Raw genomic sequence first — 144,179 nt, forward strand, 5'->3', positions numbered from 1 at the left:
CAAATGCTAGATTAATGAATGTAATTAAGTGACATTTTAAATGTCCTCTTAGTAGTGGCGAAGTGGATAAATAAAACATGGCATATCAGATCATGTGATAAATTTATCTAAGGCAATTTAGACATTAAAAGACCTATATCAACATGGATATAGCCCAAAATATAATATTTGAAAAAAGTGTATTTCAGAATATATTTAAATATGTCATAATTTATGTAAAATTTTAAAACATAACAAAATAATATTGACACTTCTCATTAATACTATAGTTGTGTACAATAATTAATAATAGAGTAGAGGAACATATAAAAATTTATGATAAAGGTGATCCTTAAAGAAAGGTAAAAATATAAATTAGAAATATGGGTTTAAAGGCACTTCAGATGTATTTAAAATATGTAACTTCTTTTTAAAAACTGAAAATTAAGATGTAATTTGTGTCCATCAAAAAATGAAAATTATCTTTTCACAAGCCTCTTCTCAAATATCTTTGCATTTCATTTATACTTTCATTTTTAGAAAGCATTCTTTGAATAGTATAAACCAAAGGGAAAGAGGTATTTTGTGAACTATACAGTCAAATAAAAGATAAATCTACTCTAGGCTGCTCCTAGTATTTTTCATGACCACATAATGACTAATTTGACAAAATGAGAAATATTAAAAAAGTGTTTTCTTATTACTGTTATTTCTATTACATTCTTTCCTTGCTCTTAAAACTGCTGACTGGGGTTGTCTGGAAGACATGAAATCCCTGTCACTAAACCTCTACGAGTCAAAAGCAAATAGGCGGTCCAATAAAACAGGCCCCAGGGATCCTCCCTCTCTCCTCCCTAGGGCAGATCCAACTTGAACCTGAAGATACCGTACAGCTCATAGCCCAAGTTGGCAGATACCACAGGTGGAGGTCACTGCACTCCCAAATAGGAGTAGGGCCCCAGCAGGTGTTTCGTCGCCAGGCCTTTAACACTACAAGTTAACCAAAAAAGGCTACCCTGGTTAAAGAGCTCTCACCTAGAAACATCTCACGTCTTGGTTTTACATGCTGCACCTTGCTGTCCCAGGGACCTGCATGTCTTCCTCTCAAAGGCTCCCTCATCCCATAGTCAACCCTCGACCCTGAGTCTAGACAGAACTCCAAGGCCCCAGCTTCTGCTGTCTGGTCTGTCAATGTCTTCCTAATGAGCCCTGTCTGCCTCAGCCACGTGATTGTGGAACACTACAAAATTCTTAATCAATTTTCAAATCTTAAAAACTTATTTTGTACAATTCTTGTGTGTATATATTATACTGTATTCTTGTCCTTTGAAAACTTGTAGCATTTTAAAACACGCAGTGGAATTCCTTTGTCATCAAATTATTTTAGCACAACATTGCACTCATATCTGAATAGTGACTGACTAGTCAGCTCGAGTTAGGGTGGACCCCATCCAGCCAGACCAGCCCCAGCTCTCCCCACACTCCCTGCTCGGTGCTCTACGCTGAGCTTAGCCCTGGACAGGCAGCCCCAGGTCTATTGTCTGACTCTAGTGTCTCCACTTTCTATCATATGTCTTGTAGCTTTATAGAGATGTTTTAGATATACATCTTTTAACAACACAATGCTCTTTTAATCTCTGGTTAAATGTTAAAATAAAGATAAGAATGGCATCTGCTCATATCCATCCATTTTTACAAAATATTTTGTGTATGCTAAAATATACTACTCCCTTTCTGTATTGATGGTGGCTGGTTTCTCTCCAAGCAGGAACGAATGTTCCTATAACCACAAACGCACTTGCCTGCACGTCCCTCTTTTTCACACAGGAGAGATTCAGACCACATGTGTCAACGATGCTCCCCACTCTGTTTCCTAAGAAGCATGACTGAGGACGGGGAAGCGAAGGAGGAATAACAGAGATGGTACAACTCCACCCATTTTAGTACCCCGGCAACAAATGGGTTAGGTGAGATTTTGAAGGATGCATAAAGACTCCCAGTTCAAGTAGTTAGGGCCTATGTCTCCGTGCCACAGAGGCCATTCTCATGCCTCATCAGTCTCCCTGCTCTTTAGGAGAGTTCTGTAAACAGGCAGCATCTCTGCAAGAGCACGAGGCCAAGTTCTAAATGTTCACTTGTCACTAGGACAGACACAGAGACGCGCCACTCAGATGCCCCATCGAGAAAGGACTTGCTGTGAAATGTGAGGAGTGTGTGTGGTTGACCAACCATGTCCAGGTATTAGCTGTTTCACAATCCACTTCAGCACTCAACACCAGGTGACACTCTTGTCCATGTGCGGTGGGCAACCTCTCATCGAGGTGGTGGAACCCAGGGCCAGGCTTGTCTTAGGTCCCTGCCAGCCCATGACGGGGCGAGGCAGGGCTACAGAGGACTCATCATTTCCACCCAAGGCAGGACTCCTCTTGGGGGGATTTTCGTTCTGGGACTCCCCACGCAGGCTGTGGACACATGTCAGGTCAGCTCGGTCCTGCTTCCTGCCTTTTCTTTCAATGTGCAATTTTCTCCATAAAACCTCCAGGCTCCAAACTCTACCTCAGCTGCTGCTTCTGGCAACACCCAGCCTCCTACAGACACTGAGGCTGCTGGTGGGATTTAGGGCAAAACCATAAAGCTGAGAAAACACTGTGCAGGTTTGGATTATCAACCTTTGGTGGAGGCAGGGATGGAAGGACGGGCCACAGTGTCACGGTTGTCTTGAGCAACAAGGAGAAAACGCAAACCAGAATCTATGGGATACCTACTATGTGTCAGAAACTTTACAAATGTCATCTTCATTCAGTCTTTAGGGCTATTCTTTAAATCCCTCTTGTGTAGACCAAATTTTCCACAAATATTTACTCCCTCTTTCCTGAGTAATACATACCATGCCATGAAGTTACCTGCCTTCAGAGGTATGGATGTGTAACTATTGAAATAGAACGCGATGAGGGATATGAAGTGGGGACAAAGTGGTCACCTGTCTGGCTTGAGGCTTGAAAGGAGGTTTCTAAGAGCGAGGAGCACCTGAGCTGACACGTGAAGCCGAAGGGCCCATTTCACCTGTGATTAGCCAGGTGGAAAACGTGAGCAGGGTCATTCAGTCCAGCCAGGTCGCTTCACGTACAAATGAGGGGAGAACCCGAAGTTTAACTCCCAGGTTCCTTGTAAAGGGTGGAATCAGGATTCAGACTCAGCTTTGACCCCCCAAACTGTGTTTGCTCCACATTCATCAAAGTTCAGGGCTGAAAACGGTAGTGGGAAGATACAGAATTGCCTCTTCTTCCCACACGTGTCCAGAGCCAGCACTCGCCACCTTGATTCTCCAAGACTTGCTCCTTTCAGCCTGTTGTTTCCAGTAGGAGATAAAGTTCGAGGGAACGACAGACAACTTCACAACACAGAAAGTTGTGAAGATCTTCATCAATTACTGAAGCTCCCCAATGGCTAATGGGACGGGCAGCAACCACACTTTCTGAGTTAAAGAATCACTGGTCACAAAGACCTTTAGCAGGTTGCGCCTAACCTCAGCTATGCCATTGCTCACGTGAAATGTTGACCCGCTGAAGTATGGGAGGCAGCAAAGAAATCCTTCAGTTAATAATTAAGTAATCGTTTAATGCAATGTTATAGCTCCCCATACTTTAAAAAAATCATTACTCTTGTTGTTCTGAAATGCTCATTTTAGATGATTGCTTAAATCTCACAGAATAAAAGATGGTTTGCCCTCCCAGAATACTGGAAATAGCTTTATGATTCAGTGTTTAGCTAATGCAAATGATCTCCTCAAGACTCTCCCCAGATGTTTCAGAGAGAAACTCAAACAATTTTTATTAGAGGATATCAATATGCAACTGGGACATAAAATTACGGGACTGACAGCAGAGCGCCCTTCAGTGCAATCATTCCCTTCAGCAGCTGATGGGTTCTACAAGCACAGTCGTTCCCTGGCTTCCAGGTGGAGCGTGATTAATCACGGCTCCTGCAAGGCACTAATTCCTCATTCACTGAGTAAATAAATATTTTTCCATCTTTAATTTCAATACGCAAACCAACCAGGGAAGAATTATTTTATTTCCTTGGTGAGGAGAGACTTCTCCTGTAGAACTAAAGGTCTGTGTTGACCAGGAAAGAATCCAAGTATCTCTCAGCATCGTAGCACAGCACTGGATTCGGAAGGTAAGAAGGAGGGACCCCGGTCCAGACTGAGAGGCTAGGAAATGTGCCGGAGCTCCCAGGGTCTGTGGAGGGTGCCGCAGAACTCAACAGAGGGGCGTGGTGAACAAGGAGTCATCGTGGACGGTGGGCTTCGATGGGCAGCCAATGGACAGGTGGGCTTTGACAGGTTGCAGACATGATGTAGTGTGGGTAGGAGGGCCTGGCTCAGGGGTGGGCCGGAAGTTATAAGCTGAATCAGACTCTGAGAGGCTCGGCTGTGCTGCCACCAACCCTGGTGGGTGGAGACTGCGGACGGCAGCATCCAGGACAGTGGCTTCAAACTTGCATGTGGCAGAAGGGACAAGTGTTCTTATTAACAATGCAGCTTCCTCGGACCAAACCAAGAAGTTCTGATTCAATAGGCAAGAACGGAACCCAGAAATCTGCATTTTAAAATGTTGCCAGGTGATTCTGACTTAGATTCCTGATGAGAAATCATGATCAAGATGTTATTGATGTTTATTCTTTATAAAAAAATAAAGAAATGATCTCCTAGGATATAGGGTGGGGAAGCAAAAGTAGATTTACTGTTGTTCATATAAAAATAATACAATAATTAGTAAATGATAATACAAGAATAAACTCTGTTTTGTGTACTCACAACTGTAAACCTACTTTTGCCCCACCTGAATATATAATCCAATAAAATATATCTTCACAGCACAAACAGAAAAAAGAATGTTACCACCCTCTCTCACACTGGCTACACTGCAGGTAAATTAAAGTGCCCAATTAGGTTGCCTCCAATTTTCAGAGGCCATTAAATAATTGCTTAAAAACACTTTATATTTTTCAATTCAAAAAGTTTAATTCAATTTAACGTACCATTTGAGCACATAAAACAGGTATTGAGGTGGAAAAGGTATTGAAAAAAACTGGATTCAAACCCCAGTTCCACTTTTGGTTAATTTATCATATCAACACATTAATAATATCTCAGCATCTCAGCTCTGACTGGTGTGGCTCAGTGGACTGAATGGCAGCCTGGGAACCAAAGCGCTGCCAGTTTGATTCCCAGTGAGGGCACATGCCTGGGTTGTAGGCCAGGTCCCCAGTAGGGGACTTGTGAGAGGCAACCACACATCGATGTTTCTCTCTCTCTCTTACTCCTTCCTTTTCCCTCTTTCTAAAAATAAATAAATGAATTCTTTAAAAAAAACAACTCAGCATCTCAATTTCTTTGACTAAAAACTTGGTATAGCAGTCATACCTTTGAAGAATGATTCTTATCAGAATTAAACACGGAGCGTATGCAAGCTCTGAGCATGGTATCAGTACAGAAAAGAAACTCTGTAACTGTTCGGGATGAGTTTGAGATGAATGAACCAACATCTGAAGTTAAATGAAAGCTGATAGTGTTGACAAACACCATGTGTTGTACGGACTTTCACGTGGGTGACAAACATGAGGGATACTTTATTTTAAATGACCAATCTATTTCCTTTTTCCAATGTGTTTACCCGGCTAGGAACACGAAGTGATCATTCTTTATTTTTATCCTGCTTTGCTTTGATTTCCTACATAGCCTTGGTGTAAATCATCCCAAATACCCTTTAAACCACAGACCGGCAGAGCCTGAGCAGTCTTGGGATTCAGTGCCGCCGAACCTTACAAGAAAACAGACCCCTTCATTTGGTTTTCATCGTGTACACCCTCCCCATCTTCAGCACTCTTATTAATTTCTAGAGCATGGTCTGTGAGTAGCTCCACGGAAACTCACAATTACGTGGGGCTGTCTCCCATATTAACTCTTCGAATGGCCTCATTTACAGGCACAGCTGTCTCGCCTTGATTTCACTTGGGCGGGAGGCAGAGCTGGCATTTCCCTCCTCACAGCCCATTTATTTTCACACCCGTGTCGCGGCATGCATTAAGTTCCGTTTCCGTGGAGCTGTTGTTGAGGTGTGGAACCAGGCACAGTTGGACGGCATTATGCCCTCCAAACGGGACGGAGAAAAATAATGCCGGCCGAAGGAAGGGCATAGCAAACGGTAAATTTTCCAGTCTGCGACATCGTGACACTCTGTGCAGATCTCCAAGCTTTCCCCAGGAAAAGAAGAAACTGTGTGACTTGGAGATGGATGATGCTTTTTATTTATGAGTTATTTCACATGTCATTCAATATTCTATCGCATTCTCGACACGATAAAATTATAGAGATGGAAAACACGTTCGTGGTTCTCGGGAGTTAGTGTTGGGAGGGAGGGAACAAGCATTATAAATTGATCACACGAAAGAGATCTTTGTGGTGATGGAATAGTCCTGTATCTTCACTGTAACGCTTTTTACATGAGTCGACGTACGTGCTAAAATGGCATCACACCACAGGCGTTCACTGTACCAACGTCAGACACATCCTGTTCCAGGGTCAGATTCCCGGGTTGCATGTTGGGCTGCAGTTACATCAGAGGGAACCATTGGGGAAACTGCCTAAAGCACACTTGGACCTCTCTGTACTATCTTGGCAACTTCCTGTGAGTTTACAATTCTTTCAGAATTAAAACTTTAAAAGAAAAAGAAAGGGAGAAAGCACTCGGGACTTTCCATGAAACTAGCGGCTAAAACATTTGTATAGAAACCAAGTCTGCTTTCAGCTGAGACCAGAGGTGGCTGCTATGGTTTTGCACGTGTGAGCAGCACGTGCCCAGCTCCTCAGCACTCCCCAGGGAACTGGGTTTGCCTCCACCAAGGAGCTCCTCAGGCTGGGGATGGATAACGTAAGGTCGTAAGGTCGGGGCTCGCGTTCAGTAAAGAAAACAAAAAGCTTGAAGCCAGCCACCTGACATCTATCTAAAGATTGTCTTGCACCTCATTTCTATCGTGTAGTTTCTGGTTGTTACCTTAAGTAAAATGAGAAGTATCTCAATTAAAAATTCAAAAATCTTTGTCCAAGGTGGAATCATTAGAATCATACAAATTAGAATGGACACATGAAATTTAAGATATGCAGCCTTATTATAATCCTTATTTTAAAAATCAGGAAATGTAAACACAACAGGATTATGTAAATTGCCCGAAGTCACAAGTTTGCAAGCTGCAAGCAGGGACTGAAAATCTTCTTGTTTCGTTTTGTTTTGTTTTAGTCCATCTGGGCAGCCATAACAAAACCTCACAGATTGAGTAGCTTATAAACAACAGAAATTTCTCACAATTTGGAAAGCTGAGAAGTCCAAGGTTAAGGCGCCAGCATGGCTGCTTCCTGGCGAAGGGTCTCTCTTTGGTTCATAGCTGGCGCCTTCTGGCTATGACCTCTCGCGGTGGAAGAGACGAGCTAGCTTCTCCAGACACCTCTGTAAAGACGTTCGTCTCCTCCTGAGGACTCCACTTTCATCAGCTAAGCCCCTTCCAAAGGCCCAACTTCTAATCCCACTAGTCTCTAGGATTTTAACAGATGAATTTCGGGGTGCCATAAACCTTCATACCACAGAATTCTTCTAACTCCGAATCCCAGACTCCTTCCTAAAGGACAATATGTCTGCATATTCGTAAGCGACTTGAGGGTTAGCAGAGTCCTTAAAAGGGGAGGCAGGGAGACACATCCAAGCCAAATGCATTTATCCAGAGACGCTTTGCATTATATGCTCCAAATAAGCCCCTCCCATCACGTTCTGCTACAAGGCATTCTGTGAGCGTGACATAACAAACGCACCATCAGCCGCTCACCAGCGGAGGGTCGCGTTTTCAGGTGGTCACCGCTGCCTGCTCGCCGCAGCTCCTCCGCAGGCCTCTGGCAGCTGCCGGGGCCAACAGTGCTGCGGGGTCTGAACACTCCTCAGTCCTAGCTGGTTGGATTCCCTCGGACCTGAACGTTCTGAACTTGACTCGGTTGCCCCAGTGATTTTCACACAAGTTGTTGCACACAATTGGAATTCTACTTGGCACATAATGGCAATGGTTCTAAGTAAATGTTGAATCATCTCCAGTTCAAAGAATTCTCCCCATGAACTGCCCCCAAACACAATTCTCTCTCACTCTCCCCCAAAAGGTTAACATAGATTCAATTTTTTAACCTTAATTTTCATTTTCAGTTGCAGCTGGCATACAATGCTATATTGGTTTCAGGTGGACATCATAGTGATTAAACGTTTATATTCCATACAAAGTGATCACCCTGGTAAGTCTAGTACCTATCTGATATTGTACATTATTATAATTCATTACATACATCCTTGCAACATTATTAACTGTATTCCATATGCTGTACTTTACAGCCCCACAGCCATTTTTATAACTGGTGATTTGTACTTTTTTTTTTAAGGTAATTTTTTTTAAGATTTTATTTATTTATTTATCTTTAGAGATGAAGGAGAGAGGGAGAGAAACACCAATGTATGGTTGCCTTTTGTGCATCCCCTGCTGGTAGTTAGCCTGCAAGGAACTGGCCTGCAACCCAGGTATGTGCCCTGACTGGGAATCGAACCTCGATGGTCTGGTTCGCAGGCCCGCACTCAATCCACTGAGCTACGCCAGCCAGGGGATTTGTACTTCTTAATCCCCTTCATCTTTTCCACCTCATCTTCCCAACCCCCTCCCATCTGGTGATCATCAGCTTGTTCTCTATGACTGTGCTCCTGTTTGTTTGTTTTTCAGAGTCCACATATAAATGAAATCATCTGGTTTTTATCTTTCTATGTCTGACTTATTTCACGTGAAATAAGATGGAGCCTCTAGGTCCATCCATGGTGTGGCAAATGGTAAGATTTCATTCTTTTTCACGGCTAGGTGATATTCCACTGTATATGCACCCATGTCACATTATTTCCAATAGCAAATCTATGGAAGCAACCTGAGTGTCCATCAGTGAGTGGATGGATAAAATAAGTGCAGTCTTATCTTATAGTTCATGTAAACTGCAGTTCTGTGACTAATGTAGGAGCGTGTTCGGGTGACAGATTGGAAATGCTCTGCCTTCTCGCGTTCATCTCAGAGGGTCTCGTTTGCCTTGTTCCCTCGTGGTCTAGCAAGGCCCTCACATAAATAAACCACACCAGCCAATGCCCTCAGCTGAGACTCCCCTATTGGATGTTTGACTAAATGCCTTAGGGACAGTTTCCAGGCTCGGGGAATTGCTCAACACTGTTGGTACTTGGAGCTTCCGCAGGAGAACAAGGTGAAACTCGCCCCAACACATGGGGAAAGCAGGTCATGGTAACCTTTGGGGTGAGGGAAACGCTGCCTGCTCCTCTCCCCACACCACCCCGTGCCCAGAGTGGAGGACGCGTTTTTGGTTTCTCCAGCGTCCGCTCTCTCTTTCCACTCACTATTGACTCTTCCACAAGAGAGGAATGGCTGATCATCAGACACGGGCTTGTTTGTGGGCACATGGCACTAAGTTTCTTAACAGTAAAATGTCCTTAAAGAGCATCGAGAGAGCTCTCTGCTTTCTCCTCCTACTTAACGGATTTGTGTAATAAGCAGAGCCAGGCAAAGACTGACTTTCCAAAGCATGTATCTCTCTCTCTCCACTTTCTGTCCCTCTGGGCATGCAATGGAATAATATTAGGTTCAGGAAAAAGAAGGAATCCTTCCTTTGTTTGAACTAATAGGCCTGTATTGGGAAAGACTAATACATTGACAGTTCACTAGTAATAAAATGGCATTCCACTTCTCTTTGGCTCTTAGCTCTAGAATTTGCTATTTCCGTTATCAAGCATCCATCCTGGAAAAGTTAGATGGCAGGTTCTTACCCACTCATTCTTAGGACCCAATTGATACCTTCAAAATAAACACCACACCTCTAACCTTCAGCGTAATTATTTTGCTTAATTCCTCTTAACTCATCACTGGGCCAACTGCTATTATGAAATCTCAGAAGGAAGGAAACTGTATGTGTGATGAGAGGTTGTTGCAGAATATTAGAAGTTGATTTGTCTATGTCCTGAGTATAGTATTTTAATCTCAGTATTTTGGTTAGTTCATCAGACCCACCATGATGGATACTACCTGTGCCTCCCATTCCCAATGCAGAAGGTTTTTCCGCCACACCTGAGCATGTGTTAGCCTGAAAGGAGACCCTGGGACAGCCTCTTGGGCATAGTACTTTACTTAGGAAGTGATTTTCCTCGGGAGCAGGGAAGAGGGAGGAGGAAAGTAAAACAACGAAGGAGGAAAATTCAGTAAACGAAGGCTTTATCGAATCGGTGCTTAGTGCTTGATCTCATAGGACCTTCTGAGGACTCTTATGAAATATGCCTTAGAACTCTGCTTGGGGGGAGAAAGCAGAATGCGTTTATCAATTTGCTTTCATCCCTGAATGGACAAGAGAATCTCCTGGGGCATTACCTCCCCCGAGACCAGGCTGAACATCCATCAGAGCTGAGCATATTCTCCAGGACATCCAATGAAGGCACCAGGAAGGCCCTTGGCAGGAAGTGAGAGGCATGCAGCGAAGGCACATTTGAAAAATGTCAGGTGGCCTCTGTCCAGAGCCAGTCAAGTGCTGTATAGAACCAGTGGTCACAGAAGTAAATGGATTAAGAGATGGTTCTACTTCCAAAACAGTCCTCCGCTAGTACTGCACGGTTCCTGGCATGCTTTCCCTTGAGTCCCAAACGTGAAAGTCCCCTTCAAGCTATGTGCAGCCATTGTGTCCGCCAGAACCTGACATAATGGCCTGTTGGAACAATGCCTATTGCAGCAGTGAGCCTGAAGTCCTAACTAATAACCACCATCCGTCTCCTTCATCACCAGCTTTCCATTTCTCTTAGCTGTGGGCAGCATTTTGGCAGCTCTAGGTTGCTTCTCTGGTTGCATGACCTAGGCCTTCGTTCTTTATCAATACGAGCCAAGGTGCAGGTTGATGGAGCCAAGATTGCTCGCTGGGCTCTTCGTAACTGTCACTGAATATGAAAATACAAAAAGACCCCCTAGTGAATTTCCAAATTACAGAGCTACTCTTCCTGGTCTCATCCTGCCGCAGCAGCGTTCCCTGTGACAGTCACATTCCATTCTCCCAACCCGTACAGTGTGTCCTGTGTTCACCTGCTGGCCCTCTGACATGCAGCTTCGAGACTGACGAGAGACAGTATAAAGTCATTCAGTGGAATCCTTCCTGTGCCCCAAACAGGTGGGTTATGTGCACAGAAACCAAACTTTTATTCTGGAAGAACCTGCGATTATGAGGACAAATCTGCTCCCCAGGTGAGTTGCTGGCAACGACAGTCAGAAGAGGCAGTTCTAGGCTCTGCAGACACGGCCACCCCTGGTGCGGCCCACTCCCAACCATGGTCAACCCCACCGTGTTCTTGGACCTCACCTTGGGCCCATGTCTCTTTCAAGCCGTTTTCAGACAAAGTTCCAAAGGCAACAAAAAACTGTCACGTTCTGTTCACTGGGGAGAAAAGGCACAGTTATAATGCTTCCTGCTTTCACAGAAGTCACATGCCGTAATGACTCAGGGGCAAATCCATCTACAGGGAGACGTTTGGTGATGAAAACTTCATCCTGAAGCACACAGATCCCAGCATCTTGTCCATGGCAAATGCTGGACCCAACACAGACAATTCTGTCCTCATCCACACTACCAAGACGGAGTGGTTGGCTGGCAAGCACGTGGTCCCTGGTCCTTGTCAAGGTGAAGGACAGCAGGAATATTGTGAAAACCATAGAGACTTTGGCCCAGGGAGGCCAAGCCCAGCAAGAAGATCACCACCTCTGACTGTGGGCAACTCTAACGGATTTGATCTGCCTTGTTATCCTAACCACCAGGCCATTCCCTCTGTAGCCCGGGAGAACACACTTCGCCCCATCAGCTTGGACTGCTGTTCACTGGTTTTGGAACCAATATTTTCCTTACCCTCCCCACAAGTCTAGCTGGGATGCAGAGTTAAGTTCATGGTTATGAAAATAAAAACTAAACCAAAAAAGAGCCAATTCTGCTTCCCGACCCCCTTAGTTCCCTTTTATTTTCTAACCGTTGACAAAGGAGCATCGTATGCTGACTTGTCCTCGACAAGCAAAGCCGGAGACGAGTTCACATTCCAGGCCCAGAACCTTTCCATCATCCCCACTGAGAGCTCCACGCCCACATTCCTGTGGGCGTGACTTCTCTAGCGTCTCCTATGGGTGCAGTCATACAATATTGGTTCTTTCGTGTCTGGCTTCCGTTCAACCTAGTATTGGAAGTTCTAGCCAGAGCACTTAGGCTTAGCAAAGAAATAAAAGGCATCCCCACTGGAAAGGAAGAAGTAATTTTACCTCTGTTCACCGATGGCAAGATCTTGTATGTAGAAACCCCTAAAAACTCCACCAAAAGTGTAGAGTGCCAATGTGGTAAAGGTACTTAGTGTCACTGAATTAAACACTTGAAATTGTTAAAATAGGAAATGTTACATTACACATACGTTATCACTATAAAAATAAAGGAAAAACCACTCTGGATTTTCTTCTCTGTTTGGAGTTGAGAAAAGTGCCAGACGGACAACCACAGGCCAAGGTTAGGAGTTGGGAGGGCGGTGTCCAGCCCTGCAGCTGTGTTTGGGTTCACCCCTGACAAGCCAATGGCGAGACGGGAGGGGGGGGGGGGGGTTGGTGGCGGACACAGCCGAAGAGAGAAGGAGTGTAGTAACTCAGAGTCAGGAGAAACACCACGGAGCCATCTCCTGACAGAACACTTAAGCACAGGAAGAATCTCCACAGTGGAGGCTGGAGGGAGTATTCCAGGCTTCCAGTGGCAGGAGCAAAGACGTCACCTCTTCTGCTCTGAGAGTCCTGAAATTTTCTTCATCCCATTACACTTGGCCATATACAGTGAATGAACAAGCTGCTATGGCGATTTCCCTGTTTATGATAGCTAATTAGCCGAGCAGAGACAGAAGCCAGACCCGACAGGAAATACTGACATTTAGAGAGAGTGAGGTAGCCCGAGAACTCCAGGGTTTCGCTCTCCCATTCAAGTTCTGAAAGAATTTCCCAGTGTCCCTCGAGTTTACCAAATGGACTTAATACGACTGTAACTTCCAAATCATCAGGCTATTGGGACAAAATCGACTACAATTTAAAGTCTGCCTAAGGTCTTCAATCCTTAGAATGAAATATATCTATCACAAAATGTAGCTACAATTAGAGTCTGTGGACCCAAATATCAGTGGCCCGTGTGTTGTACGGAGGGCCTTTTCTGCTGCTGCACCGACTGCCGGTTTTCTTCAGGGCCGCATCTTCCTCTGGCCTTCCCTTTCATCTGTGCTTCCTTCCTTATTCTTTGCAGCCAAGGGAAAGGTGTCCCCAGAGCCCTTCCAATGTTTGCATGCTGGGTTGTCAAGCATCCTCGTAGTGTCTTAGCCAGTAGCCTTGTGCAGAGTATGTGACTTTATGCCTCTTACTTATGAGCAACCTAGTTCATTCACAGTATAGGAAACAAAAAACCCTACCTACCTTGATGAGATTTCTTACATTGACCCAAGTAAAAAGCATAGTCTTAGGGCTGGTCCTTTTGATGTCTGCAGAGTAATTCGCAGCCTGTGCTGTGACTTTGTCAGCTCCTTAGTGAATTACGTGGAGAAGGGTAAAGAAGAGGATTCCTGCCTGCCGATAAAACACATTATTTAGTCCCCTTTCTCAACAATGTGTCGAATAACACAATACAGCCTAAGTCATTATATACCTTACATAACAAATGTGTAATTACAACACCTAAAGATACCAGGTTTCCTAACCAGGAGTGCAGAGGGGTTTCAGAACAGTGAACACAGGTTCTCGACTCTGAAATCCTTTAACAGCATGCTGTTTTCGCACATCTGAACTGGGTTATGATTCTGCCAGCTACCTGTGTATCTCAGCCTTCTGTCTTGCGGTAAAACATAAGTAGCAATTACCATTTAGAAAAATTTAGAATGGAGGAAGGAATTTTTTTCATTTACTTTACTTTTCTAATTTTGTACCTGTAAAGCGCTTGGTTGTGGTGACATCAGGGACTCCTCACAGTAACCTTACGGAACAGGCACTGTTTCCTGATTTTATAGCAGAAGCTGGGAGGTGCTAAGAAATTGGCTCAAGGTGAGTGTCCGAGTGGTGGAACCTGGGTTCAGTTAAGATCTGTTTGAATCAAGCAGCCCTTGATTATTCAGAGCCCAGGACGGAGTTCTCAATAAACTTAACACATACAGTATGTATTAGTATGTCTATAAAATCTGTGCCTCAAAACTTAAAAAATAGCATCTTATGGTTCGTTGACTTCCTAGCACTTAAGCTTATTCAGTGGACACATTTGACTTCAATATTAAAAAAAAATGTTGCCTTTAGTGACTAATTCTGAATAGTTCACTAATATGACACAATAAGCATTTTTCAACATACGTTTTTAATACTGCAGTCTATGCAGACTGTTAGCATTAATTCTTTTAAAGAACTTAATCCCTTTATATTTCAAACCAACAAACCGGAAAAGGGGAAAAAAAGGGAAAAACAGATGGAGACGCGAGGCTGGTAAACTAAGGAAGCAGCCGGGAGGCTTACAAGAATGGAGTTCTTCTGCCACCTGGTGGCTCTTCTGTGTTATAGTCATAGCTACTTCCAATTATTTTAAGAATTGTTTTAAATGTTTTGATACGTTTTTATTTCCAAAAGATAGATTACTCACTAAGTGTGTTCCAAATATAGATGCTCAACACAGTCACCCAGAAAAGAGACTCTTGGGATTCGGGCTTTGATATTTGGAAGAAGGACCTACCTGGGTTACTTTCCCAATTGTCCCATTTGGTAACTATGCAGCCACAATTACAGACCTGACGGGTCAGTTTGCAAGCTCTGCATAAACAGTTAGTATCCTCCTCTTTCTGGGCTCACAGCCAAACTGCACGTAGTGCTGAGTATGGCCATGCGACTGAGCTCTGGCCAGTGGAATCCGAGGGCCTTCATCTCTATCGAATGTGGATATCTTGCTTCCATTGTCTTATGTCTGGGTATCTTGGCTAATTTTAGCATTGGAGCTGACAACCTCTTTCTTAACACTGTTTCTTTTGTTGGATTTAGTTAGATTTTCTTTCCTGCTGAACAAATATCATCAGAGCAAAACAAGATCTCACTCTGCTCTGGTTCCATTAACTTCCCTATGTGTCTTCCAGCATAGCAGACCTGCCCTGCACTGGGCCCTTGGACAACCTGGGGGTTTTGGCTGCAGCACCTGTCTCAGACACCCACATGGGACCTGCCCCACCCCCACCCCCCACCCCCCCACCCCCCGTCACTACAGTCCGTTCAAATAGTTCTTTCTCAACGATACCCCAATTGACTATTGCAACTTCCTCCCCAAAACTCCTTAGATTTTTATTTTTAGAAAGAGGGGCAGGGAGGGAGAAAGAGAGGGAGAGAAACATCAGTGTGTGGTTGCCTCTTACGCATCCCTACTGGCAACCTGACTGGCAACCCGGGCATGTGACCCAACTGGGAATCCAACCAGTGACCCTTGGATTGGCAGGCTTGCATTCAATCCACTGAGCTACACCAGCCAGGGCAAAACTCCTTATTCTTCTTATCTCGTTTCATTTTATCCACAGGAGTTATGATATTCAACATACTATGTAATTTAATTTATTGTGTTTATTGTCTTCTTACCCTGGAATACAAAAGCTGTAACAGCAGAGATTTTTGTCTCCTCCATTGCAGTGTCCTCACAACCCAAACCAGGCCTGGCCCATCACAGGCCCTCAAAAACTATTCGTACTGTGTCTGAATGAACCAATGAGTGAGTGAACGAATTGTGACGCAGGCCGCTGGTAAATACGCATGTGGGACAATAGTCAGCCTGCCAAGTATTTATATTTTTTAATTTCTTTATTGTTGTTCGATCACAGTTGTCCCGATTTCCCCCCAATACTCTCCTTCACCCTATGCACCCCACCTCCCAACACAAAGAACAATATTTTTGTATTAATTGGTCAATTTATACAATCTTTAAATATAATTCCTGAACAAAGTGAGATTGTAATGAATTGTATAGACATTTTAATTATATTGATGCAGTTATTTTTAAACCAATTTACACACAATCATGAAGCATTTCTAAACTTTGACCCAGTAACCCCAGTTTTGACATTGTACTACAAACAGAAACTATATTTTAATACACATATTCTACATAGCCATCTATGTAGCATTATCAATAATGATGAACTCAAAAGAAATAAATGTTTAGGAATAAGACAATAATAGCCCGGGCTGGTGTGGTTCAGTGGACTGAGCACTGGCCTGCAAACCAAAAGGTCACTGGTTTAATTCCCAGTCAGGGCACATGCCTGGGTTGAGGGCCAGGTCCCCATTTGGGGGGTTGCAACTGATAGATGTCTCTCTCCCTCTCTTTCTCCCTCCTTCCCCTCTCTAAAAATAAAATAAATGAATAAATAAATAAGAATTGTTTAAAGAAAAAATAAATTAAATTATGTTAATTCTAAATGGACTATTTTGCAGCCATTATAATCATAAAGACTACTTCCACTTTAAAATCTCCAATTACACAGATTTTATATGTAAGAAAAGATTATAAGGAATAAACAAAAACTAGGAAAATTATTGCATATATGGGTAATGAGATTAAATTTTTTGTCTTTATTTCCCAAATGTTCCTTTGTTATCACTACACATTTTACAGATTTTCAGTACTGGAAAAGAGAATAAATTGTCTTACATAGTTCTAAATGTTTTACCCTCAGCCGATGCGACTGTATTCTCGGTTCCAGAAAGTGATCATGGCTTGCTCTGTGTTCATCAAGAACAATTTACATCTCTGTGGAAACATCTGTAGTTAGAGTCCTTAAACCAGATTTACTTGCATGAAAATGAGCAATTCATCCAGCAAATTCACACTGAATGTAACAGTGATTCGAGAATTAAAGTGTTCTTTCCATTCTCTAATGTGTCTGTTCCCCCTAACGGCCCACGTGGGTTCCTGTCCTGACTGCGCGATTTGGGCCTACAGGGTGGCCTCCATCATCCTGCCCCATTTACATAAATAAGGCTGTCAGTAATCGTCCCCCTTTCACACATAGTAACACCCATCACTTCAGAGCAGAGTCCCCAGGAGCTCACCCCCCAGGAGGGGAGGTGTTTTTCAGACACAGGAATTCAGGGCATGGAGCCACCTTTCAAAAACTGAGGGGTTTTTTTCCTTGATAGCTTCTGTGATAAACCATCAGCCTTCACCAAATCCTGGGATTGCTGTCTTTTTGATCTACCAACTCCCAGCCCAGGTCCGTCCTTACCTTCTGTCTCACGTGACCTGATATATTCTTGAAATCCTGTCTTCCTCCCAGGTCCTTGCTCAGCCAGGGTTTTCCCTGTGTCCTAGCTGCCCTTACCAGTCATAGGGAGAGAGGAAGCTGCTCTCAAGTTCATAGTCTTCCATCTGCACGATGATCTGCTACCCAGTCACTCTTTGTTCGTTAGGGACAGCCCAAGAATGAATTTGAGGGGGCCGGAGGCATCATAACACTGACTTCTTGGAAAGCTGAAGATTCACATGACCAACAAATCAAAAATAAAAAATAAAAAACCTTTCTCATGGGTCCTCTGACTTCAAGCCCTCCCTGGGAAGCATTACACCTCTCACACCATTGATGGGCTTACAATATATCTTACTCTGGCCAAAGAAACATGAGAGAAATTGATAGGTTCACCTTCCGATGAAGCCATGAGTGCCATCACATGTTTCTCCCGTTGCATCACTATTTCCTCTGCCCGGAGACGAACAGCGCTCTCTACAGGAGCTCCTTCTTCCACCTAAGACCAGGCATGAAGGGGACCAAGGACCCTGAAATGGAGTCTTAAAACAGACAAACAGGCAAAAGAACCCTTACTATGAGATACCCCTAAGACTTCGAATCATTTGTTACCACAGTATGACTCAGCCAACGCTGCCTGTTGTGGCCTGTGTATTCCTAGCATTTGAGAAGCCAGGACAAAACGGAGGGCCAGCTGTGTCCCACTGGGCAAAGCACCTAACCTCACTGCGCCTCCTCTAAAACATTGAAGAAATACTTATTTTGTGATGTTATTGTGATAAATCAGTAAAAACTTATAAACACATAAACACTACCTGGTACATAATACCTGCTTAATAAATGTTTGCTACTGCTTATTATTGTTGTCATTGTTTTATTATTACTATGACAGATGGGGTTATCTTAATTCTGAATTGATAGCTTCCAGCAGAGTCTCAGGTGCCCTCTCAGAACTGAGTTTCTACATGTCTCTAATTGACTAGCCATTTCCGTTTGGTTCAGTTCTCGCATGGACACTTCCACTGATTTTTGTTTACCATCTTTTTTCCTCTCGTTTCCTTTAAACTCACAAAGATTTGATACCAGCCACTTAAACACAGTCCAAATATCTTCCCAACGGTCAGCTCATCTTCACTCCTTACCCCGAGTTTTGTCCTTCCATAGTTTCCCATTGGTTCTTTGCCCACAGCAGCATTCCGAAGAAATCATTTTCCGTTCCGCGATCTCTGCTGTAAAGGACACGCTGGAACACATTGGTTCGATTTGTGAACACTTAGATGTACCTGAAATGGTCATAACTTATGGAGCCAGAGCCTCAAGGAAAACTCTTTTCAGAAACCATTCTTTTCTGCTGTCAGGATTTCAAGGATGGGGAATAAGGTTCTTTTCTAGTTTTTCCTGCATGGGAAAATTATATACAAATCCAACCTTGGTTTCTTAGAAATCTTTTCTTTTTTGTGTGTCTTTGATTTCCTCACAGGCTTCTCTGCTCCCCACAGAAAGCATCTTCAATCACCTGTGACACCGATTTTCATCGCAACCCATTTTCCTGGGTTTTATAAACAGAAGACACATGTCTCAAATTACCGAAATCTCACCTCATTTTTCACTACAAGAAAATAAATAGAAAGTTCTTTCCCGAAGTGAAAACGATCCTTTTCTGTTTGGCTTTATCGATGCTTAAAGGCTTTTGGGTTGTTCTCAGGCCCTGATTTTCTAACTGACCACCTGGGATTCAGCTTCTTCCCCAACCAAAGCTTTTCTCTATTTTGCTGCCAAAATCCATTTCTTAAAATTTACATTTGATCATTCACCTTTCTGGAGTACAATCCTCCATATGTCCTCCAACCATGGTAGAAATGTGCCAAATTCTTGACAGTGATCCCGTTCCCTAACCCACCTCTTAAACTCCCTCTTCCTCTTGTCCTGTGACAGCACTCTCTTCACTGTCCCGTTTACCATCTGGCTCCTTCCCGTCCTCCTCCTCCTTCGAGATCTGCACATGTGGACATTCTCCACAAGCATGTCCTCAACCATCTGCACACCCTTTTCTCTATCGGGTGTGTAGATGAGATTTCCACTTTTCCCAAGTTGTCACCAGTAACTACCTGTAAACATGACCTAAAGCAAGACTGTCCAGTAGAAACATGATGAAAGCCACAAATACGAGCCACAAATGTAATGTTAAGTTTTTTTAGTAGCCACATTTCAAAAGAAGAATCAGATGAAGTTAATTCTAATATCATATTTTACTTTATTCAATATACCCAAAATCTTATGATTGCAACACTGGACCAATATTTTAAAAGTGAGATACTTACATTAGAGCCCTGCATTAAAGAATTTTCTGGAATCTTCCCTCAAAGACACTTTTGGATCCTATCTGGCGTATTTCTCTGCCCAGGAGTCACACTCCAGAGGAGGGACTGCAGAGCTTTTGATCCTCATGCGAGTCATTGGTCTCATATTTTTGTCCCAAAGGCCAACTTCAAAGTTGCACGCAATCAGTGGCGTTAGGTAAGAGTCATTGCACCCTGATCCCCTGTGTAGACGGATCAATACGTGTTAACGAAGGTGAGAGACTGGCGATGAGCAATTCAGAGTCCTTAAACTATGAGATCTTCTCAGGCCATAGCATCCCTGACTCCCACCTATATCTTCATCTGTGAGTCCCTTCCTCCCGGCCCGTGTCCCTCCGTGCAAGCCTGAGTGGGCAGGTGGCAGTCACCACTGCTTATGTCAGGCAATGAAACTGAAAAACGCCCCCAGATGGTGACCAAAGGGGCCAAAGAGCCCTCTAAACACTATTTTGGCCCTGATGCAAATTCTGATGTCAACATCCCGCCATCTTCATTTCTGCAAAAGCGTATAAATACGTAAATACCATCTGGTACATAATACGCATTTGGAAAATGTTGGCATTTCCCGAGGCAAAGGAACGGTGGGATCCTTTCCTGCATGTCACTCAAGCAAGGACTCGTGACTCTGACACCACACCCCTCAGCCGCTCACCACAAACTCCCTTCTGTTTCAACGCCACAGCCTCACCTAAGCTGTTAGGTTTATTTCTCCCTCGCCCTGCTCACCCATCAGAATCCAAATTGTTGTAAGATCGTTAGTGTTTTTGTCGCTACCCACTGGTATAAACCACAATCACATTCGAGAGAACACACCGGGTGCACAGTTGCCCATGTTATACATCAAAATGCCTACGTGGAAGAAAAAAAACCAGAAGCTCGGCGCTGGGAGAAATAACCCTTCCTCTTCACATGGCCTCGGAGAGAGAGAACAAAAGCCGCCAAATGCAGGCTTTGTCAATAAGCCACTTCCCGGCACCTCTGGTCAATAAGAAGGATCCGGGAAGCTCGCCAGCATGAATGAGAGGTTGCTGATTTCTCCACCAAATCTCTTGTGAGTTACTTCTAAAAGAGTATTTGATAATTAGACAGGGACACGTTTATTGTGAAACAAGTCTATTTAAAACAATCCAACACACTCTCTTAAATCTGTAGTAAATATGATAGAGGAAATGGTCATTCAAGACGTTGTAGCTCAATAATATACCAACAACTTTATTGTGGCACACCTTAAAGTTATAACTTGAAGCTCCTCTTTAAAATTCCATAAAGCAAAATAAAGGGTAGGGGGGATTAAGTGAGGGTGAAGGAAGGGAGGGAGAAGGGAGTAGAAAAGGAGAGGGGAAGGGAAAAATCACATCTCTAACTACAGGTTAGTTGTGGCGTGCAGAATGCTTTATTAATCACAAAGAAAATTAGATCGATGAATCATCACTTGTGACTTTCCCTGTGCAAGCAAAGTACTGAATGATTTTCTCCGCATTGATCATGTTACCATCAGTATTTAACTTATCATTAATTAAAATGGGGGCGCAAATGGACATAGGCAATGAGCTTAATAAAATGGGGAGCACAAGCGGGCTTCCTTAGCCAGGAAGCTACAGCTCCACACCCCAGGGGATCACAGCATTTATCCCCAAAGGGATTAACACTCCTCCCTATCTTTCCCCCTCCAGTGCCAGGTTGTTGGGGGGCAGGAGGGGAGGTACTGGCAAAAGAGGCTTGTCGGGCTGAGGCAGGAGGTATTCAGGAGTGAGGAATCTCCAGGGGCAGGCCAGGACTAGGACAAAGGACATCGGTACAGGACAGAGACCCTCTTCTAAGACTAGGTGTCCCCACTTCCTGGAAAAGTGCTGAATCGTGGTGAATCACGAGGGCACCTGCGCAGAAGATGCTACATGACCCCTGCTTCATTATAATAGCATTATAATAAGTTAGCATTATGGGACCCCCTCCTGCAACAGGCAGTCAAGGAAAATCATGGGAGACCACAAGCTCAGTAACTTAAAAGTGGTATAACTACTTGTACATGCACAACAAAAGTCCGCCAAAACTAGCCAGGGAAGAGCTGCCCTATAAGAATAGAATCCTTCCTGCTGCTAAGGGTCAATCTCTGCTCAGAGTTCACTCACTCCCATGCTCTGCAGAGTGTACTATCGCTTAATAAATCTGCTCACTCTCTTTCTCTGTGCGTTCTGCTCAGTTCACTGTTTGCAATCACTAAGAATCTGGTTACCTGTGCCCACTTGTGACAAGTCTAACTATGGGGTGTAAAGCTTTCCAAAGCTTGCAAAAACTTGGGAAATTTACTGGCCGATTTGAAAAAGCTTCTGGTCTTTTCCAAGCCCAGACTAATGTAATCTCAGGGGAACAAAGAGGCATGTGAGCATGCCCTGTTCTCTCTCTCTCTCCCTCACCTGATGGCACACACTCAGTCTGCACCTGTTCTGCCCTTGGCCATGTGGCCTTAAAAACCATGTGGCCATTGGCGGCATGGACTCAGTGCACAAGCCCCAGGGGGGAGCCCGCACACTGCATCACAGCAACGGACTGCAGCTGGAAACACACGGAGCTAGACGCATGCTGAACTGGACGGTACTTTAATACAGAGCAGAAACCAGGTGCGGGCTTTATCCTGGCCTTACTGAAGACAAGACTGAACAGAGGTGGGACATTAGGAAGTCAGGAGGGGGGGAGCCCTCTTAATTTTATACCATCGATAAAGTTTACCCTGGAACCCCTTCATCCTGCAGAGGTCTCAGAAAATTCCCTCCTCTCAACACTGCCTGGACTCGTTTTCCACCGATAATAGTCATGGCCAATGAGAACCAAAATCACTCTTTCTGTCATGTTTTTTGTTAGTAAATCCAAGGAAAAGGCGCAGGGTTGTTTGGAAAGCTGAATAAAGCTTTCTAAGTAATGGATCTGAATTTTGCAATTCATCGAATCTGTGATTCTCCCAAAATGCTTTTAGAAGTTGGGATCTTTTTTTCCCCAATCTTATTCCCTCCTTCGCAATGAGAAGGTTCTGTAAATCCTGAGTTTCTACCTGTATTCCGGAAGGAGGCCTCAAGTTTTTCATTTGCTTCCTACTATAACAGAAATACAATTCATTCACTCAGTGCCTGGTCCTTAGTAGGCACTCAGTATTCATCATTATGTGGAAGATAATCATTGCCTGTGTTTTCAAATATTCCCTATAATCTATATATAAGGCAGGGAGTCTCTGAAAACCAAAATAAAACCAGCAAGACGTATGTAAAAGGACTGGAGGAACACTATCATTTCTTTCTGGAAATCTTTGTACATTTCTAGGGAATTTATATTTGCAGGAATTGGGAAGAAAAATCAAAATGAGACCAAAAGTTCTCCCATTGTTTTGGGGTATCACAGGTAGAAACGTCTGGAAGTAGACCTGGAGATGGGGTGTGGGTGCAAGATGTTTATTAGGGATCAAAGCCTGTGGAAGGAAGGAGAGTTGGCCACTCGGGGACGCAGGCTTCTCCTTGTTTCCTCAAAAAATAGTATATTGGAAATAATTTTGAGGACTGCTTTTAAAAAGCTTTTATATATCCTTAAAATGTCCAGTCTTATTCAGCTTTTATAAGTAATGTTTATAGGAAGTTTTGGGTTATAAAAGAAACCATCTTTCATGCTGACAATGAACTGTCATTGGTAGAGAAATATGCCAAAATGTTAACACTGACGATTGATATTTCTCGTGCTTCTGTATACATCTCTTCACTTACTAATTTACCTAAAGTGAACGTGTATAAGTCTTTTTTAAACAAAACTATAATTGATATAAAATATTATATTAGTTTCAAGGGTCTTACATAATGATTTGGTGATTTGCTATTGATATACCATCTGTGATCATACAAAGTTACAAAAAAAGTTTTCTTGTGATGAGCACTTTCACGTTGCAAGCACACTTGCAAACACGCAATACAATACTATGGACCAGTCACACCCCTGTGGCTGGTTTGTCTTATAATCCGAGTGGCCCAGCCCCCAGCCTCCCTCCCCTCTGGCAGCCACCAGTCTGTTTTTGTATCTATGAGGTTTCGTTTGTGTTCTGTTTTTTGTTTGTTTGTTTTGTTTTTCATGTTCCACGTGTAAGCAAAACATATTGCATTTGTCATTCTCAGTCTGAGTAATTTCACCAAGCATAACACCCTCCAGGTCTATCCATGTCATCACAAACAGCAAGACCTCATTGATTCTTATGTCTGAGTTGCATTCTATCATTCATTCATTTATATTTATTTACACACACACATCTTCTTTATCCATTCATGAACACTTAGGTTATTTCTCTATCTTGGCTATTGTAAATGCTGCAATTTTGAAAGGCTTTAAGTATATGATAAAATCCAGCACTAAAATGAATGGGACAAGTTTATGGGGCAAGGGGCATGATAGGAGAGAATTGGAATTAAAAAAAACTAACAATTACCAATGATTTACTTTGATTGAGCAAAACTAAATAATTTGTTTTCTTTTCACTTTTCCAACTTTCCCATAATGAGAAGTTATCATTTTATTATGAGGATGGGACAGCACGTCCTTCAAATCCATTTAATTTTCTAAATAATATTTAAAACATAAAACAAAGAAGCTGGATGCAAAGACCATGCATACATAACCCACAGACAGACAGTAGTGCAGTGATGGCCAGAGGGAAGACACGGGCGGGCGCCGGGTGGAGGGGACAAAGGTGGGGAAACTGAGGAAATCTGTAACAGTGTCAACAATAAAAGTAGAGAGAAAAAGAAACAGCTGGGTGGAGGAGCAAACCTTGCCTGGCCGACACATAGGCGTCTCTGAGCTGAGAGAAAGAAAGAAACGGCACAGGCCTCCCTGTGGTTCAAGTTACAGCGAGAAGCCGTCTGGTTCTCCCACAGGAAAAGCAAACACCAATAACTGGGGGGTCCGCGGGGGTAGGGGTGCTCTAGTACAGGGACTAGTTCGTCATTCTCCCAGGGATTCGCAGGGTTCTTGAAAATGGAAATGCCTTTTTATACTGGAGGACTTTTGAAAGAGACATCACCCTCTCCTCCCGTGCCAGGGGCTTTCCAAGCCTCTCATACGAAAGTGGCATCTGACTGAGAGACCCACGAACGCCCCCCTCCCCCGTGACTCATGCAGGCATTCATCACACCCACAGCCCTCATCTCCCACCCTCAGAACGGTTGGTGAACGTGTGACTAGAGGTCGGCTGGATTCTCTTCCCCTCCACAGCGAGGAGGTGTCGCAGAAACCACCCTCCCCGAGCCGAGCAGGGCCTGCTGTCCGTTTGGCCTCCGGGACGGGGAGCCTGTTCTCGGTGATCACAGAATTAGTCAACAGGAACCTGGCTGTGTAGGGGAGTTCTCCAGGCCACATCTTCTCTCTCAATTCCAGAGAGGTAGTGTGAGAAATAAACTGAGCCTACACCAGTATTGCTGTAAAATCAAAAGGAAATGTATAAATGCTGTAGAAAGTACAAGCCCGGTGCCTTTTCAAATGCCAGGAATAGTAAAACTTTCCAGTCAATGAAATCACTTGGTTATAGTCCATCTCATTCCAATCGAGCTGTCCCCACACAGAAGTGATCTGGATGTGAATCTATTCTGTGTGATCGCACGCAAGAGACAGAGGTTAAATAGCGTCTTTTTAGAACTTAGAAACCTGCAACTAGACATCTATAATATACACCTACTTCAGAAAATAACTATGCCCCGAACTCTCCAATGGAAGAACTTCCAGTCTAGGCGGCTACGTGCATTTGAAGTTTCCGATCGCATATGTAATGTACTCTTCCTTAGAATCAATGTTTTATTTTAAAAACTTCGAGTTTCTGAATTTAAATTTCATCATCACCTTATATAAATATGTTCTAAAAAGCATTCTCATGTAATTTCTGATTTCATAGAATTCGTTTTTTATTCTGTACAAATGAGTCTTTGTGGTGGACCCTGGCCGGCAGGACCCGTGTACGTTGCAGCTGCTGGAGAAAAAATACGCACAGACTACAGGAATCCGGTGGAGAAAAAGGGAGGGCATGGCCACTCTCTGAGTCAGAGAGAGGGGGCCCGAGCCCACCTCAACAGGCTTTTATTGTTTTCCTGGGTACATTACAAGGAGCGTGTAATGGTAAATCCTCATTTACTGGGCATGGGTTCACATTAGGTGGTTACCTTTTAGAGACAACAAAGGCGAGGATGTTGCTAATTACATCAAAGAAGCAGGATATTTGCAAATGTAAAGGGAAAAGCGGTTGGATTGTTAACATTCCATACTTGTGAGATTTAGCTCAGATTTTAGGAAGTTACTTTGCAGTAAACCCTTGCTGTCTCAAGTCATGGTGAGGGAATTTTGGCAAAACCCAAGTCTCATAGCAGCCTAGTTACAGTGCAGGCCTGATTCCCCTCGGGAAAACCTCTCTGTGGGCGTGGTCCTGTGTGCCGCTCGCTCCCCACTGGTTTTCCGTGTTGAGTGCTGAGTCACATTTCCACGCCTTGAGAAGTGCTTCCCTACAAGTCTTGACTAGTTTCAGGAAGATCGGTCTGAAAATAAAATTCAACTAGCGACTAAACCATTAGGTGCCTGCCTTATAGGGAGAAGGAATTTATTTACGAAGGAAGTTTGGTGGTCAAGGGCTAGAGACCTAAAACAAGGGCATCAGATTTCTAATGATTTAAAGAAAAATGTTATCAATTAACATGTTAACTGGATTAAGGTATAAGGGGAAGGAAGTGTTTTTCGATGAGATTTAGGAAGCCTTGTTCTAGCCTACAGAATTCTCCAGAATAGAATGTGTGTGTTCTGGTGGGATTTTGAATGATAGGTGCTGTACCAGGTAAAAGAGTTCATTGGAGAGAGCGCAATGAAAACGTCCACTTCACAGGGGATACAGGGCGAGGGTGGAGTGGACGGCACTGTTGCGGAGTCCTCTGCTGCAGGAGCGGCAGAGAGCAGGGCTGGACACGTGTTGATGGCCACATGAGTTTTATTCATAAGCCAGGACACAGGAGGGACGCATTAGGCAGCACCTGGGTTTTACCTCACTCTGAGTGATGCCATAGGTGTGGTAGCTGACTATCCCAGCTATATTTATGGCCAGCCTGGGAGCAAAGGATTTTTTTTTAAGTTATGCATTTGGGTATGTAGGGTCCATGGCCTATCTAAACAAAACACAAATTTAATTTTTAACTATCTGTTCCCCCTAATTTAAATGTCGCTGTGAATTGGGTGAAGGCCATTCAGAATGTAAATGAAAGAGCATGTAAGTTAACACGAATTCTCATGTAAGGCACGGTTCAGTTGAAGTTGCAGTTATTTCATCTAATTCTGAGTTGTAATCTGAGAATGAATGATGCCAAACCCCAGAGCCACAGACCCTCAGCGTGAAGGAAGAGGCCATGTGCAAACCTTGAATTTGGCAATGAGAACAGAAGACCAGGGGACCGTAGTAGGAGACAGAGACTTGGAGAGAAAGAGAGGGTTTGGCCAAGGATTTGCTTTTAAAGGTAACCTCCGTATGACAATAAATATATTTCTTGCTCCTTCTCCTTAAAAAAGAGCAAGAGATCTCTTTTTTATGGTGCTGCTTAAAATATATAAAAATCCAAAGCAGCTTTCTTAGTGGGAGGTGCTTTATGGCAATTGAATAGAGATGATCATGCCAATAGAAATTCTGCACACGGGCAAGTGGGAAATGTTTATGAAAGACATGTGGGATGTTAAATGTTCTCTTATAGAGCATAGCCTCAAAATGTTGATGCATTTTTAAAAATTTAAATATTTGTTCTTTCCTAGGGCCAGATTGATATCTGAATATTTTAATAGCCATTACATAGACAAACTTTAGGACCATTCTAAAGCAGGATGCCAACCAATAACTTTTAGGAGTACTTGTAATTTCAAGGAAAACATAAAATAAATACCAGAGCCATGAGGAAACGACAGGCTCTCCAGAAAGGAATTGTCAAGCTCTGAAAAACAGACGTTCTGAAGACAAGTTTTAATTCATAACACGGTTGTTCACTGAGTTCAGTGTTGCATTATTTCAACAATAAAAATGGTATGGTGGTTCTTTTTCTGGTTCAACATGCATGGGCCACAGGATGACCCGATGGTTGGTCAAATCTTATTCTGGGTGTGGCTGTGAGGGTGTATCTCGATAAGGTTGACACTGGGTTGGGTAAGCTGAGATCTCCCTCCCCAGTGTGGGTGGGCTGCACCCAATCAGTTGAAGGGTGGAATACAGCAACAAGGCTGGCATTTCCCCCTGAGTGAGAGAGAACCACTCCTGTCTCTTTGCCTTGAGCCAGGGCACCAGTCTTGTCCTGCCTGCCGTCCCCACTGAAACATCAGCTCTTCTTGGGTCTTGAGCCTGCTTGGGACTTCTGAGCTTCCACAACTGCATGAACCAGTTCTTTTCTTAAGATTGTATTTCTTTATTTATTTGAGAGAGAGGGAAAAGAAGAGAGAAAGAGAGCAAGAGAAACATCAATGTGTGAGAAAAACATCAATCGGTTGCCACACACACACACTCTAACCAGGGATCAGGCCCCACAACCCAGGCATGTGCCCTGCCTGGGAATTGAACCGGTGACCTTTCAGTTTGCAGGAAGACACTCAACCAAACCTAGCCATGCAAGTCAGGGAGAGGCAATTCTTTATAATAAACAAGCAAACAACATATTGGTTCTGTTTGTCTAGAGGACCCTTTTACAAACAAGGACTCCCACAACCCTGCTGAGTAGATAGAGCATTTGCCCAGATAAACTGCCCCAACCAGGTGATGTGGCCCAGTGATTTACCTGTGCCAGCATTTAACCTATTTCTGGAATGCATGGATATATGAAAGCATAAATAAATGTACATGTGAACTCATGGTTAAATAAATGATTGAATGTTTAAATGATAAAGTAGTTTCCAAGAATGAAAATCTGTGATTCTTAAGACTAGACATTTTTCAAAAGCAAGTCAATTGACGGGTAGCTTCTTTCCAGAACAAAGTAAAACAATGCCAAATGACCTAGAAAGCTTTATGGAAACTGAAGGCTGACTATGCCCATGTGGACTACCCATGCAGTTGAAAACTGACCAGTGCAGACTGTCCTCCAGACTGACCGTGCCAAGCAAGAGTGCAATCCGTCCCCACAAATGAACGAGTCTCAAGGGCAACATCATTGAAAGCCTGCCCCTGCCCCTGCCCCTCGTTAAGCAATCCGCCTTCTCTCTGCTTTGCTGAAAACAAAGCTGACTCACTATAGCTTTCTCACAGCCTTTCCTCTTCTACGACAGACACCCATCTCTTAAAATCTAAGAGGCAAAAGGAGAAATGGAAAACACATGCACAAATCTGAAAGCGTACCCTCTCCATCATGCTGGAAACCTGGGGGAAAATAACACTCATTGTTCGAAAAGTAAAATTAAAAATCAGGTGGACAGGCATATCCCTTTTACTTTAAACTCTATTAAAATTTTATATAGGTTAAAGGACAAGAGAAATGGTGATTTTTAAGTAATTCACCTAAAAGTTACTGAGCCCTAAATCTGTCAGATGATTTCATACTTCTTTTCTCAACTAATCTTTAAGAAAGTTTTCAGTATCTTCATAATGAAAATGATATTTAAGCAGACTTAGTAATTTGCCACCATTCACACTTACTGGGTATTGGATCCAAATTCATTTTAGTCTTCTTGACTCCTGAAATGTCAACTCTACCATTGTGGCTTTAAACACAGTTGTCTCGTAAGACCAGTAGTTAGCCATTCTGTAAAGTTTTGAGTCCAATGTAGCAGTAATTTTAGTCATTACAGATGCTACGGCCGAACTGTGATCAACTAACACCTGTTGACAAACGTTCTGGAAGCACCAGCAGTTTGGAAAGCCTGCACCTCCTGGAATTTCCTAACACCTGGGAGGAAGGCCCTGAAGCCTGCTGTCCCTGCTGTGCTGTCCCAGGTGAGTGCTGACTGCAGGACTGATATAGGACCCATCCAGAAGCAGAATTTAGGACTGATGGAGGGCACAGGCAGAGGCAGAATACAAGAGGCCTCCCTCATTTTTCTGTCTCGTGTGTCGGAGACGGGAAGAGAACAAAACAAAATGAAACCCTAACCCTCTAAAGTGTTTGTCTGCTTGAATTACTTCGCTCAGTTCAAACAGTGATGTGTTGGCAGCCACACTGCTCTGTAATTTATCTGCTCCAGCAACGAAACCAGACTGTCCTGGGTCCCTGGGGTGACTCCACATCTTGTAAGTCCATGTATGCCCACACACGCACGCACACACACAATTATTACCCTGTTGCCCGTTGTTTTATTGTCTAAGGGTGGGCTCTCCAACTTGAACACCCTTTCAGGAATGTCAAACAGTTACTGACTCCCGAGTCTTTTGTTAGTAGCGCACGATGAAAAAAACCACAGCTTCCTGCCCTTGGCACTTCACCATATGGTGCTGGTGCAGCGACGTGCCAGATGGTCCCAACACGTCAACTGTTCAAGAATAATGTCACACGCAGCTTCAGTAAAAATGCACTTGAACAACGTCACTGCTGCCATCATGGGTGAAAAGAAGCCTCACGGCTGCCTTCACACTTGTGCTTTCATGGCAGGAGCTGATCAGCAGTTTCTTGAAGAAAGTCTCCCAAAGGGCTGGGCCGCTCTCCACCACGAATTCCTCTCTGTACAGCTGGATGTTTATACTCCAACCTAGAACCAAATATTTATTTGGACATTTAGGAAAGCAAGACTGAACACTCGTGTCATGAGTCACTCACTCCTTTGCCATTCCCCATTCAAATTGTGCTGCGTCATTGAAAATGCTGAGGCTAGAGCATCAAACCCCACAGGTATCCCTTGGGGATGCTAAACTATCTGACAGAGAGACTATCTGACACTCAGGGTGAAGCGGATATCTAATAGAGAAACGAGGACATAAAAGCAATCACAGACCCATGCAACACTCCTTAGATTAGAAAACCCGCTCTTGAATGGAACGCAGCCTGGTATTTTGTTCATTCTGCACAGCACAGATCAGGGATTTATTTCCAGAAGGCACGGACTTAAATTGAAACTCTACCAACCTGCTCATTGATTTCTGTATTAAAGAAAAATGTAAGTAAAAATGCTATATGCTCCACTACTCACCACAAAACTGCGAAAAGTAATTTTATGCCCTTGGGAAGTGACCAAGAAACTTTGGGCAGAAAATAAGCCTTGACTGTGTAGGACTCTTCCAAGAGAGGAAAGTCGGCAGTGCCGTCATCTCCTTTGTAAAATGAGCTCAAGACCCACATAACTAACTTAAAATGTGGCCGCTATGATCTCAGAATTGTGATTGCCAGACACTAACATTTCTGCCAACTAATCTGAATTTTCATAAATTGAGCTAAAGGAATCAGAACAGAATTTTTTTCCAAACGCTGTGGATGAGGAATACAGACGAATAAAAATGTGCTCAAGTGCCTTGCTGAAGGAGACTGGCCAAGTTGAAATAACCAATGTAAGGTCTCTATCCAGTCCCAATTTGCATAGCAAATTGTAAGGTAACGGTGATGCATTGTCATTACCACAGGATGTTGAAATATAAATGAATTTCTCCCTAAAGTTCCCACTTTCCCTTTTCCACCTGCTCACCCAGTGTAGGCAAATACTGTATTCTGAGTTATTTCCTGAGGATGTGGGTGCGACAGGGTGGGGTGGAAAACAGAAACTTCCTATAAGTCTCTGGTTTATATTTTCCAAAATCCTGAACCCATAAAAGGGTTGTTTTAAGGGCAAACATGAGTCTAGGGGAAACCATCAAGATTTATACGGGGAGGGATTTCCCCTACGCACTAGGGAAATAATCTGCTAGGCTGGGGAAGAGCAGAAGAAAGACGAAGCGTGGCAGTTTAGAGAAACACAGTATTCACTCTACTTTCATACTAAAACTTCAGCGACGGAGCCAGACCCTGACTTGGTTTAGGAAGCAGAGAACAAACGTGGATATTTGCCCCTCTTCTTAGATCATAAACCCAGAGCAGTGATAACGTTACAGATTAGACAGCAAGGCACAAAAAGGCGTAGATCTGTGCCAGGGGAAGTCCCTTGCCAGAGAATGGCATGAAAGCAATAGAATGATGCCTCAGTCCTCAAGCCCGGCATGAAAGTAACAGAGAGACCCACTGAGCCTGACACCTACGTGGCCATGAATGAGAGTCGTCTGGGTGATTTACTGAATGGATCAGTGAGCAAGGACCACATGGAACCATGGATCAGTCATCAAATATCTGCATGGACAGATGACTCAAGGGCAAGATGGGTCATATGCCACCTTGAAATTACATGAATTCCCCTGAAATTTAGAGACAAATCAAGAAAAACTGAAATGGTTTTTTGTGGTAGCTAGGGAATTTAATTCCAGGGGAATTGAAGATTTTTTAAATTTTAGTTATGTTTTTTATACTACTAGTTCATTTTGGGCTAAGATTTGTACCTCTTGTGAGAAACAATATAATGAATACTTATTTCATGGATTATAGTTTGTGAGTTAGCTTCCAAGTACCTGAACTCTCAGAATCTCCTAATATCATGAACACAACAGAATTGTGCTTCATGGCCTGTCCCCCTGGTCATGTGTCCTCTCGGCCTTCACAGATGTTCTTAGAGCTTCATATATTTGCTCACAACGTGTGTTCCACTTCTCTCTTCCATCTCCCCTGCTTGTAGTGAACACCTACTATGTGCAAAGCATGATAGACTAATAGTCTCTCTTTCATTTAAGTTCCATGTTCTATTAAAATTTTATATGAACTATCATTTATTGCACATTCACCATAGTAGGAGTTTTACAAGGACTAGCTCTTCTTTACAAGCATAAAAAAAAAATTGAGTTCAGCATCACGATCCCCTCTTTCCATACAGAAAGCAGAGGTTTGGAAAGGCTGCATAACCTGTCCAAAGTCAAATTGCTTGAAAGTAAAGGAGGAAAGCTCCAACAACTTTTCTATTTCTAACCCTCCAGTCCAAGTTGGCTTATTACCACCTTTTGAATGTATTGTCACTTCACTATATGCTACTGAGTTTTTTTCTTTTTTTCATCATACAACTCCATTGTTTACTATAGGATGTCTTATCTTCATCATTACTAATGTGTTAAATTTGCCTTCCAAACCAAACTGGAAGCAAAAAAAGGCCATGGATAAGGCATCCTTTTAAGAAAACTATTTTTCCTATATTTCCTACTTGTCCAAAAACAGTAGTGCCCTTCCAGTGATATTTAACCTTGCCAAAGGAAATATTTTTAAACAACCAACATTTATTTCTCACAGTTCTAGAGGCTGGTAAGTCAATGATCAAAGTTCAGAGAAATTCAGTGCACCATAAAATCTCTCTTGTGTTTTTAAATTATGTTTTCTTGATTATGCTATTAGAGTTGTCCCAATTTTCCTCTTGACACCCCTACATTGAGCCTCCCCATACTCCCTCAGGCAATCCCTATGCCATTGTCCGTGACCATGGGTTTGGCTACTCTATCTTGAATGCTGGACCTCACATTTCCATAACTATTCTGTAACTACGAACTTGTACTTCTTAATCCCTTCACCTTTTTCACCCATCCCCCTGACCCCTCTCTCATCTGGCAACCATCAGAACATTCTCTGTATCTTTGATTCTGTTTCTGTTCTACATGTTTATTTTGTTTTTTAGATTCAAATATTGATAGATTTATATTTCTTGTCATTTCATTATTCATATTCCTCCTCCCCTTCCTCCTCTCCTTCTCCTTCTCCTCCTTCTTCAAGAAGATTTTAAAATTTCATGTAATATTGGTCTGGTGACGATGAACTTTAGTTTTTTCTCTAGGACCTTTTCATCTGCCTTTTAATTCCAGCTATGCTAGGTAGAGTTGGTTGTAGGTCCTTGCTTTTCATCACTTTGAGTCTCGCCAATCCCTTCATGCCTACAAATTTTCTTTTGAGAAATAAGCTGAAAGTCTTATGGGGGCTCCCTTTTAGTGTTCCCTTTTAGTTAATTAATTGCTTTTCCCTCGTTGCTTTTAAGATTCTCTCTTTATCTTTAACCAAAGCATTTTAATTGCTTAAGATTTTATTTATTTATTTTTAGAGAGGGGAAAGGAAGGAGAAAGAGAGGGATGAACCATCAATGTGCGGTTGCCTCTCATGCCTCCCAGCTGGGAACCTGCCCCTCAACCTAGGCATGTGCCCTGACTGGGAATCAAACCAGTGACCCTTTGGTTCTCAGACCGGTGCTCAATTCACTGAGCTATACCAGCCATACCAGCCAAGGCTAACCTCTAGCATTTTAACTATGATGTGTCTTAGTGTGGGAACCCCTCTTTTGGTTCATCTCATTCAGGATTCTCTGTGCTTCCTGGTCTTGTATGTCTATTTGTTTCATAAAGTTAGAGAAGTTTTTTGTCTTTACTTTTTCAACTAGGTTTCCAATTTTCTTGTTCACTCTCTTCTCCTTCTGGGACCCCAATGATGCAAATGTTGGTATGCCTGAAGTTGTCCCTGAGGCTCCCTACACCATCCTCATTTTGAGGGGGATTCTTTTTTCTTCTTACTGTTCTGATTGGTTGTTTTTGCCTCCTTATATTCCAAATCGCTGATTTGATTCTCAGCTTCATCTACTCTATTGTTGATTACCTATAAAGTATTCTTTAGTTTAATTAATGTATCCTTTGTTTCTGACTGGATCTTTTTTATACTGTTGAGGTTCTCACTAAGTTCCTAGAGCATCCTTATAACCAGTGTTTTCAACTCTACAGCTAGTAGCTTGCTCATCTCTATTTTGCTTAGCTCTTTGTCTGGAGTTTTGTCCTGTTCTTTCATGTGGGCCATGTTTCTTTGTCTCCTCATTTTGACAGCTTTCCTGAGTTTGTTTCTATGTACTAGGTAGAGCTGCTATGTCTCCCAAGCTTGACAGAGTGGCCTACTACAGTTGGTGTCCTGTAGGGTCCAGTGGCACAGCATCCGCTATTACCCAAACTGGGTACTTGAGGTGTGCCCACTGTATGGGCTATGTGCACATTTCTGTTGTAGTTGATCCCTGATTGCTGTGGGCATGTCCAAGTTCAGCCGCCACCCGTGTTCTGACCAGGGTCACACAGATAAGCTACAGCATGATCTGCAGATGGCTGCATCTTGTGCTGAGCTTGGAGGTGCCCAGGTGAGACCATGCGGTAAACCAAGGCGAGCTGCTGCTAGTGCCAGGCCTGGGGCAACTTAGCAAGAGGTATAGGGCTTGCTGAAGCCAGCTGCTGCTTGTTTGAGAGAATTTAGGAAAATCTGAAGCATGGGCCAAGTCAAGCAATTTGTATGGAAAAGTCACTGGAAACAGTTTAGGTGGGCCTGACAGTTGGGTGGGGCAAGATTTCAGGGTGGGGCAAACAGTGTGACTCAGGCTGACGGAATCTCAGACGTGGCACCCACCTGCCAGCTCTGTAGCTCTGAGTGGGGAGGGCTTAGAGCAGGGACAGTGGACTCTGCCAGCACTTCTCTCTGGGAGAAAGCTGCCCCCCAGATCTCAGCCTGATGCTGGATAGTTCGGTACCTCCCCATATTTCTCTGGTGGCTTTCAATCTGCTGCCGCCATGAAGTTCAGAGGAAGTGAGTCTGAGTAAGTCTGTGCATGGGCTCTTTAAGAGGAACTGCCAGAGGGTCCAGCAGTCTCCGTCTCCCTCAGCCTCAATCCCTGCTGGATTTTATAGCCAGAAGTTGTGGAGACTTATCATCCTGGCACTGGAACCTTAGGCTGGAGAGCCTAGTGTGAGGTTGGAACCCTTCACTCCAGAGAGATCCCTCTTAGTTCTTATCCACCACATGTGGGTGTGGGGCCAGCCCATTCCGCATCACTGCCCCTCCCACCAGCATCGATGTGGTCTCTTCTTTAATTCCATAGTTGTTGGACTTCCATACAGCTTGATTTCTGATAGCTCTAATTGATGGTTGTTCTATAGTTCAGTTGTAATTTTGATGTGGTTGTGCAAGGAGGAGAGCCATGTTTACCTAGGCTGCCATCTTGACTGGAAGTCCTTGAAAGAAAATTGATATTCCTTTCTTCCTTTTTTTAATAGACACTTGCCCTGTCTCCCTTATTTCTTCTATAACTAAGATTCCTTAAAGTGTCTGCATTCTCTGTATCCATTAGCTTACCTACCATTCTCTCTACAACCACTGCAATCTGGCTACCTCTCCCATTAAGCCACTTTGCAATGTCACCAATAAATAATTCCTTGTTGCTAAATTCTTTAAATATTTTTTAGTCTTCCTTTAAGTGTCCACTGTGGCACAAAAGTATACTTAGATAGGAAGAAAACAGATGGTCAGCCTGAGTACTTTTTTCCAAAGTAAAACCTTAAAAGCATTTGTTTTTGAGGTAATATGTTTCAATAACTAGGACAGTTATTAAAACTGTAATGTAAATAAGTAGAGGAAACAGTGTGAAAGGAACATAGCAAGACACAGAAAGAAGAGAGTGCATTGTTTGCTCCTTTCTGAACAGCTGATTTCCCCCTTACCCAGTGGTGGCAGCAAGCCAGGGCCCTCTCTGCTTAGGGTCCTCTTCTTGAACATCCTCTTCCCTTGGACTTTTGGATACCTCTCAACCATGAGTCCTCCCCTTGTACCACTTCCATTGTCTAGACTTCTGTTATCATGACTAGTTTCTACTCATGTTTAAGTCTTTGCTCAAATCTCTCTTTATCATGGAGGCCTTTCATGATTCTCCAGGATTAATTAAATTCCTCTTGCTCTAGACAACTTTGCAACTTCTTCCACTACACTCCCCACACATGTAATTACTCATTGAGTGTCTGGGTCTCCTAAACTGTGTCATTCAGGAGGACAGATGATCACGTTCACTGACACAGCCCCAGGGCTCAACAGTGTCCGGCACACTATTCAGTGCTCAATATCTGTTTCCTGAATTGAAATTTATTCAAATCAGGTTTCCCATCACGTTCTGGCAGGGGCATTTGCAATATAGGGAGAATTAAAGGAAGAAGGTTTTTATGAAGGTAACATGTCTAGAAGAGCTGTCAAAATGTACCTGAAAAAAGCCTGGGATTTTTTAATCTACAGAAGAAGACAGCATTTCAACCCATCCTATGGTGGAGGTCTAGAATCACCTCCCAGGAACAAACTAGAATATGGGGGGAAAATTCAGCTCAGGATGGAGAAAGACTTTCCAACAACTGAAGCTAGCGAACAAACAAGTAGTGTGTGCCAAGGTAGGAGCAGCTCTCTGGCCTAGCCTGGCTTAGACAGACACGAGGAAGGATTTCCTCACCGAACAGGCGGTCGGAGGACTTGAACTCTGGAGATCTTTCCATACTCTCAGGTTTCCTTTCAAAGCGAAGAAAAACTGACATATCACCCCTCTTCCCTTTGAGCCATTTAAGTTTAAAGAGGAAAAGTTACATAAAGAAGAGAAAAGGTAGACATAAACTTTTAGAAAAGAACTGTGTTTAACACACATTATTATGATGATTTTTTCCTCTAGGTATATTGAACTTGTTCTAATGTTATTTTCATACTCAATTTGTTCTTTTGTTCAGGCTTGTTGAGTTCATTGGTTGGTTGGTTTAATGGTTTTTTAGAATGTGCTAATGTGTTTTCCATGCAAACAATTTACTGCACTTTTGATCCGTCTTGTGAATTTGTAGCCCAAGTTGTGGTTCGAGTAGGAGCAATTGCTTCACTTTTGTGGGGGAAGCAGAGAGACTGGATTTACTCTCAGGCTGCCATTCACAAATTTGGTGTGGGAGCTGAAAAAAAGGACACGACATGAACTTGATAGCTGCTCTGAGCACTGATTTGTGACAGATGCTTTTGTATCTGTCACCGTCCTCATGAGGAGCACGACTCACTGATAGAAATAAACATGGAGAGATAACTTCTAATAACATGGTGAAGACAATGAAAGAAGTACAAACGCAGGTGCACAGAACACCAGAAGAGGGCAGAGAGACGGGGCCCTTAGCTCAGCCTGGGGAGTGGGACCACGGTCAGTGATGTCTCCCTGCAGGGGCATCCTAGGTAGACGGAAGTGCTTTAAAAGGGACATAAGAAAAACCAACATGTTGTGTACTTCTGTTTTTCTTATTTGCTTCTCCTAACTTTTACACTCATGATAGTACATTAAGCTTTTCCTTCATAGCAACTTTTTATGTAGAAGAACATCTTCATGTATACCCCATGAAAACAGCTCTTTCTGTCTTTGTTACTTCTCTACCCCCATTTCAAACCTGTTGAGACTCTCAATATAGATTTAAAGAATGAGTGAATGAATTATATTAAAAATCTCTCTAAAGTCTATAATCCATACAAGTAGGAGCATTACACAGTAGATAAGAGCGAGATTCATCAATTAAGGGCAAACATGGAACCCTAGAGGTCTAAGTCTGCATCTGTAAGATATTTATTTACTTTCCTTGAAACAATAGGTAACCCAGTAATTCATGTTCCAGGAAAAGTTATTTTCATAATCTAGACTATAACTTTTAAATGGTTCACTGTAATTATTTGGGTATTTATAAACACTAAGGTTTCATTCATCACAAAGTTCTCTACATAGGAATTGGGAGAAATATAGGAGTCCAGGTGTTCTCAAAGGTATTTGCCTCTTTTTAATATATGTCTGGGGCTTCTAGTGCCCACAGTGTTTTGTGGGGTGGGCAGTGGGTGTGTCCATCCAATCAGCACTCTAGGAGCATGGCTCATAGAGTTGACTGTTAATTGAACCCAACATGGCAAGCAGGTCAAGAGCACAATAGCTTGCCTGTATTCCCAATCCCAAAACGATCATGTGTAATAAGGGTAGGTGTTTTACTCTCACTTTTAATTTGTATACTTTAGTAAAGTTTCACTTTTCTGTGTGAATTACTATTTAAATTGAAGACCAATTAATACATGATGTACTTATCCAAAGATATAATCCTTGAACAATTTTAAAATTATTTTTGTAGAGCTGGTGATGGATTGATTCAGGTACATCTATACTTACAAGGCCTGGGCTTAGTTATGACTTACGGGACAAAGTTGCAAAATAGCATAGAAGTTTGAGAAAGCAAACTATTTTCATGGGGCAAACTAAAGCAAACCAATATATCTAAAATAGTCAATTCAAAAATTTCACTCTTTCCACAAACATTTATTGAGTATGTACTATGGACCACACATTTGCTGCATGTTAATACTAAGCATCAAAGGACTTCCAATTGAACTTGCTGTTTATATTAAATCACATTGAAAAACATATGCTAGGTCTATAAAAATGCTAGGATCAATAATCAGCCAGTATGAAACATGTATTTTTATTTGAGTTGAACCAGGGTCCTGGTTGATGTGGCTCACTTGGTTGGAGCACTGTCTTATAAACCAAAATGTCTCTGGTTCAATTCCTGGTCAAGGCATATGCCTAGGTTGCAGGTTCAGTCCCCCGTCAGAGCACATACAAGAGGAAACTATGGATGTTTCTCTCACATCCATGTTTCTCTTCTCTCTTAAAAAAAAAAGAGTTGAACCAAGAAGGAAGAAAAGCAATACCTGAGTTTACTAATTTGGTGCATAACTAAGGTCAGTTTCATGCCTTTACAGCTAACATTTTAAAAGTCAAAAGTAGATTTTGAGGAGAAAATGGATTTTCTTATCCAAAACCAAAAGTATTCATAGATATTTCACTATGAAGAGAATGGTTTCAAACTGTAAATATCTCAGCACTTTCTCTTTGGCTACCCTGTTTATTCTTATTTTATGGCAAAATGTTTGAATGTACTTAATTTACACTACTTCACAACTTTTCAAAGGATGATTCTGTTCCAATTCATAGATCTAATATTATTACAAATAATTATATTAATTTATGAATCCTTTTTAGCAGCAGTTTGATCATTTTGACAGGTGGATAATGGAAAACACCAAAGTCAAATCAAAATAATAAGTTGAGTGAAAAGTCGTAACTTTTTTATTGATAAACCTCTAGTTTTTTGCCTAGCTGATTGTCATTATATTTTCTCCATTACCATTTAGCATTTCCCTTATACCCTCTTCCGACTCCCCCACCCCCAGAGTCACCACACTGCTGGTCCTGTCCATGATTCCTTTTGCTTTTTGGCTTGATCCCTCCACCCCCACCCTCCCACCCCAGCCAGAGCTGTTAGCCTGCTCTCTATGAGTCTGTCCTAGTTTCCTTGTTAGATTTTTTAATTTTTTATAAGGAGAGGGAATGCATCTTTGAAAGTACAGAACTTATTCACATACCTTAGGAAATAAAAACATACCTATAGAATTTTTCAGTTAGTGAAAAATACCCAATGTCACCAATCCTTTTCTTCTTAGTAGTCCCTTATAGACGCTTTTCCACTTTGCATTATTTTAAGCTGAAGTTTATGTTTTAAGTATAGATATGCACTTTTTATTTGCCGAACACTCTATTTTCTCCTCCCTCAACCACCTCTCTTTTTCCCTTCTCCCTCTTCCCCTCCTTCGTTCATTAATTTTTTTATCCTCACCCGAGGACAGGCTTATCGATGCTAGAGTGGGGTGTGTAGGAAGGGAGAGAGAAACACCCATCAGGTGCCTCTCTCGCCTGCCCTGACTGGGGACCGAACTGCAACCCAAACATGTGCCTTAAAGGGGAATCGAACCCATGACCTTTCAGTTTATACAACAATGCTCCAACTCTGTAAGCCACATCAGCCAAGGCCCTTCCCTCATTCATTCTTACACAACCACACAGTACAATCTTCTAGAGTCCTATAATCAATGACCCAATCAACCAATCAATCAAATGGAACGTTTGTTCTTGGTCATCTCCTTTCTTCACTGTTTTAGAAAACAAGTATGAGAGTGTCTGTTTCTACACAACAGAGTCCATGGAAACTTGAAGTAAATTTCTAGATGGCTGTCCATAGTATACACTTTTTTTAAGTATTAAGAAAATTGAAGTACATGCATACTTCATATTCTTACCCACGTTTATACTTATATGAAGGGACACACATGAATAACAAGCAACATTTGTAGTCTTTCTTCCCAGTCACATTGAACATCCATTGTACTATTGGAGTTCCTGGAGAAGAAAAGGGTAGTCTCCAGCTGTTGACCAAAATCAAAGTCATTTTTCCAGAGAATTGATTCATATGTGTTCCTAAAACGTAGTAAGAGTTCCTCATGTCCAAGTGATGTTCAGGGAAGAAAAGATGCAAATGCCAGGAAGAACTAAAATTTTTTCTAAACTTTTCTGGGTTCTCCCACTTCTATTTAGAAAGTTACTGAAGTGACGAGACTTCAAATGAGGAAATTCCCTCCTGATCGTAATTTACATGGGGTCAGAGAAGCCTAGAAGAAGAGGCATGGCCTGGGGACATACCCTTGAAGGTGACCGGTCCCAGTGGCAGTAAATTTTCTCTCTCAGAAAATGTCCTTTAGGACTGACAAGTCCTACGGGAATAGCCTGGACTTGACGTGCTGCGTGAAAATGCCATGCAGATATAACTACGAAGAGGAAGGAAGAGGAGAGAAAGGAGACAGAATACAGAGAAAAGTACAACTGAAATAAAATTCTCTTCTGGAAAAGAATTGACCTGTCTATAAACCCACCTCTGTAATTATTTAAAGATTATCCACCCTGACTGCAGTGACTCAGTGGGTTGGGCATAGTCCCACAAAGCAAAAGCCGCCAGTTCGATTCCCCCATCAGGGCACATGCCTGGGCTTCGGGTTTAGTCCCCAGTCAGGGCACGTGCAAGAGGCAACCAATTGATGTTTCTCTCTCACATTGATGTTTCTCTCCCTGTCTTTCTCCCTCCCTTCCCCTCTCTCTAAAAATAAAAAATAAAAACCAATTTTATTTTAAAAGATTATCCTGTGAATTAGAAATAGCAAACCCAGGTGGATCATTAGAGTAGGGAGAATATTAAAACAGGATTATGCCTACGTTCTTTTGTCTCTCACCTTCTAATTCTCAGCTACCACCTAAACATGTATCACAAAATCACTAAGCACAGCTTAACAATAGAATCTGTACCCATACAATCGGAATTCACAGTGCTCATCTTCCCCCAAATAGATCCAGAATTTGATTCATTTAAAACAGGTATCAGGCTTTCCAAGTTCTACCTCTTAGTCTCAAATTCCTTTCTGTTTCAAGTAGAGGCAGCAAAAATAAATAAATAAAAGATGCATTCAAAGGCCAGAAACACATTTTCCTGATACTGCAATCCCCAAAGTATAAAGCACATCTTGTGATTCTTACAAATGACTCTCATTTTGGAATAAGGCCTGGGTGAGGATGCATGAGAAGAACTTAGCAAGAATAAGGGCTGTAAGTTCATCACAGGCTTTACTGGCATCACCAATCATTAGAACTTCACCACAAAGTTGGTATTTAACACATAACTGTTTGATAGAATAAAACACATGAATGAAAGCCCGGTAGCAACACAACAAATAAACCTGATACTTAGGGGTCCTGGCCAGGTTGCTCGTCCTGATATGCCAAGGTTGCTGATTTTATCTTGGGTCAGGGCACATAGAAGAATCAACAAATGAATATGTAAACAAGTGGAACAATGAAATTGATCTCTCTTTCTCTCTCTCTCTCAAAGCAATTTTGAAAAAAAAAAAAAGCTGATACCTAGGGCCTGAAACATACCATCTTGGAGACATATTTCTTCAGGGTAAACTAAAGTAAGATACTGGTGATTTCCAATTGTCTACATTTATAATTCACCCACATTCAGCCCTCATCTCTCAGTTGGCAAAATTCCTGCAAGACTTTATTCATATTTTTTTCTCTTTTTCTGAATTCAATTTTTCTCATTATTAAATAATATCTTACATTTTCTGAACAAAATTTCCCTTTAAATTATAACAGAAAAATTGAGGTGCAAAAAAAAAGTTAATTATAAGGGCATTGCAGTGACTTGGCTACTGAAGAAATTCAAATTGAGCTTTCAATCTTTCTAAATATAGCCCCAATAGTATCATAATTATTATTTGACCACCACTCAAGTGACCTGGTCCAGAATAGAATTTTAGTCATTTCTCAACCAGACAATACATCAACAGGTCTATGTACTTTCTAAGATTAACCTGGTATATTAAGTGGGAAAAAGGGAAATGATTCTTTTATTAAGCTCAATGAAAAAAATGCTTTCTTTTTGTGAGGCTCTGTTTCAGAAAGCTTGTTCCATTAATTTTTTCACTATATCTACAATTTGTTTGATATTTAGTACAAGGCTTTTCAAATCAAACACATGAAAGTTTTGAAAAGCTTTCCTCAATACCACACAAAACAAAATATTTCTTCAATACAGAATTTTCCACCCATAGACTTTTTTCTAATTAACAGCACAAATCAGATTGTAGTGGATTTTAATGAAAGCAATTATAATTAATTGCATTCTCCAAGTTGTGAGTCATAAAATTTTGCTAAATATCCCACTGTAATGTTCCATTAAATTTTGTTTTACTTATTTCTTAACCAGGGTTATGGGAAAACATGTTAGTGACATCAAGTTCCAGAGTCAAATAATTAACAAAGAAGAGGAAAAAACATTTGGTTAGTATGTTTAAATGACCCTTGTTTTCAATGACCCTTAATATTTAATGCACTTAAATCTCACATTCTAATTGTCTCGATATTAAATGAACTTAGCTGGACAATAAACACAAATCCCTAAATAAGTATTACATTATTATAGGGTATAAAACCATTTCTACTCTGGTGTTTACCTATGTTTCATTTTTCATCTACAACACTAACATTTTTAGAAAGTAGACATAGTAGTTAATTATCAGACAAGGAGGGAAAGAGACAGAGAGAGCGAATTCCCTTCTCCCACTCCCCTCGCTCTACCAGGAGGGTCTGCTGCATTTAGGTGCCTGGTGTCTGTATCTCAGTCTGCTTTGGTGGTGGTGTTTTTTTTCACAACAATGGCATTTTTAAATGCCGTCCAGCTGGGATTTTGTGAAAGATTATCTGGTTTGGTACAGATGATGTATTATAGAATTGTATACCTGAAACCTATGCGATTTTATAAACCAGTGTTACCTTAATAAATTCATTAAAAAGAAAATAAAAATTGTTTAGGTATTTAAGTGTCATACAAGGAATACTAATCTTAGTGCTGTCCTCAAGACATCTACAAGCAACTGGAGAACAGTGTTTTCACGCAGTTTAAGACAGATACTAATCTGGATGGCATAATCTAAAAGAAACCTAGAAAGGGAAGAGGTCTTTATCAGTTAAAAAATAGTAAAGGCCAAGAAAAGGACAAAAGTCAAGTAATCTGTTGAAGAATGAGAAGACAGTAGGATTCTAGTGGTTGGGAAATACGGAAGTTAAGTACAAGTTAGAAGCTCAGATCACAGGTGTAGATGTAATATTTTTCATCGTCAGCTTTATGATAAAACTCTGAGTACATAAAACTCTGTGAAGAAACTAGTGTGTAAAAGAGAAGAGAGAGCTAGACTAGTCCTTGAGAAACTCCAGTGACTCGGATGTGGAAGCAAGTAAGACCCAGGGGGGGAAAGACTGAGACTGTTGTGGTGACACAGAGAGGAAGAGGAAGAGTTGTTTCCAAGGAAGGCTCTCAACAGACTCACATGCAGCTGAATAACCCAGGGGGTGGAGGACTGGAAAAGGCCACTGGTTTTCAGTAGAAATAGGTCACCAATAAGCAGTTTCAGGAGGCTAAGATTCCATTTCAAAGTTTACAAACTAAACAGATCCTGTAGTGAGTGTATGTATTGAAAAAGTCGGCATGAAAAGGAAGGAAATAAACTCAAACTGCATTAAACATACATCAGGACCCAAAGAAAAAAAGTTGATTGATTTAGAGTAATTGCATTGTAGGCATGACTAAAGCAATAAAGATAGGAAGATTGGGTGGGAGGGAAGAGAAATACTTTTCTGCCATGCCATCTCTTTGTGGACATTACAGTCGTATACGATCCCCAAGCTGACCCCTCTTTCCCCGGCCACCTGACCGCACTAAGCCTTATCCCAGTTAGGACAGTGAGGAACAAAAGTTGGCATTAAACTGAAGAGGCATGTCCATCATCATCCCGATGCTAGACTGAAAGGCTGCTTTTCCATTTTTCTTACTCCTCTGTAGAACTTAAAAGCTATTTCCTGCCATTCTTCTTTTGGGAGTTCTCGTGTACCTTTGTTTACTTGACTGTACAATCAGCCCTGGATTACTTTCTACCCACCTGGTTTTTCCTTCTCTTTACTTTCTACAGGCTTCTTTCCATCTACCTATCCTGCAAATAGCAGAGCTTTCTCTACTCATCCTCTTCTTCCTCTTCCTTCACACTGTCACTAAAAGTTGTCCTCCTCTCTAATGAGTTGCGGTACCACCTTCATGCCAATGAGTACCAGAAGCATAACTTTAGCTTACACCTCTCTGCTAAGCTCCATCCATTCGTACAGCTCTAAGCCTTTCCACCTGAGTATCCCATAGAGGCACCCTATTATTTTAGTGTGAATCCACTCCTCCTGAGTAGCCACTCCTGTGAGGAAACAATCAGCCAAGAGAGAAAACTGGCAATCATCTTCGAGATTTTTTTCTTTTTTATTCATCTCCTCTTTACACAAAATCTTCTCACTAAGTTCAGTAAGTTCAATTCCAAAAGTTGTTCAGATATTCCCTTCCTCTTCATCCACATTGTCACTATCATATTTGGGGACTCATCTCTTCTTGCACAAATTACTTTTTAACAGTAAAACCTGGTTTCTCTTCCTCCAACCGCTTCCAACCCAACCTCCATACAACTTCCAAAGTGAAATTTTCAACATTCAAATCTGATCGCTTCACTCTTATTCATGAAGTCCTCGAGGTCTTCCTATTGATTTATGGATGAAATCCAATCCTTTAGCACGCTCTACAATGGCCCCCTATGCGGTCACCCCCACTTCTCTCCTCCCATCCAAGATGACTCCTCAATCTCTACTCTTGTCCCAACTCCACAAAAATAATTTCATTTCCAGTTATGTGCACATGCCCTCCCCAATGCCCAAAATTGGGTTTTCTTTCATCAGTGTTGACGGACACGTATTCATCCAGCACAGTCACCTTCTCCAGGATGCATGTCTCACCCCATCAGTCCAGTTTAGGTGCCACCCCCATATTTGCTCAGTGTCTATGCCTTCCTCCACCATAACCTGCTTGACCAACTACTAACAAGTTTACAAGTGTGACTAAAATTTCAGTTCTTTAAAGGCAAAAAAAAATTGGTACTTAGACGTAGTAGACTATATTAGTTAAGAATACCAGATTAGGAATCAAATAAACTTAGATATGAATCCTGAAACTTCTACTTACTTAATAATTGTGTGTGTTGGGGTGGGGGCTGTCAGGTTCACCTCTTCAAACTTCAGTCTCTGGATCTATAAAATACACATATATTCAATAACATCTTTTTAGGATTTTTTAAAATTCAATATACAATAGTACATAGTGAGACTTGGGTATAGTGCCTGAAATATGATCAAATTACATCATTTTCTCCATTTGGCCCAAATGGCAATGGATACATAGTAGACATTTAAAGGGTATAGACATTAGCTACCAGTGCCCCTTGTTGATAGCAGTGCTTAAGGAAGACTTGAAGAAATAGCGAGCAGTCAGAACCAGCAGAACCTTCAGAATATTAATACACTTTGCTGATTCTAGAATGTCTGAATGACTGCAGGCTTGGGTGAGAGGGTGAGAGGCTACACAAAGTCTCAAGTTCAACTTTGGGGAATATACATTCATGAAGGTTTGTGCTTTTATCTCATAATAACCAGTTCCCTTCTAGCTCAGTCTCTCTCTAACCACCAAGAAAAAGAAACCTACATCCCATCCTGTGCTGTGGGGGCAATTTTGCCCACAAAGTCCCCCCGTCCACCACAGATGAAAGTGAAACTACCAAGACATGATCTGCTTGGGGAGGAGAGGTGACCAATCTCTCAGAGGAGAAAGGCCAGGAGCCCTTTCCTCAATGGCTTTTATTGGGCTGTAAAACACGGGAATACAGGCGGTAAGGATCAAACAATAGGTAACATTTCAAAGAATCTGAGGGCTTAGTCTGAGTCAGTGTCTGTCAGGTAAGGGGATTGCAAAAGCTTTGGGAGACATACTCATTTCCTGCTCGGACCCTTAACATATGAATGAAAACACTCTTAGCAAAGCAGGCTTCGCAGGACTTTTAGGAACTCTTTTATGCCCAATCATACCAGATCCTGCTCTAGCCTCCCCCATCATAGGTTTTCAGACTTAGGTGGATTAGAGACAGGAAGCACTTCTCCCAGACGGACATGGGGACTCAGACTATGTCAGAATAGCCAGGGGGGTGAGGGTCCATCACTCCCTCTTTGTTGCAGCCCCCAAGTCCTTCCTTGATGGCGACCCAGGTGATCATGTCTGGCTTAGGTTTCCCCTCATCTGAGGGGTTGTACCCATTATTGACTAACCAACCAAGCATTGGGGGCAGGGGATGAAGCAGAGACAGGCTTTATCTCCTTAGTGGCTCCCAGTCTGGAGGTCGCTCACTCAGCCTTAGCCCTGGGGGGGCAGTTACAACTCCTAAAACCAGGCAGAGTGGTTCCCAACACTATGCAACATGTTACTTATCAGGGATAAGAAACATAATCTCTCAAATACAATCTTTGCTCCGATTAAGAGATATTGTCCTCGGAGTTCTAAACCAGCAACACTATTTTCTTATAGACTCTTGACATGGTCCCTACACTCATCACTTACCCTTAGAAGAACTCCAAAATGGCTCTTTACCCTATTGACATCTGGTACCAAAGATAACACATGAAAAGGGTGAAGATGTCTGCTATCTAACTGAACAAACCCTACTAAAGGAAATGTAAGTCACCCCTAGAGTTTCTTATCTGTAGATAAAGAAAAGCAAGATATGAGAGCATTGAAAATTGCTACTTAGAAATAAAGAAAAGGTGATTCTTCTGATTTCAAATCTTTGCCCTTTAAATTGAGCTCAATCTTTGCTTGGATAACCCCCTCTGAAAGGACAGTGAAAAGGTCTGTGAAATAAATAAAATGAATTCATTTGTAATATTCTCCAATGTGTCTTCTGTGCCTTGGCGAAAATTTTTTCAAAACCACTTGTTCATAGGGACAAAAGCTTTTCATGAGCAATGGTACTTAAGGTCTAAGCCAATTGATTTTATAGCTGTTCAAGAAAGTTTTGAAGTGTGGCCAGCGGTGATCCTCTTGGTTGTCCATAAACCACAGGAGTTCCGATTCATCCCTCCTGAAGGGAAAAGGGGAAGTTCAACTGAACAACTTCCTAAAGCCTCTGGGTTGCAAATGAATGATGTTTGCTTGTGCATTGGGGTTGATTATCTAATAACATGCATTCATACCTCACTGAAGCAACATCTTCTCCTCGGTTACTGGCTTTTTGCAGCCAATCCAATTAGCCAAAAGAAAAGAAATTTCTACTCTGGAAGCCAACTTTCAGAGAAAAGGGACATTTCTCTTTTTAAATAGCCACTCATCGTATTTGTCTTTACAGTTTATAAAAGAAGAAAAGAAAAACAAAACAAAAAACCTCACATAGTCATCCCATTGCATTCTTATCTTGGCCAGGGGGTGTCTGGTGATGAGGAAGAGAGTTCCCCTAACAAGCACACATAAAGAGTTTTATTAGAAAGCTATAAAAGAAAAACTCCATGAATATTCACAGATGAGAAGTAAAGCATAGCAGGGCCTCCTAGAGACAAAGTAGAAACTGGAAATTCAGAAACCAAGGTCATCTCTCTGGTCCACATGACTTCTCACCTCCTTTTCTTTAATAGAGTTTACCTCCTGATCACTGGTTGAATCCATGGTGCCCACTGCTTTCATGCAACGTGAGCAATCACCATAAGTCATAGAAAGATATGCAGAGAGATATTGTTTAGGGGCCTTCTCTTAAAGAAGAGTTATAAATATACTAGATCCTTAGAATTTATGAGTCCCGCCATTCTTTTTACTATATGAGGCTTAAGTACCCTTGATCAAACAGCAGATAACCTCTAACTAGTTCACAGCTTCCAGATTGAAGACGGATGCACATACAGTAATGGGGAAGAAAGGGGATCAACATTCTAATGAGCAAAGTTGATCAAAATTGGCCTCTTTTCAATGGGCTGACAAGACATGAAAGGTTGCCCTGGTTGGTTCAGTTGGTTGGAGCACCATCCCATCCACCAAAATGTTCCGGGTTCAATATTCAGTCAGGGCACATACTGAGGCTGAGGGTTTGATCCCTGGTCCAGGAACATATCAGAGGCAACCAATGAATATTTCTCTCTCATATCTCTCTGTCTCTCTCTGTCTCTCAAATCAATAAACATATCTTCAAGTGAGGATTAAAAAAAAGAAAAAGAAATGAAGTGTTTCCTAGGACACAGAGGAGAGATAGGACAATACCTCTTTTTGAAGGAATTAAACCACATGAATATGCTGTTTTGTAGTTAAAAATAATTATCAGCCATTGTATGTGGCCCAACTTAATCAAAAGAGTATAACCAGACAAGTCATCCTGAGTATTACTGATAGAGATGGTAAAAATTTGTCAGTGTATGTATGTACTTGAATTAAATCATCCTTCTTGTAACCTCAGCTTCTTTCGAAGCACATCTAGAAAGAAAATTTTGTTTATTAGTATCATCCACTGAATCAAAAATAACTAGAGTTTCTGGTTATGGGAACCATCCACGGTTATTTTTTCTTCATCAGATTTTATTAAAAGCTAGTCAGTTCATTTTTCCAAAACAAAAATGTCTGTTCAGAAATAAGAACAATCACTGAAAGTCCAGGTGCTCAATGTAATCCAGTAACAAAAAAATGGGGGGAAGCGGAGACATGAGCATAGTCTTATGGTTCTTGTTATTCTCCAAAGCTCAAGGAACAGAGAGATCTAAGAGATAGTGTGGAAAAGTAAAAATACCATGTTCTCCCACCTACTGGTTTTACAATTTGGGGCTTGTCAATAAACCAACTGAACATCTCTGGCTGCACATGTAAACTGAGGAACGGAAGTATCTCTGAGACAGGATATGAGAACTGATGGAGAACATGCCTTTATTTGTCAAGCTCTGTTATGTGCCAGCACTTTGCTAGGGCAGAGATACAACAGGAGGAAAAAGAAAGACACAGTCCCTTTCAGGATTGTTGTTGTTTCCAGTCTAGGGGGGGATGCACTCAATGATTGAAGGGTCGCATGAAAAAATCCCGATTATGGTAAAATCTCAGAAGGAGATAATGTTCGAGAACATTGGCAGGGGCAGATTGGGCAGAGGGAACAGGTCCTATGGCCAGAGGCATGGGATTAGAACACGGCCATGAGAGAAGATCTGTGTGTCTAAAGGAAGAGAAACTTGACATGCAATGCAGATAGAGTAGTAGTCAGGACCCAGAAACTAGAACCTTGTCTCTGGTTTTCTAAGACAGTGATTTTTTAACTTTATCCAGTGAATATGAGAAACTGTGCAATATTTTGAGAAGAGTTATAATCAATGAGATTTGAAATTCAAAAATCCAGCCCGGCTACTTCGAGGGAAAGAAATTGGAAGGTGACCAACAAGAATGTAGGAATGGAATCCAATGATCTAGGTGAGAAATGACAGTATCCTTGGATTAACTGGAATAGAACCGGTAAATCTTAAAGTTGGGATGCCATTCGAAGAGTAAAGGAGAGGGAGAAAGAGTAACTCATGTGTTTCTGGCTTTGTAAGAGACAAGTTTGAACTCTGCTGTCTCACTGATGCTCAGCAAACGTTAGCTATAATTTCATAATTTCTACTGTCCTAACCAGAGGACCTCCCTGAGCCTAGGCATCCTCAGGAACAAGGAATGAGAGTATCTATCCTGGAATGTTGTTGTGAAGACCCACTGCAAAGCCGCAGAGATGCTCAATAAACATCACGCACTTTCCTTTCCCTCTGAGCTTTCACATCTATTTTCCCATATTCCTTCTTTAAGGAAAAAGTGTGTGTTTGTTTCATCTTTGTTTCTCCAGTCTGCTACGTTGGTAGGTGCTCAAGGAATGCTTATGAAATTGGGGAATGCTCTTATGTTACTGGGATGGAGTATAACCTTATTGATTTATATTTTCCTATAATAAATTATCCTCAGAAGCATTTTGGCAGGACTTGCGAGTTGTAGAGCTGTTGACTTTGTAGTGGGCAGTTTACTGAAGGGAAGAGTCAGGCCTGAGTTTGGGGATTTGAGGGAACAGCCTGTTGAGCTCCAGGAAAAGTGTGGCAGCAACACAAATAAAAGCAACCAGACGAAATGCACCACAGACATTTCTCACATGAAAGTCCACCCCATTTTTAAGTTAATTACTGTATTTAATTTTGCACCACTGGGGATAAATTTGACAAGTGTTTGTGGAAAGGGATGTGTCTTCATTAAAAAGAAAAAATGGAAAACACATTTACACGGAGTCACAGAAAATCTAATTTAGATGAAAATATTTTCCCTTGCCAATGAATGCATTAAAGTCCTGATTCGTTTGCAAAAGTAAAATTGTCTAGCCAAATTCCATTTCTTTAAAGCACCTGATGTACCAATCAGGGTTAGTCAGAGAAAAAAAAACCAATAGGATGTATATGGACAGAGAACAAGAATGGCTCGCGTGATCGTGAAGGCTGGCAAGATGCCAAGATTTTCAGCTGGCATGCAGGAGACCCAGTCAGTACATGGGCAGGCTTGAGACCCAGGAAGAGCCGCTGATTCAGTTAGAGCCTGAAATCAAGAAAAAAACTGATGCCTCAGCTCAAAAGCAGGCAGGCAGAAGGAGTACCCTCTTGCTCAAGTGGATCAGCCTTTTGTTCTATCCAGACCTTCAACTGATTGGATGAGGCCCACCAATCGGTTGGATGGGGAAGGGCAACCTGCTTTACGAGGTCTACCAATTCAAATGTTAACAAACATACCTAGAACAATGTTTGGCCAAATGTCTGTGCACCCCATGGTCCAGGTAAATTGAAACCTGAGATTAACCATCACATTTGACAAGGTACAATATGCCATCACCAGGGAAATTTCTAACAGAACTCCACGTCAATGAAGCATTTCTTCAGTCAACTCCTTTGCTCTCTTTTTCTTCCATGCTTTCTTCTTCTCCATACACTATTTCCTTTTTCTCTTCTTTCTACCAGCTCCTGGAGGGAACACTTCAGAATGGAAACTCACATTTGTGGAGCACCAGGCTGTGTCATGCACTCCACCAGGTACTCTCTCACACTGTCCCCACAGAAAGGGGGAAGGCCAGGAGGGCTCGTCAAAGTGGCAGCAGCCTCGGGGAAGCCATTGGGCTCAAAGCTCTGCCTTGTCTACGTGAATAATCAGTCCCGTCAGCACCCGGACTAGGTCAAACTTGGGGAGTGTAACTTGTCCAAACTAGATTGAGGAGATGTCTGTACAAACCAGGAGAAAAAAAAAACATTAATTATGATGAAAGATACAACTGCCAAGGGATCCTCTGGCCAATGCATTCCTTCCTTGTAAAGTTATGTCAGAAATTAAATTATAATCAAAATAGCATTTAGTGAACTTGAATTCAGAATAAGTAGGGACTGATTTAAACAAGATGTTCATTGACATCAAGCAATGAATAACTAATGCCGCAATTTCAACAATCAGCACCAAACACGACAAATCTTGGGAACAAATTTCTCTGAAATTCTCTGCCAGAGTGTACTTCATGGATTCTTTGTTTTCTTCTCTCATGTGCCAGACTGACCAACTCCCTTTCTGCTTAACACATTATTTCTTTTAAAAATATTTCACAGATTACAAGTCAAGTTTTATTGGCTTATTAGCTATTCTGTTTCAGTAAGTTCATTCCCATATTTCTGCTGTTAATTTTCTTCCATTTTCAAATAGAATCTCACTATTTGACTCTCTTTTCATTAATATCCATTTAATCTTTATAGCAATTCTGCCCCATAACCCACTGCTGATTAACTATCAGAAAAGATAGTAGCTCAAAATAGGAATAATTTTATTAATATTTTAGCACATTCTCAATGATGTTTTCATCTCAGGTGTTTGGTATAACTGACATTGGATGTTCTAATATTTTTAAATGTGTTGGGGTTCTCCTGACAGTTTTGGGGAGGGATAACTTTTATATTTCCCACTAAACAATCCTCACAAATGTGCTGCCCTTGGGACATTTTTTACACCTTACCTTTTACACAGCCATTCCCTCCTGTGTTTCAACGTCTTAGAAATTCAGAGCGATTGACGGACTGCCCCATCTGAAGGTGTTGAGGATGTTACAGAGGGTGCCTTCCTCTCTTAGATAGGATGGTTCTTCAATGCCTTAAGCTAAAGGAGTCGGTAAATTTGAAACTCAAGCATCAAGCAGTGTAGGTAGAAAAGAAAATTTAGTCTGGGGAGGAGAGATTTGAAGGTGAGGATTTAATTCATCTTTAGGAAAACACATAAGGACTCACAAGACAATTCTTTGGGAGAAACTGCCATTGGCAACAGGCAGCTCAGAAAGGTAAATACGTACTTAATAAAAAGATTTTTTTAAGCCACGTTCATCTTTAAGGGGTTCATAATCTCTGGCTAAATTTTCATTCTAACAAGTAAAGTTAAAGAATCACAAGGCATTGGGCCACCTAGCCTTTGGTCTCATGCCTTGTGAGGCTACTTTAAGGATCTTATGAGAGAAACTCATTAGATTCCTGATACTTCATGGTTACTAAAATCCTGAGACCTCAGAAGCCATTTTTTTCTTGTGGTTTTCCCCAGAAAACCATGAGCTACAGAAATTGTTTGTGAGCTACTGTGTTCATTTACTCAACAAATATTTGTTGAACGTTGCTATGTGCCAGGAACTGACAAAGATGCGATGGAACGCAACAATGAGCAGGTGTGACTCCTGCCCCAAGGAAACCTAAAGTGTGAACAAAGGCTCTTAAACCTGGAGTCAGATGGGAACTTTCCACAAGGCCCACCCTCCCTCTCTCCCTCCCTCCCTCCCTCCCTCCCTCCCTCCCTCCCTCCCTTCCTTCCATCGATCCTTTGTCACTTTCCTTCCTTTTTCTTTTTCCCTCTTCTTTCCTTCCTTTTTTCCCTTCCTTCCATCTATCCTTTTTCCTTTCCTTCCTTTTTCTTTTTTCCCATTTCTTTCCCAATGTTTTTCCCTCCTTTCTTTTTTTCTAACTCTTTAGCTATCATCATTTTTCTACCACAGTTCAGTATTTAAGGGAACAAATTCTAGAAGTATAAGGCTGAGTTCTACACAGAAAACCAGTTTTTAGACAGAGAGAGATGCTGGAAGAAATGTTTCTATGTAAAACAGAACTCTGACAATAGTCAGAGAGCGATTAACTCTCTGAGAGCAATTTTTTACAATTGCATTGCTTCTTCCTTAAGAAATGGTTGTCGCAATGTTTTCAAAGATATTTTTAAATATTTGAAATATAATCCTGAAACGTTTTGTGAAACATTATACTCACATTACTTTTTATTCTCTCTTGTGAACTGCTTACCAGTGAAACAGTTTCATTTTCACTTTTCAAAATGATAGTATAAAAAACAGAAGTGAAAGTATGAATCATAATATAATCAGTCATACGTGGCGAGATGTCCATTTATAACTCAGAAAACCATGGGGTATTTCCAGACTGATGTCATTCATAGAAAGAATCCCATGTGTTACAGAACAATGAGAAAAAATTACGTGGGCAAACTGGGGGATTCAGAATACATGTGGGATATTCCCAGCTAATTATTTTTATTTTAAAAATGTTTATTACAAAGATTGATCTATATTTCAAATGTTTAATTAGATACTCATCTTAGAACCCACACAGTGGGGCGATTCTGGTAACTGAGATATTGTGCACTGGGAGTTTACATTAGAAACCATACTTAAGGGGTTTCTGTAACCCAAGGTTTTCTTTATTTTCTTTAAAAAGCCATATAAATACAAGAATTACTGTGAATTCTGTGTAATTATTTTACTCATAGAAAATAAATTTTATAAGAAAAATTATAATCTTTCCTCAAATTATTATACTTGATTTTATTTTATTCTTTTTGGGGGGGATAAGTCAAAATCTTATTTTTTCCTAACTAAACAATTAGGAGAGGACTTTTCCCTTCTGTCCACTAGGTTCAGTTTTTTTAAGAACTTAAAGATGATTATAGTATATGTTAAATATCCTATATATGTTAAATATATTAAATAAATTAGTGATATTAAACATTATCCAGAAAATACTTTCTTCTTGGTTGTCTACAGTTGCTTGAAAAACTCTGTGGCTGTATTAGTTCTGCCGTATTTGCTGCTCCATTTGCTGGTGGTTGGCTGTTGACCCAGATTCTGATACCTAGTCGGGTGGCCCGCCCAGTTGTGCCCCGTTTTAATCAGTGACTGTCCCTAGTTCCCCATCAGCCAATGTCCTCAACATGGGTGACTGCAGAGTGGTCAGCGCACTGACTGCTCCAGATGACACCACTGTTTTTCTCTTTGGTTTCTGAGCCTTACCATGCGCCCAGTGATTGACCCGCAATGTCTAATCCTGATGCCTGCTAGGAACTGCTGTGCTATCCTGCATCTTTCAGTGGGGGCTGCCGGTGAATTCTGTGAAGAGCATGGTCTAACCCCATGTGATTGAGAAACCAAATTTTAAATGTACAGGAAATTAAATTCCTCCTTATTCTATACACAAACAGGATATCCACATAGATTAAAGACATAAAGGCTCGAAGCAACCTTAAAAAGTTTTAGGGGAAAAAACTAGATTGCTTCATAACATTCATGGAAGAAAAGATCTCTTAAAATATAAAAAGGTTCATCAGTTGCAACACATGTGCCACTTTGACAAGGATGTTTATTATGGGAGAGGTTATGCATTTGTGGAGGTAGAGGGCATGTGGAAAATCTGTGTAGCTTCTGCTCAGTTTTGTTATGAACATGAAACTGATCCAAAAAATTAAATCTATTAAGAACCATTAAGTACAAACTAAAAAATGAATACATTTCAAGATATTAACATGTTCCAGTCTTATATATTGGACACCATAAACAAAGTTAAAAGGCAAGCTAGAGACAGAAAATATTTAAAGATATTTGAGAAATAATTGCAATCTAGAATACATAAAAATATCCTATGCACAAGAAAAAGACAAAAATTCCAGTAAAGAAATAAATATAAACCTCCAGTTCACAAAAGGAAAGTTCTGTGCAGACAATAAACACATGGAGGGGGGAGCTATAACATTCTAGCAATAGAAACATGCAAATTAAATCAAGGTTCATTTTTATGTCTGTCAAACTGGAAAAAAGTCAAAAGCCCAACAATGACAGGTATGGTGGGGAACTAAGAGAACTTTCAAATTCTTAATGCTAAGTAATAATGACTAATAAACATTAAAGTTTTACTATAGAGAATGTAGTTTACATTTGAGAAGAAAATATATAAGAAGTTGAAAGAGCAAATTTAAGCCCTGGCTGGTATAGCTCAGTAGACTGAGTGCGGGCCTGTGAACTACAGGATCACGGTTCGATTCCCAGTCAGGGCACATGCCTGGGTTGCAGGCCAGTTCCCAGCAGGGGACTCACGAGAGACAACCATACATTGATATTTCTCTCCTTCTCTCCTTCCCTTCCCCTCTAAAGATAAATAAATAAAATCTTTTTTAAAAAAGAGCAAATTTGTATAATTTGGAAAGCATTTTTTACAATATCTAGCAAAATTTGAAGCTTAGGACCCAGCAAGCCAACTTCTAAAGTGTAAATCCCAGAAAAACTCTTGCACAGAGACACAAGGATATTCGTTACAGCATTTTTTAAATATAATCCCAAAACGTCTGCCATTGGGAAAACGGATCCTCTTAGTTTCATTTGTGACAATGCCACACGCGTGTTTCCTCTACAGGTCTAACCACTCCTTTCTTTATGTGGTTGAAAATCAGGCACTGACCCTATCTTTTTACCCCCACAAACTCCACCCTTCACTTCTTCCCAACACCCCCTTATTCTTATGGGCATCTCTTTTTAGCTTGGAAAATTCCCTTTTATTATATCTCTGGCCAAAGGACCTGGTCAATGCCCTCAAGTCCTCCTTCATTTTGCCTTTTCTGGCACTCTTATCTGACTTATCCTTCACTTTGGGTTCCTGATAATTAGTAGTCAGAAACATTATCCCAACTCACACTTTCCCGTAGTCAATTATCTGCTTGAATGAGGAGGAACAGAGAGAGGAGAATACATACTTGTATAGGGAGAAAAACAGCATAGATTAATAACTTCAAATATTATCCTACCATGTACTTCTACCAAATCTTTGGACAATGACACCCACATGGAAATGGGTGCCTAGGTCTGTGGGTGAGACGAAGACGAAAGCATGAATATCTGGTCAATTTCTCGACTCATCTGGAAGCTTGGACTGATACCTATCCATAGAAAATGCACCTCTGTCCCTCAGTAACCTTCTGTGGCCTTTATTCTTCCCACCCTAGGAAGTTGGCAGAGGTCAGATTAAAACTCTTCCTGAAGCAGGATGCTACTGCACTGTTGCACATAACTGAGAAGATAGTTGCCCTGGGCAACCTGAAAACCCCCGTACAGGGGAGCACGGCTGTCAGTAACTGTAGGCAATGTGGATGGTCCAGACATTCTCTTCCTCCTCAATCAATTTCTATCTTCAAATCTCTGTGCTCAGAAAGTCCGAGGCAACCCCCCGCTCACATTTAGAGGGATGATACTGAGGCTGGCTGCCATATTGATGGTCAGCCCCCTCCCACCCACTATCTATTTTTGTGTCTTCCCTTTTATGATATAACAAATGAACGAATTGGTGAATGAGAAATATACCTCCCCACATCTCCCTTAAGTAACAATCATGAAGAACTCAGTGTGTACTTGTCCCATTTTCTTCGTGGTTAATCCAATAACCTGCTTTCTCCTGAGTGGGAGTGGAGGAGGGGAGGATTGTTTTACATTTCAGTTTGGAAGAAGTCGCTGTTCATTAACTGACCAGGTTACAAAAATAATTATGGTACATACCTTAGTTCATCTTTCTAACAAGCCTGTTGATTTAGACTCTCCTATTGCCAGCATCTCCACCTCCTACAAAGTGCCTGGTCTTTTTCTTCAGCCCACCTCAAGGAGATAATTCGAAGGCCAGCTGAAATTGTCTGCTTCTGTTGGAAACAATTTCCAACAGGACGGCCCTCATGAATGAGATCCCCCATGCAGAATACGCCATGTCTACCAAGAGATCAAGCAAGCAATGTATTATCTGTCAGCACAATTAGCTTCTTACTAACTGTCATAATCACACATGCAAATCAATTCCTTCACTAACTTCAGGTTCGAGTACCTCTGTGAAACGCATGGTTCCACAATCCTCAGCACATTCACAAAAGCCTTTACGAAGGTATCACTGAAAATCTGGCAACATTGGAGAAGTTTTTGGAACTTTGGGTTCACATCATTAACACTGATCCTAAGGACAGGCCACCTTGGATTCTGTAGGTGCCTAGAAATTGCCGGCTTTTCTTGTCATCCTAGACATTCTTGCTTCGGTTCTGTTCATCTGCCTCTGTCCCTGCGGCAGTGCTCACCCTCCTCGGAGATTAGCTCCTCCTTCCAAAATGTCCTTTGAACAAACCTCTTCCTTGGGAGCTTGATCTCCAGCTCTGAAAAGCCCCTTCGCTTTTTGTTAAAAATTTCAGGCACAGCAGGAACTGTCCTTTTTCTCTTCTGTACCCTCGGTGGTTCCAGCAGGAAAGAAGGGCACAAAATCTGGTGTTAGGTTCAGGGTTTTTTCCAACAGGTTGATAGTATTCACTCTACTCTGAATTTGCCTTTATTCATCTCACAGTATATTGTGAGCATCCCTCCCAGTTGGAACATTTAAATAACCTATATATCATCTTCCACTGCGCATGCCTGTGCATGTGCATGTGAACCACAGGAAGTGACTTAATAAAGTCACCTGTGCATGGCATTCAGATTGTTCATGGTTTATGGTCACAAAAAAAACAATGCTACAAAGGGTATTACATGTATACATGTTCTTTACCCAATGTGATTTTTAATGTAAGTGAGATGTCTAGAGCTGGAATTGCCATAAAACATAGAGTTTTGACTCCAATAATGGATGTCACATTTATTTGCCAAAACAGTTGAGGAATTCTCACCCCTACCACCAAAATAAGGGAAGGTTTATATCTCCAAGTATTTGTCCGCAATGGCTGTTTTTGTTTGTTCAAACCATTTGTTAATCGAACAAGTAAAACAAAAGGTATCTCATTATCATTCTAAGTCCATATCCTGGGGGGGGGGGGGTCGGGGTTGGGAATGTAAATCCCAAGCAGAAAGGAGGAAGCACGCCTGAGAAGCTGCACCTCCAAGCCCCGCGCCCTGGTGTCCCTTCCTGCACCCGACCCTGGTTTGACACCTGCATTCCTCCTCACAGACGTCTGAGAAAGTTGGAAACAGCCAGTGTTTCCTTAGCCGTGTTTTCTTTCAGCTCAACAGCATTATGTCAACTGTTATTACAAGGAAAGGCCATCAGCACACCAGTTTGAAAAGGAAAAGGTGTGTCCAGCAGCTAAAATAAATAAAAGGCCAAAACACATAGAAACCGTTTTAAAACCTAAGGGTTACAATAGTACTGAGGAAGCCGGTAGGACAAAGCCAAACTCAAGGCATATACACGCAGGCTGTCTCCTGAACTTGTTCAGCTGAATTTTTTAAATTAAATACGGGACTGCCTTGGAAAGGTCTGATAGGGGCAGTGATACTAAAGAGGATTTCAAAAGTGTGTTCATTGGTCCTGGCTGGTGTGGCTCCGTGGATTGAGCACCAGACTGTGAAGCAAAGGGTCTCCCGTTGGATTCCCAGTCGGGGCACATGCCTGGGTTGCAGGCCAGGGCTCCAGTAGTGGGCATGTGAGGGGCAACCACACATTGAAGTTTCCCTCCCTCTCTTCCTCTCTCCCTCCCCCTCTCTCTAAAAATAAATAAATAAAATCTTTTTTTAAAAAGTGTATTCAACATGGTCCTTCTTTTGGGCCCACTTGATATGAATAATTTCAGAACTATTCATAACTAATGAAATAGTTATGTGTTTATACATTAGTGTGGTATGTAGTTTATGTGAACTACATACCACACTAATGTATAAACACACCTAATTTCATTTTACAGCTAAACAAAAATTTATGCAACTGCAAAACTTTCACTTTTTAAAGTCTCCAAACAGTGAGAAAATAAATTTCTGTTGTTTAAGCCACAGTCTATTGTATTTTACTGTAAGAACCCAAACAGATTGGGACTATCAACAATCCAGACAATTTCTGATGCCTTTCATTGGCTTCAGAACAATAAAGAAGACCAAGAAAAAAAAATGACTTCTCTTACATTGCAATCATCACCCAAAAATAAATTTTAGTAAAATATTTGACATCTATAAATTTAAAAGTAACTGAAAGTTACAGGATAGTATGTAACAAAGTAGAGAAGGGGAAAATTAAAATGTAAGTTGTAAATTACTTTTAATACAAAAAAATTATGGTCTCTGGAACTTTTTTAAATATTTATTTATTTTGAGAGAGAGGGGACAGGAAGGAGAAAGAGAGGGAGAGAAGCATCAATGTGTGGTTGCCTCTCATGTGTCCCCCACTGGGGACCTGGCCTGTAATCCAGGCATGTGCCCTGACTGGGAATCGAACTGGCAACCCTTTGATTTGCAGGCCAGTGCTCAATCCACTGAGCCACACCAGCCAGGGTGGTCTCTGAAAACTTTTATTCAGCTGGCATTTCCTCTGACAAGAGGCTTTTTAAGTGTTATTGTCTTTGACAAAGTTTGAAATCATTTCAGTGTAAATGCCCCATTCTGCGTTTACGTCACTCAGTTGCTGACCTTAAGATGCCAGTAATTTCTAGAGCATTCTGACATACTTGTCATCACCCTCTCTCTAACAACTTTAAGAATTGTCACCGTAATACTTGGACTTCTAAAAACTATGACTCTAAAATGTATTCTTTCATACTTTGTGTGCCTTTTTATTGATAATTATGAGCTTCATGAATTAAATGTTACTTTTTCCTTTGGTAAAAAGTTGGCAAGTAAAATTCTGAGTTTCATTCTTTGTTCTATTATTTTATCTAGTATACATGTTCAAATAGATTTTCCACACTGTCAGTAATGTATCACATGTAACGTCTCGTCTGTAACTGGGTTAGCATACACTATTTCTAGGCACCACAAAGGAAATGTGTTATACCCGTGTTATAATATTACTAGAGTAATGGGACTAAATGATTCATCAGGTTTCTGGTCCCAGTGCTCAGTGGGGCAAGTGGCACTAAACTGAGGGCTCAGGAGACTGATGCAGTTGGAAAGTCTCTTTGAGAGGTCACAAGTGACTCTCTCCCAAAACACAAACGTATCGAAAGGAGAATGTGCTTGGCCAAGAGAAAAGAAAATACGAGGGCACGGAGGCAAAGACCTAAGGCACTCCTCCTCTCTGAGAATGCACATGCAGGCTTATCACCATCTGGGAGCTTGAAGAAGGAAAGGAAAATGGTCCACATGACAACACCTATTCCTGCGTAATGCAGAGGGTTGAAATAGAACCGATGGCTGCCCTAGAGGACAGTGCTACCAGTATGAGAATGACAGGAGGACATTTGCAAGTGACACCTGCATCTGAGAAGGATGCATCTGCATCCTTCATGTGTCTGCAGTCATGGTGCCTGAGAAAAAGGACTTCCATAAAGATCAAGAATTCGGCAGCATGGAAAAGAGGAACTCTGCTTCGTGTAGAAGCTACTGATACCATGTCTTACATTGTTTGACTCCTTCAGCCAGTATCTACGGTTGCCTCTTGTGAATGAGATACTAGAGAAGGGTACAATGCGGAACAAGCATAGGGTTGTCCTCACACAGTTTGCATTCTAATGAGCACAGACATTCCCCGCTCACCTGCCTCTTCTCCTTTTCTGCCTCCTTTGCTGGTTCTCCCTCATCTGCTGACCTCTAGATTCTAGACTGCTCCGGAACCCAGTCTCTGGGCTGCTTCTCTCTTTCATCTATAGACTTCCTCTACTTGATCTCACCCAGTCTCGTGGCTTGAAGTACTAGCCACACACTAGTGACTCCTCAACTTACACCTCCAACTGGAACTGCCCCTCCGAACTTCAAACACCTGCCCAACAAATCTAATGGGAAGGCATTTCAAACAAGGTGATTAAAACTGAACTCCTCAGAACCACCTATATGTCCTCTCTGCAAAGTTTTTCCCACTGAATCAATGACTCCGTTCTCTCAGGTATCGGTCCAAAACTCTGGGCATCATCCTTGATGTGTTTCCTTCTTTTACACTCTATGAAAAGTTGTCAGTGAATTCTATGTCCTCTGTCTTCAGAATCTGTCCACAATTTGGCTGTTTATCACACGTCTATCCAGTCCAAGGCAAAATTATTTTTGCCTATGTTATTGCAGTCACCACTTCACCATCTTCCCTGTTTTAAATGTTTGTCCAGCTTCAGTGTATTCTCCAAAGTGCAGAAATATTCTATTAAAGCAATCATATTCCTAGGGTATAATCCCAGCAGTAGAATTGCTTGGTCAGAAAGCAGTTCCACTTTTAATTTTCTGAGGAAATTCCATACACCAGTTCCAAAGAACCTATGCACCCCAATGTTCATAGCAGCACAATTTACAATAGCCAAGTGCTGGAAGCAATCTAAGTGCCATCAGAAAATTAGTGGATAAAAAACAGTGGTGCATTTACACAATGGAATACTATGAAGCAGAAAGAAAGAAGGAGCTTCTACTCTTCATGACAGCATGGATGGACCTGGTGAGCATTATGCTAAGTGAAATTAGCCAGGTGGTGAAGACAAACACTATAGATCTTACCTATAAGTGGAACCTAATCAACAAAACAAACAAGCAAGCAAAATAGAACCAGAAACACTGAAATAAAGAACAAGCTGACGGTAACCAAGGAGAGGGGGGAAAAGGATAATGGGGAAACGAAGGGGAAGGGTCATCAAGGAACATGTATAAAGAACCCAGGGACAAAGCCAAAGTGGGGTAGGACTGAGTGTGAGAGGTGGGAATGGCTGGGGTGGTGGGGAGTGGTGGGGTGAAAATGGAGACAAGTGTGTTTGAACAACAATCAAAAAAGAGAGAGAGACAGAGAAGAGAAAAAAATCATATTCCTCTACTCACAGCCTTCCAGTGCTTTCTCAGCTCACTCAGAATAAAAGCTGAAAGTCCTCACCATGATAGGGGGACCTATGCAATCGGGTCCCTATTACCCCTCCAACCACATCCCCTCCTACTTTCCCTTTGCAATCCATCCTAATTAAACTGGCCTCACTGCTGTGCTTTGAACAGAGCAGGCAAGCCCCTTGCTCAAGGCTTTGAACTTAATGTTCCCTCTTTGCCTATAACATTCTTTCCCAAGTAATCTAAATGGTCTCAGAAAGCAGTGCCATGCACACCGAAAAGTTTAACATTTGCATTTCTTTTAGAATGTTTAGGACTCAGGTGAGTCATTATTTTGTACTGACTCTACACCCAATTTGGTTATATTAGCAAGGTTCTCTATATACAAAGGGGACCCCCAAAAAACTGAAATTATCTTCTGGAGGACCAACCCCTTGTGACACACACAGGCTTCCCCTGCTAGGTGAGTGTTCTAGGAACCCATCTGTATCAGTGCACCAGTGGGTGTGGTTATGAGAGGTTGTGTTCAGCTTCAGTGAATGCTTTTTTGAGGAGTCAACACATTTGCCCATTTCATGATGGGTGATGTACAAGTGCACCTGCCCACACCACATAGAGTATTCAGCAGTTTTTGACCCAAAACGGCATGACCCCTGTGCCCCACCTTCCCTATTCACTCCATCTTGCCCCAACGACTTTTGTTTGTTTCTCCAGATGAAAAACATCCTCCAAGGGAAACATTTTGACAATGTGGAAGAGATACAACCAAAAACAGTGGAAGCACTAAAAGGCATCAAAATCGAGAAGTTCAAAAACGGTCTGGAGCAGCGGGAAAATGTGTATTGCATTAAATGGACTGTACTTTGAAGGTGACTGAAGCTTAAACAGTAGGAACAAATATCAATTTTTATAAATAGATTCCAAGGGTTTTTTTTAGATCTCCCCTTGTACAATTACTTTGCAGGTGCTTTAAGTCTTGTTTTGAGCCTTTTTCTCCACTCAGAGAATTCTAATTCTAACTACCCCCGCTATAGATTTGACATTCATTTTTGTCAGATCCTAGCTTTAACATAAATCAGAGCTTAACAAGCAAGAAATATGAACATGTTTCTGAAAGATCAAACATGAATGGAACTGGGTCGATAAATAACACTAGCCAGGAAAGTCTTGAACAACTGCTCAGTACCTGCGGAGTTAAATGCCAACCTTATGGATGGAACATCTTATATCATGGTTTGCCCAGCACAGATTTTAACGCTGAAAACATTTTGCTAAGTGAGAGAAGCCACAACTCATCATGAGATACCACTGATAGGAAATGTCCAGAATAATGAAAACGTGGACACAGGAACTAGTGCTTCCTGGGGGCCGGAGGAAAGAGGAAGCAGGGACTGACGGCTGATGGGGACGGGCTCCTTTGGGGGGCGATGAAAATGTTCTGGAATCAGGTAGTGGTGATGGCGGCCCAATTCTCTGAATAAACTAAACATCACTACACTGTAGCTGTACACTTGTTACAGAACAGACCCAAGGGGGTTTATAATATACTGTTACTGAAAGGACCCCCCTCTAGGTTCACTATGCCCGCCACCAGAGGAAAGACATCTCAAAGCCAGAGATTTGTGAAAAGGAAAGGAAATGTTTATTTAAAGCTATACAGACTTAAAGTAGTGACCCGATGTCTTCATTAAAGTATTAAAGTCGTTTAGGATACCCACAGATGCACACAGTCCTTCCTTCTCCCTCTGCCCTAGTCTGGGGTACAGTATCTGAGGAAAAGAAGTAGAAGTCCACGATTCAGGCTCCCAGCACCATCAGCTGTGTTGCTGCCACAATCTCCAGTTAATCCAAAGCCATGTGGCACCTTCTCATAGCCCACCAGCAGAGTCCTTTCACCCCTTTTCTTCCAGGCAGTCTGTCCTCCTTCCTAAGCCACGTGGCAAAAGGGATCACCCCAAAGCTGTGGGGATCCCCACTCTGCCAAAGCCATGTAGTTCTCTCCCACCAGAGCTGCATAATCTGGGTTTAAATTCCCGTGCCTACCTTCCTCTGTACCTCCATTTCTGACTCCTCCTACAATCAGTTACACCTGCCAGCATTCCTGTACTCTTCCAAGTTTACTGGGCTGCCATCATAAGTCTGGGCAGGCATGGCCCCATGGCGTGGAGCCAATCACCTCCAAGCTCTCACACAGGCTCTGTAACCAAGAGGAGCTGCCTCCTAGTTACATCTTGGATGGAAGTCACTTCCATCCCCCTGGCTCAAAGCATTGCCACAGCTATTTAACATATCTATGAAACTAGTTAAAGGTATAGATATGTTAAATGATCATGCCAGAGGTTAGCTGCAAAGCTGTTGCTGTACAAAACTGCTCTGCATGTTCCTGCTCCATGTGTCCCTTTCCCCAACTCACACCTGTGCAGGGGAGGGGGTGAGGACATCCTATATATCTTTCTAATATTTCCTGGACACTCAAGTTCTGGACCCCATTCCAAATCCCTATTTGGGACCCCTCTGGGCTGCACCCTGTTATACACTTACACTGAATTTATACTTGTGAATTATATCTCAATAAAGCTTGTATTTTTAAAAATGTGAAGATGAATCAGTTTTAAAAGACACTTATATAAATAACATTTAAAAGACACGAAAATGTTAAGAGAGATACACAAAAAAAATCCTTATCAGGATTCAGGAAAAGGATCATCACTTTCAGTTAGGATTATAATGGGGTCTTAGAAAAGATATGACAATCAAACTGAACACTGAGAGATAAATGGTACTGGGGGGGGATTTTCTTTTTAATGGACAAGGTAAAGAAAGAAAATACCAGTGAGTGGGAACAAAGGTACAAGCAAAAAACTAGAGGCGAGAAACGGAAAAGAGGAACAATTATAAAAATCTCATGGAGTTGTAAATGGGGGATCAATAAGGACAAGAATGCCACCTTAATTATTTGTAAATTGTTCATCAGACCAGAATTTTTCAACCTTAGCACTACTGACACTTTGGGCCAGATAATTCTTCACTGCAGGGAGCTGTCCTATGCATTGCAGGGCGTTTAGCAGCATCCTGGGTGCCTCCTGCCACAGTTCCGACAATCAAATATGTCTGCAAATGTCCCCTTGGCGGAAGCCTCATTCCAGCTGAGAACTACTGTCTTACAAAAGAGAGTCATTGAGGATTTGAAGGGAAGAGCGACGTAAAAACTAAAATTAAGAAATATTAAACTGACCAGACTTCCCATTCTAACTGGGTAGAGTTAGCTAGGAGACAAAAGTTAACATACTTTTATAATATTCCTAGTCAAAGATAATAGGGTTCTGAAATATAAAAGCAGTTATAGAATTGCAAATTAGAAATTAAATGATATTTACTTGTGGAGGGAGATACTCATTATGGGTATAGATTCAAGGAACAGGAAAAGTAGGAATCAAAGATGACCTTGATACATTGGACCTCAGAGACAAAGTAGTCATTGCAAATAATACAGGAAATAGTGATCAAAGCAGATTTAGGAGGAAAGATGATACCTTCAATTATTTAAACTGATATATAACATGTGCTCAAGAAATACCCAGATGGAAATGTCAAGCCAGGAATTGGAAACTGAGACTGAATGTTGAGGAACAACCCAGGAGTTCAGCAGAGATGTAGCAGCAGTGTAGTCGAAAGTAGAGTTGAAGTCCTGAGATTAGACTGCCTGGGAGGGGAACTGAGAACAGAAAAGGAAGCAGCCGTGGGCAGATGCCCCTGGGACACCCACATCTAAACGAATACCATACACAAAACAAGAAAAAAAGACTAGTTCGAGGAGTAGAATAAGAACAAGACCAGAAGTGTCTGAAGAGACACAAAGGAGAGCTTTGGGCGAAGAAAGGATGGGTGAGTTGGGTGGTTAGTGTATCAGGTGGCTCAAGTTAAAGGGTATGACCAGTGAGAACACGGCTGTTAGCTTCAGTGAAGAGTCTGTTGCTGGGGTGGCTGGCGGGTGAAGAATGAAGCATCATCATGACAAGGATAGAAAATAACATAAAAATTTAAACACATCGGTGCTAGAAAGTGAATATTTAAGGTCTTTGGTATGGGGAGAAAAGTAGAGTGATTGTGTTTCTCAAATAGAAGCACAAATTTGTGAGTGAGTGTGAAATTAAACGAGAATAACTGAAAATGTAGGAAAGGCGGATAGAGCCAAAAGCAGTGATACTTGATGGATCATGGTTCCAGAGGAGAGGGGAGGGTTTGGCATGCAACGTCCAAACATTCAGTTCTGTAAAAGAGGCATGTATCATTCTCTAAGAGATAACACACTGCAGTAATAAATTACGTTTTGTTACCAAAGAGCAATCCCCCTTCCAGACCACCACCACCACCACCACTGTGCAGGCAAATTCCAAAGGCGAACTTTCAGTGATAAAGGAACGGAGTCTTCATTCAAAACCTACAGAATTTTGGAATAAGGGCTTTCCACACCCATAAGTCACGTAAGCCTATCAATTACAGCTAAAATCCTTAACTCTTTAGTTTTAGCTTTAATCCCTTAAGCCTATCAATTAAGGCTAACCTCTTTAGTTATAGCTTTCAATCATTTAAGCCTATCAATTAAAGCCGAAATCTTTAACTCCTGAGTTCCTCTATCATTCCCCTGTTAGTTTTTGACGATCTTATTTCTATAGGATTACTTTACAAAACAGCATAAGATACAAAAACTACGAGATTTTGGAAGAAAGGCAGGCTTCTGCCTCAGAGCCCGTCCCTTCTAAAACACCCGAAGAAGAACAACCCTGCCTCGCTCTGCCAGGCCAGCCCGGTACTGGCAGCACCCAGAGTTTCTTCTCCCATCCAGAATACCGTCCTTCAGAAGTGCACGCAGCTGCAGCACAATCATCCAGGCGTGCTCCGGGAAGAGAGAGCCAAAAAGTCAATCTCAGTCCTCCTTTTATTTAAAATCTTCTGGCCCATAATTCCACGTGCTCCAGAGGCATTCAGCTTGTCCGACAACCCCATCCGAGACTGTGTACCTTTGTCTCCCACAACCTCCTCCTACTGCCCCCCCTCCTCCTCCCCAGGGATCAGATCAGAGCTCTCTGCATCAATTTGAAAATGATTCTGTAAACAAATTCTTGTACCTGTATTTTAATCAAAAAACGTTTACATAGAGAAGAGCTCTTCAAAATGAAAGAGCTTAACCTGATTTTCCCATTCGTGGGAACACTTGGAAGGAGGCACATTTTCACCCTTCTCAGAGCCAGAGGTGCTCGGAGACCAGAGCACGATCTCTGTGCTATATTCTATTATTCTGTCCAGACTAAATTCCCAGAGCATGATGCGCACATGCTCAGTTAAATACGAGATGAAACCCCACTGCAAATCCAGGAATGTTATTTTGAGATTATCCATGGATCTTGGTCTATTTGACACCTTTCTACCACCCAGTGATGGCGAGCGACTATGATATTATAGTGAATTGTCTTCCTAAGTAGGTTCTATTGTAACTTACCCTGCAAATACCCAAGGTTTGGCATCAAGACAAAAAATGAAAAGAAGCAGAACTATTGAGCAATTTGAGTTTCATTTCTTAAATTCTCTGAGAAAAGCTGACTAATTCCTCCATTCCCTTTCATTCACTTTTCCCTTATCAGCACAAGAATGAAATAAGACAATGCTGTGTTGCAAGACAATTAATACAAAACATCAATGAAACGTCAATGAATCATAACACCAACTATGTAAGCTGGGCCAGATTTTAATACCCCAAATGTTACTTTGCACCCAGTAAATGAGAGGGAAGCATGGCATTCATTTTGCTTTGTTAAATTAATATCCTTTTGTTCTTGAAGTGATACTATAGAAAGCTATTACAATTCCCAATAAAATATGAAGGTAAATTAGTCTTCACAAAACAAAGATATTTTCTTTTTTCTACTTTTTTAAACTTTTTATTGTTGTTCAAGCACAATCGTCTTCATTTTTCTACCATAATTCTCCCCACCGCGGCCATTCCCACTTCCTACCCTTGATCCTACCCCTCTTTGGTTTTGTCCATGTGTCCTTTACAGATGCACCTGAAAACCTCCCCACTTCCCCCCCATTATCCCCTCCCACCTCCCAAGGAGATTTTCTTCTCTCTGAAGAAAGGTAAAAATGAAGAAGCAGGGTGTGAACAAACTTCTATCAAGATCGGCAAAACACTGACAACTTGTTGAGGTCATGTGATGTGTGTGTGGACTTCTTTGTACTGTTCTCTCTACTCTGAGTGTATTTGAATATCTTCATTTATAAATAAATAAGTAGTAAATAGTTCTTATCACATTTGTTTATGAGCATGTTCAGTTCTGAAAAACACAACTTCCTACTTCTGCTCTAGAACTGAAGGACTTGGTAGGTAGACCAATGAGTGGAGATCTTCTATGACATGGTAGGCAGAATGGTCCTCTGAAGATATCCACATCTTAAACCGTAGAACCAATCAGCGTAGCACGTTATGAGATAGTTATTAATTTTATATGTTTTCTTGGCTGGCTATGGGGTGCCACACTAAACCTTAATTCTGGGTGAGTCTGTGAGGCTATTCCTGGATGAGATCAGCATTTGAACGGGCTAACTCAGGAGCTCACCCTTCCCAAGGGGGGTGGGCATCATATAATCCACTGAGGGCCTGCAAAGAACAGGAGGCTCCTTTTTTCCGCCTTGGTGTTGCAATGGCGCATCTCATCTCATCTACTCCTGCCCCAGGCCTGGGATTTATACTGTCAGCTCCTTCCGTTCTTGGGCTTGGGTTTGAACTGGAGTAACACCACAAGCTTTCCTGGATCTTCGGCTTGCAGAGAGCAGCAGATCATGGGACTTCTCAGTCTCAATGACTGCAAAGCTGAGGGAGCCAGTTCCTCACAATAAATAAATACACATCTACTTTACACCTATTTTATAAATAAATAAATATTATAATATTACCAGTATAAAGACATACACCCTGTCAGCTGGTTCTCTGTAGAGTCCTGACTAACATGTCTTACACGACCAAAGGGACTTTGCAGACGTACTTAAGGTTACAGACCTCAATCGGGAAGATCACCGGATCCTTCTATTCAGATGGGCCCAATCCATGAACATGAGCTCCCAAGCAAGAACTTTCTGTAGCTGAAGGAAGAGGAGATGTCACTGAGGGAAGGTCAGAGAGATTCAAAGCATGCGGAGGTTTCAAGGAGAAGCTGCTGGTTTGAAGATGCAGCGGGGATTATGATGAGGAAATCGGGCAGCCTTAAGGGGAGGAGGGAGGCTCCTGGCTGACAGCCAGCGGGGCAGCAGGGACCTCAGCCCTGCAGCCACAGTTCCTGAATTCTGTCAACAGTTTTGATGAGCTTGGAGAGAGAGATGCTCCCTCGGAGCCTCCAGATACGGTGAGTCCAGCTCGCCAGCAATTCCATCTCAGCCTGTGAAACCTGAGCCAGAGGAACCTGCCTAGCTCACCAGACCCCTGGCCCACAGAATTGTGAGACAATAAACGAGTGTTGTTTTAAGTGGTTAAACCTGTGGTAATGTTAAGGAGACAATAGGTAACAAACACATCCTATATAAAAAAGACCCAACAGCTGAACAACATTTGACAAGGCTTATTCCTAACACAAAAGGTAAGCCAATGAGAAATAATCATAATTTGTTTTACTTGTTATACTGGGAAAATATATAAAAAGAAGCTGTGATAGAGAATGTGTGACATCATGTGTGATGAGCTCATAATGGACATATAAACCAATCTGAAGTTGTAGGAGAGTGATTGCTGATATGTATAAGAAGTTAGGATAACATATTTGACCTTTGACCTAAAATTCCACACTTGCCTTTAAGGAAATCATTCCAGTAACATTTCTTACATATAACCCAGTAATTCCACATCTAGATACAAGAAAGTAATTTTACATCCATTTTATATGACAACAATATTAAAATATGAAGAAAGTAGACTATAAAGATAGTCATCACAGTGCAGCATGTAATAGCATGTAACAATCTACACATCCAACACAAGGAACAGGTTAATTCAGGGTGCACCTGCTTAATGAAATGCTGGAAAGCCAGTTAATATCATGTCAAAGATATGTACTTATTGACATGTAAAGTATTTTAAGAGAAAAACATCAGGTAACAAAAAGTAAATTTTAAAAAGAACAGAAAAGGGTCCAAAAGTATATGCACCAAAATTTCACCAATTCTAGGTTCTCTCTGCTAGTCTGCACCTTCTAATTTTTCTCTTATCATTGTAGATTCAGTAAAAAGAAAACAAAAATTATTTTAATTAAGTTAACATTTCTGTATTTATACATATACAGGATAGTGGAAAAGTCAGTTTACAATTGTAAGGACATAAGACAAAGTTTATTCTTGTATTATGAATTAATTACTGTATTATTTTCCATACAAACAACTGTAAAATTTCCCCACCATGTATTTCCAGAAAGTTATTTACCCATCTAGGACAAAAATGATTATATATATTTCAGAACACATGCCAAGATATTTCTTCTTTATTTGGAGCAAAAAATTAAGATCAAGAATGTCCTCCTGTCCCCGAGATGTTTGCAGCTATTGTGTAAGAACATTGGTCACTAGTTTATTACATCAAAACTACATCTACCACCCCTCTACTACCATTACATCCTTTCATCCTGTTTAAATCAAGCACAAAATTTCATTGGTCAGACTCATTTGTCTGAACCTAAATAATATGCAACATGAGAGCTTTCATTGACCTTAAACTAAAACCAGAGATGCTCCCTTCACTGCATCCCCGTCTCTTCCTGCATCACCACAGAAACTACCTGAAAGTTCTGGGTCCAAACACTGGCTAGAAAACAAAACCTGATTCTGTTGACTCTAAATGTATCAAAGATTGTGGTAAAATCTGGCTTCAAGGAAGAAAGGAAATGAAAAATTAGTTTTGGGAGATAAGTACCTATCTGAGACAAATCTGAAATACACATTTAAAGTGATTTTTCTCAATTTCAACCTTCAATTCTTGTATTGAGTGGGATCAGATGACTTCTTAACTAAAATCAAAAGATTATATTTGAAATATATGGTGTATTTGATATATGGGGTGTATTTAGTTGTTGCTAAGTCCCTGATTGCTATTAAAGCACAGGAAACAAAAATTGGGGTTGATTCTTTTTTTAAAAATCATGTCCATTTAGCCCAGTGGTATGCCCGAGAGTTTATTGTTCACATTTTGAAGTTAATAGCTTGAAATTAGCAAATGCTACAAATCAGAGCTTTTCTCCCTCCCTGCCCCCACTGCCCCCATCTTCCCTCCCTCTCTTTTTTCTTAAAGATCTGATTAAGGCACTGCACTGTTTCAACCCTTTCCAACCCATTGGGAAGACATAACGTAGTTCTGCAAGCATCACAGTCTACTCAGTCACATGCACCCTTGGCTTTTGGACTCTGCAGTAGCCTTGGTCAGCTGAGAATCACTGGATGGCAGCAACACCCACTGCATACCATTGAATCTGCAGTGCCAGTGAGGCTGCGTAGCCAGGTATTCCTTGGCTTGTACTTTTATCCTACACAGATCCTGCTTAGGATGCAGAGATAAATCAGGTGGATGGAGCAGCACAAAACCACAAAAACTAGGGTTGCAGTACATGTCCACAGGAGTATACTTGAGGACCAGTACAGAAAAAAATCTATTTGGATCCATCAGAGTCCATTTTTATGGCTAACTAGACCAAATTCTTAATACTATCTTAAGGACCACTTGAAGCAGTGTATGACTAACCTGGAGAGTGGGCCAATCGGAGGCAAATCAAAAGTAGTAGCACTGTCAGAGATGCCTTTGTGTAGTGGATCTTAAGCTAATTCAGCAGGTAGCCAATGCTCAATTACTCCAAAAGTGATACATATGTCTTAGATTTCCTGATTTCCTCCTTTCTCCTTAGTGTAATGTTTGGCTTCTAAACCGGTATGTATTCCTCAATCAAATATCACATTTAGAAATTATATATAGACTTCATTATACATTAGATGCTCTTCTCTACTGCGAGCTAGCAATAATTCAAAATAAATATATACAAAAATGAAAGGGAACAAAGCATTGTTTTTTAATAATCAGAAATTATTCTGGTATGAAATTTCAAGCAAAAGGACACAGGTAAAGTTTTTCTGTAAATGGAAATCTACTCATGAACTTCACAAATGTTTATTGAGCAAATACTGTACATGAGACACTACTGTTGTTGTGCCGAATCAAAATGATGGAAGATAATCCCATCCCTGATGGAGATGAATAGATGATACTTTACATCCACCACATGAGTGAGTGACACAAGTGAAGTGGCAGTGATAAAGACAAAATGTGTGTGTGTGTGTGTGTGTGTGTGTGTGTGTGTGTATCTTTATGGAGCAGGTAAGATTTGTACTTGACCTTACAGGATGGAAAGATTTTCCATAGAGTGAACTATAGGTGCCTGTTTTAACCTATATTACATCTGATAGATATTGCTTACATCAACATATACCCAATGTTAACATGGAAACAAACTTCCACTAATAAGCAGTCAGTTATCTGTAATTTCCTTTCTCACACTTGTTTAGAGGAGAGGTTCTCTACTTGAGATGCATCAGAACCTCCCGGAAAGCTTGTTGGAACACAGATGGCTGGGCCTCACCCAATGCTTCTGACTTGACAGGTCTGGAGGACCACTCAAGCATTTGACGTCCTAGGTGATGCTGGGAGTGCTGGTCCAATGACCACAACTTGAGTCGCTGTGGATGTAAAGCCACTGCTTTGTTGTGTTACACTCTTTGGATGGAGGGAACCCTGCTTCCCAACAGCCTAGTGGATCCTCAGAAAAGTCTCATCCTCTCAACACTTGGATTCAATATTTTTAAGGTAATGACATAGGTAATGACAATAACTTGTAAGCTTGTTTTGACAATTAAATTGAGTAATTTGTAAAAGAATTATTCAATTAAATTGAGTAACGAGAAGCCTGAGTGACAGAAGTTCCTTGCACTGGATAGCAATGATTACAACTAGGGGAAAAACCAGTGGATGAGGGTATATGCCCAGTGTCACGAACTAAATGTTTGTGTGCCTCCAAGATTCATTGGTTAAGACCTTAAAGCCCAATATGATAGCATTTGGAAGTAGGGCTCTTGGGAAGTACACAGGTTTAGAGGAGATCATGAAAGCATGTCCTTCTGATGGAATGAATGCCCTTGAAATCAGAAGAAGAGAAGCCAGAGTTCTCTCACTCCCCTCCCTCTCTGTCTCCTCCTTCTTGCCCTTCTCTCTACTAACAGGCACCAAATAAAGTCCATGTGAGCACTCAGCTAGAAAGTGGGGGCCAACAAGCCATGAAGCAGGTCCTCACCAGGCACTGAATCTTGAGGCATCTTGATCATGGACCTCCCAGCCTCCAAAACTGTGAGAAATACACTTCTGTGATTTAAGACCCCTAGCCTGTGGTATTTTGTTACAGCAGCTTAAGTAGACTAAGAGACCAAGAAAACAGTGTGAGGAGTGGTACTGAGACGGGCATGGATCATTTGTGTTCATAGAATGGCAAGCGGTTAAGGCAAGCTAGGACGTAACATTCGTGTGGAGGAAAGGAGGGAACTACCAGAGGACCTGAATGAGAATTGGGAAGAACCTGGAACTCCTCGGGTACCCTTTTCTTCCCAATTATCTAATGTTTCTGAGAGTTCTTGGCCTCTACCTTCCCTCGAAGTGCCCACTATTTCTAGAAGAGCAACAGGACTACTCAAATAACTGATCAGCCATCATAAAAGTGGAAATGACTTCAGAGCAAAGACGATTTCACTGTTCCCAAGGCCGAAGAGCAGTGACAATGCTCCACCTGAGAACTCTATTAATGTCCCAAGAGGGCCCTCATAATGAAACTGTACAGAGACCTATAGTACAAAGAAGCACTTAAGCATTTTTTTCATTAACCTAGGTCTACTAGCTTTTTACCCCTTTGCTTTGAAACTGGCCCCCAGTGATTTGCAGTAGGCTTTCAAAATATACTTATTTTTGTAGATAGACCTACTCCCCCAGCTCTTTTTGCTTTGTGATGTTATGATTAAACGTGTTAGAATGATGCTGTAAACAGAGCAAGTTGCCACCACATTTCAAGTAGCTGAGGTGCAAGAAATTAGTGTAAATTTGTAACTGGGACATGAATACCACTTGTTGATGTAATTGACATGGTTATGGTGTGCTAAATCCTTGCTATTCAAAGCATTGCATGAGGACGATTAGAAATGCAGAATCTCAGGTGCCAACCACTTACTAAATCAGAATTTGTGTATTAACTAGACTCCCTCATGATTCGTATTCATATTCATATTTGAGAAGTATGAGCTAGGCACTCATTCAATTGTAATATTCCTTTAAGAACGTCTTTCCAACAACTACCTGCCCCCCAAGACACTCATCAGTTTATCATACTTTAACAAAAATACTGAAATAAATAAAATATTATATTCTGATTGCTGGAATGCAGGAGATAAGGATTTCCAAGTGTGCAAAGGCAAAGGCATGTAATAGCTGGAACATGGCACATAATCATGTTCAATTACCTTGAAGTTCCTAAACCAATGGAATAAGAAGAGAAATTAGCCCAGTTTTCATCAAAAGATAGTCGAGTGCCTGAATTCATTATTGCTGAAGCCATCTGCTCCTGACATAGCCAGATCTTCAAGGAGATTTCTGTACATCACATGAAATATGAGAGACACAGGTACACTGAGTATTACCAGCTAGGGCTTAAACCTCCCACTGCTGTTCAGCACCACCTAAACAAGCACCTAACTTGGTCAACCTGCATCTTGCAGGTACTAAAGATCTACCAAGGCGTCTTGTTCCTTTTATCCCCTTACCCTGGACCCCTGACTGCCTCCTCCTTGGTTTCCTAAGGCCCACAGTTCTTCTGATGGAAGGTGGGTCAAAGAGGCAATGCAAAACAAAATGGGAAACAATGCAAATTGGAAGTGGGGGGAGAGAAACAGAGAGGGAGAGAAATTAAAAGAAAACTGCATGCTGAAGGTAAACATTAATTCCTTTATTGCTACTTCCTTTCTCGTTACTCAAGCCTAAGTATGTGACCTTATCCCATGGCTCTAGACCATACAGCTTTCCTGTTGGAGATGGACAGGGAACGGCAGAAGGGTTCCCTGTTCCCTCTAGAGGTTAGAATACGGCTAACAGGATCTACAAAAAAATCTTGCAGGATCTTGCTGCAGCCGGGCAGCAAGCTAGCAAGAAGACACAGAATCAACCCCCTCAATTCTCAGCCCCTGCTTTTGTGACCTTATTTATTTTAAATAAGACCCAAAAGCATTGACCAAACTTATATAAAATTGCCTAAAAACTAAAGTTCCATCATACTTCTGTCAAACTTGTCTCCATTTATCTATTTATAAGTTCCCATCACACAATGGTCTCATTAAACCAAGTGCATTGTCTGATATACAGTAAAAACTCTATAAAGACTTGCAGAATAAACAAGTGACATTTCCTCTTCCTTCAGAGTAGCTAGCATCATCCCAGATTATTGTCCTCCCTCATCCCCACCCTTAGAAATTTTCCTCAAGGTGCATACATGGAAATCTTTTTCATGACTTATCTCCTGACCCCCTGGGTTAAAATTCTCTCCCTTGTGCTCCCATAGAAATTGTTTGTAATGCCATTAAAAAGCTTGCTCTGCCCTTATTCATAATTCACATTGATACCATCTCCTCTGATGAGGGCAAACAGCCCCTATCACAATCAACAGAAATTGACTTCATGCATTCAAAGTTAGCTCTACCTACAGACGATATCCTGTATGCTTCATTCTCTAAATGTCACAAGTCCCTGTGTTCTTTGGAACAACTATGGTGGCCCCATTGTTTGTTTTGTTTTGTAAGTAAACCTGAATACTCTTTCACAGGTATATTTTGCATTGTTTACATTGTTCATGACCCCCCTCGTTTTCAAAATGTAAATTTGAATCTCTTCATATGTGTATCTGACCTCCATTATGGTTGCTCTACCTTTTTTTCAAAATATATGCTTGAATCTCTTTTCAAATATATGTGTTAAATGTATTTATTTGTGACTGCAAGGGTCTCCTTCACCTTTGAGTTCACAACAATGCCCAGAAATGTCAGGGGAATCTTGAGTTTTATAGTTCATCTACAAAAAGAGTACTGAAGTAAAATGGCCCTTGGCTTCTCGTTGGTGGTCAGTCCTCCTCATTTCTCTTTGCGTGTCCGATTTTTAAATCAACATTGAGTCTGTGGGCTTATTTCCACAACAGTCTGACATAGCTGACAGGATCTGGAGCAAACAGACCTTGATCATAGTGGAGTAGAGTACAGAATGAGAACTCAGTGCGTACATGGTAAAACCTCTCGTCCCAGTTTCACAGTCTCCCCCTCCTTAGCTTCCCTCCACTTCCAAGAGATACCAGCAAGAGCTCCATCCCTGAGCTGTTTTTAGCTCAGAATGGCTCCTATCTTTTTTTAGGTAGAATTTATAGACCAAGTTCATCTGTTTATCTGGACTCTGTCACACCATTTCATCTCTTAAAAATAAGTCAATCAAAAAATGAAGACAGACAAGAAATAAGGAAAGGGACTAAAAAATTTAGGATAGATTTTTAAATATTTGTAAGTTTTGATACATATATAATTATATTAATAGAGAAGCTCCAACAGCAAGAGCAGATTTAAAGGAATAAAGAGATGAGATCAGCAATGTGCACCTGGTGAATCTGCAGACTGATCACTCAGAAACATCTCCCACTTATTCCCCACTTTTATATCTGTATACAACCATCCCCATAGAGCATGGAGCCACTCTGTCTTGCTGAATATATTACCAGTACTTACCACAATGGAAGCACAAAATAAACTACTCAAAGGAGAGGAAGGAAAGAAGAGAGGAAGAGAGAAAAAGGGAGGGAAAATGAGAGGTAGGGAATGAAGCGTTAGCCATCTTTTTCTTTTGAGTAATAACCATAATCTACTCTACATCAAGAGACTGGTCTTGGATAACCATTATGGAGACATATAAGTTTATTTTCACATCATAAATCTTATATGTACATTGACATTAACCAACTTTAGTATAGCTACCCTTTCTTTTTACTTCATATTTTCCCTCAGATAAACTTTACTTTTTTGAACATTTCAACATGCTTGGTTATATTTATTGTTAGTCTTTCTAGAGTTGTTTTAATATATTACAGAGCCTCTCATGTACTCTTTAAAAATGTCTTCCCTTCTTACAGTAAGGTTAACAGGAAAAGGCTGAAGAGTGTTCTACCAACATTATAGACTCTTCCTTAGTAGTTCCTAGATTTAACAGAAAAAAATCTTAGTTTTCAATACTCTTGGGGATGCTTATGGCATGGGAACATGTGTATTTAGAAAATGCAACTTAAAAAGCTACTGAGTGAAAAAAATTTTAAGACACAAAGAGTACATCAATCATCTGGAATATAATTAGTATTGCTAAATTGATTATCTTGAGGGCAAAATAATGATGTCTTGAGGGAAAAAATGCTTTCACCTTGCCTATAATTTTTAATTTAGTAAATGCCAGTGATAAATATCTTTACGTGTAGTCTTCATGCAATGTAAAATTCAAATTTGAAACCATTTAAACAGAAAGAGGTGTGGAATTCAGTTAAGCAATTTATTTGAAACTATCTAAAAACTTCACGTCAGTTTTTCATAGTTCAACCATGTCAACTCATAAATTTGTTTTCAGTGGTCTTGAATCAGCACAGGAAGATTTTGAATAACAACATGGACTAAGACTTATCATGAAGCACATAAATCATTTTTGACATATATGTTCACAACAAACAGGCTTCAGAAGAAAAGGGAACAGTGTAAGTTCTAAGAATCTGGTCAGGAATACTTCCTAACGTTCAGTGGTTTAGATGAGTTGCTAAATTCTAAGTTGTAAAAGTGTATGCAGTTTGCATGAAAAATAATTTTATTCACTATGCAGATAAAAAGTCCCTTTGAACTTGCTGTATTTGGGGGTAATTTTGTGACTCAAAGAATTCTTCACATTTCCCCAGGGATGCTTTAATCATTTCTCCCTTTTACCCTTCAAAGACCTCAAAAAATCCACTTATGTGTCATATGTCTACCAGAGACATTCAGAATATATATTTCCTGCTAAATAATTAAGGGTAGAAGACCAGGTCTTTGTGAGCTATATGATAGCTTTCCAATATAGTGGAGAATAAGTCCCTTAAAACAATAAGTAACTCCTCAAGGTAAGGGATCAAGGTCCAACCAAAGTATTGTGGTTCTGAGAGACTTTCTACGTTTCACAGTTCAGCAAAGGGCATCTGTTGACACAATATTTGAGAACTATGGATACTTGATGGAAAATACATAGATACATATTCAAAAATAAACTAAGTGTGAATCTTTGCAACTAAGCCAAGACAGAAATGTCTGGATTCAGACACAGTTAGTATAATCCAATGGGCCACTGGGGAAGAGTAAAAGCAATTGCTCAGTGCTCTTGAACCAGAATGAACTACATCCTTCATAGGTCATTCTTGGATGGGCAAGTCTTTCTCTTCTGTACTTGCTATTACTCATTCTGATGATTCTATCTTTCATTCTCCGTATTTCAGAGAACTTAGAAAATCTCCCCATTATCAAAACTTCCAACTATTTCATTAATTTAGATATATTTTAGTCTAGAATATAAATATATTATAAATTCATATAAATGACATTCAGCTACCTTGAATTTTATTCTCTGCATTTTTGCTGCTGCTGCTTATAACATTTCCAGTCTGAATGATTTGCCATCTTTCTGTCAACTATTAGATTAGGTTAAGTTTCATAAATGAAGGATTATCTTTTTCTTGTTGGTTTACATTTTTTTCTTCCTACTAAGGATTTTGAAGTCCTTTTTGACAGCTACTTCTGGTCTCACACCATTCTTAAGGTTCACCTTCCTCATTCCACTTCTCCAAGAGCATGTTCCCCTTCTGTTTACATTTTTTTCTGTTAAAATCTAAATATATCTGAAAGCCTTTTAGACGCCCCTCCATTCTTATCAGGGATTTATAGCTATTGCTGAGAAAAATTCTTCTAATACCTCTTGAACCACCCTATCAATGTGCTAGGATCCCTCATTTGGAATGACACCACACATTTGTCTAGCTGCATTGGACATTTGTTTCACAAAAGGCCAGAATGACATTTCTGAGTGCCTGGAGTTGCACTCCCTTCACTGTTCTGATTTTCAAGACCAGGCTGTTCACACATGGCCTAGAATGGCTTCCTCCCCTTCTTTTGCTGGCCAGCTCTCTCTCATCTCCTGAGGAGATCTACTTTGTAATCGCTTTTTCTTTGAAGCCTTCCAGTCCTCCGTCTCTGTCCTTCCCCAACATTTTGCATGTGCCTCTACTAGCAGTTAGCACATTTCACTAAAACTAATCACCTAGACCGTAGTCCTTGAAAGAAACACTATTGACCTTGAAGTCTCCAATGCTTATACATTATATTTTATTCACCAATTTATTTGCTTATTTGTTATTCATATGCCAGCAGTCTTTCAAGCTCTAAAGATCAGCAGTGAATGACACAAACAAGATTCCTGTTCTCTGGAAGCTTTTATTTTACTAGGATAAAGCCTGACAATGAGCAAGTAGACAAATAAATAAACAGTGTAATTTCAGTTGTTAGTGGCTATCAATAAGACATACAACACAGGGGCTTCTGGTGAAGATGGCTGCATAGGTAAACGTGTTACATCCTTCCGCAACCACATCAAAATTACAACTACAGAACCACCATCATTCAGAACCACCTGCAATCTAGCTGAACAGAAGTTTATACTTAGGATATAAAAAAGGAGGTACATTGAGACTGGTAGGAGGGGCAGATAAAAATCAGAAGGATATCTTGGTTGCAGAGGTTCCCCCTTGAGGAGCAAGGGATCCCATCCCCATACCAGTCCCCCAACCAAGGGTTCCAAAACCAGGAAGAAAAGTCCCCATAACTTCTGGCTGTAAAGACCAGCAGGGATTATGAATTTACTGAGAATTTCAACAGCATAAAGGACATGAAAATGATAAAAAACAACCAGTCAGAAATGAAGGATACACTAACTGAAATGAAGAATAATGTATAGGAAATCAACAGTAGAGAAGATGAAGCCAAGAATCAAATCAGTGATTTGGAATCTAAGGAAGCAAAAAACACTAAATCAGAATAGCAAAAAGAAAAAAGAACCCCCCAAAATGAAGATAGTTTAAGGAGCCTCTGGGACAACTTCAAGCATGCCAACAATCGCACGGTCAGGGGTGCCAGAAGGAGAAGAGACAAGGAAAAACTAAAGGAGTTCATCACCACCAAAGCAGTATTACATGGAATATTAAAGGGTCTTCTTTATGAAGAAGAAGAAAAAAATCAAAAGTATGAAAAATAAATTCCAGTAAGTTTACATTATTATTTATTACTTATTTGTATTACAACTGTAAGACTACTTTTGCCATCCCCTGTATATGTGCATCAAATCATCATATTGCACACCTTAAATTACATGTTACATGTCATGTATATTAATACCTCAATAAAGCTGAGAAAAAGAATTCAAAAATACATTTTTTAATATTTTATTTATTTTTACACAGGGCAAGGGAGGGAGAGAGTTAGAAAAACATCAATGTGTGGTTGCCTCCTACTTGGCCCCCACCAGGGACCTGGCCTGCAACCCAGGCATGTGCCCCAACTGGGAATCAAACCGGCGACCCTTTGGTTCGCAGCCCATGTTCAATCCACTAAGCTACACCAGCCAGGGCCAAAAATAGATTTTTTAAAAAGTAAAAGAAGATCTGGGCAGAGAGTCCACAAGCCTTTCAGCAGAAGCAAGTTTGGTATGCCCAATGGCCAGAAAGGGGCTTGGGTGGAGGGATCATAACAAGTAAGAAGGAAAGAGAGGTCGGCAGAGGACAGATCAGATAAGGCCTTGAAAGCTGTGGGAAGGAGTACGGGTGGTTTCCTAGTGCCCTATAAGCCTCTGCAGGGCTTTTGAAACAGTGATACAATGGAGATTGAGTGTAAAACATTGCTGTTCCCTATCAGTTGAATGAATCAATAAATTACATTCCCCCTTCATTTCTATATCATCAAGTTCTTCTTATTCATTTTTTAATCTTTTTAAATATTTTATTTATTTTTAGAGAGAGGGGAAGGGAAGGAGAAAGAGTGGGAGAGAAACATCAATGTGTGGTTGCCTCTCATGTGTCCCCTACTAGGGACCTGGCCTGCAACCCAGGCACGTGCCCTGACTGGGAATCGAACCGGCGACCCTTTGCTTCACAGGTCTGTGCTCAATCCACTGAGCTACACCAGCCAGGGCTTTCATTTTTAAATCTTGAATTACAGCTTCACTGTTGGAAAAGGCAGGAAGAGAAGAGTGATGCACTGCTCCTCACTCACCGGCATCCCTGCCTCTCTTTGATCTCTGGGAGTGACCTGTTCACACACTGTTCCCTCTGCCCAGAATCTCCTTTCTCTTCTTCTTCTGACCAACCGTTGATCATCTCCCAAAAAACGCCTACTGAGTGATCTACTTCTCAAAGCAGAACACATCATCTAGTTGGTGGATGACAGCCATTGGTCCATATTCATTCACTAAATAAAGTTCATATTTCAAAACTCCCACACAAGAGGGATTTGGAATCTTTCTGCCCCTTCTACCCATCTCTCATACTCCCTCCCCAACCCTAGCAAGACAGCAGTCTTAGCTGCCAATAAACTTCCCTCTTGGTGGGCTCTACCACAGTTTAAACTGGGGGAAGGGAGTGAGCGCATAAATTGGGCAGAAATCTCCCGCTGTTGTCTTGATATCCAAGTCATACCCTCCAATCCAGATTTTTATGAGTAGGAAAATTGATTATTTTGATCTCATTTGCCTGCCTCTCATGTGTACTCTAAAATGGGCCTTCAATCAGAGCAAGGGGAAAAAAAGTTTCTGAGATACTAGCAAGGCGCAATGTGGTGTGGCTGGACAACGCGAAATTGAACATTTTCTGCTAGACTTGGAGTCTAGTTGCCACTCCAGTGCTAATTATCTGTGAAACTTGAGGTCACTCACCAAAAACCAATCACTAGCTCTTACTCTTTGAAGTCATTAAACGTCAAAAGAATTCTGAGACAGGGACAATTATCAACCCATTTTATAGTAGAGAAATCGGGCAGAAAGAGGCAGTCTGATGCCTGCAACACGAACACAGGCTGCCTGACTCAGCCTGAGCAATTTTCCATTTTACTCACCTGTACAACGAGCAGGTTGGAGCAGACAGCCTCTAAGATGTCTTTCAATCCTTGATGTCTCTGACACGTATTCCCACCGCCTTGTCTCCCTTTCCCATTTCCCTGCCATTCACTTGTGAATAATGAGAGCATCTCTTCATGCGGAAATTTATGTCTATGAGTAGTTAGTGGAAGATACACTATTTAGTCTGACGATTTTAGCTGAATGTTTACCCACACCTCTTAAAACGCATGCAATGCTAATTTTATCAGGTCAACAAGTCTGACCTCCACATTTCCCCCAATATTTAGCATTCAGCTGTGTCTCTTGCCAGAAGCTGACGACTCTAAAAACCAAACCCTACCTTTTGGCAATATCTGTCTCTCCAACTGTTCTCTCTCTGAAACACATTGCCCCTGACTTATTACTATGCTGTTTGTCTCCATGTGGCATACATGCTGACCTACCCAACTGTGATTATTTGGGAGCATAGTCACACACTCCTTACCAAGTGTTCGTGTTTGAAATCATCCATCCTGTTTCCCCCTAAACTTTTGTTGTATGGGGACTGGACTGATGAGTCCAGGGCACCTTGTGTCTGCTGTTGGTCACCATGGCCTTCAGCTCAGAACTGCCAGCACAGCTCTCATCATCCTGGAAACTGTACCAGAATCCTCCCATATGTCAGTGTCTGTTGGCCCTTCCTTTTATCTATGAGTTATAGGATGTGTCTTACTTTTTGTAAACAGAGATTCTCACAACATACAATGAACCAGAGAACTTATGGCTAAGCTCTACTGAGTTGTTTTTTATTTCTGTTCTTTCATATTTTCTCACTTGTAACATTCATTTTTAACACAAGCTAATAACTCAGGATTTTCTTGACCTCCTTCTGACTAAACCATTATGCTGTATTGTCTCTAGTGTACATAATGGTTAATAAAAATAGCTAACGTATGCTCAGCAAAGGACATATACTAGACCACTTAAGACAGCACTATTTGTAAGTACCCAAACTGGGAGCTAACAGAATGCCTGTCAACAGTAGAGTGGGTAAATAGATTGTGGTGTATTTCCACAATATAATGCAGGAGGAATAAACGAGCTTAACTACATGCAACAATATGGGTGAACCTCACAATCTAGTGAAAGAAGCCCAACTCAAAAAAGTAAAACTGGCCCTGGCTGGTGTAGCTCAGTGGATTGAGCATGGGCCTGCGATGCAAAGGTTCATGGGTTCAATTCCCGGTTAGGGCACATGCCTGGGTTGCCAGCCAGGTCCCCAGTAGAGGATGCATGAGAGGCAACCACACATTGATGTTTCTCTCCCAGTCTTTCTCCTTCCTTTCCCTTCTCTCTAAAAAGAAAAATAAGTAAAACTATATGCTTCCATTTATACAAAGAACAAAAGCAGCTGACAGCAAATCAATGTTGTTGGAAGTCAGATAGTGGTTGCCTTTGGGAATCAAGGGACAGTGCCTTAAATGAGGCTAAAGAGGACTCTGAGTACTGGCCGTATTCTGTTCTTGGTCTGAATGCTGATCACATGGGAGTGTTCCACTGGTGAGAATTCAATGGGTTCTATACTTTAGGGTATGTGTACTTTTTGTATGTATTTTAGAGTTTAATTTAGAAAATTTAATAAACTAAACAAAAAATAAAATACCATATAAAATTTAAAAAACTAATTGATATCTTTTAAAAATTATTTTATTTACTTATTTTTAGAAAGAGGGGAAGGGAGGAAGAAAGACAAGCAGAGAAACATGACTGGTGGTTGTCTCTCGCACACCCCCTAGCGGGGACCTGGCCCATAACCCAGGCATGTGCCCTGACTGGGAATCAAACCAGCAACACTTTGGTTCTCAGGCTGGCTCTCAATCCACTGAGCCACACCAGCCGGGACCCAATTGATATTTTTTATTAAGGACTTGCTTTTGTGTCAGTTGATGCTTATCTATATCTTTTTTATGCACTAACTCATTTCATCTACACTAATGAAGCCAAATCTAGGATTCAAATACAGACAGTCTGGGTGCTGATTTATATCTTGATTCTGTTCATTTCTAGGTATTTTATGGGGAGTTTTTGCTTATTTTTTATCTTTTGTTTTTACTTTCTTAATTCTCAGTATTTTAAAAAAATTTTATTTATTTTTTTTAGAGGGAAGGGGAGAGAGGGAGAGACACATCCATCAGTTGCCTCTGGCACAGGCCCCAGCTGAGGACCCACCCACAATACAGGCCCGTGCCCTGACTGGGAAGCGATCCGGAGACCCTTTGGTTGCAGCACTCGATCCACTGAACCACACCACCCAAGGCAATTCTCAGGGGGGTTTTTTGTTTGTTTTTGTTTTTTCATTTACAAAATGCAGGCAAAAAATAGTAGGTCCTTCATAGTTTTGTGTTAGTATTAAATTACCAAATTCTTGTAATGTACTGAATGTAATGCCTAACAGTTAGGAAGTACTCAATAACTTTTTGCTAAATTATAGTTTCTGTTTTATCTTGCCTAGAAACACTCATCTCTTATACACTGATGCATTACGAGATAGTCCACAAGCCCTTTCACCTTCAGATATTAGAAACTAAATAAGAGTATAGCTTGTCACGTTCTGCACTGGAGTAAATGAACGGCAGGGAGAGAGGGAGGGAGGGCAGAGAACTACAGGACAATGCCGTCCTGACATGTGAAAATGGTAACTAGACAGTGGCAAGAACGGAAACAATTTGAAAGTCAACAAGCTATGTCACCATCATCTGATTCTCTAAAAGAAAATTTGAGGTAAAGGAGTAAGTCCAACTGTGCTTCTCTCTGAATCCTGAAGTTCAGTACAACTTTATACTGCAGATGCAGAGCAGGCGGACGGGTAGTGTTAAGATCGCCGACTCAGAGACAGAGCACTTAGATTTAAGTCGTGGCCACTTCTATCATCTGGGCAAATACCCCCCTCCCTCAGTTTCTTCACCTGCATGATAAGGGTAATATTAATTGTACCCACTTCATAGTTTGTGGTTTAAAGCAACTAATAAATAACTTGGAATAGCTGGCATACAGAAAGCACTAATAACTATTTATAAAAGCCAATAAATGAATTAAATGTTCAAGGTTTCCTCTGAGCAAAATTATAAAGTCAAAATTTTGTTTTATCCTCTCTCAATTTTCTCCAAAGTGCTTTCACCTCGCTCCATCCAGGCCCCAGTGCACAGCCCCTGGCAACTCAAAGCTCTCCCTGAGAAAAGACTCCAGCCGGCCGGCTGGCTCCCCATCCCAGGTCCTCTCCTTAGAATCTTTATAAAAGTTGTGCTACGTTTCTTTCCACACAGTCTGGAAGAAAATGCAATCATCTCTAATAGATAATAATGGCTGATTTTTTTCCTGGATAACATTTCCGACTTTAACAGAGCTTTCTGAAGTGTGCTCCCTAAGCCAGTGAAGTGACATAGGTTGTACCAACTTAGAGTGCGAGTTCTTGCCTACACAGAGATATTTTTCATCAGACGAGTTTTGTCCTTCCACGTCGCAGTAAATATATGGCTACCTATTGTGCCCTGATTACTTAGGAGCTATAAATTTCAAAATAAAAATAATTTTCTCTTTTCTAACTTTTCATATCCAAATAAACAGAAAAAGTAGAGAATTAAGAGAAGGAAAACATTCTGATTTTCCTGTTGAGTTTTAACTTCCCCAGGGAATGGCCAGAAATCTACTATATGCAATCCCTTCTCTCTCATATTGGAAAATGCTACACAGGGTGGGGCAAAAGTAAGTTTACAGTTGTGACTACAGGAAACACAGAGCTTATTCCTGTATTACTATCTATTAATTACTGTATTGTATAAATTATTGTATTTTCCATACAAACAACTGTAAACCTACTCGTGCCCCTCTGCCCCCATATTTCCCAATGCTCTGGAAGCCTAGGACACAGTCCCTTCCCGAACCACAGCCTGAATTGCCCGGATTGATTTCAGGAATAACCTCATGGCACACAAGTATGAACACTCATGTTCACATTCACCTGAACATACATACATAGAACTCCATCACCATCCTTATTCCAGCCCATGGTATATATCCCCAAATTTAAATAAATAAAAATTATTTTAAAAAATAATAATATTTCGAATGACCCAACAGGCACAACCTGTTATTATAACATGCTCACAAAAAGTGATTAGGAAACACTCTGAACATTTGTTTAAAAGGTGCAGCTAATGATGCAAACCTGCACTAACAAATGACTCAGGAAGTAGTAGATAGAAACAGTCACCCATGTGCAGGTAGCACCTCGAGAAAGGCTGAGTTGGGTCAAGACTGAAAGATGGTTCAGGACATCCAAAAGAGAACTTTCTCTTCCTTTAGTCTCTGGGCAGAAAGGACAGCTGGAAATGCTTTTGAAAGCCCTTCAATATTTTTTATTTCACATGTATGTCTTACACATGGGTATTTTATAATCAGTAGGCTGTTCCAAAAATCTGAGTGCTTAGAATCCCAATGTGGCCATCTCCTCTAAGGTGGCCTCATTAGACAAGAGCCATGTGTGATCAAGGTCACATGGCCCAGCCCAGTCCCATTAACTCAGCCCCTAATTCTCTTGTGGTGAAGTCCACGGCCAGCTTCAACCTCATTCATTCCCTCATTAACCTCCATGCTTTCCACCCATTTGTACTCTTTCTTATTTAACCTCCAATAGTCTCACTCTTTCCTGAACTTCCGTGATATGAAGAAAAGTGCAGGGTACTCTAGCTGTGAACGTATACCTACTTGTGGGAAAGAAAAATAGGTTGAATTTTTGCACACCCATGGCTAAAAGTAGTGTTACCCTTGACCTGGGTGAGGCCCCTGTCCTGCACCCTGTGCTTTAGAGGACTCTCTCTGCCCCCTTCCCACCATGCCCCTCCAAAGTCAAGGCGCACAGAGAATCAGACTTGCCCATGTGCAGCCTGTGCCTCCCCTTATAGGCCAGGTCCTGTGCACCTGGGATCTTGCTATGAACCCACCAGACATCTTTAAGCCTGTTTCCAAGGCCACAATGAAACTCTTCACCAGATGTCGCTCCTAAATGAAGCAGACGGCACTGGCCATTGGTTCCTCCCAGGCGAGAATGGCTAAAGGGCTGCTGTGTTAGGGACTATGGACACAGCTCTGAAGCATCCACACCCATGTGGTGAGGCCCCTTTGAGCACAAGAGGGGGCTGCTGGTAGAAGGAAGAGGAGCAGGCAGGGGCCAGCAGGAGCTCTCAAAACACCAAGATGCAGCCATTCTAGCCTTGAACTCTGAGACGCTTGAGAATCAAAAATTCTTACCTAGCCTCCTAGGTCAATATAAAGGTATATGTGTCCAGGGAGGAGGACAAAACAAATTCTGTTTAACAGAAGATTCACTTGAGTCCATTTTTTTTTTCATATTTAGATGCACGGTTTGTAGACCTCAGTGTACACTCTTGTTTTAGAGACATTATTAGGCACAGGCCTGCCAAAACATATATTTGCTTAAGTACATCGTCTTTAGAGACTAACTTCTGCAAGGGACCTGCTCCTAAGAAGCCTCAAGTCACAGTTACACTCTGAAATTTCCCTAAAGGTAGCACCATTTCTCTTCAAAAATTACATGGTGCCCAATAAGCACCAATCCTGTCAATCTCATCCTAATGCGCCGCAGGCAATCTCCGGGACTCAGTCCTAGCCCTTTTCTGCCAACCCTCCTCTTGGGTCACATTCTAAAAGTCCATTGGTGTCTTTTGCAATTAAAACCAAAACCAGTTCCTGTTGTGCTGTGTGTCACTTACACATAGATATGACAGAAATAACATTAAAAGCTACATCCACCCCTTAGTCCTGCTTGGTCTCATTAAGAAGCATTATGTTACTAACGATCCTAAAAAATTAACAACTCGTTATGAAATTCAAGGCAATGCAGAAATACTGAATAAACTAAAAAGGCTGGCTGGGTCTATACCAGAAAGCGCAGGGATATAGTAGAGAGACGAAAGGTATAGGCTGGAAAGGAAGCAGGGGGGTTAGGACCACATTGGTGGGGCGCAGTTCTGAGCAGAGTTGGGAGCGAGAGAGGAGGAAGACTCAGGAGCAGCTCCGACGTGTGTGAGACTCGGAGAAAGGCAGGTTGCAGCAGATTCAAGATGGCCATAAACGCTGTCACTACATCTTGGCTTCTTCACAGATTATTGAAGAGCCTTCTTCAATCACTTTGAATCCGTGACTTGCTTTGGCCAATAGAAATGTGACAGACGTGATACTATGTCACTTCCAAGACTGACCCTAAAGAGATCTGCAGCGGGCCCTCACACACACTTGGAAGAATCACGCTTAGAACCCTGCCACCACGCCGCGAAGAGCCCAAGCCCCCGGAGTGGCCAAAGTGAGGAGAACTGAGGCCTTCTGACTGACAGTCTCAGCTGAGCTCTCGGCCGACGGCCGGCACCACTGCCAGCCCTGGGAATCGGGCATCTGGGGTGTCCCAGCCGGAAGGAGCTTCCAAATGACAACTGGACCAGCCGCCAGAACTACCACCCAGCTGATCTCACCAACCCAGTTAATGATGTTAAGCCACTAAATTTGGGGGTGTTTTGCAATATGGTAACAGACAACCCAAAATATGGGGAAAGACAGTTTTTAACACCTTTAACTGAATGTCATGGATCTATTCCTTCTGTGTTCTCATGAGGCCACACTAAAAAGAATTAATTTGCTTCTCCATGTTAACTAGATGTTAGGTCGTGTTGCAATGGAGCAATGAGGTATACATGCCTTAAATATATAACACCAACCAGAAGCTCTGAACATTTAGTACAAAAATCTTGCTTTTCATGCTCATGCAAAAAGTTTGAATATTTATGCTAACAACTCAAAAAATTAAAAATGCAACAAAATTTGAGAAAAGGAAAACAACTTGGCAAAAATGTCCAATGATCCCTAACATTTGTGGCATGTACAAATAATCAGAAGTCCATGGTTATCTCCATATTCCCCTCCAAAGAACACTACACACCAGCTGTCTCACTGGAAGGGATGTGGAAAGTAGAGACCCCAAGTGGTACACTGTCCTTCAGAAAACACCCAGCCCTCAGCATCTAGACCCTGATATCATAGTCTATTGACAAAACTGGGGTCTTCGGCATATGGGTTCCTACCTGCCCCGAGCCTCAGTGTCTCAAAGGACCACGCGTCAGTATGTTTGAAAGGTTTGAAGCACCATATCATTCTGATTTAGGGGACCACCGTCACACAGTGGTGGGATTCTTGTTCTTCCATCCAGTTCTTCTGGCTGCTTGGAAATTCTCACAGCAGCGATGACTCAGTGCTATTTCCTAAAAGTGGGCAGTGCTCTGATGTCTGGATCAGCGGAGTGGCTGCTTTCTGTGTGCAGCTCAGACCTTCCGTTTATTTGTGTCCTGGACTGCCACACCCACATGCATAAAGACATTTAACTCTAGCCATAGCAGAACCAATAGACACTGGGCCATGTCTGCTTTGGCCATGTCTGCTTTCTAATGAGAATTACAAGCTTGTGACTGATTCAATGTGTTTGCCTCCCCATCAGATAAACTACTTGGTGGTAACACTGAAAACACAGTCTCTCTTCCCCATGAGCACATGTCCAGTAGTTGTGTATCATGTAAACTAGAGCGGCAACCTTCTGCCTCCGTGGTCAAACTTCCAGGCCCACAAAAGTCACCTGGAGTTCTGGAAGATCCGAAAGCTGCCCGTGTGCTTATTTCTGCAGAGATGAACTGAATTCCTGCCTTACTCAGCTCTAGGAAAGCACCAGCAATAGCTGAATCACATGTCATCCAACCACAAGCCCAAACTGTCTCTTTGGATGTTAGAAACACCTCACTCCATTAAGTAGGAATTAGCTAGAAACTTAGACCCAGCATCAGAACAAAGGAGACTAGTAATTAAATCAACACTATTTAAATGTGTGTTCAACGTTTTTTAGCAGAAACCAGGATATAGAAATTTTCTGTGCTCAAAAATCATAGACAACTCTTTTATTTATAGTTATTATTTGCCTTATGCCACTAAGAAAATTTACTGAGAAACAGATGAAACCATTTACTATGTAAATAATCAAGTCAACCACTTCAGTCCAGTTTGTTCCCGAAAAAAAAAATGGTTCTTAAGCCTCCTATTCACTTCCTTCACGTGGAACCACTACTGTCGTATCTTTATCCACAGGCTCTTAAAAATGGAAAATAGAAACTTTTCCTCCTGGTCCACCTCCAAGACTATGGCCCTCTCTTTCAGCATTTTTGCCTTCTGATTATGAATCACAAGGGCCCCAAAGAATCCCTCTGTCAAGGCAAGTCCCCTTCAAAAGGGGCAGAAAGGGCCATGTCTGACCTAAAGAAAACAGACTCCTCTCCACACCAAAAGGGAAACGGAAGCCCGGGACCCCTCGTGCCTGAGTAATGAGGAGACCATNCAGTCCAGTTTGTTCCCCCCCCCCCAAAAATGGTTCTTAAGCCTCCTATTCACTTCCTTCACGTGGAACCACTACTGTCGTATCTTTATCCACAGGCTCTTAAAAATGGAAAATAGAAACTTTCCCTCCTGGTCCACCTCCAAGACTATGGCCCTCTCTTTCAGCATTTTTGCCTTCTGATTATGAATCACAAGGGCCCCAAAGAATCCCTCTGTCAAGGCAGTCCCCTTCAAAAGGGGCAGAAAGGGCCATGTCTGACCTAAAGAAAACAGACTCCTCTCCACACCAAAAGGGAAACGGAAGCCCGGGACCCCTCGTGCCTGAGTAATGAGGAGACCATCCAATTTCACTTCTGAGTTTGAGCTGCTGAAAACTGCCAGCTTCAGGTCACAAGCAACTGGCTGATCTTAGAGTGAGTGACCGTGCAGTGACACTGTGTAACTCTCACCTGCGCAGCACCAAAACTCTGCACAGAGCGTCTGCATAGGCACTTTTTTCTCTCAAAATTCCTAATATCATTATGATCACAAAAGAGCTGCCGCCTCAATGCCAAGCATCGCATCTATGCTGCAGACCAGCTCTGCCGAACAGGAGAAGCCCTTCCCCAGCGCAGGGGAAAAGATATCAATTTATACATTACCCGTCATTACTTATTAATTATTTAGGGTGTGGTTTATAGAAAGTTGAGTTCATTGGCATGAAATTTCCAATAGACTATGTTGGTCATTCGGTGACCTTATAATCATCTCTCTTGGTAGTTGTCCCCTGTCACTCAAGGAATAAAAAAATAGCCAGGACTCAAAAGCTGTATCTAAGGAGAGAGAAATGGAAGACAAGCAAGGAAGGAAGGTGGGCCCTTGTCACTGAATCAGGTTCTGGCTTGTGGCGCTCTTCCCAGACATCTCAGCTACACTTCAGTGTTGCTCTTAGGTGCAACCCTAACACTCAGATACTAAGGAGAGATAATTCAGTCATACCGGCCTGAAATGTTCTGAAGTTAACACCCCAGAAAGACTTCCTCCATTTTCAAAGATCACTGTATCATGTTTAATATAACGATGTAGGAGACATTTGAAAGAGTTCAGAAGATCAGAAGCATCTTACAATGATGATGTCCTAATTTCAGCATCTAATTTTGATCTTCCCCCTTATTACACCACCACATAAAATTGCCTTGATGTTTCCTAGAAATGTTGTTCTATTGATAATAGAACATATTAAAGAAACATTCAACGAAAATAAACACCTTTAAGAATCTGTCAGTATTTCACATTTCTAGTCATACTTCATAAACTTTATCACAACCTGTTAATGCAAACAATAATTAGTATTAGTCTACTTAGCATAATGCTTGGCACTTATTAAAATTTCATAAATAACCATTAAGTCATTATGTTATATGATAATATGGTATGTTACATGGTAACCTTTGAGTTATAAAGTAAGTGGGAAAGGCTATCAGAATCCATACACATCCTTCAAATGGGTTTCTTTATTTAGTGTTTTATACCCATACACTTCAATTGCTACAAAAAAAACCCCAGCTGCTTTCTGTATGTACTACCATGGTTCCTCTTTAAATTAATTGCAACTTCTCTTGATTCACCAAGAGTAGAATGTCTCCATATGTCAGTGGAGTCCTGACATACAAAGGATCCAGAGACACATGGAAAGATGCTCAATATCGCTAGCTATCAGAGAGATGCAAATTAAAACCACAATGAGATAATACTTCACACTGGTCAGAATGGCCATCATAAACAAAGCAACAAACAACAAATGTTGGAGAGGTTGTGGGGAAAAAGGGACCCTAGTTCATTGTTGGTGGGATTGCAGACTTGTACAACCATTATGGATAACAATATGGAATTTTCTAAGAAAACTAAAAATGAATATGCCTTTTGACCCAGCAATTCCACTATTAGGAGTATATCCTAAGAACCCTGAAACACCAATCCAAAAGAACCTATGCACCCCAATGTTCATAGCAGCACAATTTACAATAGCCAAGAGTTGGAAGTAACTTAGGTGCCCATCAGTAAATGAATGGATCAAAAAACTATGGTACATTTACACAATGGAATTCTAGGCAGCAGAAAGAAAGAAGGAGCTCCTACCCTTTGCAACAGCATGGATGGAACTGGAAAGCATTATGCCGAGTGAAATGAGTCAGGCGGTGAAAGACAAATACCATATGATCTCACCTTTAACAGGAAGCTAAACAGCAAAACAAAGCAAGCAAAATATAACTAAAGACACTGGAATAGAGAACAGGCTGACAGTGACCAGAGGGGAGAGGAAGAGAATTTCAGGGGAAAGGGGGAAGGATTCACAGGAACAAGTATAAAGGACACATGGACAAAAACTAAGAGGGGTGGAAATGGGAGGGAGGCGGGGAGCACTGGGTGTGGGGGGGGTGGGCTGGGATGGGAGTAAAAGACAGAAAACCGTACTTGAACAACAATTAAATTTTAAAAATGCTTTAAAAAATAGGAGTCCTGAATCACAGCCACAATGTAGCGGATATGGCAGATGGCAGCAGAGTGTATTTTAAAATTATCTGATATTTAAAAGACTTATATCCTAAAGTGTGTCAGTCTTTAGGCGACAAAATTACAAAGATGTAGGAGTAGCTTCCCTCACTGAAAATTTACACTTTGCCCTGGCCAGGTGGCACAGTTGATTGGATCATTTTCCCCTGCACTGAAAGTTTGCACGTTTGATCCCAGGGCAGGGCACATTCCTGGGTTGCAGGTTCGATCCCTGGTTGGGGCATGTATGGGAGGTAATTGATAAATGTTTCTCTCTCTCTTTCTCTCTCTCTCTCTCTAAAATCAACTGACATATCATCAGGTGAGGATTTTTTTTTAAAAAGTGAAGAAAGCAGGTACAGAGGAGTTAAGTAATTTTGCTCACAGTCAACTGCTAGAAGTTAACAGTCTATCCCCAGAATATGTGATCTTACCTATTATGCTGATTTAAAGGTATATAACCTGCCATCAAGAAACTTACAGTCTTACTGGAAAAAAACATTTCAGGTAAAAAAGATGTGAGGATACTCACAAGGTAAGGGATTAGACTGAACAAAAAAGTAAAGGACTGGTAAGTGACAAACCACATGAATAAGAAAGCATTTTAATCAGAAAACATCCTGATTCTGTATGCATTAAAGACAAAGGATGCAAATACATCTTTAATGAATATTCATTCTCTTTATATAATCTTGGACTGTGACAAAAAATTTAAATATTTTATTTAAGAGTTCTTAAGTTATGCTAAAGAATGGGATTGATAAATAGCAGACTCAAACTCTCTGTGTGTCAAGAATTGGCCAATACAGTTCTCCAGTTATTCCAGAAAACAGCTCTCTGAATTTTATGCTACATGTTAAAAAAAAATGGCCTTAGCAGTGCAGATAACTTGGCAGGAATAGGAAGCTTCTAGTGGAGCAGTGTCACCGAGCTGACTACCCAGTAGCTGTAGGAGCACACCTCCAGAAGGACCAGCTTGCCTGGGTTTGCCCAACACTTTCACAAGCTCAGCACTGAAAGTCCCACCTTCTAGGAATCACTGTTACCCGGAAAAATCCTAACAGCTGGTCAACATAGAGCCAGCACTGCCTTTGGTCTTGAGTGAGGCAGCTGAAGGTGGAGGCGGAGAACAGAGGTTGAGGGGAAAACAGACCTGTATTCCACCTCCGCCTCTGCCACTTACAGAACAACCTGGAACAAGGCACTTGACCCCTGAGACCCCATCTTCCTTATCTGTAATGAGAGGATAACTGCCCATGACTTCTGAGAAACCATAAAAAGTTCCTGGAAGACTGTCTGGTATAAAGTAGTTGCCCAGCAAATGGGAGGCATTATTACTGTATTCCAGGAATTCTAAAATCAAACTAACTACATAAGCAACTGTGTCTAGACAGGTTTTTTTGTGTTTTTTTTTTAATTGGGGTGGTGGGAGGTGTATCTATGACCATGATTATTACAGTTTTTAAAATGTCAATTCATTTGATGGAATTTTTTGTCAAAAATCCATGCTGACTCATGCTCAGTTGTTGTTTAGATTGAGCATGTTCAAAACTCATTTATGAGTAAGATTCAAATCATCTTTCCCAAAGTAAATATTTAAATTAAGAATAGAATGGCCTGTTACTACTCACAAACTATTTCCTTTCAGTGGAATTTTAGGAATAAAGAGGAATGCAAAAACATCATTCAAAAATATCCAATTATGCCTCGCTGGTGTAGCTCAGTGGATTGAGCTAGGGCCTGCAAACCACATGATCGTGGTTTGATTTCCAGTCAGGGCACATGCCTGGGTTGCAGGCCAGTCCCCAGCAGGGGATTCACGAGAGGCAACCGTACATTGATATTTCTCTCCTTCCTTCCCCTCTACAGATAAATTTTTTTAAATCTTTTTAAAAAGTCTTTCCCTTAAAAAAATCCAATTATCTCAGTTAAACTGTAATGTTCTACACTAACCTACATTTTTATCTAAAAAAGTTCTGATTTATACTAAGTGCATTATAAAATGGTAATTAGAAGAGAACCAATATATAATCCCATTCTATAAATTCTTTAAATTCACATGCAGTGATAGGTTGCCCAGAATAAGATCCATTAAATTCTCTGATTTTAATTTTTGTATTGGTACCTAAAGAATTCACGTTTCACTGACTGTAACTTTCGTATCCTATGTTGTCCTCTAAGTACCTACTTAAGTAAATATAACTTGCTATACTTGAAATATTAATTACGTACATAGGATGCATTTTGATTAATTCACTTTAAAATTCAGTCTGTCATTATCTATCTTCTACTATATAAGGGCTTTAATTTACAATCACAAGTCAGTATGGATATGGAGAAGTGAGGCAATGGAATCTATTTTATCTACCTAGAAAGTCTTTCTCACCTATTGGGTACTACACTGAATAAGAATTTTCAAATATCACCAAAAATTTGTATTCTTAAAATTATGTTTATACTTTATTTTTAAGAATCATTTTACATTTGAGCCCATAAAACTTTAAGTTTATGACATAATACAATTTAACCTAAGCAATTAAAAGATACTGAGAAGGAAAGAAATTGCTCAAAGAAAATGTAAAATCCCATGTGTTGCTGAAATCAAAAGACTGTCTCGATCAAAATTTTCTGAATACGTTGCAAGTGGATAAACTCATTCTAAAAACTCCCCACCCACATTGTTCTCTGAAGTCCCACCCTCCTATTCCTTAGCATAGAATACATGTTGGTTTCCTTTTTTCAACATGTGCTTTTTTAAAAGTCAAATACATATACCATTCAATCTTGGGACATTACAGGAAATGTGATTTAGATTCCTCTCATTACTGCAACATAAGGCATACAAAAATCCCCTCGTACTGCTTATACTCCTTCTTAGGAACATAGTCGATTCTGTCCATATTTTAAGAAATAAAGGATGACCTTTTCCTATATTTTAATGTTTCATATCATGGCTTATTTGTTCTCTGAACCCAGATTCTGATACCTCGAGGGCCTATAAAATGAGTCTAGATTACAATCACCATCCTAAGCACTTTTAGCCCGGGGCTCGGAAGCAGAGCAGGTTTCCGATTGGGTAGAGAAGGTCCTGAACAAAAGCCTTTCTTTTCCAGATACATTACACTTGTAAAGAAAAACATCAGAACTGTCAGGTAAGTAAACATTTTACTAATCACACTTGTTGCCAATGTGTCCAGCGTACTGCATCACCGGCGACTGACTTGGAACTCCGGGAGCACTAAGACCTGTGGGGGTGACTCTGGCTCACCTGCATTTGACCCTCATTGTACAACCAGGCTGCAATTCCGCCTCCTAAAGTGAACCCACCCCGCAAAACCAAATTCACCTGAATGCCTAGGAGAGCTCATCACAAACCTGTAACCCTTAGAAGAAAAAAACAAAATCAATAATATAGGTCTCTCCAACTATTCTCTAGCACCTTCAGGATTTCAAACTTTCAACGACTTCAAACACTTACCAGCAAGGAGCTTCCACTCACTGCAGGAACAAAGGCAAGTGTTGGGTGCCTGAGAGGCCATGTTGAGGTACTCATTTTAACTTCCCAGGGATAATTTAACTCTTTCATGAATGGCTGTTTATTGGGAAAATGAACCGAAAATCCACTAGAGACTTTCTATTCTTCCGGTTCCTCTGGCCATAAATGGCCTTGGTCTCAGAAGTACATAATTCCGCCAAAGAGCAATCAAAGAAACAAATGCAAGTCTAGCTCCCTCAACAAGGTGGTCACGAGGGCAGTCCTGGCGAGTGTTCCTCCGGCCACGCCATCCAGTGCTGCGACCCCAGCCTCAGCCCCGAACCCTGCGCCAGCCTCGGTTCCCGAGCTGGCTCCGGTTCCAGAGCGGGTTCCAGCTCCAACTCCAGTACCAGCCTCATCCCCAGACTCTGCGGCAGCAGGAGCTGCGACCTCAGCGACCTCAGCGCCAGCCCTGGCGCAGCTTCTCTCACAGTCGCTGGCTGGTCCTGCCCTACCAGGCAACTTCCCTAGTGGCCGTGTGGTCTGGCTGCACTGGGTCATTCGACCTCCATCGTGGACAGCTAAGAGCGATGAGGCAATGAGGGTGCTGCCCAAGTTATTGGAACTCTGCTGGGAAACCTTGACAAGCACTCAGTGAAAGTCACTAATTGCTTTTCAGTGCCGCACAGTGAGTCAGAAGATGAGGTGGCTGTTGACATGGAATTTGCTAAGAACGTGTATGAATTGCACAGTGAAGTCTCTCCAAATGAACTCATCCCGGGCTGGTGCGTCACAGGCCATAACATTACGGGGTACCCTGGGCTGACCCAATACTACAGCCGGGAAGCCCCCAACCGCATTCACCTCGGGGCCTCCAGAATGGTCGCCCTGAGCAACAAGGCTAGGTGGGCACTTCAATGGGTGTCCCTGGGAAGATCACAGGGGTGATGTTCACATCTTGGACAGTGAAATATGCATATTATGACACTGAACGCATTGGAGTCGACCTGGTTCTGAACACCTGTTTCAGCCCCAACCAGGTGATTGGACTCTCCAGTGACTTGCAGCAAGTATCAGGATGATGGCTGGCGTCCAGGGTGCCCTCCGGACAGTGTGGCAGGATGCTGGAGACGTACTGTCTGCAGAGGTGTCCACTGACGATGCTGTGGGCTGCTTCTTGACGCATCTGGTTCACCAAGTACCCAGGATAGCTCCCAATGACGGAGACATACTCACCAGCAACATCCATGACCTGCTAATGGTGACCCACCTGGCCAGTCTCCCACGGCCACAGATTGCCCTCAGTGAGAAACTTGTAAAGCTGGGCATGCACCCAAGCAGCACCCCTTCGACCCTGGCCCCAGCTCTAGGACTCAGGATGGAGGGAAGTGGAAATGGCTTCTTGTGATCTGAGTCACACTGAGCGAGTCAACTGCTTGTGACTCTAAATAAACATAGCTTATCTTTTGTAAGTGAAAAAAAAAAGTCTACTATTTCATCTAGTGCTTGTTACAGTATGTTCACTGTTCTTGCTGATATCCTGACGTACTTTTTAGAAGTGGCATTTTTGAAAACCACAAAAGTACATATTATTCTATCATTTTTCCTCAAAATATTATTTTATGTCTCAGAGAAACTCGAAACTGTTTTATGGTAGTAAGAAGATTTAAACATTTCTAGGTAGGTTTAATTTGTGTCCACAACTATTTAAGGTTTAAATATTTAAATTACAGAACTAAACATTCCTTTGCCTGTTGAATAAAAACTAGAAGAAAATTAAAATGACCTGTGATTAAAGTAGAATATAACCAGAATGTAATATAGTATATAATATAATATTGTTCAGGTTGCCATTTCAGAAAGTTGCTATCTTCAGTATGCCTTTAAATCATTTTCACATTTATTATAAATCCAGATTTCTAATAGAATTAAATCAAAATACTTAAATTGTATAATAAACTATTGCCATAACACTGAAGATTTCTTCAGTCACACACTCAATAGACTTTTGTGATTTGTCATGAAATTTTCACCTAATTTTTCAGGTAAGTGATTGTAATCTAAAAGCTTCTTTACTGTTTTCACATGATTAATGGCTTGACTGGCACTTTCTCTTTAAAAGAAAAAAAAATCTCTACTAACCTTCCCTCTAAGTGAAAATAGAAATAATCTTAATTCTAAGTACTTTGCACACATTGCAAAAATACTAAATGGTAATGTGCACTGCCTCTGACCCTTTCTAGTTCTATAACTCTTCATAATCCATCTCTCTAGCATTGTTCTTAACTCTGGAAAAAGTTATTGAAGAATAAAGCAATGAATGAATTAGCACTGCAGTTTTAAGAACAGCGGCTATTACTGCGTAACACAAGCAGAGGGGCAGTGCCGGTGTTTGTTCACTGATGGAAACCAAAGGAGGGTCCATTACCATTGCTCACCAAGATTAGCTCTCTGATTTTAACCACGTAACTCTCAGCATGAGGAAGAAGTTATGGGGATGTCTTGTTGGAAGACAAATGACCAAATGGGCCTACAATTCAAAATTGTCCTCGATAATAGATGAAGGAGAAGGCAGGCCAGAAAATGTCAGGTCTGGGAGTCAGCGAGGCGGATGGGTACGGGAGCGCACGAGGTGAGGAAGGGATGAAATGAGGAGCGCCGGGGTGACAAGCAAGAAATCAACTCTTTAAGAGAGAGGAGTACCTAGAGAAAAAAAACATAGATCCGAGTTTTATGTCACCACATAAGAAAAGACAAGTACATTCTAAGGGATCACACAGTGGACAGAACAATGCCCCACCAGCACCCCACTGCAGAATGTCTGTATTCTAGTCCCCGGAACCTATGAACATGTGATGTGATATGGCGAAGGAAATTAAGGCTGCTATTCAGCTGACCTTAAAATGGGGGGGGAATCTCCCTGGGTTATCTGGGTGGGCCCAAGGTCATCACAAGGGCCTTAAAAGCAGAAGAGGAAACTGGAAGACGGGAATCAGAGAAAGAGGTGGGACCAGGGAAGCACATTGTATCATTCGTTGGCTTGGAAGGGGCCCCCTCTGGAAGCTGGAAAAAGCCATGAAGCACATTCTCCCCGAGAAACCTCGGGTGAAGAACACAGCCCCGCCAACACCTTGATTCTAGCCCAGGGAGACTGNAATGGGGGGGGGGGAATCTCCCTGGGTTATCTGGGTGGGCCCAAGGTCATCACAAGGGCCTTAAAAGCAGAAGAGGAAACTAGAAGAAGGGAATCAGAGAAAGAGGTGGGACCAGGGAAGCACATTGTATCATTCGTTGGCTTGGAAGGGGCCCCCTCTGGAAGCTGGAAAAAGCCATGAAGCACATTCTCCCCGAGAAACCTCGGGTGAAGAACACAGCCCCGCCAACACCTTGATTCTAGCCCAGGGAGACTGCTGTCAGACTTCTGACCCACAGAACTGTAGACTAAAAATCTGTGTTGTTTTAAGCTACTTTTGTGTGCGGCAATTTGTTGGGTGGGGATAGAAAACCAAGTACAAACCAAAGGGGCCAACAGGGTGTTCGATCAGTGTTTGTGTACAAGGTGGAGAAGCTGGTGAAGAAGGGAAGGCAAGGCAGACACCAGCACACGCAGGGGCCCATCCAAGAAAAAAGAGGTTTCACCGGCCACACAACACGAGGAACAGCTGACCCAGAGACTCATCTCAGCAGCCATACACCCTGAATTTTCCCACTCTATTGAGTATAAACAAATGTTTAGTGAAGGCTGTGTGTTTAAAAACCAGGATTAATTAGGCACGTGAGAAGGGCTCAACATCACCAATCATCACGGTAAATGCAAAGGAAAACCGTAGTCACGTATCACCGCCCCACACCTACCTGGAAGAATATTATCAAAAGGACAAGAGATACCAAGCTTTGGCAGGAATGTGGAGAAAGAGGAACACTGTGCACCATTGGTGGGAAAGTGGATTGGTGAAGCCACTGTGGAAAACAGTACAAAAGAGCCTCAAAAATTTCAAAATAAAACTACCATACGACCCACCAATCGCACTCCTGAATATATGCTCAAAGGAAATGAAATCTCTATCTCAAACAGTTTATCTTTATCCCACAAATTATTGTAGCATTGCCTACAACAGCCAAGACATGAAAGCAACCTACGTGTCCATCAACAAATGAATTGATAAAGAAGATGTGAATACACATATACACAAATATTGTCAGCCATAAAAAAGAAGAAAATTCTGCTATTTGTAACAACATGAATGAACTTTGAGGGCATTATGCTAAGTAAAATAAGTCAGGAAAAGACAAATATTACATGTAGAATCTTAAAAAAATGAACTCAAATATAGGGAATGAATTGGTGGTTGCGAAGGTGGGGAAAAGGGGTGGTATAGGAAATAAGGGAAGGTGATACAAGTGTACAAACTTCCAGTTGTAAGATGAAGTTCTGGGCATGGCGACAGCAGTTAACAACACTGTACTGTATATTTGAAAGTTATTAAGAGAGTGGATTTTTTAAATTCTCACCACACAAAAAAATTGTAACTATGTGAGATGTTGAATGGATTAACTAACGTTATTGCAGTAATCATTTTGCAATGTATACACACATAAAATCACTACAACATACATCTTAAACTTACGCACTGTTAGATGTCAGCTATATCTCAATAGAGCCGAAAAAATAAAAGTCAGGTTCACCTCCCTGTTCCCCGAGTTGCTGAGGTCGCTGAGCAAGACTGACAAAACGGTGACACCTGCGGCTGCTGACCTTTTGTGCCGCAATAAGCCCAACCTCAGTTCACTCCCTTCTTCCCACCAGTCAAAGCATCTACCAGGCACACCACCTCACCGTACTCTCTGCATTTTTTAGGTCTTCAGGCTTGCTGCTCTCTCCACCTAACAACCTCTCCAGGCCTCCCCTGTCCACCAGTGAGTTCCTAATCAACTATCTTGTAGGTTTCCTCAAAGAAACCTTCATCTGGGTAATGATTGGGTCCAAGCTCCTACTTCATACCCCTAGACACGCATATACTCTACTTGATAGTGTTTATTTAGTGACTAGTATTATAACAGGGTGCAGCCAAGGCGGGGGCCCAAATAGGAATTTGTAATGGGTTCAGAACTCAGGGTGGTCAAGGAATATTAGGGAAAATATATATATGATGTCCTCACTCCCCCCAGTCTGAGCTGGGGGATGGAACACATGGAGCAGGGCCATTGAGAGCTGTTTTGTACAGCAACTGTTTGCAGCTAACCTGTGGCATGGTCATTGAACATATCTATAACTTTTAACTGGTTTCATAAATATGTTAAATAGCTGTGGCCATGCTTTGAGCTAAGGGGATGGGAGTGAGTTCAACCCAGGTTGTAACTGGGAAGCAACTCCCCTGGTTATAGCGCCTGCGTGAGAGCTTGGAGATGATTGGCTCCATGCCATGGGGCCACACCTGCCCAGACTCTTGATGGCAGCCCAGTAAACTTGTAATAGTACGGGAGTCCTGGCAGGTGTAACTGATTGTAGGAGGAGTTGGAAATGGGGCTGCAAAGGAGGACTGGCATGGGGGTTTAAATGCAGACACGGCAGCCTTGATGAGAATCACCACATGGCTTGGGCAGAGGTTGGGACCACGCAGCTTTGGGTTGCTCCCTCTTGCCACATGGCTTAGGAAGCAGGAGAGACTTTGCCTGGAAGAAAAGGGGTGAAAGGACTCTCGCTGGTGGGCTGTGAGAAGGTGCCACATGGCTTTGGATTAACTAGAGATTGTGGCAGTGACACAGCTGATAGTGCCAGGAGCCTGAATCACAGACTTCTACTTCTTTTCCTGAGAATACGGTACCTTGGACTGGGGAAAGGGGAGAAGGAAGGACTATGTGCATCTGTGGGTAGTCTAAAGAATTTTAGTATTTTAATGAAGACATTAAGTCATTACTCTCAGTATAACTTTTAAATAAATAATTCCTTTTCACCAATCTCTGGCATTGAGAGATATCTTTCCTTTGGTGGTGGCCAAAGCAAAACTAGTATGGGGGGAACCCCTGGAGAAAAAGGGGAGTCCTTTCAGTAATAGTATATCATTCACCCCCCAGGTCTGTTCTGTAACAGTACTTCCCAGTACACCCTTAAACAGTTACACTGGTAGATCCCAGGAATGCAAAAGAGTGCCTGGTTCAACTATATTCACATCAATACAAATCCCCCCACCTTTGCTAGTTTAATTGAACCAAACCTGGTCTCCTGGGCTGGCACAAACTTTCTGAAAAGTTAGTGATAATGTCTACCTTACTCATCCTTGACTCCTCAACATCTAGTACTGCATCTGATATGTGATGAGCACCCAGAAAATGGTGGTGGAATGAAAAATTGAAAGGCCAAAACAATACAATCTATAGGTCTGTTGAAGAGACTCATTCCTTTTTTTAACTTCTAATTTTTTTAAAGAGGGCTCAGTGCTAGCTTCGGGTCACGCCTGACTCCTACACTCCCAGTGTTGTGGTCAAGACTTACAGACCTCTCTCAAGGTCCAGTTCTCCCAGGGCTACAGTCTCCGATGCCACACACAGTGGCCCCCAACAGTTAACGTTCAATATTATTTTAGATTGGTTTCATGTGTATAGCACAGTAATTAGACACTTATAATTTATAAAGCAATCCCTCTGATAAGCCTACTACCCACCTGGTACCATATGTCGTCGCCACAATGTTACTGACTGTGTTCCCTATGCTGCACTTTATAACCCTGTGACTGTTCTATAACTACCAGTTATCCTTTCACTCCCTTCACCTTTTCACCCAGCTATCCATGCCCCCTTCCACCTGGCAACCAGCTGTTTCCTCTCTGTATCTATAAGTCTATTTCAGTTTTGTTTGTTCATTTATTTTGCTCCTTAGATTTCACATACAAGTGAAATCATATGCTATTTGTCTTCCTCTGACATATTTCACATATAATATCCACTACTCCATCCATGTTGTCAGAAATAGTAAGATTTCATTCTTTTTTATTGCCAAGCAATATTCCATTGTATATGTGTACCACATCTTCTTTATCCAATCTTCTTTTGGTAAACATTTGGGTTGCTTCCATATCTTGTAAAAATTGCTGCAGTGTACATAAGGATGCATATATCTTTCTGAATTAGTGTTTTGGATTCCACTGGATAAATACCTAGAAGCAGAACAGCTGGCTCATACGACAGTTCTACTTTTAATTTTTTGAGAAGCCCCTATACTGTTTTCCATACTGGCTGTACCAGTCTGCATTCCCACCAACAATGTGCAAGGGTTCTCTTTTCTCTACATCCTTGCCAACACTTGTTGTTTATTGATTTATTGATGATAGCCATCTGACAGGTGAGTGGAGGTATTTCATTTAGTTTTAATTTGCATTTCTCTGATTATTAGTGACATTAAACATCTTCAGATGTCTATTGGCCATCCATACGTCCTCTTTGGAGACATGTTTATTCAGGTTCTCTCCCCATTTTTAAAATGGATTGTTTGGTTTTTGTTGTTAAGTTGTATGAGTTCTTTATCGATTTTAGATAGTAACACTTTATTTGATGTATCATTAGCAAATAACTTCTCCCAGGTGGTTGCTTGTCTTTCCATTTTGTTGATTGCTTCTTTTGCTGTGTAAAAACTTTCCAGTTTGATGTAGTCCTGTTTGTTCTTTGCTTTTGTTACTCTTGCCTAAGGAGATATATCAACAAAAATATTACTAAGAGTAATGTTAGAGTTTACTGCCTATGTTTTCTTCTAGTTTTAATGATTTAGGATATTACATTTAAGTATTAATCCATTTTGAGTTTATTCTTGCATATGGTGTAAGAAGGTGGTCTAGTTTCATCTTTTTATGTATCTGTCCAGTTTTCCCAACACCATTTATTGAATAGATTATCTTTACCCCATTGTATGTGCTTGCCTCCTTGTCATAGATTAGTTGACCATATAAGCATGGGTTTATTTCTAGGCTCTCTATTCCATTCGATTGATGTATGTGTCTGTTTTTATGCTGGTACCATGCCATTTTACTCAACATAGTATTAAAGCCCTAGCCTCAGCAATCAGACAAGGAAAATAAGTAAAAAGAATCTAAACTGGGAAAGACAAAATAAAACTGTCATTATTTGAAGATCACATGATACTATACAGAGAGAATCCTAAAGATTCCACCAAAATCTACTGGAACTGATAAAAGATTTCAGTAAAGGAGCATAACACAAAATTAATACTCCCAAATTGGCTGCATTTTTACACAATATAGTAAACCATCAGAAATAGAAATTTAAAAAACTCAATTTACAATTGCATTAAAAAACCCTAGGAATAAATTTAATCAAGGAGGTAAAAGGACTATACTCAGGAAGTTATAAGACATTGAAGAAAGAAACTGGAAAAGGTACAAATAAATGGAAGCATATGTTGTGTTCATGGATAGGAAGAGTTAACATTGTTAAAATGGCCATACTACCCAAAGAAATCTACAGATTCAATGTAATCCCTATCAAAATATCAATGCCATTTTTCACATAACCTATATTCCTGGCTTTCATGTATAAATAAGACTGAAAACATATCATGGTATATGTGTGTATACACATAAATATACATGTACACTGTATTAATCAAGGTTTTCCAGAAAAGCAGAACCAAGAGAAGATAGATAGATAGATAGATAGATAGATAGATAGATAGATGATAGATAGACAGATGAATATCATAAAACATTGCTTCACATTACTATGGAGGCTGAGAAGTCATACAATCTTTGGTCTGCAAACTAGAGACCCAAGAAACTCAATGGTATGGTTCTAGTCTAAGTCCAAGTCTTAAGAGCCAAGAGAACCAGCAGTGTAAGTCCCACTCCAAGGGCAAAAGAAGATCAATGTTCTAGTCCCTGCAGTCAGGCAGAGAGAGCAAATTGTCCCTTAGCTCAGCTTTTGTTTCTTTCAGGGCCTCAACAGATTAGATAATGCCTAACCCAAACAGGGAAGGTCAGTAGGCTTTACCCAGTCTAAGGATTCAAACGCTAGTCTCTTCTGCAAACAACCCCACAGACACACCCAGAAATAATGTTCAGGCAAATGTCTAAGTGCCCCATGCCTGTCAAGTTGACATAGAAAATTAACTATCACACACACACACACACACACACATTTTTTTTATAAATAGCCCTTATTTTTGACAATTCGTTTTGATTCTAGACTCACAGAATCCTCCCTCAATCTCATTTCTAAAGACTCAATGAGCAAGAAACTCCAGGATTCAGACAGCTGAGCCAAGCTAGATTGCCAATTCTCTCTCTGCCAAAACCCCGTGAATTAAAGCACACATCTCAAAAATAACGAAGTTCACCAGCAGTACTCAAAAAAGGGGCAAAGACTAAAAATATCAACCCCTTTAAAAAAAGTTACCAAAAAAAGGCCTCAAAGCAGAAGTGGGCAGCATGGCATGTAAGTCCTAACCCTGCCCCCTCACAGATTGATCAGAGGCCAGTCAGTCATCAAAATCATAACCTTTCTAACACCTCCACATGTTAGTTTTCTATTGCTGCCACAACAAATAACTGTAAATGTAGCAGGTTGAAACAACACACATTTGTTGTCTCACAGTTCTGTGGGGCAGGAGTCCAGTGAGCTCAGCTGGTNCAGTACTCAAAAAAGGGGCAAAGACTAAAAATATCAACCCCTTTTTAAAAAGTTACCAAAAAAAGGCCTCAAAGCAGAAGTGCGCAGCATGGCATGTAAGTCCTAACCCTGCCCCCTCACAGATTGATCAGAGGCCAGTCAGTCATCAAAATCATAACCTTTCTAACACCTCCACATGTTAGTTTTCTATTGCTGCCACAACAAATAACTGTAAATGTAGCAGGTTGAAACAACACACATTTGTTGTCTCACAGTTCTGTGGGGCAGGAGTCCAGTGAGCTCAGCTGGTTCCTCCAGCCCTGTTTTCACAGTCGGAGATCAAGCTGTCGTCGAGCTGGACTCGTACCTGGAGGCTCCCAGGGAGCTTCTCTTTCCGAGGTCATTCAGGCTGTTGACATAATTCAGTTATTTGGGCTGCGGGACTGATGTCCCTGTTTTCTTGTTGGCTGTCAGCCAGGAACCTCTCTCTCCCCTCCTTAAAGCCACCTAAAGTCTTCTTGTTGCCCCCTCCATCTTCAAACCAGCAGCTTCCCCTTGAATCCTCCTCACACTTTGAATGTCTTCGACTTTTGATTTTAACACAACTCTTCTTCCTCCAGCTACACAAAGTTCTTTGGATAAGATTATCAGACTTCCAGTCAATATGGGGCATGGGTAAACAAGACTCGCCTCCTTGCACAACCACATCAAAATTACAACTAAACTACAAAACAACCATCACTCAGAACCAGCAGAAATTGGAAATCTTAAAACTACAAAATTAAAGAAACCATACCCATACAGACTGATAAGAGGGGCAGATATGCAGAACAAGCTGGTCACACCCACATGTGGTACACGAAAATTCAGGAGGGATACCTCAGGAGCAAGGAGTCCCAGCCCCATACCAGGTTCACCAGCCCAGGATTTCAATGCCAGGAAGATAAGTCCCCATATCTGGCTGCAAAAACCAGTAGGGATTGAGTCAGTGGAAGAAATTTCTGGAATCCCAAGCAGTTCTTCTTTCAGAACCAACACAAGAACTTACTCGCTCCCTCTGAGCTCCAGCACTAGAATAGCAGCTTGAAAGGCACCAGTGGCGCACAGGGAGGAATTGAAGTGTCTGGCATCAAGGTGAGAACTGGGGAACAGCTTTCTCCCAGACAGAAAGATGGCAGGTGGGTGCCATATCTAGGACTCTATCTACTCTATCTAACACTGTTTGTCCCACCCTCAAGATCCCCTGAAAGTCTGTCCCACCCAACTTACAGCTGTTTACAGTAGCTTATCCATATGATCAGATAAGAAAGGCTTGGCCCATTCATAAATCCTTTCAAACAAGCAACAGCTGGCCTTAGTGAGCTCCCAACCCCGTACTCCTTGCTAAGTGGCCCTAAGCACAGCATTAGCAGCAGGCTAGTTTCACAGCTTGTTCTTGCCTGGGAATCTCTAAGCCTAGCACAAGTAGCAGCCATCTCACACAGCTCTATAGTTTAGGCAGAGTGGTCCTGGGCAAAACACAGGTCAGGTTTGACATTGGCCTCTACCACCTGGGAAATCCCAGGGCCTGCGCACCCAGTGGGTGGCTACAGACCACATCAGAACACCACCATCCTGCCCCTGCACAGCTGACCCTCCATGGAGGACAGAGGTTGCTGGTCAGTGGTCACACCCAATCCTTCCAACTGACTGGCTGGGTAAATCCCTCTCATTGACCTGCCAACAGCAACCAAAGCTCAACTACAAGAGGAAGGTGTACTCAGCCCACAGAAAGGGCACACCTCAAATACCCAGCTTGGATGATAAGGGAGGCTGTGCCACTCGACCCTATAGGACACCTACTACATTAGGGCACATTACCAAGAGATGGGTCAAAGCAGCTCTACCTAATGCATGGCAACAAACACAGGGAAGCTGCCAAAATAAGGAGACAAAGAATCATGGCCCAAATAAAAAAAAAAAACAGATCAAAACTCCAGAAAAAGAGCTAAATGAAATGGAGATAAGAAATCTCTCAGATGCAGAGTTAGAAACACTGGTTTTAATGATGCTCAAGGAACTTAGTGAGGACCTCAACAATATATGAAAGCTCCAGTTAGAAACAAAGGATACACTATGTGAAATAAAGAACAATTTACAGGGAAACAAGAGTAGAGTGAATGAAGCCAAAACTCAGATCAATGATTTGGAACATAAGTAAGCAAAAACCACCAATCAGAACAACAAGGAAAAAAGAATAAAAAAATGAAGATAGTGTAAGACACCTCAGGAACAACTTCAAGAGGTCTGACAGTCACATCATAGGGGTGCCAGAAGGAGAAGAGAAAGAGCAAGAAATTGGAAATCTCTTTGAAAACATAATGATAGAAAACTTCCCTAATTTGGGGGAGGAAATAAACATTCAAGTCCAGAAAGCACAAAGAGTGCCAATCAAAATAGGTGCAAGGAGGGCTCTTTGGGCCCTCCATTCACAACTGCATTCACATTGTAATTAAAATGCCAAAGGTTAAATATAAAGAGAGAATCTTAAAAGCAGCAAGAGAAAAGCAGTTAGTTACCTACAGGGTAGTTCCCATAAGCCTGTCAGCTGATTTCTCAAAACAAATTTTGCAGGCTAGAAGGGACTGGCAAGAAATACTCAAAGTCATGAAAAGCAGGGACCTACAGCCAAGATTGCTCTACCCAGCAAAGATATTGTTTAGAATCAAAGGGTAGATAAAGAGCTTCCTGGACCAGGAAAAACTATAGGAGTTCATCATCACCAAACCATTAGTATATGAAATGTTAAAAGGACTTATTTAAGAAAAAGAAGAAAATCAATACTATAAACATTAAAATGTCAATAAATACATATCTATCAACAATTTAATATAAAAAACAAACTAAGCAAACAAGGACAGAGACAGATTCATGGCTACAGAGAGCATTTTGATGGTTGCCAGATGGGAGCAGGGTATAGGAGATTAGGTGAAAAGGTGAGGGGATTAAGAAGTATGAATAGGTAGTTACAGAGTATGGAATAGGAAATGGAATAGTCAAAGAACTTATACACATGACCCACGGACTTGAACCACAGTGAAGGGATTGCCTGAGTGAGGAGGCGTGCTGGATAGAGGGAGGCAAAGTGCGAAATATTGGGACAACTGTAATAGAATAATCAATATAATATAATTTTTAAAAGGTTCTCTGCTTTGAGCAATTCATGTGAATAGATTGGGCACTCTTGAATAATCCAAAATAACCTCCTGATTTTATGGCCAGGAACTTTAATTATATCTGCAAAGTCCCCTTTGTCATGTAACATAACATATTCCCAAATTTGGGGGATTAGGGTACAGATATCTTTAGGGGAGGGAGGGGACATCCTATGGACCACACCCCTTATTGAACTAAATGCGGAGTGGTGAAGGTATCATCATTCTCCTCTTCTGATTGAGAAATACCACACATGATTTCTAGAAAGATATTGGTGAAAAAGTATCTGAAAACAAAATCCAGAGCTACCCACACCAAGCTGCAGATCCCACCTGAAATATAAAGTCATTCTCCCCTAGGGATGGAATACAACCCCCATCTAGGTGAGTGGATCTTGGCACATCTCCACTGGTTTATACAATCTTGGACATCACAACAGAGCTCAAGTCTTCCAGCAACAGCATCATACCCTCTTAGCTGAGCTCTTTCTCCAGGCTGCCGCTGGGCTTCTGTGCTTCCAAAAGTAGATGGCCCTGACTGGTGTGGCTCAGTGGTTTGAGCATCGTTCTGAAGACCAAAAGGTCACCAGTTTGATTCCCAGTCAAGACACACGCCTGGGTTGTGGGCCAGGTCCTTGGCCGGGGGTGAGAGAGACAATTAATCATCTATGTGAGAGAAACAATTAATCATCTATGTGAGAGAGACAATTAATCAAGGTTTCTCTCTCACATAGATGTTTCTCTCCCTATTTCCTTCCATTCCCCTCTCTTTAAAAAGAAATAAAATCTTTCCTTTTTAAAAAAGTAGATAGATCACACACAAAAAAATCCAGTACCCAATCTGCAAAGCAGTGGAGGGAGTAAATAAGTCAAAGGTATGGTAGAAAGGGATGTAAGAATCTTCCCACATTCTATCTGATCAAATAAAATTTCTGAGCACAGCCACCCAACCATGAGTAAGCTAGAAAAAGGAATAGCACTGCGAGCATGCAAGAAAGAAAGGAAAAAAAAAGAAAGCAAGAAAGAGAGCAAGGAAGTCAGGGAGGGAGAGAAGAAAGGATTGGGAGAGACGGGGGAGAACTCGCAGGTAGGAAACAAGAAAAAAATATACCATACATACGTCGCAAAAGAAAATTTTTCAAAGTGCTTGAAATTATTTACAACATTAACAAAAATGCTCATAGGTTTTTTCAATGTATAAGAAGATTGCAGGTTTAATAAAACAACTTGAGGACCTAATATTGATAACATTATTAAAGGCTTAATGAATACATGCTTAAAATCAGGAAACATACTACATGTGGCTGCAGATTGAATAATTGACGTAGAGGAACGTTGGAGATAGTCACAGTGAAAAGACAAAAGATTGAAACAATCAGTGGGAAACTAAAAATGATAAAATTCGGGTGAAGACAGTCTGGCGTAATTGCTATCTGAAGTAGGAAACCACACCCCCTCCCCAAATAATGTTGAGATAATCACATGAAAAAATACTCATTTACACTTGTAAACATGGTAAGGCAGACTTTATTCAGGACCACCATCAGGCATAGGGACCACCACAATGGGATTTTGCAGTGGGGGAGAAAGATTGGAGTCAACTCGCAATGCGACACAAGCACACGGGAATTTATTGCCGTGGAGCAGGGGAGGGGTCAGTGAATGGAAAATTACTAAGGGGAAAAATCAGGGTACAGAGGACTGACTAACCTGACCTGACAGGACTCTTTGCTGAAGACAGGTCTGGGTAATTAGATGTTCCCTGGAGGATGGGGAAGGGTAAGCAGTCTGAAGGGTGAGGACATACCAAGGCTCAGGCTGGCTCTGGTGAAACTGACTTAGCAAGATTCTTTCTAAAGCTGGGTTTTACAAGGAAGGGCAGAGATGGGCTTAAGAGAAGGTTCAGGAGCCTGACTAAAAATCTGGTCAAGCAAGGGGTCTTTGTCGACCTCCTATTCCCCTTGCTTTGTCCTTTTATCAACAGGAGAGCTCTACTCAATTCTCTTACAGAAAAAAAAATATGAAACAATAATTTTACCTTTACTCTGTCCTTTCAATTCGTTCTCTCCGGGGACAGAGTGATTTTTATCTGATGGGTGAATTTGGAATCGAGGACTGGAAATGGTGGGTGGGTACATTTTGGCCCTTGCTTCTGGTCTGCTGGTTTGTGGAGAGGCATAGCCTGCTCTCCATCGGGGAGCAAGTGAGAGGGCTTTCTGAGAGGTGTGAGACGTGGAGAGTAAATCCATCTAATTTGGGGGGAATGCTATCAAACCATGGGCCTCAGTCCACCAGTCACTGTTTCCAGCCTACAAATAATGAAGATAACATATTAAACTTCCATATGTCTGTCTGCTGGGTCTTATTTCTTTCTTGCTTTCAAGTTTGGGAGGGAAAGAAATGGGCAATATTTATCAGTCTTCCTAAATCCAACAAAATCATTTTTATTAAAAACATTCAAATATATAATACAGAAAATCTTTCTAAAATGAAGAAAGAACTTGAATACGCTGAGTAAAAAAGTCTATGTGTTTCAGACTGTAGCTCACTCATAGCTATCCTTTTTCACTGATTGAATTTCAAGCATGAATGAGAAAAATAGTCATATCTCCACCACGGAAAAAGCAAATCTCTTTGAAGAGGACCAGGATTTCCTGAAGACAACTACCCTCGAAATCCTAGAGGAAGGATTTGATTTAACAGAAGAGGCCATAATTGAGTCTTTTTGTTTACTTCTTTGACATTACACTGAGGTAGACTTTCACATTCTTCTTGAATACGCAGCTATTCGCTCATGTATTTTAACATCTCTGTTTTCCTTTTCTCTTTAGACGGCTCATCCCATTGGAATCTATTTTAATTATCATGGAATAAAGGATGAAATGTGATCTTTTTCTGAGTTTTTAGCAACTGTCTCAATATAATTTTTAAATGGTTTATTCTATCTTAATTGATTTGAAATGTCAAGTTAATGAAGATAATAAAACTATCTATGGAGGAGTGACATAGGATGGGGGTCAAAGGCAGAAAACTGTACTTGAACAACAATTTTAAAAAATCTATTGAGAACTAGTTCATCCAGGTGCACTATGCTAAATTCCCTTCGTTACATCATTGACTGTAATGCACACAAACACCCACGCATCTATTTCTGGACTTCCCACTCTGTTTTCTCAGATCAACTGTGTGTTCCTGGACAATAAGTACACTATTCTTATTACTATAGCTTTATGATACATTTCAATACCAAGAAATGGAAGTCCTATTTCTAAATGCCTGCCCTCTTCCTCCATATACACACACATTATTCTCCTACAAAATTTTCTTTAGCTATTTTCTCTCAGTAAATTTTCACAATGAGCTTTGGGTGCATGAAATTGGGTTAATCATAATTCTTGGTCAATCAGAGTTACTGCAATAGACCTACTTCACTTTATGTATGTGAGTATTTAGCATTTATTCTATTGTTGTTTAATAATGAAATGGATAACATTTCATAAATTAATCCATCACCCAGCCCACAAACAACAACATTAACTGGCATTTACCTATTTTCTTGTCTGTTCATCCTACACCTGCACCTAGAAGTAACCACTTTCCACAATTTTTATCATTTTCTTACTCTTTAAACCATTTTTTACATATTAGCATGTTTAATAAAATACTTTATTTTACTAGGTTTGTTTTCAACTTTCCTTATTTTTTATTTTTTAAAACTTTTGTTATTCTATTTCAGTTGTCCCAATTTTCTGCCTTTGCTCTCCTCCACTCAGTCCACCCCCCACTCCCACTGTCAATCTCCACACCATGGTCCATGTCCCTGGGTCATTCATACATGTCCTTTGACTAGTCCCTTCCCCATCTTTCCATCATTATCCCCCTCCCCACTCCTCTCTACTCAGTGTTAGTCTGTTCCACATTTCCATGCCTCTGGTTCTGTTTTGCCTATTAGTTTATTTTGTTCATTAGATTCCTCTTCTAGGTGAGACCATATGGTATTTGTCTTTTATCAAATGACTGACTTATATCCATCTATACTGTTGCAAAAGGTAGGAGTTCCTCCTTTCTTGATGCTGTATAGTATTTCATTGTGTAAATGTACCAGTTTTTTGATCCACTCATTTACTGATCAGCACTTAGGCTGTTTCCAGCACTCAGCTATTGTAAATAGTGCTGCTATGAACGTAGGGGTTCTTAAGTTCTTTGGAATTGGTAATTTGGGATTCTTAGGGTATATTCCCAGCAGTGGAATAGCTGCATCAAAAAACAGTTCATATTTAATATTTTGAGGAAATTCCATACTGTTTTCCACAGTGGCTGCACCAGTCTGCATTCCCACCGACACTGTACTTGGGTTCCCTTTCTCTGTATTCTTGCCAGCACTTACTGTTTGTGGATTTATTAATGATCATCATTCTGACAGGTGTGGGGTGATATCTCATTGTGCTTTCAATTTGCGTCTTTCTGATGGCTAGTGATGTTGAGCATCTTTTCATATGGCCATCTGTAAGTCCTTGGGGAAATGTGTGTTCAGGTCCTTTGCCCGTTGTTTAATTAGATTGTGTGTATATCCAATGTGTCATTGGCAAATACGTTCTCCCATATGGTTGCTTCCCATTTCACTTTGCTGATGGTTTCTTTCGGCATGCAGAAGCTTTTTAATTGGATGTAGTCCCATTCACTTATTTTTTTCCTTTATGTCCCTCGTCTTAGAAGCTATACCTGCAAAACGTTTTTCAAATTTTTAAATATTAGTTTTAGAGAGGACTTTATAATCATTTGTCAATCTCTCCCTGCAACAGCTTTACGACTTTAATTGAAATATATTATATTTATAAATGATTATGGAGAGAATTATTACCTCTGTAATAATGAAACTTCATACATTACTGGTGATAACCATTTTCATTGATAAATTTATAATGTCTCTCTCTCACACTCTCCCTCCCTTCCTCCTTCCCTCCTTCCCTCTCTGTATTGCTGTTATTGTTTATGTTGTTTTGATTAAAATTTGTCTAGTAATTGATCCTTCATGTTTTGAAGGTATATACTAGAATGTTTTTAAATTCATAACTTTCTGCTTTAATCTTCCTGTTCTGTCCTACTAATGTTCTTAACTTCCTTATAGTGCCCTTTTATAACTTCTTATACTAAGACAGCCTGTTTAATCTTCATGTTCCTTGTTTATTAAACAATACATGTAAATTTTTTTTAGTACAGTCTTACTTTTCTGGTTGTCACTCTCTTCTAGATATCCTATAATTATACTTTTGCTTTCCTCTAGACATTGAAGTTACTTAGGATAACTTTTTTTCCAAGTGATTGGGTCTTTAAATCAAACTTACATTGTTAATTTCTGGTTTCCTACATGAGCTCAGGGACTGTGTCCTGTAAACTTTCTGCTTTTTTCAATAACAGATAGATTTTATGTGCTCTACTAGGTAGTCATGTTCTAATGTTCTGTGAACATAGTCTCTGTTTATAGGATATAAAAACTTATAGTATCTAGTGCACACTATTTAAGTGGTTATTACTGAAAGAACAGGATGTCTGCAATATGCTTTAAAATACAATAGCAATAACTCACTAACTAAATACACACATACATGAAGGAGTAAAGAGAAATGGAAAAGGGATGGCAAAATGTGAATTTTACCTTTTACCAGTACAATTTGGTCACTGTTCTACTTTGGATGCCAGCTTTTTTTTTCGTTTGCATTGGCCTTTGCTCATTCTTTTCACTTCTTAGGTAATTATTGCTTGAATGGTATCTTTTTCTAAAGATTATCCTGTTGACCTTTTAAAATTCTACATGAAAGTGTTGTTCTTTTAATAAAGGAGTTTAACTCATTTATAAGTATCTTATAATTTATATATTTCATATTAATCTGTCCTTTATTGCTATTTTGGTCATTATTTCTTATGTACTATTCACTATATGATTCAGCTATCTATACTAATCCCTAATAGATAGAAAAATGTTCTATTTTTTACTTATATTATGCTCATTTTTTTAATCTATAAATGCAAATCAAGATTCAGAGTGAAGCTGATATATTCAGTCAACAAATACACGTGGAGCTCTTACTCCGTACACACCACTGTGATGGGATTTATAATCAAATGGCAAAAAAAGATAAACCTAGTCTTGTCCATACATTACTTAAAAGTTGGGTGAAGTATAAGCAAGTGAATAGATATTTACAACTCAGTATGTTAAGGGCAATTATGGAAAAGCAAAAGACGCTATGGAAGTGCACAGAAGAAACCTTGACTAAGATCTTTGAGAATATTTTATGGAGGAAGTGACATCTTAGTATGGGAGTGAGTCAAGACATTTTCAGCTACCTTACCTCACTTAGAACATATTCAGTCCTCATCCTGGCCATCACTACTTCTCAGTTGTTACTAATATTATCTTATGTTTTATATTTAGACATTTGCTATTAGTTTAACATTTTTACATTCCATATTTTCACTCTCAAGGGAAAATGTTGACATTTATTCACAGATTTTAACAAAATAAGTGAAATGTATCTTTTTTCAAATGACTTCAGTGTTCATATCTATGCCTTTAAGCTGGCATCTCCCTATTTCTCAGTTACAATTTTCTCTGGAAAATTCTGGTTGTGTATTTTCCCCTGAGCTCTATATCGAATTCTTCCTTCATGTCTTTAGGGATATTGTTATATTAACTACCCCTCGTTGACTGGAGCTCTAGCTCTGCCTGTCTTTCTAGCCCTTCCCGTTCAGCATATAAATATTGACATGTTTTCTGTTTGAAAAGTCTTGCTCTTTGACCTTCTTGGTTCTTGCAGCTACATCCCTGCATCATTCACTTCATGACTAACCTACTTCCTAACTGAGAAAGTTGTCTACATTCTTAAGTCCCCACTTTGTAAGTGCCTTCCTGCTCTTCCTGCTCTTCCTGCTCTTCCAACCACTGCCGGAAGCCCATTTCTGTCCTCACCTCTCTCTCATCAACATCATCAAAGACCTTCTGTTGCCAGATTCAAAGATTTTTTTTTATTTTTATGTTATTGGATTTCCCTGGCACACCTAACTCTCAAGGACGTCTCCCTCTGTCGCAAAAGTTTCTCCTCGGTTGGCTTTCAAGCACCTCGCATGGGTTTTCCTCCTAACTTTCTTACCCCTCTCCTTTTTCCCTTCCTCCAATCATCTTCTAAGTATGGAGGTTCTCAGGCCATTGAATAGGCCTCTCTTCTCAGCTCCTCTGTTCTCACACTCACACATTTCCTAACTCATATTATATAATCTCCAAGGGACCTACCTGCTAGTGGCTCCAAGATACATATGAAACCAAAACCAGTGCTCAGTGCTCCAGAATACTATATCTCATTGTGTGTTCTTATCTTCACTTGGGTGTCCAATAAACATCTAAGTTCAATGTGACTTTCTCCTATACCCTCTTCATATTTGTTTGTGTCTGTTTTTCTCTCCTCCCAAACCTAAGAACCATCTTCGGCTCATCCTTCTTGACCCACATGGTCAGGCATCAAGTACTATTATGCCTGCCCATCCAGTGTATACCTCCTCTAACTCCCTGCCACCGACTTAAGTCAGGTTCCTATAACTCACCAAGTGGACCATTATCAAGGTCTTCTGCTGTCTCCATTTTTGCTTCACTCCAATTCATTAATTAGATTCATCACAAAATGTTTTCCCTAAAACACAAATATGGTCATGCCACTCTTACACATTCACGGTTTTTAATAACCCTTCACTGTCCTTAACACAAAATCCAAACACCTTAACCTGGTACACAAGAGAGTTCCTAATGTAGCTCCTTCCATTAATTGCAGGCTTATTGCAACCCCATTCATACTCCTAGTCTCACACAACCATTTTCCCTAACAAGGAAAAGTTCCTTCTAACTTAAAAACACAAAATCTACCTTTCCTTCTTTACCTGGCCAATTCCTACTTCTCCTTCCAGATGTCTCATAGATTACTGTCTATCCTCTCCACCACGAAACTGTGCCTGACAATTGTATCTGTCATTATCAGTTACATATTTTTTCAAGTGCTTATATGGCTCCTATAATCGATTTTATTATAATAGTTTTATTATAACAGTTACAATATTTAAAGCCTCTGATGGTCAACTAGGAATCCAATGAACTTCAGGAATCATGTCTTAATAATGTTTCTGCCCTGAGGGCCTATCACCAGTACCTTGTGATCAAGATGTAGATGCATAGCTTTCCATGAAAGAAAGGCAAGTAGTTCAGCCCAAATGAGGATTTACAGGAAAATGGGCAGATCATGAGAAATCTTGTATGTCACGTGAGGTCTTCCAAAGTCATCAAAGTCTTTTCAGCATGAAATTATATGATCCAATGTACATGTGTAAAACCTCATCCTCATGGCCATGTGGTCAACTTATAACAGAAGGATAGAACTGGATGAACAAGAAGGCCTGAAATGGTACCAGTGAACAATGATGAAAACCAAGTTGATGACAGTGAGGATGGAGAGTGGAAGACAGATATAAAGGATATTTGAGAAGAAATGGACTAAATGGCTGATTCCATAGAGGGGTTAATGAGGCATTAAGAACCATCTCCAAGTTTCTGGCTTGAGTGAATAGAAAGATGGATTATTCACTTGTAAACCATCAAATCACATTAAGCATAGGCTCCAAACAGGCAATATACCTACCAGGTGATAAAACCACAAGATAAATAAATAAAACATAGTCCTTGCCCTCCGCAGCATGGAGTGAAAGACAAACGTAATGGAATGCAATAATTGTTACTCTAGATCTACAGGCAGGCATGGCTCTATGGGGAAAGAGGATTATGCTTCCCCAACTGTGAAGGCGAATGTAATAAATGCTGTCACTAGCTCATTATATCCAATATCTGCCACCATAAGGCTGAGACCCTGGCTCCTCGGATCACATCAGAAAAATGGCCACTGCTCCCCAAATCATGACTCTTACATCCTCACAACCCAGGAGTCAATGTCACTCCCACCAAATCTGACATCTCCTATCAGGTCACTGCAACCTGCCTCAAGTGTGAATGACAACAAAAAAACTTTTCCATCTGCTACTGCCCATGTGCCCATGAATTTCCCCCAATGAACACTAATCCAGTGAGTTTGGTGTTACTAAATCGCTGACTCCACAGAAACCAGCTATAGCCCTAGTGCTTAAGGCAGTCAACTGTGGTCAACCAAATGCTTGGAGCTCGCTCCACTAGGTAATTTTGATGAGAGGAAATGAAGACACTTAACACTCTGACAAATTAAAGCAAGTTTTGTTACAGAAGACAATAATGTAGTAATGGGAAGAAAATAAGAATAACAGAAAACTCCACAGTGCATCCGAACATTATTCACACAACCTAGAGACACCGGAGCAGTAAAACTGAAAGGCTAACCAGCTGTAGCAAGAAGGGGCACATGTAGCTTCCACCACTGGCATAACACAAAAAAATGATGTTACTACCTTTGTGGTACTAGGCTTCTTATACTCCTGGAAGTGTCATATTTACACAGGTAGCTATCCCTAGAACAAAATTGGACCGTTGCTTACCAAATTTTCTTTATTTAAGAATATGCAACATGCACAAAAATTAACTCAAAGTGGGTCATAGACCTAAATGTAAAATGCCAAACTATAAAACACCTAGAAGGTAACAAAGAAAACACCTTAGGTGATCTTGAGTATGGTAGTGACTTCTTAGATACACACCAAAGACACAATCCATGAAAGAAATAATTAGAAAACTGAACTTCATTTAAGTAAAAACTTCTACTATGTAAAATTCATCAAGGAAATGAGAAGACAAGCCATGGACTGGGATAAAATATTTGCAAAAGACATAGCTGGGGAAAGACTGTTACACAGAATATACAAAGAACTATTAAAATTCAACAATGAGAAAATAAGCAATCTGATTCAAAAATAGGGCAAAGACTTTGACAGACACGTCACCAAAAATGATATGCAAATGACTAGTAAGTATATGAAAAGATGCTCCACATCATCTGTCATTAGGGAAACACGAATTAAATCAACAAGAAATTACTTCACATGCAATAAAATGTTCCAAATCCAGAACACCGACCACTCCAGGTGCTGGAAGGGTGTGCAGGGACAGGAACTCTCATTCATTGCTGGTGGGAATGCAAACAGAAACGGCCTCTTTGGCAGTTTCTTACAAAACGAAGTATACTTTCACCATACAAGCCAGCAAACACGTTCCTTGGTATTTACCCCAAAGAATTGAAAATACATGTCCCCACAAAAACCTGCACACAGATGTTTATACCATCTTTATTCACCACTTCCAAACTTGGAAGCAACCAAGAGGTCCTTCGGTACTTGAATGGAGAAACCGTAGCGCATCCAGACAATGGAACATTCTGGTTTTAAAAGAAATGAGCGTCAAGCCATGAAAAGACATTGAGTAATTTTAAATGCACATTACTAAGTGAAAGTAGCCAATCTGAAAAGGCTACGTGCTATATAACTCCAAATATATGACGTTCTGGAAAAGCCAAAACTATGGGGACATGATAAAGATCAGTGGCAGCCAGGGGTTGGAGTCAGGGGCAGGGACGAATAGGAAGAGTGCAGAGGATTTGTATGGCAATGAAAATACTCTGAATGATACTATAATGGCAGACACATGCCATGTATTTGACTAAACCCATAGCATGTACAATCCTAAGAGTGACCTAAGGTTGACTCTGGATTTGGAATGACTATGATGTGTCAGTGCTCGTTCATCAGTCACAACGAATGTACCACCCTGGTGGGGGATGTGGATAACGGGCATGGGGTGGGGAGGGTGGTGGCTATGCATGTGAAGAGACAGCAGTTATTTGTGAAAGCTCTGTGCCTTCTCCTCAATTTTTCTGTGACCCTAAAACTGCTCTAAAATATAAAGTAAAAAAAACAGACTATGTAGCCTGTCCTGGATATTGTTGTTCATGCTTGAACACTCGCCCGGGAGATGCATCGAGCCAAGATGTTTAACTCCTTGAAAGATCGTATCAGTGTTTGCACACAATCTAGTCCTGCCAGGAGGCAAATGTCATTTACAGATGAATGTCTTCACACCTTTTCTCTGTATGGTATAAATATCCCACAGGGGATGTGCAGTCCAATTATTTTGTTAAAACCCCCCTGTGATCATTTCTCTTTGTTTGCTGCTAACTTAGTACATAATTAAGTTCACTTGTTTAATTTGCTTTCAATTTTTTGTTATTGTATTTCTTAATTGAGTTATTTTTGTTTCATGTATTTTCATAAATCATTTGCATGGTTTCAAACCCAAAAATACAAAACAAAGTACATCATATGGACCTTCTGTTTTCTACGAATTGACCCAATGGAAGTAGAACTTTCTGAATTCTTTTGTATCATTTCTTAAGTAGAGTAATTTGTGAATATAATTTCTAAGGACAGTGGTAAAGACATCGTGTAAATGCAGCAAGAGGGAACATTTACAAAAACCAGGAAGAGTGGCTAAAACTGAAAAAGCAGTCGGCCAGGTTTTTCTAACAGTTCGGTTTACCCCATGTTAACAATGATCTTTCCAATGGTCATAGGTTGGTAGTCTGCTTCCAGAAGTCGTCTGCTTCTTCTGTTGGTTGATCTTGGACTAGCAGTCTACTGACCAGCAGGAAGGCATTTGTTTATGGACTGAAATATTCCTGTGAAGTCTGAGCCTCCGAGTCTCAGTGCAGCCCTTTCCTCTGTGGTTCTAAGGTGGCTTTTCTTGGATGTCTCTTTCAAATTACACAATGATTAGCCTGTAGCTTATAGGAGAGGCCCTCTCGCAACTTGAAGGGGAAGTAGGAGCCACCTCACTAAAGGCTTACAGTAATGGAACAATGTAGAACAGAGAAGAGAAAATATATGTGTGTGTGTTCTTTCTTGGGGTAACAGAAATGTTATTATTATTTTTTAAGAACTCAGATCATGATAAAGCATTATTATGTATTTGAAAATATTTTGCAGACTGTGAACACATTGACAAATCTTTAGGGCTTTTCAATTTCATCCCTAAAGTATGAGCCACAAAAGACACTAATGGACAAGTATATTTTAGTCTAGAAGTGAAATTTCATATAACTCTGTTAAATCTTTGTGTCCGTTCTTACACACGAGTATGAGTATATTTCTACCCACCCTAAAGCAAAAGATATATATTACTGAAACACATGTTTATGTATACTTTCTACGTACCTTAAAATTCACTGACTTCCAATGTTTGTATCTCAACTGTAGAATAGCACTTGTAATATAATTGAGCTAATTTAAAAATACGGGACTTACCAAATATATTTCAATGTTTACAGCATCCTCCTTATGTAAGGGGAGGGATTAAGCCATTAGCACTCCCTACAAACCATCGGGGAAGAATCAAGGATGAACCGGGTGTCAAAGACACCTGACACTGCTATCTCTCTGAATTTAGCATCTGTTCCGAGGAAGGCAATATCAAAAGTTCTTGTTAGAGAAGATTGGCCTCACTATCAAATGATAAATGTAGTCTGAGCTATCTGATTAACAAAAGTGACAATGCAGTGATTTTTAAAAAACAGAGCCAACAATAAATTATAAGCAGTAAGAACTTCAGTAGTTCCCAAAGTAAGGCGTCCTTATTGTTTCACTTAAACCAAGAACATGACAAGTGCCAGTAAAAAAGCACAATGTTAACAGGTACTCAGGAATTAAAAGAATTAATAAGGTGCAACTTTTCCTCTCTGAGCAGAATATATAAAAGTCAAAGAACAATTATTTTTTACATTGAGAGCAGACTATGTAAAAGTAATTTTATAGTTTTTAGTCCTTTTCTATTATATGTAAGCTTCTTTTGTTTATTATCATCATTGCATTTTTCTGTGTGTATGTATATTATACATAATGAGAGAGAAGAGTATGGTATTATATAACAACTTTTCAAGGAATAAACTTTTGCTTTAGAAAAAGAAACTAGGACAACTACATACTAACCATGGGAATGGGAGGCGGCAGACGTCTGTGGGGCACCCCAGGGACAGAGTGCTACCTGAGTCCTCAGAGGTACCTGATGGGGATAGAGGTCTTACCATTAAAATCTCGTCATGAGCCCTGGCTGGCGTAGCTCAGTGGATTGAGCGCGGGCCTGCGGATCAGTTGATCGCAGTTCAATTCCCAGTCAGGGCACATGCCTGGGTTGCAGGCTGGTCCCTTGCAGGCTAACTACCAGCAGGGAGACGCACAAAAGGCAACCATACATTCATGTTTCTCTCCCTCTCTCCTTCCCCTCTGAAGATAAATAAATAAATAAAATCTTTTTTTAAAAAGATGCAATAAATAATTTTTTTAAAAAAATCTCGTCACGAGGTAACATCACCACTGCCTAGTGTGACATCCTGGAGGCAAGTAGCATATAGAAAGCAGTGCCTCTCCGGTTTGCTGCTCCCTGGGGGTTTGACTCAGTTTGGATGCCTTTGTGATATTCCCTTCTAAAGACATTCTAGCAGGACGTTGTTGGTGCGTGGTGTAAGGAACATCAAAGACCTTCACTACCATAATCTGTAATTCTCCGTGTGAGCACAGACACACAGGGATTTCCCATGAGCAACTTGGGGGCCTGGGTTTGAACTGGGAAGTAAGAAGAAATTTGTATGGCCTAAACTCAAGCCACTGTGATGACTAATTGTATGTTTCTAGTTGGCCAGGCCACGGGCCCCAGATATTTGGTCAAAAACTATTCTAGATATTTATGTGAAGGTATTTTTTTTATGAAATGAGCATTTAAATCAGTAGACTTTTTTTTTTTTTAGTAAAGCAGATTACTGTCCCTAATGTGGCTGGACTTCACCTAATCCCTAGAAGGTCTCACTGACTCCCCCCAGAAGAAACAGAAATCCAGCCAACAAACCACCTGCAGACTCAACCCGTAGCATCAGCAGGGCGTCTCTGGCCCTCCAGCCTGCTGGTCTACCCCACAAACTTTCAATGTGCCAGCCTCTGCCATCACATGAGCAAATTCCTTAAAATAAACCTCACTAACACATATACATTTACTCACCCATGGACATATATACATACAAATACCTGTGGGTTCTATTTTCCTTGAGAACCCTGACTAACACACTGTTTAAATTTGCACGGAGGGAATGCTCACATTGGATCTTGCCCATACCTAGGGGATAAAAATGGTCATTTGGTGAAAACGAGGTTAGCCTAAGGGAAAGACAGTTTCTGTCTCTGAGCACCAAGGTTTTCTGTGGGGCTTCAGACAGACTCCTGTGCTATGTTGTGCTAATTCTTGGTGTAGAGGGCCATGCTGGGAACAGCAGCAACCTGGGGCCTCAGAACGGACGCTCCAGCACCATGGACACTTGCTCGCTCTGTTCTGACGCTTTGGCGCAGTTTGCCTATGTGGAAGGACAAGATCCTGATCTTTATCTAGCTATATCCTCAGATCTGTCATTACTCGGCTTTGACCTCCTCTGGATCACCATCCCTCACAAAGAACCCAAATGATTTGTAACGATACTCTAAAGTGTTTACCCTTGAGAGAAGTCACGTGGGTTTCTTGCCTGGCTTAATCACTAGAGGGGCACTTCTATTTCACTGGCAACAGTGAAGTTTATGCCCCTGAAACACCGGGGTGCACAAGTATCCACCTGAAAGTTCTGTTCGCTTATCTTCTTAGTAAGTGCCCTCCCACTGTTTGGAGAACATAAACAGAAGGAGCAGAGTGGTCATAGTGGTACAAATTCTTAAGCTACAGGCAGGCTCAATGAACTCCAGAAATAAAAATAAAGCCATTGTGGCTGAAATAGAGTTAAGAATGGGCAACTTACGGGAGTAAAAGGCAGAAAACTGTACTTGAACAACAATTAAAATTTTTTAAAAAGAATGGGAAATTTATACAAGATGAGGTCCAAAAAAGAAGTGGGACCCAGCTACAGGACTTGGCAGACCAAGTTGGAAGATCGGAATTTCTTCTGAGTGCAATGGCAAGACTATTGAAGAGTTTTGGGTAAGGATATAACATTTCAGGTAGGTTTCTAAAAGATCACCCTGGCTCTGTATGCACTAGGGCAGGGAAAAGGGGGGGACTAAGACAGTTGACTAAGCAAAAGAGGAGGGTGGATTGTACTAGGGTGATAGCAGTAGAGACGAACAGAAGTAAGTGGGGTTAGGTATGGTTAGAGGTACAGTCTATAGATTTTTATAAACGGAATATGTGGGGCCAGAGAAAGCAAGACATCAGGCATGCTTGAGCAATAAAGTGGATGATGGCACCAATTCCTAAGATGGGCGAGACTAGGGAGGAGTAAGTTTGGCCATGTAAATCAAGAGCTCTGAACTTCAGAACTTGAAAATTAATCTCTGCTATTCTTTGAATAAAGGCATTCATGAGTCAATGGATTTTTATGAATGTGCATACATATGTGATAGCAATCTACAAAATACTTTAGTATATTCTAAATGCTTTATTAGCATCCACAGACCCTCAGTGGGCTGACTCAAAATTGCATCCCTCTTTAGGTTACCTTCACATACATATACTTGCTGCCCTTCAGTTGGCCCTGGTCTCTTAGAAAGTTAATTTAATTGAGGCCTTATTAATAATCTGTGTTTAACACTAGGTCTCAGGCTAAGTATCATGAAGAATAGTAATGCTCTAACTAAAGCATGAGTTGAGCCCTAACTGGTGTGGCTCAGTGCATTGGACGTCCTCCCACAAACCGAAAGGTCATGGGTTTGATTCCTGATAAGGGCACGTGCCTGGGTTGCAGGCCCAGTTCCCAGCTGGGAGCATGCAAGAGGCAAGCAGTCCATGTTTCTCTTGCACATCAATGTTTCTTTTCCTCTCTTTCTTTCTTCCTCCCTCCCTCGCTCCCTCTCAAGAAATAAATAAAAAGTCTTTTTAAAGAATAAACACGAATTGAATTCTGGAAGACGTTACGTTTTTCACTAGCAAGACCAAAATAAACAATGATAATGCAGCTAAATAATAAAATCGAGTGGTAAGTACAATGTTAAATATGGAAGTTAATAACAGAGTTGGGACAAAAAGTTTAGACTCTGAAGGCTGGAAAAGTCAGGAAAGATTTTGTGCAAGAATAAGTATGTGGAACTCCGACAAAAAGCTTGTTCAAAAGACGAGGTAGAAATCAGCACGCCTAAAGCTCTGGTCACTAATATCAAATATATTGGACACTTCTATAGAAGTCTTCCTGGACATTTTAGGGGGGAAAAAAGACAGTGAAGAGTGATTTACTATGAGTGACTCATCAGTTCACCAACTGAAGCTGAGAACAGGAGGACAGGCCAGTAGAGATAAGAACATGGCTGAGGTCAGATACTGAATGAAGTGAGTGCCATGGGTGGGGGGGGGGGCACATGAATTTTCTCTGTATGTGATGATAGTAGACAAAACGGTTCCCTGCCATCATTGTTCATAAACCAAAATATTTTCAGGATCTAAGTTCAGTCCTGAGACCTTAATTTTTCTTCCACTGCATGAAATTTTCCAACAGACTGACAACAAGGCTTCCCAAAACATAAAAAAAAGAAGACGAAGAAATGGGCCTAGAACAAAACAACAACAAAGTCATCACCAAAAAGTTTAACCATTAAGGTTGTGACAGAAGTTATCTACAGAAGGCAGCTTCTCATGAGACAATTGGAACATACCAATGATTAGAATTAGGAGCCAGCCAATCAGAGCCTGTAACTGACCACAATAAGCATTACTCTTGTATTCAGAGGGGTGACTTTATCCTCCTGGGCTTCAGGAGTGGCCCAGTCGGAAAGATACGGATGCAAGGTTAATCCTCTGTAGTCTGTAAACTGCAATCCTTTGATTAAAAAAAAAGAGAGAGAGAGATTTAAAAAAAAAAAAACAGCCCCTCCTTTAGCCCCAGAAGGGAAAGGCATCCCAGAATTTGAGAGTGTCACCTACACTCAGACCAGGACCCCATTCACAGAAACGTGGGTGAAAAAAACACACTCCAGGTTTGAACTTCCAAAATGTTATAGACAGTGAGAAGAATAAAATTAAATTAGGACAGGAAACAACAACAACAACTTCTGGTGCTTTGAGATTGAAAAATAAAACAAACACTATTTATTAAGTTTGAACATCTGTGAGGCAACATTTTTAGCCTCAGGCATTAATTGCGGCTGTGCCAAGTGGTGGGTCTAGAGGAAGCGGGCCCAGCCCGAGCCTTCCCCAGGGACAAAGAGTACCCACAAGTTCACAGAGTAATGAATTAGCTCCATTTTACCGTCCAACAGAGTGAAGAGTGTGCTACATTAAATAATCCGGTCCATCCTCAAATGTTGCTCTGTTTCTTCAACCACCATCTAAAAAGTATTACCCACTCAGAAATGTGTCTCATATTCTTCCAAAAGGCTGAGCTTCAACATGAGTGTAGTACCAGCCCTCTGGGGATTTTTTTTTAAATATTATTTTTCCATGATTAATTTTTTAAGGAGAGAAATTACAGGCTGGTTCCTAACCATTCCCTGTGATTGTTGTGGTATCTGCAGAATTTCATGAACTTCTGGTGTTTTTAGCAAGGCTTCTTCACTGATAGGTCGTTGTGCCAGCTGCCGCAATCTATTCATCCTCATCTATAATGACAAAAGAGCATAGGTGGGTGACTTAAACACCAAGCACTCATTTTCTCAGTTCTGGTGGCTGGAAAATCCAAGGTCAAGGTCAAGCAGGATTCAGTATTTGGTGAGAGCTCTCTTCCTTGCTTGGAGGCAGCCACCAACCCATTATGCACTCACATGACCTCTTATTTGTGTGACTGTGCAAAGTGAGGGGGCTCTGGGGGCTCTGCCTCTCTTTCATAAGAGATTAGAACCCCCTCTTATGAACTCATTTAACCTTTATCACCTCCTCTCAGGCCCTGTACCCTAATACAGTCAAATTAGGGGGGTTAGGGCTCCAATACACAAATTGGGCGCCGGGCCGTAATTCACTCCATAGCAGTCCCCAGTGGAAGATATTATCCTCATACTACAAATGTAGAAACTGAGACACAGTGGGGTTAAGCCCCAGGCCCCACAGCTAGAACTAGTATAAAATGCAAGTTGGTTGGACTCCAAAAACCCATGTATCTGTCCACTGTACTAGATGCCCCAAACTAGGTCCTAATAGGAGAAAAGGGAAGTTTGGAAAGGCTTTGCCAGTGTCTTTAACCAGCAGAGAGGTACGGCCCACCCTGGTGGGGATCGTGACTCCTTCCTGCACAGCCCACTGCCCTTCTCCAGCTCCCAGACACGGCACCTCTCTGCAGGCAGTGAGACTGTGCTATGGAGCTGCGTGTCCCGGGCTGAGCTGGGTCTAAATATCACACCCACTACGAACAACAACCTAAAGTAAAGTGTTTTCATCTCTCTGCCTCCGCGTCCCTCCCTCCTATGATCACAGCGAGGACCAACAAGTCAATAGACATAAGGAGTTTCAGAACAGGACCTGGCACACGGTGGCTGCTTTCTAAATGTCACCTGTCATCGTTCGTTTTTCAATGGCAGTGAAGAGGGAAAATAGAAGCCTGAAGAACAGAGGGATTTTACATGCTCCCAAGAGCTTTAACCAACCTGGGTCATCTCTGAGTTAAGGGATAGGTGTTCTGATATGCATTTAGGGGTTCTGGAAACTCATTTTCCGACATCAGCTTAATACAGATGATTCTAAAATGTCTTTTGCCTTTGGGCTGGAGATCCAAGTTTCGGAGACCTGCGCTGGAATCCAGCAGTGGCCCTGTCTTATCCACTGAAAAGTGTGAGACACACGGTGAGGATGCTAAGTCCATTCTTAACATTCCCTCCTCTTCTCCACCTCATCCTCCCCTTCTCCCCCCACCCATAGTTTTTTCTTTTGTCTTTCAGGTCTAGAAGCTTATTGAACCAAGGCTCGAGAATGAGTTGCTGAACTAGGCAGGCAATTTAAACGTGCCGTGGTGTTAGATCTATTGTATCCATTTTTATCCAATGTGTCAAATGACTTGCTCCAGGAAAATGCCCTCCCCCGCAGCTTTCTTGAGAGAATGCGGGAGGGTAAAGAAGGAGATGATGAAGCCCAAATTTAAAATGAATGAAGTCATATATGCTCCAGGAACATGTCCTAGGGATGAGAAGGAATGTTGGTGTGGCCACACTTAAAGAAGATTGGAGTGCTATATTTAACACCCCCAAGTATAAATGTGGGTAATAGGCAAGGTAGGAATGTGCTCAAGCCCCCCCCACACACACACACACACGTGTGCCAAACCAAACGCTGACTCTTGAAGATAAAGATGGGAGGGGTCACTTGGTGGAGTCACTCGGCCTTTTCTCCCACCGTTCGGGAGTTTGAACTCAGCTGATTCCGTGGAGGAGGCTCCCTCCCTCTCATCTGCAAGGATTGTGTAAAGACACCCACGCCACCCAGTTGCAAAAAGTACTACTTCCCCTTCACCGGTCTTGGAGGCGCATTTGAATGCGTTTCCTTTTCATTAAGAACAAAGGTTGGAGTCCAAGCCTTGCAGCACGGAGACAGGAAAGTACACCGCACATGAAGATTTAAAAAAAAAAAAAAAAAACAGACAGAATGACCCACGAGAAAGAAAAAGGGGAAAACCACCAATCCTCCGGGCACTGGGCTTTTTCGACTTTTCCTTTAAAAAGAAAAAAGTTTTCAAGCTGTAGGTTCCAAGAACAGGCAGGAGGGGGGCGAGGGGTGGGGGTTTACAGAAAAGGCGCCTGGTCGGTTATGAGTCACAAGTCACAAGCGGGTTATAAAAGGGTCGCACGTTCGCAGGCGCGGGCTTCCTGTGCGCGGCCAGGCAGGGCGCAGTGCGACTCGCCACGTCGGGCGGGCGCCTCCAGCCGGGGACAGAAGTGGACATGCAGCAGAGTCCCCAGCACTTAGTGTGAGCAAGAAAGGAGGACTCTCCGGTCCGGCAGGTACGCGGATTTGCCCTGGCCCTCCGCCTGCCCTCTTCTTTCACCAGCCGAGAAGCAGCAGGCAGGCAGCCAGCCAGCCAGCGTCTGGGGCGGGGGATGGGGTGGAGCGCACGTGGCTGCCCAGTGCCCAGCCCGGCCGCAGACTGGGGGCACTGTCCCTGGGACCTCACCCAGGACGGGACGTCGCTCAGGAAGGGTTCCTGGGGAACAGAGGGCGCTAGAGACCTTGCACTCAGCCCCTCCGATGTTTCCTTAGCTGGGAGAGGGGGTACCTGCAACCTGGCGCGAGACCAGCCTAGCTACTAGAGCAACCAGACGAGTGTGCAGGCAGAACAGGCTTAGGGGCAGGGTGGATCAAATGGGATTGCCTTGGAAACATGTGTTTTTTTCTATTTTCTTTTTAAAAGTAACTAATACTACACTCGAATTTTATAGAAGTTAGAATCCTAACATGTTAAATGTCATAGCTCCAATTAATATACGTGAAGACTTAGCAAAAGTTCGGTGAGCTTGTGTATGTATTGGCTTCCATGATGCCAGGTGCATTGTTAGCGCACGCGGATTATCTTTCTTTCTTCTCTCAAAACCCTGGTGGGTGTCAGTCTTCCACATTTTACAGCTAAGCAAGAATATCAGGATGATTTTGAACAAACTGTAACCTGAAATTGCTGACACTGACACCTGACAAGGATATAAGTGAGGATACAATCCTTAAAAATTAGTAACTGAGGCCCAAAGAAATAAAGTTACTTCTTTAACATTATACAGCAGATCCGGGATCCCATGTGATTTGAGGAGGCCAATGGTATTTAACTTAGTTTATATTTTGTGTCAAATGAGGTTAAGGGGAGATATACTTTCTGCATGAAATTAATTATGTAGCTATTTCAAACCTAAGTTACTCCTTAGTATCCCTGTTCACTACTCTGAAGTAGTGTCTCGTACATACCTTTAATATCATATGTAATCTAAACAAATGAGAGCAGCTGAGCTTTAAATAATCACGGGACTGGTCTTTTAAATAGATATGTATACAGCCTTTAATTGCTTATCTATGTGAGCAGTAATATAAGCTAAAAAGTTGCCACGGCAATTTCCTGCCTATTGTCTACTGTGACAGCCACAATAATAGGAAACGGGCAGGTAGGTGGTGTTATCCCCATTTTGTCCATGAGGACTTGTGGCTCAGGGAATTTGTGTTTTCTCTAGTGAGGTCACTAGCTCCTCAGTGTAAAGCCTGCTTTTAGGTACAGATGTGGGGTGCGGAGTATGGGGGCAGAGGGGGCAGACCACAGGCCTTTGGTCTCTCCGTGCAGGCTCATTTCAATTACTTGGCTGCCTCCCTGATTTCTCTCAGAGGACCAAAGCACGTTTAGTAATTACTTCTGCTGCAAGGGCTACCTTATAAAGGCCAATAATAACCCAGTTCCTTCATACGGTGGGGTCAGCTCCCCCTGGACACAGGACAGCTTCCTAACCACACGTACTAAGAAACAGAAACACGAGCACTGGCTGAGACCGACACCGTTTCAAGGCAGCACAATAACACTAGCACAGACTTCTACTCTTGATTTTACCTGAGTGATCATGTGTAAAAAGTATAACTTATTGGTCTTTGAAAAAAGCACAATCCCCAAGAGTCACATTCCCTTTATGGGAAGGCCATCACCTGTCTGCCTGGGCTAGACGCTGTCCTGGATGAGGGAGAGGAGATAGAAGTGAGTGAGCCCTACACTCGTGAACATGAACGTGAGAGGACAGACTAACAGGACATGGCTCTGCAATTTTACATCATTTCTAACGCAGCGGCATAAATACTTAGACTAGTTAAAATATGCTGTGAATTTCGCCATTCTTTATTTTCCAGTGGCAAACATGGAAAATTGATAACTCATCTTTCTTCACAGCTCATCAAATCAGTCTTCTGTGAATCAAAAAAAAAAAAAATCCACCCCAAAAGGCCGTAGGTTTTAACTTTTGAAAAGTTTTTCATCGGCTGTTCTATGTCATGACTAAGAGCTACCATTCAACTTAAGGAGGTTTTTCATTTTAGAGTGTAACAGTTCTTCACTCCATTTTTCTTACCTCCAATCTAATGGAGAGTATCAGTGCTTTTCCGAAAAAAAATGTAAGTGCATCCTCACACACGATTTTGCACTCATACCAGTGGGCTCCAGGCTTCCCTAAGTTTCAGCCATGACCCTCCTGGGGTTGGAGTTTCATTATCCCTTTGTAAGCCTAAGAGGACTAAAATATTGAGTAGCTTGAATCGGAGAGTGGTGTGTGGACCTTTTACTTTGCACCTAGATGAAGCACCTCTGTCTTTGACTCATGGGTGTCTCTACATTTTTGTGAGTTATTGGCTATTGCTTCGCTGAAATGACTAATTTTAATAACTTGACTGCACTGATGTTAGGTTTCCAGCCCACAGTGCAGAAGAACACTGGCCTAAGAACCATGACAGGTGTCTAGTCCCAACTCCATGTAAATTCCTGTGCCTCAGTTTTCACATCTGTAAAATGGGTGGCTGGGACTGAGTCATTTCTAAAGTCCCTTGAACTGATGAAATTCTATAATTCCACTATGACTGACACTTCACCTCACTTTCTCATATATATATCTCCCAAGATGCAGCTGGACTCAGTGAACTTGTATTCTCTATGTTCATGTGGTCAGAGTGAGTGAGGACCAGCGTAACTGACTACAGAATGCTTGTTGGCCTCCCACTCATCTTACTGGCCTCAAAACTATCACATGTTTGCTAAAACTGGGTGGAATAAGAAAACTGTGAGACTTTTTTTTCTCTCAAAGAAAAATATTAAATTTTAAAAGTCTCTCTCTCTTTATTTCACCTTTTCTCTGATAACACCTTTCTCATACATATTCCTTTTATCTCAGACCCCTAAGGAAATGCAGTACTTTTCATCTTATCACTGCCATGTAATTGTCACTCACCATGAAACCCTTAATCTTGTCTTTGGGCTTACAATATTCAGGGCCTTGAGCAAAACCACCCCCAAAGCAGGTTTATCCTCCAATCAACATATCACATGTCTGAGAAGGTCAGCATGCTCACTCACAACTCCGAAGACCCCTTTGAACCAAAGGCACAGTTCTTACCTTTACCCACAATGACATCCTCGCCAGGAAATGAGGCTTAATACTGGTCAGGTGCATGGTTTTGGGCAGACTGGGAGAATCTGAGCCTGTTCTGAAAGACAGTACCCACACGTGGGTACCTGGGGTTAAGGCAACAGCAGAAGAAGCAGGACTGGAGAATCTCAAGCATCTGCCGTAATGACACTGTGACGCTGTGCTGGATAAGGTGAACGATGCGCAGTGACATGCATGCCATTTCTCCCTACGTGAGAGTGGTCCGTACACAGCAGAGGTTCCTGGTGATCTTAACAAAGTGCTGTGCTCCTCGGTGCTGCTCGGCCACCACGGGGCCAGCGCGCTGCTCAGGTCCGTGTCCCAGCCCTGTCTTCCCTACCACTGTCTCTAACGTGTTAACTCCACCATCGGAGCCACACTGCCCCAGGTGCAACTAGAGAGGATTATAACACTCGTTCTTAGGATTGCTACCAGGAATAAGCGAGTGTGTGTGTGTGTGTGTGTCAGGAGACAAACTAGTGCCTGGCCCAGGAGGTGCCCTGCATAAGTGTTTGCAATTATTGGGCATGCATTTCTGATCTTGTGTATTTTATGAAAGCAATCTGGAAAGTGAGATACAAACACAGCTGGGAAGGTAAAGTGCATGTGTACCAAGCGGTCTCTAAAAATTCCTAACAAGGTAGGAAATTGTCTGATTTTAAAGAGTTATTAATGGTTTCAGAATGGATTTTCCTCCTTAACCCAAAGATAAAGTAATGATTTCAATGAAACATATTCGTATACTTTTTGGCAGTTATTTATTCCTATTTAGAGATTAGGATACCGAAGAACCACTTTAGTTTGGCATGAGTTTTTCAATAATCTCTAATTTATATGATGTTTGAGTTACACAGTAGTAAGTGCACCTTGACCTGTACTTTTAAAACAAGTGCTACGTGCGATAGGTGTGCAGACACGTAGAGGCACGCCGCAGGTGTGTGCGACCCGCGGCATCAGTTCGTGGCTGACAGCCACTGAACCCCGAACATGGGCCCGGCGGCTGTATTCATTGTGTCAGTTCATCCTCACGGCGACCTTTTGGGTAGGTTCTATATTATCCACATTTTCAGAGAAGCAACTAAGATTTAAAGAGGTTAAAGGGAGACTTAAACGATCAAATACCACACAGCCAGCAGCACTGCTGCGGTCTGGAATGGAACCCAGGCAACTGGAGAACAGCAGAATAACACCGCCAGGCCTTTCCCCTAGATCCGCTCGTTGTTACACTTGCCACACCTGTTTGATTTCTGTCTGTCCCCATCTCTCTCTCTCTGTCTCTGCCTATGTGCAGACTTGGCCTCTCACCTCCGCGTGCTTGCACACACATCTCCTAAGAATAAGGATGTTCTCCTACACAATGAAAACGCAGGGTCATGGCATCGAGTGCGTTTTTAAAAACAGGAATGGGGGCGAATCTCCACCTCCAGCCTCCGAGGGTGATTTCTGGTGGAACGTTCCATCGTCCTCTTGTACCGACCACACTGGGGGGACTGAGACCCACGTCTGGAACTCTCTAAATGTAAACAGTCCACCGCTAACCGAGAATACCCACAAACCTCATTAGTCTGTTTCCACATTTGTAAACTTCTACTACGCTAGTTCCCCAGGAATCCAACTGTCAGTTAGAATCTTACTCAAACGCTGCAGTGCAGTGAGGGCCGCTCTGAGAGAGAATGGGGAGGGGACAAACTAACCACCTTGGGGAGGGGCACACCAGGAGCTGAAGGGAACTCGCCTCCAGGAGTTGGCTGTCTGCAAGAGAAAGAGAAGCCACGAAGGTGAGCGAAGGCCCTCAGTGAGGCGCAGTCTGAGGTAGGCGTAGTAGTGGCTGAGTGTGTACACGCAGTTGTGTCTAGAGAGCGTGCTGTTGAGGAGCACCACACTGAGGCCTCGGGGCGGTAAGGCCCAGGGCAGAACACTATGGGGGTGTGAGAGGTAAACAGTGGGGTGTCCGCCTAGCAGCACAGGGCCAACGTCACATGTAAACTCATTTTTAAACAGGCAAAAGCGACTTCTCCCAGGGCTTGCTCAGCTGGTCTCCCGTCACTCTCAACACACAAATTCTTCCTTGCGTGGGGCTATTTTGGTGTACAGAAACAGAAAAACAATGAACTGTGACTTGTAGAAATAGAAAAGAGGATTTTCCCCTGTGATGCCAGATACATCTGTACATGTGACGAACACACAGTGACATGTACTAAGTTCCTTAAGGAGGCATGTCTCTGAAATTCAGTATCAAGAATAAATGCTATGGAGTCGAGTACACAGAGGTGGCGTCCTAGAAAGTCTGACCTTTAAAGGGCCGCGGACACTCCAGAGTTCACGACTGCCATCCAGCTTCTGTTTTCCGAGGGGTGGGGGCACGGGAGAAAGGGTATTGAATATAAATTATAAGTGGAAAAGGGAAAATTATAAAAAATCTCCCTTGGAAGTGTGATCCTAAAAATGTGAAGTTGCTAGACACATGGACAACCTTTTGAGTAACTATAAAATATGAACAAATAGCCACAGTTTACAGCAGTAGGCCGCAGCTCCCCACCCTATCCCACCCAACCCCCAGCTCTCCCCTTCCTGCCCCTTGCTTTTTATCCATGTTTGATAGCATCTTCCCAAAGTTCCAGGCCTGAAGCTGAGGTCAGGCTGTTGGGGAAGTCCTTCCGCCCCGCCCTGAGCCCACTGGGCCAGGTTAAGGAGCTGGGCTTACTCCGCAGAACAACTTGGGTGGGGGGTGGGGGTGAGGGACGGCAGATATTTTTAACCCATGTTTTTCCACAGCCTTATCTGAAAAGTGAAGGAATCACTGTCCACAATGACACTATGGGCAGATTATTTGGTTTGTAAATAAGCTGCACAAGTTGTTTCAGTAAAAACTTTTCAGTTTTAAACTTGACAAAAGCACTACAGTCCTCTAAGGCCAATATTTTTCCTCATTTGTGCATTCACAATTAAACAGTCACTCAATATAATGTTTCCACAGTGACCCTGTGACACCCACACTAGCTTTCTTCTGAGACAGTTCAAAGGTATGTCACACTTAGTTTTATGTGTTAACATATCACTGGCATGTATCTTGTAAAACACTCATTTTCTGAATTTCAAAATATAGAAAGGGATGTTGTATTAGAGCCATTCCATGTACAAACCATTCTTTTCAATAAAGAGCTCTTATTTTGGAATAGTAGGTATTTTTGTTAAAGAATTCTTAAATAGAACTGTCAAGAGAAGGGTTGTGAAATTTTTGTGGAATGAAAACATGCTATAGCGAGTTTGTAATTTTTTTCCCAGCAATGGCTTCTCCAGGGAATTTTTCTTAAATGTAAAGTAATCTTATTCTCCAAGAGGTCAGGATATGGATTAGTTCTGCAGTACAATCTATTTTACATTTTTTTAGAAGAAGAACATGGCCCCAGTTAGTTCCCATCTCACGGAGTAGCAGGGCACACCACCCACCCCTTCTTAACTATGGAACTTCTGTGAATTCCAGAAGAAACACATCACTCTGCCCCGTTTTCTGACAGTGCAGTTGACTTAACTTTAAGATCAGTTCCTGCAACACAGAACAATCCTATTCTACAGAAAACATGCAATTTAAACAAAACTTTACAGGAATAAACACTTCAGAAAACCACTCACCTGAATATTTCTTTTGGTCACAGACTACTGAAGCCCTTTATAAAGAATTACTGAGAAATTTAACAGCGAGGTTTTACAGCATGCGGAGAGGCCAAAACACAGAGAACTGAACTAAAACTTAGGTTATATTGTTTCAAACACTTAATTTGTGTTTATCTTATGCAGGGGAGGGCATGGAAAAGGTAAGCTCTCGAACTATTTTGGGTCTATCCTCATCTTTCCTCGAAATTACTCTCTATCCCATTAAAACTTACCCACCTGCAACCGTGGGCCTCAGTCCTTGACCTCCACCTTCAAAGATGACTCGCTACCTAACCTGTAAACAAGCCTACGCTGATGTGTCCATCGCCGGGGTTTCAGCACCACCCTTTTCCTCCGTCTCCAAGTAACTTACTTGCATTTCAAGACCAAGCTTATCTGAAACCTCACCTGCCACCCAGGGTCTCCCACCCCAAGGGGATGGTGGTTCTGGTAAGTCATTCAGACTAGGTAGGGGGTGGGGGGAGCAGGATGACGAATGCAGACTGAGAGGAGCAGGGCTCTGGGGCGGAACGTTTGCCGTCACCTGCGTCTTTGGACTCTAGGTCCAAAGAGGTAACCAAGAAAGTGTCGTTCCAAAGAGCAGCTACAACAAGTCCAGGTTTTCTCAGGACCTTAATTTCTAGACACCTGAATCCATCTTCACTGCTTACTCTCATGACCCAGTCTGCACAGCAACTGAAAAATGGAATCAGAATGGGAAGGCCAGACACAGCTTTCCCTGCAATTAATTACAGGCTCCGTTGCCGTTAGCAATCGACATTGAACTCCATTTTAACTGTTACATTTTTCCCAATAAAAGAGAGATTACAAAAGATTAAATAACAAGGGGAAAATATGTAAATAAAATTACCTGAACAATCACTTCAGTTTTCAAAAGCATAATTATATCACTTTTCACCTAGAGTGGGTTTGGAGCAAGAATTTGTGTAACTATATCAATACAGGATCATGTTTTCAGTAGAAATGGGTGAATATTAACTTTGTGACAACTAATTAATAGTTTCCAAGGATGAATATTAACTGTGACAACTATTAGTTTCCAATTATTTGTAGGTTTCAGGGTGAATAAAATCAGGGGAGTCATATGATGGCTTGGTTTTGACATGAAACCATGGCATACAGTTCTTTTGGTAAGCAAATATTAAGTGGTTGGTACTGAACATAAACAGCCAAATAAGAAAATATAGAAATTTATAAAGCTGCGGAAGGACATAACATGCAATTCATATATGAAAAGAGATCCTTAGTGACAAACTCAGGGCTCATTCTGCAAATTAATATACTGCTGATAACATCTTATCCTTAGTGACAAACTCAGGGCTCATTCTGCAATTAATATACTGCTGATAACATCTTTCCTGCCTAATCAGTAAGATAAGAATAAAAGGATATATTGACATCATATGCCCCCCTCTAAAAAAGTCATCCTTCAGAAAAGAATAATTTAGGGAAAATTTCCCATAGTGCTGCCTGCGGTTTAGTTTTCACTGCCAGAGGAAAGGTAGACTTGCCATGTAATGAAAGATATTTGCTGTTATTCTTTATCTAGGAAACCATCTTGATAGATTTTTATTCAAGGTAAGAATGCATGGTTTTGACACTCAATTCCAGAGTAATGAATTCTTTCAAGTACTACGTTTACTTTGATATACCCGTCCTCAACTACTGAAAAGAACTGTGCAATAGTAAAGCTTGTCTCAGCGATCACTATTTCATATTGTGGAGTCAGGGAGTATGCCTTCAGAATTAGCCAAGACCCCCACTCTATTTGGTATATAACCCATATAAATTTCTCTTGAATTGCTATACATCGCAAATTGTGCTTGTCATGTGTTTGTCAAATGGTTAGCAGCTGTCACTGTTGATGGCTGGGTCTAAATTGTGAATAATTCTTCTCAACCAGCCAAGTGGCTGTAGTGAGTCCAGAAAAAGCCACTTCCCTTCTTATTACCTCATGACATTACCTCTGCCCCATGGCTTGGCTAGTAGACAAGCCATTGTAGTCTGTGATCACTAACTTCTACCCGACACCCAGCAGTTCTTGAGTTCTCCTTGCAAGCCCAGCCTCCTGCTGAAAGTGAGTGCAGCCTCACCACCGAATGGCAGTCATGAAGGCCATTCTAATGTCCACCAGTAGCTGCCCTTGTACTCTCTTTATGGGGGTTAATGCTTTTCCTCTATCATGTTTTCAATGAGATGTAAGGTTGTGCAGTATATTCAGACAAATGCTCATTTCTCTGCAGTTCTGGGACTTCTCCATGCCTGAGCAGTCTAGATAATGCAGTATCACAGTTTTTGTTGGGGCACTGAGAACAAAAGGGGACCTGTGTGATGTTTTTTATTTCAGCAAAACTTTCATCTGAACCGATAAACAAATAAAAGCTTTAGAATTTTTAACATAGTACATAGTACGTTGTGGAAAACACTTGCCCCTCTTCTGAGCCCTCTGATCAGGCAATTCCCATGAACAGTCACAGAAGATCAAAGAGAAAAACTCAATTATCACACTAAATGTATTTCTTTCAATACCTGTGTTCAGATGTCACCTTTAAAGGAAAGGGGAAAAATTATGGGTAGAATAGTATGCAAGCAATTCACTTTAAATACAAATCAGACATATCTCTTTAAGAGGAGATTGTATTATATTAGTTCATAAGAATTGAATTATGTATTTTTTCAGGAAAAACTAACATTAGAATATTAATGTATATTTATTGAATATTTATATTGGCCAAAGTACTGTGTGGCAGGGAAAAAAGTCCTTATTTTTACTTTCTTTACTGACTGAAAATCAGTAAGAACTAAAATCCTGAATTGACATCATTTAATTCAAAGCCCTTCATCATTAAACTAATTCATCTCAGAAAACAGAAACTTTTTAAAAAAATTACTATCAGTAAGAATATATTTCCTTGGTCTGGGAATTTCCAAACCACGGTATTCTGCCCTGTCAAAAAATTTATTCATTGGGGAATTTTTAACTTTATACATTTCGTTTGAACTTAATCATAATTTCACATCTAGCTGGTTTCATGATTGAATAAAAGAGGTGATTCCCCTCTTGGACTGAAAGAGACCACAGACTTGAAGAGCACTTTTAACTTCTAGGTTCTGCTGGAGGAACACCGAAACCAGAAGCTGTGGGAGAAACGTCATTTATCTGAGAGTAAAATCATTCTTTAACAGGAAGTAGCAAATTCATCTTTTTCTTAGTTTGAATCCACTCTTTGCTGAAGACAAGTATTTTGAGACACAGCACTCTAAGTCATACGTCCTGTGCGCAGCTCAAAACCAAAGCCCCCGCAGTGCTTTCCCCAGAGCAAGCTCTGAGCAGCAGGTGGGCACGCTTCTTGTAGGCCAGGCCCTTCGCTGCGTTCATTCTATTCCTAAAAAAACAATAAAGGTAAAACCTCAACCAGCTCATACAGCATTTTCATAAATCCTAAGGACTATGTGACTATTTTGGCCTTTTACTTAGATTGTCTGGTTCCCCGGAGAGATACTATCTTTTCTGATTTATATCAGAAAAGACAGTACCGTGTGAGAACTCAAGATTCCCCCCACCCCCCTTTGCATTTTAGCATTCAGGGACTTTGAAGAGTGGTTTTGTTTCATTGTAAAGATGATACACATGCATAAATAAGAACTACAAAATAGAATTTTAAAAAGATTTAAATATGCTGAAAAGTAAAAAAAGAAACATCTTTTAATTGCCAATCTCTCTACCCTTTTCAAGAAATTACTTACTGGGATTTAATAAGCTCTTCCCTTTACAAAGAGGAAAGATTTATCTCCGTCCAGCCTTACAACTCCCCTCTGCGTGCACAACCATCTCTCTCTTCCTCTTGCAGGTGGCACAGACCAGGAAGGGGAAACCCGTGGTTTGAATTCTTTGTGCCTCATCCTCTGCATGCTGGGAGCTTGCTGTAGGCTGTATGCTGTTAATGCTAATCGTGATAGGGGTTTTTGCCTCGACTGACTCCTACATGGTAGCATTAACAGGGTGCGATGCCTGTTACTCGCGTTCGCACGGAACAGATGGGCGCTGTGGGAGGGTGACGGAGACGCGTGAGTCACCCGGCTGCAGAAACTCAGACCTAAGGCTTCGTCGTGCTGTGTTCATCATAATCTGGGTCCTGGGCCATCTCACCTTAAATCAGGTTTTACGAGTTGGATCATTTAAAAGCTTTATCAGCAGTATTCCGAATGCAAAAGCTTTTCCTTTAATCTGCAAGCACATGTCTTGGTTTTTACCTTTAAAGGAAAATGTATTCTTGTCATCGTTAATTCTAAGTTATGGTTTGTTCATTGTAATTGTTAATAAGCACTCTTAAGGCTTCGACTGGAAGACATAAACGGAAGACATTCTGAAACAAAGTTCTAGAATATCTTTGTTGTTAGAAATTAGAAGGACTACAATCCTCCAGTAATACGATGGACTGTCTACACACATTTTTTGAAAGATTTAGAAATTGGTATTTCCTCCATTTAATAATTTCTGTTTAGATAACTTCAATTTAAAATTAATACTTTTATATAAATTGCAAGCTATGAAAGTAGTCACGGGCTCTACAGTGCAGTATAGAGAATATAATCGATAATGTGATAATAACTATGTAAGGTGCTTGAGGGTCCTAGACCCACTGTGCCGACCACTGTATAATGTATACAAGTGTCTGGTCACTGTGGTGTATACTTGAAACTAATATAATAGTGTATGTCAACTATAATTAAAAATAAATTTTAAAAATATTTTTAATCTTAAGAAATCAAATGGGTATTATACTGAATTTGTATTTTTAATGGAGTATTTTTAACAATCTGCATGGTAAATGATATCTGAGAACTAACTCCTTGCCTTTTTTCTACAAGGGACAAAGACTTAATTGAAAAATTTCATATTTGAAATTAAGTCTCAAACCTAGGTTCAATAGCTTAGCCACATAATAATGCCAATCGGGCCAGAGAATTCACTCTTCTTCTCTAAGCTTGTTTCTTCATCCACAGAATGGGGCTAATACTTTACAAGGTTGCTGTAATGTTCACATGAGAGAGAACTATTTTGTAAAATATAAAGTGCTACACGAATGTTATAGTAAAAATAATCCAAGAACTGGCCTTCCCACTTTGTTAGAGAAAAGCTAATGATCTGACAGAATATTCAAGGTTTGGATATCTATGCAGTGTTTCTCCGTAATGAACTACATCACTTACAAATAAATAAATAGTCAATTGTGACTGTTAGCATATTCAATGTATTAGCAACTCTTCTCAACATTCTGTCAGTTATGCACTATGACCAAATAAATCTCAAGTCTTTAGTTATTAAAAATAATTTTGTTGTGGCCTGTTGCAAGGTACAATCTGTAATTTCAGAGGTTAGTCACACACACACAAAGACGATGGGAAGAAATTATGCAAATCTCCAGGGGAGCATTTCTGACCCCTAGGACATATTCTCACGGAGGGCACCCCTTGGTGTAGGTCACTTTCTGTTCACGTTGTTTGTGCTGCTGTGATCAGTTCCCTTCCTAACCCTTAGAATGACCGTTTGGCCCTGTGGAGCCCCCATGGAGGTGAGTCGCTTTCAAGGCTGTTTCTTCAGACTATTCATTTTCTCTGCACTGTTTATCTACAAGAGGAGTCTGCTTCGAGTCCCAGTTCTTCAGACCCCTGCTTGCTGGGTAAAGCCACAAAGTCCCAAGATAGGCCTGGAATAAGACTAACATAGTATTGCCTTTAGTCTGTTAAAATGGAAAGCTATGACCATCAGAATGCTATAACTAGCATTCTGAACAAGTGTGCTGTGAAATGTCTTATTTGAAGAGCACTAGAATGGGCTACATGAAACTTAAGTGACTTAATCTCTCTAAGCCTCAGCTTCCTCACCAGTAAAATGATGAGTGTAAGGGCAGTAGACTGCAATGAAGTAGGCACAGAAGGTGTACAACATCTGTAATAGCTGTGTACGGTGCCAGGTGGGGACTAGAATTATCAGAGGGATCACTTCCTGAGTTATATAACTGTCTAACCACTATGGTGTATGCCTGAAACTAGTACAAAATAATACCAAACGTCAACTGTAACTGAAAAATAGAAAGCACAATGTGTATTATGCATTGTGTTAAGCAAACGCCAGCTTTAAAACTCTGTTCATTGTAAGTGTTTCAATCACGTCAATCAAACATCTACCATAGCAATCTCCCCAAGGACACATGAGCTCCGATCTCTCCATAATCCATGATGGCATCCCAGGGAACCTAGATAATGCCAGGGTCACTGGGTTTTCACTGATGCGCAGGGCTCCTCGGCTTCTAGTTCCCGATCTCCTGGAGTTTGATGGAGTCCTCCTGACCAGTATACTCGGCCACTCCAAAAACTCTCGGAGCCTGAGTAAGACTGGGTGTTTCGGGGTTGGAGGAAGGGTTGAGTAGCAATGAACTGTGTGACTTGGTGCGCACGTCTACTTTTCAGTAAAAAACTAAGGGTGGCTGAAACTAAAATGTGGGTTCTGTGGAAGATGGAGAAGGCAGAAAGATCCCAGTTTTGTACACAGATTACTGGCCTGAACGAGGCACTCAAGTGCGCAGGACATGGTTTCTTTTGTAAGAATTGAAGAATGGGAAGGGGGTTGCCTAGGGTACCCCCGCTTCCCTCCAAATCTGCTGAACTAGAGGCCTTTCCTTTTGACCATTGGCAGCTTCAAAAACCCAACAGTTAAAAAAATAGAGTAAGGTAGAAAACAGAGAAGTCAGGGGGTTGAAGAATATATAGAAAACTTGCTATATTAGATCCTGCTGAAAATAGAAGATGGCCAGTACCTCAGAGAAAGTGGGAGAAC

The 144,179-nt window shown here is 41.3% G+C and overlaps 1 pseudogene; it reads left to right on the forward strand.

Moving 5' to 3' along the window:
- Positions 1-22,258: 22,258 nt before the first annotated feature.
- On the forward strand, positions 22,259-99,159 carry LOC119000065 (eukaryotic translation initiation factor 3 subunit F-like; annotated as a pseudogene).
- The last annotated feature ends 45,020 nt before the right edge of the window (positions 99,160-144,179 follow it).

This window comes from Sturnira hondurensis, unplaced genomic scaffold (assembly GCF_014824575.4).
Source record: "Sturnira hondurensis isolate 20B ecotype Veracruz unplaced genomic scaffold, ASM1482457v3 Scaffold0015596, whole genome shotgun sequence".
NCBI classification, from domain to species: domain Eukaryota; kingdom Metazoa; phylum Chordata; class Mammalia; order Chiroptera; family Phyllostomidae; genus Sturnira; species Sturnira hondurensis.